At 42.1% G+C, this 107,249-nt stretch overlaps 4 protein-coding genes across 7 annotated transcripts; 1 reads left to right on the top strand and 3 right to left on the bottom strand.

Moving 5' to 3' along the window:
* The first annotated feature begins 4,218 nt into the window (after positions 1-4,218).
* On the top strand, positions 4,219-5,287 carry SF3B5 (splicing factor 3b subunit 5). Its single transcript, XM_083496306.1, has one exon. The coding sequence runs from the start codon at positions 4,588-4,590 to the stop codon at positions 4,846-4,848; it is 261 nt and encodes an 86-aa protein (XP_083352432.1). The 5' UTR covers positions 4,219-4,587; the 3' UTR covers positions 4,849-5,287.
* Positions 5,288-5,924: 637 nt separating this feature from the next.
* ZC2HC1B (zinc finger C2HC-type containing 1B) lies at positions 5,925-13,779 on the bottom strand. Its single transcript, XM_083496299.1, has 8 exons — positions 13,627-13,779; positions 13,077-13,141; positions 11,585-11,704; positions 10,391-10,529; positions 9,464-9,594; positions 7,782-7,887; positions 6,609-6,681; positions 5,925-6,101 (listed from the first exon to the last, which is right to left on the bottom strand). The coding sequence occupies exons 1-8, from the start codon at positions 13,661-13,663 to the stop codon at positions 6,077-6,079; spliced, it is 696 nt and encodes a 231-aa protein (XP_083352425.1). The 5' UTR covers positions 13,664-13,779; the 3' UTR covers positions 5,925-6,076.
* Positions 13,780-14,619: 840 nt separating this feature from the next.
* Positions 14,620-26,700, bottom strand: LTV1 (LTV1 ribosome biogenesis factor). The gene is made up of 11 exons (XM_083496281.1): positions 26,543-26,700; positions 25,102-25,233; positions 24,427-24,618; positions 22,354-22,441; positions 20,892-21,036; positions 19,596-19,830; positions 19,042-19,169; positions 17,355-17,491; positions 17,074-17,126; positions 16,069-16,269; positions 14,620-15,003 (listed from the first exon to the last, which is right to left on the bottom strand). Exons 1-11 carry the CDS (start codon positions 26,543-26,545, stop codon positions 14,890-14,892), a joined length of 1,428 nt encoding a protein of 475 aa, XP_083352407.1. The 5' UTR covers positions 26,546-26,700; the 3' UTR covers positions 14,620-14,889.
* A 2,766-nt stretch (positions 26,701-29,466) lies between these two features.
* Positions 29,467-106,614, bottom strand: PHACTR2 (phosphatase and actin regulator 2). 4 transcript variants are annotated; one of them, XM_083496274.1, is made up of 13 exons: positions 106,587-106,614; positions 69,305-69,472; positions 59,916-59,996; positions 58,533-58,694; positions 53,404-53,640; positions 50,546-51,095; positions 41,588-41,781; positions 39,338-39,494; positions 38,308-38,363; positions 36,948-37,009; positions 36,479-36,616; positions 33,786-33,862; positions 29,467-31,696 (listed from the first exon to the last, which is right to left on the bottom strand). In XM_083496274.1, exons 1-13 carry the CDS (start codon positions 106,597-106,599, stop codon positions 31,681-31,683), a joined length of 1,911 nt encoding a protein of 636 aa, XP_083352400.1. In that variant the 5' UTR covers positions 106,600-106,614; the 3' UTR covers positions 29,467-31,680. The 4 variants fall into 4 exon arrangements, with proteins under 4 accessions (XP_083352400.1, XP_083352401.1, XP_083352402.1 ...); XM_083496275.1 differs by lacking the exon at positions 106,587-106,614 and adding an exon at positions 90,478-90,731; XM_083496276.1 differs by lacking the exon at positions 53,404-53,640.
* Positions 106,615-107,249: the final 635 nt, after the last annotated feature.

The raw sequence follows: 107,249 nt of genomic DNA, 5'->3' as shown, positions 1-107,249 counted from the left end.
CTGGCAGTTTTGGACTTTTTAGTTTCCTCGTGGAAGGAAGATAAGGAGCTTGAAGAGGACTGGTGGGTTCTGGTGGCTAAAGCCTTGGACTTGAACCACCTCCATTTGCTAGAGCCCTGTAACTGGCACTTGAATTTCTGTGAGGTCAGAAGGGGAGGGTGTGACTTATGAGAGACACTGAGAAATGGAGGATAGGATTGAGTTGTATTCATTGTAGCATGAAGTACCTCCTTGTGAAAGTGGAGCAACTTCCATTTGCACAACAGGACTTTCCCCATTCTCCTCCCTTCTGTGCCCCCAAAATCTGTTTTGGCCTCCCCCCACAACCCTCTGGTGCAGAATTGGGGGTGGCATGGAAGTCCCACTGCACAAGCAAAAGTCATTCCACTCACACAAGTAATTTGCTGAATACCGCCCAATGAGTTTTCAAATAAAAACTTTCGCACAATGTGTACATTGATTTACAAAGGTCACCCAGCCCTCTTTTTTTACTTTACTATCCTTGCACCAGATCTTTATCTTGATGGATAGTATGTAGAAGCTTCCCTCCCACAGGGCTGTCACTTGCCACTTCAGCCAGAGTCTGGGACTCAGAGGCAAAGGATTGCAACAGCAGATTCTTGAACGTCTGCCATGCTTCTGTACCACAGCTCCAGACCTGCCTGCCCACGTCTGGCAGGGGCATTCTGTTCCCAAAAGCTGTGCTAGCTGGCTACTAGGAATTGTACCACAAGAAATATGGAGGGCAGCATGTTAACAGAGGCTGGGCTTTAATCTGTGGTTTATTTCCAAGAGACAGTAAAATTAATGCCTGTATGAGCCACAGGAAGTATATAACCTTCCATTTTGAATTTTCAACTTGGAATTTGCCAAATATTCAATGTGATAATGATTAATTATAGAAATGGTAAATCAAGATTGCCTACCATTATCAAATAGCAATCTGTGCTCCAGCTGTTCCAGATGAGCCATTCTGGTCAGTCATGTTAGTGATGAAATGACAGGTATCAGCTCAACTATTTGCAAGTGTACACAGACTGTACACTCACTGAATGTTACATGTGAACAACTGTGCAAGTATACAGCTGAATTATTTGTGTGCACAGAATGAACAGTTGTTGAATGTAACATGTGAGCATACATAATGAATTGCCATGAGATGCAGACATATGGAAGTGCTGTGTGAAGATGTCATACACAAGTAAACGTTCCAGTTACAGATAGGTAGCCGTGTTGGTCTGCCATAGTCAAAACAAAAAAATTCCTTCCAGTAGCACCTTAAAGACCAACTAAGTTAGTTCTTGGTATGAGCTTTTGTGTGCAAGCACACTTCTTCAGATACACTGAAACAGAAGTTGCCAGATCCTTCTATATAGTGAGAAGGTGGGGAGGGGTATTACTCAGAAGGGTGGTGGGAATGGGTGATTGGCAGATAGCTGAGATGAGCCTGTTGACGACTCTTAACGACTGCAATAGGTCTTACAGGCCACCCAATCTTAAACAACTCCTAACCCACAATAATACTACAACCAGACCTAACACGGACACTGGCACCAGAGCCTGCAATAAACCCAGATGCCAACTTTGCTGCCACATACACCCGGACAACACCATTACTGGCCCCAACAACATCACACATACCATCTCGGGACTGTTTAATTGCTCATCGTCTAACATTGTGTATGCCATCAAATGCCAACAGTGTCCTTCAGCTCTCTATATTGGACAAACAGGCCAAACCTTACGCCAAAGAATAAACGGACACAAATCTGACATCAAGAATCACAAGACAGAGAAACCAGTAGGAGAACACTTCAATCTCCCAGGACATTCTATACAAGATCTCAAAGTAGCTGTTTTACTACAAAGGAATTTCAGAAATAGACTGGAAAGAGAAGCTGCTGAATTACAACTCATTACCAAACTTAAAACCATGGAGAGACCTGGCCTGAACAAAGACGTTGGATTCTTATCTCATTATACATGACAAAGCCATTTCTCACCTTCTCACCCCTTGCTTTTTCCTGTAAGACCTATTGCAGTCGTTAAGAGTCGTCAACAGGCTCATCTCAGCTATCTGCCAATCACCCATTCCCACCACCCTTCTGAGTAATACCCCTCCCCACCTTCTCACTATATAGAAGGATCTGGCAACTTCTGTTTCAGTGTATCTGAAGAAGTGTGCTTGCACACAAAAGCTCATACCAAGAACTAACTTAGTTGGTCTTTAAGGTGCTACTGGAAGGAATTTTTTTGTTTTGACAAGTAAACGTTGCAGTGACTGGTGATATCTCTGTGGCTCCCAAAAGTAGTTTTGGGATCGCAGAAATATATGCAGAGATTCTCATTAGAGATTATGTGTTTTCTGAGACTGGTTTAAAGAAGGGAAAACACGTGTTATGTACTGAGTTGAATAGGATCCAAAATGCAGCAGTCTGATTGGTCCTAGAACCATTGGCTCCAGAATGCAGCAGTCTGATTGGTCCACAGAAGCCACCCAATCCAACTCCAAGTGGAAGTGAATCCACAACCTGATTGGCCTATAGGAGAATCCTGGAATTAGCCATTGTGTAAATAATGTATATAAAGCAGACATTCTGGGGGAACTTCCATTCCTCCTCACCACTATAAACTGAATAAAGAGCATGAAATCCACTCTCGACTCTGAGTATATTTCACACAGCTTGGTATTTAGTGGGTTAACCTGAAAGCCTGGAACTTTCTGAAACTGCAATCCAACCCATACACACTGTATCAAATCCCATTGAACTTAGTAGGACTTGTTTCTGAGTAGACAGGTGTAAGAGTTGCATTATCAGTTATCTTGGAAACTTTTATTAGCTTAAATAATTTGAAAACATCGCTATGTGAAATGTTCTAAAATACCAGTATAGCAAGGGTGTCTAAACTTGGAAGGCCAGTGGTCACATTTGCAATTTTAAAGAAGTGTCGTGGGCACCAGTCACTAAATGTCTGCCATTGGGTGTTTGGAATCACATAAAATGGCTACTGCATCTGTTTTAAAACTGTTGTCCCCGTATTTCCTTGACTTTGGGTTGATTGGTTTCTGAATCAGGAACATCCTAAAAACTAGAAAACTCATTAAAATATATATTAAAACCCTATAACCCCATTTCCCCTTATTTTATTCCACTTCACCTGGATGAAATAGTTTTTTCTTAAAACAAACCAAAGCTAAGGACTGCTGTGATGTTGTAAATGTTCAGTCATTATCTGAAGGTGAATTCCCAGTCAACAAAACAATGGAAGGCTTCCGCTGTGTTCATTCCACTGGTCTTTGCAGTCACGCATATTATGTGTGTCTTCACTAGCAAAGGACTCAGTAATGCAATAGACTTAATAATTTGGATAAAATATTCAAGCCATTGCCTTCACATTAACCCCTATTCCTAGAAACGCCCTGTTGCCGTCATGCTGGCTTTTGCAGCATCGATCAAGAATAAAAATGAGTTGACTTTCCAGAATAGGTTACTACGACATCCAGCGGCCATTCAGATTAACTGCACAGGCAAAACTTCCAATTATTTTTAAACCAATCTCTACACAGTAATTTCAGGAATTTATTTAAGAGTACCGACTGCAAGCAAAATAAACAAGCAAAAGTTATTTTCCTATGGGAGGGATTCGACATAGTCACCTCTCTTTCCTCGGAAGGTCGGTGATCACGGTGGATTTCGACTCTAGGTTCAGAATAGGGGAACCAGAAAAAGGTCGTAATTTAGATTATGAAAGGGCTCGGCGCTCAAGTCTGTCGGAAAGTTGCGGCACCTCGTTTGTCAGTCTCTGCTCTCTGATATTTTATTGCTTTATTATTTTTATTATTCTGTTGGGAGCCGCCCAGAATGGCTAGGGAAACCCAGCCAGATGGGCGGGATATAAATTATAATTACTACACTTACCTAGGGAGAGGAGGGATTCTGCGCGTGCTCAGAGGCACGCCTTCGCATTATTACTTCGCATGACCCGAGGCTGAACCCCGACTATGCAGTTTGTTAAGCCTGATAAACCTTGTACAAGAGAGATGAACTTGTGTTTATTTAATGAGCACACACTCTCATTCTTTCTACAGGGCTTGAGGAAGCGCTGCTTTGGAAAAAGCGATTCCCCACGGACCTTCACAGGGGATTTTAATTTCTGCTCTCCATACAGAGAACCACGGAAACAAAGAAAGGGGGGAACCACTGCGGCGAATGCGAAACGAAAGCATTTGCCTCATTCGTTTAAAAGGCAGGCAGGGAGGACTAACATTGGCTGCGCCGTGAGCAAGGCCCGCCCCACATTCGGCGCGCGAATTACGACCATAGAGAGCGAACGTTTACGATGCAAGAGCGACGTTACCTAGCTACCACAATAATGCCAAGGTTGATCCGGAAAAGGAAGTTTGTGTCTGGTCCCTCCTTTTCCTCCGGCCTCCATTTTGTGAGGTGCTTTTCGGCGGCCTGGCAGAGGCGGGCAATTCGGCCGAGCTGATACGGTTTCGTCCTCTTGCATCGCTTTTGCCGGCTTTGAGACACCGCCGCCGCCGCCTCGGTTGCCGCCTTCCTCCTGTACCTCCTCGTCGCCGCCATGACGGACCGCTACACGATCCATAGCCAGTTGGAGCACCTGCAGTCCAAGTACATCGGGACGGGCCACGCGGACACCACCAAGTGGGAGTGGCTGGTGAACCAGCACCGGGACTCGTACTGCTCCTACATGGGCCACTTCGACCTGCTCAACTACTTCGCCATCGCCGAGAACGAGAGCAAGGCCCGCGTCCGCTTCAACCTCATGGAGAAGATGCTGCAGCCGTGCGGGCCGCCCGTCGACAAGCCTGACGAAGCCTGAGCCGCCTGGCGCCCCGCACCGCCCGGGAGAGAAGGGGCGGGAAACGGCAGCCGGGGCGAGATAAATTTGGGAAGCGCCGCGACGAGGAGGGCCGACGGGACGAGGCTTCTTCCCTTGCCTGAGGCCGCCTTCTCTGGAACAAACCCTGCCCCTCCTCCCCCTTGTTGCGCTCCCGGGGCCAACTTCCTTTCGAGTCCCAGGCGCCTTCGGAGAGCGCGGCTTGTGAACTTCCCTCAATTCTGCCCGGAACTGTGAGAAGCCCGTCCAGCGCGAGAGACTGAGGCAGGTGGTTCCCCTTGCTCGGAGGCGGCGTGAATTTCTTGGAAGAGGCCTGAAAGCGACGCGTCCACTCCCCCTCCCCCGCCTCACTCTAGATTTTGTAACTTTTTTTGGAGGAATTTAGGCAACTCTCTAATAAATGCCACACTCCGCCTTCTAATCTGTTTTGTGGTGATTCGTTAATTTATACAGGAGACGTCAGTCAGGCTGTATTTTTGAGCAAGTCCCGTTGAACCCAGTGAGGCCCATTCAAGTCAATGGGGCTTGCTTGTGAGTAGACCTGCATGGGATTCATCTGTAATGGACTGCACAGAGGTAGCTACAGGGTAAACAAATACCTGCATTTCAAAATGTTATATGTTAAGTGCAAAATTGCTCTCAAATATTTGTGGACATGTACAGAAGGAGTGGCCCCCCATACTTTTAGTTGAGGGTTGCTGTTACTCTGCTTCATGCAGTCCTCTCTTTTAATTACCATTAAAATGACTGGAGGCTGCACAACATATGTATTGCATATTTTCCACATCCATCACATAAGGTCACCTAGGTTTGATTAGTTCTGTTGATTATTTTTCTTTCTTTAGTAGCAAAACCCAGTGATTACATGTAGCTAACCAATATAACGAGGGGGAAAATACTTAAATAAAATGGAGGGGGATGTAATGGTGAACAAATAGGAAACACTTGGCTTGAACTTAAAATTACAGCATGTGTGTGTGCATATGACTCCATCGTCCATAACCATTTGCTGCTATTGTATATATGCCAGCTGCAAATATTGAGTCAACTCCCAGGAATTTGATCATGTTTCTTTTATTATTGCATAGTTTGTAAAGTCATACAGGTTTCATGAGACAGGATACATGTTTATCGGTGAACTAGTTTGCTGGACTCCTGGGCTGTAAAAAGTAAGTGCTCTTATTCAGAGGCAAGGGGCAACATGCCACCCTTATTTTTTGCCCTGTACTGGAACCCTAAAAGCAGTAAAACATTAATTTAGGAGGGCTGTGAAAGAAAGCAGATCATATACAATGGTATAAGTTTCTCTTTTCTCTGAAGGTGGACTCTGTTAAGACTGTTTCAAGGTACAGATCAAGACCACTTTGAAATAGTTCAGCTAGAAAACCTTGAGAAACTGATCTATTTTTATACCCCTGATACAGATGCTGGTATAGCAATACATGGTTATTTTGTATGATTTTGTTTACTAAAATGGATATTGTAGGCCATATGCTGAAGAAATGAGTTACATAAATGGATACAAATAGCAAAATGTCATGTTTACATTAAGGTATCTGGCACCTGCAGTAAGTTTTGTATTTCCACATTTTACAAGCTTATTTATTCTATATAAAAAGTTCTTTGGAATTGTCATTTTTCCTTGACTGGTCTGTTTCTCAACTGTTTTTCATGGCTTTTAAGAGAATTAAGATTGGATCACTCATGTACAAACCCAGGGATGTAGTTACTTTGTTTCTTACCCAGGCTCCTTCCCAGAGGGAATTCCAGGTGCTTTTTTCTGCAGCGTTCCACCAGAGGTTTCTGCAGCACGCCCTTAAAAATAAATCAATTATACCTCTTTAAAATCTTTTGCAAAAATACATTCTGGGCATAGTCCAGAAAAAGTCAAGCACTGATTTCATTTGTAGAATTACAGTGCATCCCTATACATCAGGGGTGGCCAACTCCCGAGAGACTACGATCTACTTTCAGAATTAAAATCTGGCAGTGATCTACCCCCGTTTTTTTGGGAGGGAGGGTTAGGGACTTTTTTGCAGCTCTCCTGAGGGAGGAACAGAAGCAGCCACTAACCTTAGGATCGTTGGTTTCTAAACTCCGGCTTCCCTTCTGTAACAATAGAGGCCTGTGCAGGGAGAGGGGCCAGGGGGGGCAGTGATCTACCAAAACCTCACAGGGATCGACCAGTAGATCGTGATTGATGTGTTGGACATCCCTGCTATACATGTTTGCTCAGAAGTAAGTTCCACTGAGTTCAGTGGGGCTTGCTCCCAGGTGAGTATAGGATTGAAGCTTTAAGCATTAAACTTTCATTGCATTTTGAAAGTGCTTGACTGTTATCACTATGCTAAGGTTTGCTTGGTCAAAGTTTGTGGGCTTTTCCATAACTCAGTTTTAAAATACAAACGAAAGGCAAGAGTATATAGCAGAATAATTTTGAATATTTATTTCACTTCAAACCAAATGCTATATCCCTTCCACTGTTTCTAGAATTATTTCTATCCTACTTAGCCCTTTGAGCCCCAAAATAGGTTCTCTAGATAGTTTACATACAAAATCCAAAAAGCAAATTATATTGCATATCAATTAATAAATTATTAGTTCAAAAGTAGTCTATAAAGCCATTGTAAACTACAGAAAACTCACCTACTAAGCCCTATGATACTGTTAGAGTAGTTCTAACGGTTACAAAATTGGCTTAACCAGAACAGTAAAGGCATCCATGCAATATGCAACAGCAGCAAAAATGAATATCTTCTACAGGGTGGTTTTCACGATAGGGCATACTAGCTAATGAATGTGAAATGCAATGAAATGGTTTAACATTAAAGTTTGGGAGGTGCAGTGGAAAGGAATAATTTCTGTGACCCTCAAATATTTTTGAGCATTAATTCAACGTTATTTTTGCTACTTACCTATTACTACTTGGCTTGGATCAGTGCCTTCCTGTGTCTTGTTCTGAAGCAGTGTTCCCACAGCACTTGTTAGGGTTGGTTCTTTTTTGGGAGTTGCTTGTTTGCCCTGGAAAATACGCAGTAAATATATAAAGAACGTTTTAGCATACATTCATTATGCAGTACAGTTGATTTATCACATTTGTATCCAAAAAGCTTAAGGAGCTTTGGGACTATCATATGTTTATCCTCTCAACAATCCTATGATGTTTAGGTAAAGAGTGGCTGACTACCCAAATATTCTGCAGTGTGGGGCAGCAGAATTCAAACCAACATTTCTCTGATCCAACACTATCCACTACACCACATTAGCTCTTCACTAACTGAAGTTGTGTACAGTGGTACCTTGGGTTACATACACATGAGGTTACATACGTTTCAGGTTACAGACTCCGCTAACCCAGAAATAGTACTTCGGGTTAAGAACTTTGCTTCAAGGTGAGAACAGAAATAGTGCTCTGGTGGCGTGGCGGCAGCAGGAGGCCCCATTAGCTAAATTGGTGCTTCAGGTTAAGAACAGTTTCAGGTTAAGAACGGACCTCCAGAACGAATTAAGTACGTAACCCGAGGTACCACTGTATTAGCTAGAGTACTAAGATTCTCCCCCAAACCTCTCATAATTTTCAACAAGACAAACTGGAGGAGAAAAAACCTTAGAAAAATTGCTTTATGGCTGGTAAAGGACCCCTGGACAGTTAAGTCCAGTCAAAGGTGATGGGTGTGACACTCATCTCGCTTCAGGCGAAGGGAGCTGATGTTTGTCCAGACAGCTTTCCAGGTCATTTGGCCAGCATGACTAAACCACTTCTGGTGCAACGTAGCAGTGACGGAAGCCAGAGCGCACAGAAACACCGTTTACTTTCCTGCCGCAGCGGTACCTATTCATCTACTTGCACTGGTGTGTTTTCAAACTTGTAGGTTGGCAAAAGTTGGAACACAGCAACGGGAGCTCACTCCGTCGTGGGGATTTGAACCACTGACCTTCCATTTGGCAAGCCCGAGAGGCTCAGTGGTTTAGACCAAAGCACCACCCACATCCCCTATAGCAACCCTACAGGGACTAAATAATTTATGCATTTTTTAAAAAGGTGAGAACCCTCTAGTCTGTTGGTTAAAATATTTCTGCACATTTTCATATGGGGTTTTTGTTGTTTGCAAATTCTGGTTTGACTGGTTTATTCATCCATCAGTCTTTTCTATAGCTCAAAAAAATGTGACATTTGGAAACATTTGGCATTCAGCTTTTAATGGGAGAAGAGTACTCCAGAACTTTTAAAGTGAAGTGGCAAAGATTAGTAGAAAATAAATAATTTTGCAATGAACATGTATTCATTGACCATAATATAATATATGCTTAGGCATGGACCATGACTCATTACTGCCTACACTGACTAGGGTTTCAGGTAGGTGATATTCCCAGTCCTAGATGTACATGCCAGGGAATGAATCTGGGACCTTCTGCATGCAAAGCAGATACTCCACTACTGAACCACAAACCTTCTCCAGAATTCATGGGAAAGTGAAAGAATTAATGGAGATACATTTGGCAAAGCTCCTCCTTGTTTTTATTATTCTATATAGCCCCTGGAAGAAGGGTGGGATAAAAATGTGACTAATGGCTTGAATACAATAAAATTACTTACAGGGGGTGCTTTGGATCCTTTCTGACCTGGAGCAAATGCACGCCTGGCTGCTTGTTCTTTGCAGAAATTGATGTGCCTTTCTGCTGCAGCCTCATTAAACCTTCTCATGCAGTAAGGACACTGAATATAATCTGAATATAACAAAGGAACGGGGGCTATAAAAGCAATTTATATAGTACCTGGGAGACAACATCACTGTTATAAAATATATAAATAATGTGAATATGCCACAATGAGCCAGTTTCCCTTTGTCATCTGAATCCAGGTTCATGGCTTAACTCTCCTGGGCAAACCATGAGCTATAAACCACAGGACAGCTTGGTTACAGCTTGTGGTTAGGCTGGAGAAAGCTAAAATAAGCCCAGGCTGGGACAACATGCTGAGCCAAACTGTGGTTTAGCTCAGCATTGCACAGTAGCAAAACAACGGGGGGGGGGAGCAAAGCAGACACAATCTCCTCTCCAGTAGCCTGCACATTCATGCTAAGCCATGCTTTGAATTAGAATGATGTGTGAATCAGTCTTATGCTTGTTATCTTGCAGATGAAGAAATTAGGTTATAGAATCATAGAATCATAGAGTTGGAAGAGACCACAAGGGCCATCGAGTCCAACCCCCTGCCAAGCAGGAAATGACTTGAGAAAGACTTCCTACTGAAACAGTAGCTGAGTTGAAAATTAATCCCTTGAGTGGAAGTCCAGTACTATCCACTAGCTTTGTTTTAGTTAATTGTTCAAATGACTCTCTGAGTTAGACCCAGACTGCCCTTGGGCAGAATTGTATCTATGGGATGTTCCCACAGGTGAAGGCAGTGAATATCTCTTCCTCTCTGCAGGAGATTTCTCTGAATATTTTGGCCCCTCTGTGAGCCTGGACCCAACCCTCTATTTTCAAACAAGGATGAACAGCTTCAATGCAAGTAAATAACCTGGATTAATGGTTGGAGGCGGTGGCGGAGGCAGAGGGCGGCCTTCTTTCATAGCTATAGTGGCAAGTTTGGCTGATCGGATTGCATTAATGAAGTCCTCATGTTGTTGTCTCCAATTAGATTTTCTCTCTGGTTGGCTCTGAAAAGGAAATGCTTGAATCACATTTTTCAGTCAGAGGGTGCATTAATAGATACATAGTTCTAAACTGTTTTTGAAAAGAGAATTTCAAGAGATGTTAAATGCATTACAGTGGTGCCTCGCAAGACGAAATTAATCTATTCCGTGAGTCTCTTCGTCTTGTGGTTTTTTCGTCTTGTGAAGCATGGCTATTAGCGGCTTTAAGAAAAAGGAAACGAACTCGCAAGACATTTTGTCTTGCGAAGCAAGCCCATAGGGAAATTCGTCTTGCGGAACGACTCAAAAAACGGAAAACTCTTTCGTCTTGCACGTTTTTCGTCTTGCGAGGCATTCGTCTTGCGAGGTACCACTGTATAATGAAACAGTAACAAGCAATAATAAAGTTTAATTATCTATTAAACACAGGTAATACAGTTCCTTGGTTTTCTTGTGCCAGGTGCAGAAGAGGGGAGATAACTATGACAGTGTCACCTCTAACAAATGAGTGGGTAGGGAGGATGGGTTTTGGGGTAGGAGCGTGGTGAATTTAGGTGGGAGCCAAAGCCTGGGCTTGGTGGAAGATTTGAAGAGGGAGGGTATGGCAGCCTGTGTATAGATGGAAAGAGATTAGAGAGCCTGGTGGGTAAGGGCAAGTAGATGAATTTCTTAATCTTGAGTTGAAGAATCATGGAATCACAATGCTCACCTCTTATTTGAGGCAAGCATAATGTATCCTAAGGATCTTTATTTCTGAACCAGAAAATAGCAATTAAACTAGATGTTAATATGAGCCCCAAATGGATGGTTCCAAAAGCAGAGTTTCATAGTGAATGAAGAGGTCTTGGAGGGCTTGTAAAGAGGAAGAATAAATATGCACTTACTTCCTAGTAGGCAATGTAAGGGAAGCAGAATCAGAGGGATCTATGACTCAGTGCTACAGTAACTTTTACAGGACATTTCAACCCTATGTATTAGCACAGTCCTTATGTCTGGCAAATAAGTCACCCTCAACTCTGTTGGGAAACATCCCTGAACTGATATATTTGGGTCGAGTTGCATGCCTAATTCAAAAATACCTTCGGGGGTGGCTTCCTCTTTACTGTTGGAATGTCAGTTCCCTGCAGTCGCTGTTTCAAGGAATTAAATGGCTTGCGCTTTTTGTTGAAGACTTTTCTGCATATTGGTTCATGTCGTCCCTAAGATGAAGAGAGAGAGAGAAAGGTCTGCCAAATAAGGGTTGATCAAAATTATGTTATACTGAGCTCTAAATGGAGGGCTCCAGAAATGAAAAATAAAAGGTATTATTATGTCAAGCCTTCTTGATTTAGTGTGCCCAAGCTTTTGGGAGTCAGCAAAGGAGATGATGCCTAACTTGTATGTATATCTAATTACCTGTGTCTGAATTCTATCCTGGACATGGAGTAAATGTGGGTACCTAATTTGACTAATCTGGGATCCTTCTGGTTTTCTCAAGTTAAATATTAATAAGGTAGGTATGTGTGTTTTCCCTAGCAGAGGTGTAATTATTTGGCTGTAGTGCCAACCAAGTCGAGTGGCTTGTTCACCTTTGATTGGCTCAGGCTGTTGCACCTGTAAGGATATAATCTTGTAAACAAAGTGGGATTTTAAAAACTTTTTTAAAAAGAAGCAGCATCGGTTTTTCCTGTTTGGTTTTTATGCTGGGTCCAATGTAATGCCTTTGTAAAGGCTGCGTGGCTTGGCAAAAGTCTAGTTATGTATAAACCACCCTGGACACTTTAAAATGGCCTGAACAAGGGACTTTTAAAACTTGTAACTCTGAATTCCCCTTGCTAATTGCATGTTAGCTAAGCAGTGAAGAAAGTCATATGAACACCTAAGTACCCAGGAGGCCCAGGTTCAAATCCCTACTCAGTCATGAAGTTCACGGTGTCTCCTCAGTCTAACCTACTTCAGAAGGTAGTTGTGAGGACAGAATGGAGTGGGGAGACCCAGGAAAGATGATACATAAATGTAAATTAAAAAATAAGTAAATGGGGGGGGGGGAACCCAGCTCTTGTGTTTACTGATATTCATGTGGTGGCAGCTGCTAAGAGTGGCAATTAAAGGTAGTTTAAATGGGAAGTGAAAATGTAGCATGGTCATCCCATATTCAAAAGGATTCCTGAGTACACGAACTTGAATTGGTCCAAACTGCCCAGAGCTAAGGGACTGAGAAACACATTAACATATGTAAAAATGTTGTGAAGGAAACATTGGGAATTGTTTCTAAGATACGTGAGGTATGCGTAGAGCTTCCATTTATTACTGATTTTTCTTCTCTTTGCATTGAATAAAAGCCAGGGATGAGGGATATTTACTGTAAACACTAACAAGTACTTCCAAGTACTTGCCTGTTGCTATTTCTGCTTTGAATTCCTTAAAAGCTGCAGTCTATGAAAGCTTCTGCTGTAAGGTTAACTTCAGCTGTGAACCAGCCTACTGAATTCATTCATCAACAGAGTCATTTTCCATTCTTGCTTGGTCAATTATCTTAAGGTTGCTTTTATGTCACTAAATATATTCAGTGGTTAATTGTCTTGTTTTTACCAGTGCATCCTGTGTAAAATGTCTTCCACAGATTTCACAAGAAAGCAAATTCTGGCTGCTAGCATCTGTGTGAAATGGAAGAATACAAGTTATTACTTACTTATCCAGGGTTTTCTAACATCCAAGAAATCCACACAATCTCATTTTTTCTCTCTTCCAGTTGTGCTTCCCCTCTTCTCGTGATATTAATCCAACTAATATTGTTTTTAATGTATATGCTGCTACATGCCAATAAATAACCCTTTATTAAGTTAGAAAAAGAATTAGACAGAAAGTCTGCATATGAAAAAAGGTGCTTCCAGAAGGATGTTACAAGGTTAATACTTTGAGTGATGTATTACTTATCATACTCACTGCATGAATGAGGGTAGCTTCCATGACTGTGGTCTGTTAAACTTGTTTGACATATTTCTATGAATAGCTTCTGCAAATATCAGCCAGTACGGACAAACATTTACTTAAATGTAATGAAGAGCAGAGAGCCCGTGCAAAACCATTCACTGATAAAAGTTACTTACAGCTCAAAGTAAAGATTGAGAATATTACATACCTACAGCTCCTGCTTTATTCCCAGGAATCACACTCATCTCATAGTGCAGTGATATCAAATTCTGCCTTTAATACTTTTCAGGGAGACAGGAGCACCAGGTAGTTTACTCTTGCTTATCTAGCTCCTTTACTTGTAAAAGCCCAAGTTAAATGTCATTGGCTGACAGTTAAAACAATTATGACACATGCAACCCCTCCATCATGCAATGATGCACATGAAAAAAGAAGTTAAGCTACTCTGAATACATTTGTTTCCTCTACAAGACAGTTATCAGTGAGTGTTAGTAATGGGACACCTTGACTTAATAGATGTTCAATAAGGCAGTTGGTTCTTCAGCTACAGAAACTTCTAAAGTAGTTAAAACTAATAGAGGCAAGCTTGAAGTTAGCAGTTTGATTTGCCAAGATGAACTGTTTACCATTGACACCATCCCTCCTTATTAAGTGGACAGTGATCATGTGTTGTAGGAACCACAAGATGCTCAGGAAAGGTTCTTTGAGGGAAATTCTGGGAGGCTGGGCTAGCAATGTATAACCATGATCACTAGATGGAATTTCCATGTTCAGAGGCAGTAGAATACAGAGGCTGCAAGAAGATCATGCTCAACTTGTGAACATTTCATATTCATCTGACTAGCTGCCTGTAGTGCTGAAATATATGGGTCTGCTAGTGGAAGCCCATGCAAGGACTGCTCCCACAAATCTGTTCTGGAGGTTCAGGAGATCCCCAAAACAGCACCAGGGTGAAAAGAGGGAAAATCATTTTGCAAGCAGAAATGCCCATAGTTATCTCCTTAGTGCTATGTTGAATTCTACCATTTGACTCATGGCCTGATACTTTAACATGAGGTTCTTAAGATAACACCCTGCCTCTCCAACCGCAGGAGTTAATTTCTCTTGAACACCATTCCTGTAAGCAGCAACACAGAAGTATTAACTTAAACGTTAAACCAAGTTTTGAAAGTCTAATTGTTATAATGAAAGCAGACAAAAGTGACTAGTAAAGAGATTTTACTATAGAGGAGTTTGCCCATCTTAACAAATGCCTGCCAACACTTCCACAGGAGAAAATATTACAGCAATTTTATTTCGGTGGTACCCAAAACTGATTTTGCATGTAACCAGATGCCGGTAAGTGACTATCTGAATTCAAAAAGTCATTATCTTAAACTTTGCTGTTGTCAGGCTGAAGACAGAAGTTCCAAAAGGTATCAGCAGAGAGTATGGTAGCTGAGTGTCCTTAACACGAAGCAATTGTTTTTCATTATGACAGCTTGAGCCCTTGAAAATTCTGTTTCAGGTTGAGCAGCTCTTTCTCTTGCCTTGTCTTCTCTTGCTTGAAGGCCAATCTGTTTGCCTTCTTCTCCATTCTGCGTTCCTACACAGATAAACCATTTATTTACATTTCAACAAAGAAGTTCCCAAAGCAGTTTCCTTAATAAAAAAGTATGCAGCCTCTGCAGCCCCTCACATGCTCTCCATTCATCTGTGGAAGACCCTCCAACCCTCCCAATCAGTTTTTGAGGGATGTGCAGGGAGAAGGAGGAACGTGAAGCCCCTTCCAGAGCAGAAATCCATTCTGTTTGTGCACAGGCAGCATTGGATACAACCCAAATGCGCCCTCCGCAAGCTTTGGAGGGCACCACATTGGCTATTCCATGCTACAAATGCTGCAGAAATGCATCTCATAAGAAAAGCTAGTTTATTTCTATTGTTATCACTAGTAACATGTAGAGAGTTCGGAATGAAGCGACCAATTTACCAATCCTTTCAACTATATACATGCCAGTTTTTGGGTTCTTTCTGGACTGCAATTTTAAATTTATTGTACTGGTCACAAAGAATGCAAAGATTCTTGCAAGCAGCCAGCTGCTACAATCAAAGATCTGTAAAAAATTAGCATAAATCCATTACTGGTATTAGCAATCGAAATGGAACGAAGGAACTTCTGCCCCCTCCTAAACCCATACAGAGAAACACCATTAGAACAAAGCAGCATCTTTTCTCAATCAGATGAAGATTAACAATTGATAAGGATCTAATATAGAGCACAATAGTGTCACCTTCTGATTAAGTTACATTTACCTACTCCCTTCTGAGTAGGTGATCCCCTTCTGATCAGGACCAGTGTCACTGTGGTGCTCAGTGTACTTTGCCCTCTGCACCCTTTATTTCACAAGAACAATTTAGCATATTGTAAAAGGACAGAAGTCAAAAGACATATATGATGCAGAAATATGCCTGCATACGCCTAACATGGTCTCAGTCTGCTTGGTGCTTATCTATGGGAGACAACCTGGAAACAGTGAAGTTACCCGTGTTCATGTTCAAAAGTTAGGATGTAAATGGTTCTGGTTCAAGTTAAAACTAACTATTTTAGTCAAAGTGACAATCAGACAAATGCACATTTCAGTATTTACTGAAAAAAGTGAAAGAAGCCTACCTTTCTTTCTTCTTTAATAGCTTGTTTTCTAGCTTTCCGATCTTCTTTACTCTCATTTTTGCATCGTGGTTGTGTGGCTACTCTTGGCAGGTCACTGTCGTTAATCATTTCCATGCGTTCGGCCTGCTTAGCTGTAAGTCCTCTTCCGGGCAAAACACCCAGAGGGATTCCTGTCTTATTTGACACTTCAATTGGTTTGGGCTGAAAAGTAAATACATACAAACTAACAAATCTTTTTTCTTCCCCCACCACTTGCTATACTTTTTCATGTCATGTATAAACCAGCAATAACATTGTGGCTTTCTTCCCCAATCAGCCCAGTCCAAAGTTCATTGCAGCAGAACCTATAGGCCCTAAGTCTCAAATCAGTGTTCAGTCAAAGCAGAATTTATAACCTCACGGGGGGGGGTGTCTGTTTGGCTATGATTAAATAATTAAAAAAATGTATTCTTGTTGCAATATTTATTAAATGGCTTCATTATACTTGCTGAAAATCTTTGGCAGATTACATAGAAATTACTTGAAACTGTGCATGCATGTTTAGCATTTAAAGCAGAGAATAGTGATAATTTTTTAGCCTCCGATTTCCAGGTAAAACAAGTTACTAAGAACTTGTTTTCTGTGAGAGCAATAAGTGCAAAAATATTTAATACTGCTGAAAGGAAGGGAGAAAAGACACCAACCAGTCTGTGCTGGATCACTTTTGAGTAATGACAAACAGGTCTGAAGAACAGTTACAATTCTCCCAAAACACGTAAGCTTATGACCACACATGCTATTGGGATAGGGAACCAAAGAACTACACAACTAGTTATGTGTACCCAGAGACAATCATTTTCCATGCCACATGGCCTTTAATTTCAAAAGCCATTTTCAAGATGGTAAGGCTTGCTATTTTATTTTTCTTTAAAGCAAAAGAATCACACTAGGCATGCTGAAATTCTTGGATGTGCCTATTATTGGTCAAAATTCTTAAAATGATATAAAATAGAAACTTCCATTTACCTTTTGTGGAACCTCAATAAGTTTTGGATGATTGTATAAGTTTGAATAGGTACCTTAAGGAGAAAAAAAGTGACACAAGTTTGAGTAATCAATCAGTTACTGCCCCAGATCTGATTTTAAAACTTTTGTTATAGACCAAACAATTTATTAATAATTTCTTATTCATTGGCCTTTTTCGTTAATAGTTACTGTGTGTGCTAGTTTGACACACAAAAGCAGCAGTATAATCCTTGCATTTTTTAGCCGTTGGGAGAAAAAAACATGTAGCTCTAGACACTAACTCAGAATGGATTCGCAATCCCACTTTTCTTTGGGTTCTTCAATAACCAAAGCTGCAATTTCTTCTATCTCATCTTCATCCTCACTGGGGAGCAGCTTTGAATCTTCTTTGATTTCGAGACCTTCAAGTTTGACACAGCTTTTGGGGAAAAATAAAAGATTCATGAAGGCATATTTAAAACATTTTAAATTTAAATTTAAAACTGCCTTTAGCTGCTCATCCATTGATCAGCATCCCTTAGAGCAGCAGTGGCTAATTTATGCTCTCCAGACTTTGTTGGACACCAGAATTCATCAGCTAGCCTGGTCAATGGCCAAGGATAATGCAAGTTACAATCCGGCAACAACTGGTATGGCAGAAATTAGTACTGTACATTATGTATTTGAAAGGTGTAATTTGGCAAAGTACCGTATCTTTCGCCCTATAGGACGCACCGTCCCATAAGGCGTACCTAGTTTTTTTGGGGGGGGAAATAAAGGGAAAAAAATTATTTCCCCCCCAGGCGCGGGGCTGGGGCGGGGGAGGCCCGAGCTTCCCCCGACCCAGCCCCCAAACAGGCAGCTCTCTGCAAGCCGTGGGACCCCAGCGCTGGTTCCCGCTGCTTGCGGAGAGGTCCGCGAAGCCTGGACGCGCTGATCTCAGCGCGCGCAGGCTTCGGCATGCAGGCAACTCTCCGCAAGCAGTGGGAGCGCTCCCGCTGCTTGCGGAGAGGTGCCGTGAAGCCTGCACACCGACCCCTCTCGCTCTCAGGCTTCAGCGAAAGCCTGCATTCGCCCCATAGGATGCACACACATTTCCCCTTCATTTTTGGAGGGGGAAAAGTGCGTCCTATAGGGCGAAAAATATGGTAGTTCCCCTGAATTGTGCATCACAATAAAATACAGACTTGCACAGTATCAGCAGGCATTCCAACTGCATAAAAGCTAAATATTTTTCTCTCAGTACAGCCTACGTTGTTCGCTGCATACCCAGTTGTATATAATTAAAGGTATTTATTTAGTTTTCATAAAATGTATATACTGATTGTTAAACCCCGCTGAAGTATATTCCCTCCTCCTTTTCCTTCAATCAGATACTTGACAGGACATCACAATTGCCTCTTCCGTACCCGACACATACTTTATAATTGCTGCTAGAGGCAGAGAATGTTGATTATCCTGAGTCAATATGAAGTAAATATCAATACATGCGTCAAGCCAAACATTTTGCCATCAAAAGCTATATATTTAAAGGACTTTGGCTTTCTTCTTCTAACACAGCAATTGATCATCGGTAACAGCAGTCAAGCATGAATATAAACAAGAGATCCAACTGAGCTCTTCCCCCATGAACCAGATAAACCACAACCAAATTAAACAATTAGAGAAATATAGTGTTTTTCATGAAAATGCCTTTAAATAAAAATTACTCAGCTTTCAATGTAGTCTCTGGAAATTAATCAGTAAACAGAATACAGAAACACTAAACCAGCAAAGGCTTCTTTAGTGCTCATGCAACTGTCCTTTTCGTGCTACACAATGGCCTTTTTGATTAGTCTTTTAAAATAATTTCTTTTTAAAAAAATGGCCTTTTAATGTTTTGATTGTAGCTTGTGTCCAACATTTGTAAATCACCCTGATGTCGAAGGGTTCTATAGAAATTCTTTTAATTCACACCAAGAAATCAGACAGCTGGAACATTCTACGTACTTCTTTGCCTTCTCTCTGTAGTAGTCATTCAAGACTTCCTGTAACCGCGTACTGTCGCTGTGAATGAAACCTTCCAATTCGGCATTATCCAGTGCTCCAATTTCATCATCATCAAACTGCTCAAAGAACTAAACAAAAAACACACAACACTCAACCTGAATGTATCTGGAACTAATTATATAACTACAATAACAAATCTGAACCACACAGGGAGAGGAATTCGAGTTTTGAGAACAATTGTTTTCATTCTCCTAATTTCCTTCTCCTTTATGTAAACACTAATACAAATTTATTTGCTACCCTGCTGATTGAGAATAACATATCTACAGTTCAGAATAAATATTACTCAATAGTGAACAAAAATATGTAAGGTACATATTACAGAGTATGATTGTTTAGCAGTTAGCTGTCTTTTTATCATTGGAAAAATATGATAAAGTAGCCGTTTACACAGGGCTTTGATCTGCCTGTATCAAAATCAGAGTTTGAGTGGGGGAATATTTGCCGACAGCCCTTTAAGCTTCACCAGAATCATTACCATTAGGTTACCTCACCTTCTCAAATCTCTCATCCAAAAGGCTCAACTGTTCATTCCTTCTCATTACTGAAGAAGTCATGGAGTATTCTGTGAAACGGCTCTTGGTCTCTTCTTGCATGAAAAGAAATTCTTTCATTTCTCCATTAATCTCAGTGTCATCTGACAAAGGTCCCTCTGAATCCACATCACTCTGGGTGCCTTCTCCATCCTCTTCTTCCATGTCCTCCCATTCATCTTCATCTCCTGACTCCCTAGGAAGAGCAGCCAAAAAGAAAAAGAAACCCAGCTATCTCATTTTTTTAAAAGAGAAGTATTAAATAATTTCTATCTTGCTCGTTAGCCAAAATGGCTCCCAGGATGGCATTTGAAAAAGAGGTAGAAAGTGTGCCTTCAGGCTTACAATAAAAAGCCAAAGCATAGAAGGAAAGGAGATGGGGAAGGAGGTTGAAAAGCAAACTCTTATAGTTTTTTTAACAACCACATGTAAACATTGCTTGATGGAATGGCTGCTGTAAGGCAACAGCTGAGGGGAAGGGGGCTGAAGCTACTTGGTTTCTTTGCAGATGCAACTGGAGCTGATGATTATTATCCACAAGGCTGTCAGGGGCCGGCAGCAAACATACATGACTGCCTCGCCACTATGGAAAATAAACACAGATGGGTCAGAGATTATGATGAGCAGAACTCGTGGGTGCCTATGCTTCTGCCAGCATATAACAAGGCAGACAGGTGGGGAAAGAGAGGCAGCTGCAGCAGCACTGATTCTAGGAGGCACCCTATTTCCCTTTGCCTCAGTGTCACAGGCAATGATGGACTGGCACTGTGAGAAACAGTAAGGAGAGGACAGGATAGTTGGGCGAACTTTAGAGAGGAGAAGCTACAGAGATTTGAGAAACAATGTAAATGGTTGGGGGAGGATGAAGCTGAACTCTGAATGTATTGTTTGTTTTGCCAGAAGCCCTAAGAATGAGAAGAGTCTTAAGCCTTCCTTAGTAAAGAAATAAAGCGCTCAATAGGTCTACCCTAAATTGAAGGTGGTACACTTGAGCTTCTGATGGATCTCTATCAGGCTGCTGCTCTTCTTCCTCACCTCATTTCTTTTCGGACTTCTTGTCTAACCAGGTCATAGGTCATTATTTTTCTTATTTTACAGTTAAATAGCTGATGAGGTGCTGATTTTCAGACTCTGAAAAGTATCTATATGAAAAGGAGTATGAAGATAGTTCCTTAGCAACGTTTTGCCCAGTGGCAAAATGCAAAACAAAGAACAGAAAGGCAATGAAGGACAGTAATACTTTTTCCATTCCATTACCAACAAGCTTCCTTTTCCTGCTCTGTGCTTCCTTGATTATTCGCCCTTAAAATGAAGTCATCATCAAGAAGATTATCAGGATTGTCGAAATCAAAGTCATCGTCAAGTGCCGCAACAATGTCAGGATCAAAATCCAGCCTAGGCCCTAATGATAGATAAAATAACACCTTATAAATGAGTTATGACAAGGCATTTCTCAGAAAGTGTCAGAGCCAAACAGCCAGTTTGCTGTAAACACCAGTCTCTAGCCAAGCATAGAAAACCATTCATTGTGGCTGTTCCCTTTATAGAATTCCCTTCTATGGCAGACTCAAACCTGAGTACCTTTGAGAAGTGTTGCAAGATCCCCCCCCCCCCACTTGAATGGGAAGGCTTTTGGGGCCCAGAGCTAATTTAGAAAAGGGTGAGAAAAATTAGATTAATTAATTTTTACTGGGTTCTATGAGAGGAGTTGTGTTATAGCATCTGCTTTTGTTTTCAAATTACTATTATTTTTTTAATTCAATAAGTGATTTTGCTATATTTAAACAGGCTGCTGCCAAATTCTTTTAAAAATACAAAGAAAGCTGATGAAATGGTTATTAATACACAACTTTAAAAAACAAAGAAACCCAAAACTAACCTGCATTTCAGGGTAAGTAACTTATGGCACAACTCCATTCTCATACATTTTACAAGAGTTTTTCCCCTGCTGTCTGTGGACAAATGCCGGCTCCCTTGGCCTGAAGCAAGGTGAGTGCTGCACCCCATAGTCACCTTTGACTTTTTACCTTTTACCTATTCCCCACCACACATGAATAGAAGAATGAGTATGATAGCCAACTTGAGGTGGAAACAACACACATATAAAAAATGTTCTGACAGTGCTTTTTTTAAAGCTTTTTTTAAAAAAATACATTGAATTTTCCACAAGGCTCACCATCGCCATCTTGTGTCACATTGTATATTGCACTTAAAACACACTTAATATGTTTTATTTGCAGCTGTATAGCTGAGTCCTAAGTCAGACTTTGAGTTCATCCACTAAAATCAATGGACAAGTCCAATGATCTCAGTGGGTCTATTCTAAGTATTTACAAAACTGAAATAAAAGTTGTATCCTTTTCCCTGTTTCCAGAAGACTTACTTCCAGCATGGTAGAACCATGCATCATGCAAAAACATTTATCTGTTCTGTATACCGGTACTTGATGCCAATTTGATTCTGAATGAAAAATAAAGAAATCTATGCAGTCCCAAAGCACCTAGAAAATAGTTTCACCTCCTATTTTCGATTAGACGACGTAGTGATGCTGCTGCTAATATAGAAATTCTGCAACAAAAGTATTCTGTAATAATAGATGCTATGACAGAGAGACAGCTTAAGCCTATACTTTGATAGTCACTTTCTAGAGAGTAGCTTCCATTTAACATAGTATATCTTCTTAATAAATATGGACCAGACTGCAGTGTAAATTTAGTACCTGAAATGGGAGCAGCTTTGTTTAACAATCCCACATCCTCTTCAAATTCTGATGCAAACACTGATGAGGGCAAGTTAATGGTGGGGGCCTAAAAAGCAAAAAGAACAAAACAGCAGTCATTTCCTCCCCCCCAAAATTACTCAAGACACAAAAACCACCAAATATTACTACTGTTTTAAAAAAATATTGCCTCTTTCTTCTGAAATTGGAGACACAGCACATGTATGTTCATTCCCCCCCCCCCCCCCGCCACACACACACAGTGGACTAGTATCTGTAAGAATTTCTTCTACAGAGGCTTCTCTGGAGGGCAAGCTGACAAGCAAGGCTGCTGGAATCCAAAATCCTGCTTATAAGTAACTTCTGGGAATTGTCCCAGGTTTGTTTTTGTTGTTGTTGTTTTTGTGGATGCACAAACTATGATGTTATGGCAGTATGTTCCATCACCACTAGCCAACTTATTAATTGATACGTGTTTGATAAAAATCTTCCCTCCACACCACTAATCCTTCCAAATGGCTGCCAAAGAGACATACAGCACGCCCCCCCCCCATCTCATAGGTTGAAAAGGTTGAAAATCTGCTTGATAGAAACTGAATTTAAAAATTACAAAACTTTGTCATTTGTGTTATTAGCTACTATTACTACAGACTTATTCACACCGATAGTAGATAAAAAGCCATGTTAGTCCATTGTAACAAAATTCACAAAATCAATCAGTGAAAGAGGCAGTTGCATTTTTGTTCTCATTGCTACAGTACATTGCTTTTCAGCGTAGTTCTTTGTGGCAAGGCTGATTACAAAATAAACTGATGATAATTCTTAGTAACATTTCTATTCTGAGAGAAACGTGTGGCTGAGGTTATAATGTAATCCAAAAGACCAGAAGCCTAGCTCTGTGATGGTCACAAAACACTTATGGCTGCCTTAGTAACAGTTGCTAAGGAGGGAGGTTTCAAGATGACTGTCTGAAAATGACTAGTGGGAGAAGCTCCCTTTGTTTATTGATGGACCAGGTGCAGAATAAAATGCAATTTGCTTCCATCAAGGGGTCCACAAATTCAACTGCCCGTTAGAATTTGTTCATGTAGAATCACTGACTAGTCCCTGAAAGAAGACAGACAGGTCAGGCTTCCCTGACAGGGGCAAGGACACGAGTGGTCAGAAGGCTCTGGCTGGAGGGAGAACAAAAGGCCAATCTGTCAGCTGCCAACTAGAGGAGAGCAGAGCTCAGCTTGGAAAAAGTAATGCTGGCAGTCTGTGAGAAAACTGCTGGGAAATGAACTGGCAGCTGGGGAGAGCATGAAGGCATGATCTGATATAGTGGTGAAGCTTCAAGAAGGCACCAAAATCCAGAACCAGAGGGTTTCAAGATGAGCTCTTGACCAGAGGGTGGATTTCAGCAAACATCTGAACTATTCTAGAAGTCAATAGGAAGAAGTCTGCTGCTCAGCATCAGTTCCTCCTTATGGCTGCCTGGTGTGAAGGTCAAGCAAATCAGGTCCCAGGAAAAACTACTGGGGGCTTATCTGGCTGCAAAAAACCCTCTTAGATATTAGGAACTGTAGCAGCAGATACCCTGGTTAACTGCAAACTGTACACTTAATAAATTGCATCCTACCATCTGAAAAGCAACACTTTTTTCCTTTTTATGTAAATAATTCACTTAACAAAAAATCAAGTTTGTTCATCTGTTTCTAATTGTGTTGTCAATACCATGTCTATGTCATAGGAAGCAGGCTCCTGGGTTTCTTCAAGACATAGAGGATTTATTTTGGCGGCAGTGGTTAAAGGTTTTATAGTGAATGCAACATTTGTTAAGGCCTGCCTGAGAACTTTATTAGGTATTACGGTAGGAAGTTCCATAGACTGAAGCCTCAAAGATTTCAAAAACAACAACATAGGTGTGATATCCGCAATGTATCATCACAACATCTATTAAGTTAGATGTTTTCAGAATACTTTATTTAATAATTTCAATCCTGCCTTTTTAAAAAAATAACTTTTTAAAATCATGACTTCTTTGCTGAATCTCCTTTTGAGAGTACCATGACAAGTATATTGTGTACTTACTGGAATTTGCTGAATTTCCTCTTGTACATCTCCTTCTGTGGTCACAACAATCCTGCCTTGTTGACTGGGTATGCTTGATGGAACGAGCTCAGAAGGTCCAGAAGCTTCTTTGAGATGTTGCAGGTAGTCATAATCATCATCAAAGAATACTCCATATTTCCTCTGTTCCTCTCTTCTTTTTTCATCAACCCCCTAAAGGTATTTTTTTAAAGGAAGAGGTCCCAAATTTATTTATTTGTGTTGTGTAATAATTCCAGTTATGAATCACTTCCTATGAAACATTTCAAAGCAGTTTAACAATAAAAGCATCTGCCCAGTATTTTTGCTGAACATAGATTACGAGGAAGCAAATATTTCAGGGAGAAAGCAGGCACTTTGGATACAGTAACTTTCTAAACATTTTTTATGAAGTGTGTGAACACAGATTTTAGCATTCCCTCACCTCCAAATAGCCCAATTAGATTTTTCTTTGAACTATACTTCCTTGAAAACTACAGAGTGTTGTATGTATGCCACATGGTTTCAAAATGCAAAAATTGTAATGCAAATAAGTGCTAGGGAATTATTACACATTATTACAAACCCCAAAACTTCAAGGCTGAAATAATTTTTGGCTCAATTCTCTGAAAAGTAAAAGCTCAGCCACTTTCCTACAACACTGTATTTTATAACCACCTTCTGTGCAGGTAGCAGAACTCTTTGGGGTGCAGTGTCATCTGCTGCCAAGGGGTCCCTCTGACTTCTGTGTACTAGATGAAAGGTTACAGCTTTTTTCTTTTCTATGAAGGGTTTCTTCCGCCTGTGAGGCTGCAAAACAAAGTAAAGATACTTAAGAATGATCCATAATTGACAATTTTTCTGCCTAACGATATGGACTGCATTTGACTGAAACTTCCAATAACTTTTACAAGAAATTGAAAAGCAAAGCAAATTAGTCAAAAGTTGTTTGGTTTATAGGCTTACCAACTGATCTGGTGTCTGTAGACACACATGCACTCGGCACCCTCATGATATCATTTCCTTGCTGGCTTGAAATAAGCATTCTGCTGTTGTCAAGAGATTAGGCTGTGGCGTGTACTTGGCTGCATGGAGTATGTGTGTGGTACCCAGGAAAGTTTTGCTGGCTTTCAAAACAGGCAATCCCTAGGTTAACAAACACACACTTGCAGCAGCCAACATTTATGCACTTGTTTTATGTCTCTGACATGGGCTTACAGATCTCAGCTTCTTGTAGGAGAGATCCTGATTGTTCCAAATACCTTTTGCCTGGTGGGTAAGAAAGCCAGAGCAGGCCCAACCATGAGGCAGGGTGAGGTGGCTGCCTCAGGTGGCACCCCCCAAGGGGCAGCATGCCGGTTCTGCCAACCAGCTTTGTTGCTGGTCTCTCCGCTGGGTCAACAAAAGGGGAGGCGTTCTGCCACCCAGCACTGCCACCAGGGAGGGTTGGATCTCCCATCCTGGTGGTGTGGCAGGAGAAGCCGGTGCAAAGCCTCTTTGCTGGGTAGGAGCAGGGGATCTGGAATCTCGCCCTGCTGCTTGGCGGGTGAGCCTCCGCAAGGAGAAGCTCTTACAGAGCTCTTACACTCCATTGAAGGGTGGCAGTGACGCATTTCACCTCAGGTGCCTTAACGCCTTGGGACACCCATGAGGAAAGCAAAACAAATACGTTTCTTCGTTTGTTGTGCAAACAAATATCAAGATTATAAAAGTGATATTTGAGAGACCTTGACTGCGTACACGGCATACATTTAAAGCACATCTCCCCAGGAATTTTGTGAAGTGTAGTTTTGCTGGGAATTGTAGCGTGTTGAGGGTCAGCTACAGCTCCCAGAGATGAGGGGAAATGCACTTCACATGTATGGCGCGTATGTAGCCCGTGCCATCTGCCTCCATTTCTGCCCCACTGTTATGCCTACTCAATCCCCCCACAACTGCTAAGAAAAGGCCACTGTGGCCTTAGGTCTCCAGCCCCGTCCCGGCAGGGAAGAGGCCGGAGGAACAACAGGAGAACTTCTCCCGAGGCTGCCAGCGCGACCCCGCGAGGAGGCGCGTCATGCTCAGAGCGCGCACGCAGGCTCCTCCTCCTCAAGCCGCCTTCACCTGCCCAGCCACCTACCATGGCGCGAGGACACGGACGTCGCCGTCGTCACCCACCGAACGTTCCAAGACCCCTCAGCACGCGACTTTTTAAAAACCAGCACAGCAGCTGCCCGTGCCCACTCTGCTTCACGTGCTTCCGGCTCCGGCGTCGCTCTGGTTTCCCCTCTCTATGGCGTCCGTTCATCCGCCATCGTTAGAACGTACCAATTCATACTAGGCTGCTCAGAAAGAGGGGGGCAGTGGGAGAACCCACTCTACTTCTACTTCATTTGAATAGCACTGATGTAGAAATACTTATCGTTAAGAGAAAAAGTTGCCGTGTCTGCTATTGTACGAAGTTACACGGAGTAAAAAAAACAAAAAACCACCCCCGGCAAAAGAGTTCAATGGTGTTGACCCTATTTGCCAGGCGGAAGTGCTGGTGGGAAACGGAGCGGCACTGGAGCTCTGGTACAAATGAAATGCCCCGCTCTTGGCCGTGAGTCTCTATGGTATCAAAGTGATGTCACTCTATCCCACGGCATCTCAGTGGTGAAACCTCAGCTTATTGGGAGATCTGTGTGCCTGAAGTAATAGGGGCAAATGAATGTATACAGTGGTTGCATGTACAGTATACGGAAAGCACCAATGTGTACTGCAATGCCGTGTGACTTCATTTTTGCGGCATCATCTTTCGTGTGCTACAATCTATTTTATCTTAGGGGCGATATGAACCTTTCTTTTACCATAGAGAGAATTCAGGGACAGGGTGACACATTTTAGCCCCCCACCCCACCATTGCAGAAATTAGGATATATTTATTTCTGCCTTTCCTTCTTGTTTGCTTAAATTAAAGTGATAGCTCAGGAATTGTCTGTTTTGCTTTTATTGCTGTGTCAGGAGCTTTGTTTATTGATGTATGCATGTAAATTCTGTAAATAAATGCTTTATGCACAATCATGTCAAGGCAATGTATAATAAAAACAGGAACATGGGCACACATACACACAAATCCATCGATACATTTTTTTAAAAAAAACAACCCTAAAACAATGCAAAATAGACACTCCTGGCAAAGACCCATTTATCCAGCTGGGAAAGCCTGTGTGAACAAAAACCTTACCTGTTATTTTTTGACAGGAAAGCTATTCTACAGAACAGGGGCAGCCACACTGAAAGCAGTGCTCCAGATTACTGTGGGGCAGGCTTCTGAGATCTTTGGAACTTGCAGAAGAAACTCCTTCAGAATACAGTGATCTATTATTCTACTGGGCATTTAAGGAGTAGGGTCTGTCAAATAACCTGATCCTGAGCTGTATAGAGCTTTAATTGTTAGTACCAACACATCAAACTTGGTCTAGTAGCAAATTGGCAATAAGAGCCTATCCCCCAAGCAAGGTAATTTGTGGTAGTTTTCTCAAAGCAACCTTTCATGATATTAAAGTTGATGAGTGGAACAAAGTACTGTAATTAAGGTGCTCACATTGTTCCTCAAACATGAGCCTCCAGCTGATGTTGGACTAAAACTCCCATCATCCCTACCTCACTTCATAAGAAACAACTGGGGCAGAAGCTGCCAAGAGGAAGGTTCTAATTAAAGGTGCAGATGACCTCTGTTAAGTGGAACTTCTCAGTAAACATAAAAGATCTTGGGTAAGGGAACAGGCATTGCTAGGTTATATAGCTCAATATTAAGTCCTTAATTAAACCACTGTTTTAGTTCCACTTCTAGTCAATGACAGAAAAACATTTCCTCAGCCGTGCAGTAGCAAGGATTTTTTTTGGGGGGGGGGGCAGAATCAACATGATTGGTCAGTTAGTTATTTCTATTGTTTAACTTGATCGTGAGGGGGCAGCTGCCCCCCTGCCCACACCCATGGCCCTCTCCACCAATTACATATCTGGGGTCTGAGTTTGCCTATCAGCAATACAGCTGTGTTCCTAACCCCTTCACATGTTAACTAGCATCATTAGAGCTGACTGCATATCTCCTACATAAAGGAGATGCAGCTTCAAGCATTCCTGCCCTGCCTTCCTTGTCCCATTGCTCAGCTCTTGCTTGCTTGCTGTGGGAAAACAAATGAGAGCCCTGTGAGAAATGGGATCAGGGCAGGAAAAGAACAGTGGCACCATCTTTTGTGGCTGTGTGTGTGTGAGAGAGACAGACAGACAGACAGACAGACAGACAGACGGACGGACTCCAGGTTGTGACCTAAGCATTTTGGAGAGAGAAGTAGGGAGGTCAAAAACTGATTTCAGTATGAAGTTTCAGTGCCAATTTCTCTGGGCAATATCCAACTAAACCATACTCAAGAGAATACTAACTTGATTTCAGTGCGTCTACTCAGAGTATGACAACCATTAGGGTATCACCATTTTTCTCTCACATAGCTGAGGAGCAAGCTTTAGACCATGTTCTCCAACCAGTAACAGAGATAGGAGTGCTGAATTTACTTCTCCTATTCATTATAATATGTTATAATACAGCAGCATGACAGAACAGTTTCACTTTATTTCTGAACCCATTTAACTGATGGCAATGAGGGTACAGAACAATATTGATTATTTTTCTTTGCTATGTAAGGTATTCAGATGTTTCATTAGGTTATTAGTAGTTGTTAGCAATATCCCTGTGCACCTACCCAACATTTAGAAACTATGTGTATCTCAATATGATAAGACTTGGAAATACAATTATTTTTTATTTTGGAGATGTGGGGAATACAGCCCACTGCACTTAATGCAAATGTAAATGTATTAGTAATGAACATGATACAATATTACCAGCTTAACTGTGTGTCTACTTTTTAAAGATTTCTGGCTGCAATCCCACATAAACTTACTTGTAAGTGCCTTTGAGCTCAGTGGGGCTTAAGTCAGAGTACACACATACTGGACTGCTCTGTCGGACGTTCTTAACTTTTATAACTAAAGCTAACCCAGAAGAATACAATACAAGTGTTGAGGTAAAAAATAATAATTAAGTGACAGAGACCATTTATTGCCTGAAAAAAATACATATCTTTTATAATTAAGAACTAAACAGGGCACATAGACAAAAATAAATTGTAGTATGTACATACATTAAAAAGGATAAATAGCATATATATATATATATATATATATATATATATATATATATATTGTAATACTGCAATACATGCCGTTGTGTATTTCAGGCCCAGAAGTTTCACCGTGCACATTAAAAGGATAAATAAGTGCTAATATAAGACAATTTTTAGTGTAAACAATGTCATAGGCTTACAATAAGCCAACATACTCAGGGCCAACATAATAAAGCACATATTGCCTCTCTCACCACCGTATACTATTTAACCTTAACTAAACATGTATTCACAAATACAATTACAAGATAGTATAAAAGTAGACAATTTGCTTCGCATTATTAACACACAACAAATACAGGCTGTAGGTTCCAAGGCCTTTCTATAATTTTCACAAGGTCCTTTATGGGGATGCTGTAGGGACACCTACGGAACGACCCTTCCCCACACAGGCACAGAGTCCACTGGCTGAGAGATCCCTGAAGGGCATGACAGAGCTCTGGTTTCACCCGTTTGGTACATGGATATACCTTTTAGGGAATGGGAGATAAGAACATAAGACGAGCCGGCTGCATCACAACAATGGCCCCTCAAGTACAACATCCTGTTCCTACAGTGGCCAACCAGATGCTTATGGCAAGTCCACAAGCAGGACCTGAGATCTGTCTTCACTGTCCAGCCCTTTCCCCTCAACTCGATCAAGCAGGCTGGACAAAGATGTAAGAAATGTGCACAGGCAGCCTCATTCCTCAGACTGTCCTGACACAATGTTAAAAGAGGAGAAACAAGGCTCTGTTATGTGGAATAGGTTCTCCCCACCCCCCATTTGAGGACACAGTGGTCACATAGGGAAGGGCCATGCCCATACTAATATTCTCTGCCCATAGTCCCAAACACAAAGGCAATGTAATACCCATATATTCTGTGGCCAGCAAATGATGTTGTCTATCAAAAAATGTCTGCTCTTTCTGCCCTGGAATGGCCAACTACGAGAGTGCTGGCACACGGCAGTAGCATGAGGCTGTGCAGTTTAGAGGGAAAGTCTTGGCAAGTGATGAACAGCTTCTAGGTCTTATACTATGTACTCTGATCCAAGAATCTGTTAATGTAGCTGAAGCTATAAAGATAAAAAATAGACCCAAACTACTTGCTAAACTGCTTTATTGTTCACTTTCATTTCTGTTTGGCTTCAGAATTTGATTGTCAAGACTCGCAGCCTAAGCAAGGCTAGAAGTCAGCAATTCAGCCCCGACTTCAAAAACCAGATTTTTCAAAAGGCATTTCTATCTGCATCTTTTCATTACAATTTCACATATTGTCCTTCCTCTACATGTTTCTCAAATTAGTACATGATTATGGAGGACCATGATTTTCCTTAAAACAAAACAAAACTATGTTGCAATCCTGGACATAGTTGCACGCTCAAAAGTTCTGACCTCCTTCTACTGCCCAGCTCTGCTCAAGATTGTAGCCTCAATGCACTTTTAAAAAGCATGACAGTCATATTTTATTATTATTATTATTTAAAAGCCTATGAATCCAGCTAGGACTAATTACTGGCAAATTCACTGGCACTGCACTTTATTGTAAGCCCTGTTTATGAAGAGAGAACTTTATATTCTCCACTTGGTTATGAAAAGTTGAGGATTCTGGAACGGTACACACAGAATTGCTCACATTCTTGGATTTGCACTTTTAAGAAGTTATCCAATACCCCCATATAGCATTAGGTTAATTTCACCCTAACATTATTCTATTGGCTGACAGGTAGGGACTCTCTTCTGTCTGTTTCTAGCCTACATGAAAGTGGATTCTTACTACTTCCTGGCAACAATTAGCCTCAGTTCTTTTTTTTCCCTAGCCAAAAAAAGGTATAATTTACTCTGAATAAGATGACCTCAATACCATTTCCTCTCTTATTATGCAACTGCTTTCACATTCCTTCCAGGATCTCTCTTAGATTCATCACTTTTGTCAAATGTGGAGGCCACATTGTTCAATGACTTCAGGTTAAACGGCTGCAGACATTTCAGTTGCAGTGCACTCTTGAGATGCTGTGCTCTCCCCATGTTGGAAGTTTGTGTCTGGATTGCAGGATATTTTCAAACACTTATGGACGGTGAAACCTGCAGTAGATAAAAAGAAAAATAAGCCTTTTTTTCAAAATCTCTCTCCCTGTTCCTGGAGATTTAGCATGGGTCCAAATATCTGTAAAAGCCAAAACATTCAAATTCTGTTTTCTTTGTATATGACTTGAATCTGCATTTCAAGCTTGTTTAAGACTGAACTGAGCAACATGGATATAAAATGCCTGCTAAATGTTTAAATCTCCATGACTGACAATGTAAACGCTTGCTTCTTGGCTCTCTGGGAGCTGCTGGATCTGGAATAACGTTCTAATAATTACAGAGATTGAAAGGATGAAAGTTGAATGGACATTTGTGGAAGACAGAAGGCTTAAAACTTGTGATTAATTTTGACCTCTTAAAACTCAGGGGAAGAGATGTTGATGACAATCCTTTATTTAGATTACATTTAGAATGGTTTGGTAATCCTTTTTAATTTAACAGCAGGATGCCTTCCCACTTTGCCTATTACTTTAAATTAGGGGATTGGCAATTGCTTTGGAGATGGGGGAGAAAGTACTTTGCATTTCCTGTCTCTTACATACTAGAAATAGAGCTTTTTGCCTTGCTGCATGAGTTGGAAAGAAAAGCAATGTTTAGGGAACAGGAGGTGCAAAAACCTTGTGCTTTGATCATGTCAGAAGCCACTCTCAGAAACACAGACAACATGGGCTTCTGTAATGCCTACATTTAAAGCAGTCCATCAGAGGAACCACTTTGTAAGGTATTTAGAATCTTCTCCTGTCTTTAGTATATTTTATGCATTTATTTGAGACATTTAGCACATAGTGACTCGGCATGCCCCACTGGAAAAACAAACTGAACGGGTGGTATGCCAGTATCAGCCACCACTGAAAGTTACAGCAATGTGCAAAATTGTTCATGTGCCAAAGAAATATGCTGAAAAGCAGCAGAATGAAGCTAGCATTCCAAAATGCAACTTGCCTACTACTGGTACAGAGTTAATGCTGCAGCCCTATGTGCTAAGTACGGCCGTACCTTGGTTCTCGAACGCCTTGGTGCTCATACGTTTTGGCTCCCAAACGCCACAAACCCAGAAGTGTGTGTTCCAGTTTGTGAACGTTTTTTGGAAGCCAAACATCCAACGTGGCTTCCGATTGAGTGCAGGAAGCTCCTGCAGCCAACCGGAAGCTGCACCTTAGTTTTTGAGCGGTTTGGGGAGTCGAACGGACTCCCGGAATGAATTAAGTTTGAGAACCATGGTATGACTGTAATGGTGCACAGAGCACAGTTGGACAAGGCAGTATGGCAGGCCAGACATGATCAACTTCCCTCTTCATAATGGGCTCTGCTGTTGCTATATTCAAATAAGCTATTCATTCCGAAAAGATAACTACAGCCAGAAATTTCTGAAGGGTTCTCCCCAACCCAACACAAGCCCTCCCCTGCCCCAGCTTTAAGTGAAGTTTGTATGTGTTACATCAGTGAAAGCAGAGGCAGGGACAAAAAACTGTAGATAAAGGCAAAGCTATAAAGCTGGCTTTTATTTGTCAGGAAAAGAAGTGAAACAAAGCAGGTGAACTTTGCCAGGATGCTGATAGCTCATAAAATCATAAAAAAGTTATCCATGTTCCTGGTTGTGTGTAATAATTTCTGCCAAGACAAGGAGGACACTGTGCAGGTAGCCCTTACCTCAAGCCCCATTGCCACAATCTTTGTACCAAGAAATCAAGGACTAGGCTGAGGTGTGGGTTTTTGCTGCATCAGGGCCAGATCTAGAAATCCTTCCACACTTAAAAGATCATTATTTTCAAACAATGGCAAATGACATACTTGCATGATGACCTTTTAAAACAAATGTCACCTGGCAGCCATATGTGGCAGGGTGTGAGGGACTCAATAAGCTGCTTTTCATGCCTACCTGAGACTTCACAAGGGTGTGTGTGTTCAAGCACCAGGCAGGCTATAACATATTGCTAATAGCCTGTGTTCAACAAGGTGAACCACAGGTTGTAAACCTGGTATATAAGGAACCTTGTAAGGTATCAGAAAATATTGCTTCTGAAAATTGAAATACAATCTGGGGGTTTGTATTTCAATCTGGGGTTGAACCCCCAAGTTTCCTTACCTTGTAAACTGCCGACTCTCTTCATGTACTTCCATTTCGGTGCTTTTAAATTCATTTAATTCTTTCCTTATTGCTGCCTAGTTTAAAAAACAAAGTATGAGATAAGACTACACACACACACACACACACACACACACACACACACAATGTAATAATGTAATGAATATATATTTTATGTAATGTATTCACCATTCTGGAAAGAGCAAAATATTATTTTGTGTCTAGCCCATTTTTATGTCATAACATATACAGTTAAACTTCTGTTCTCTTCATATCTCAGTGCAACCCCATATTTAGTCAGTATGAATATTGTACCATGTAAAATTGTACACCATGATGTTTTAAGTGTAACTAAAAAGACAGACCCACCCCCAAACCGACAGGTGAAATCCAAGACCTAATCCAGAAAGAGACCCCCAAACCCCACTTTAGATTTTACATCTATGGACTTGTTGCTGAATAGCTGCAATTCAGGGCTACTTCACACGTTCCACTTACATGGTAGTGTTTGATGATCTTGCTCTTATGTCAGTTCTTTTACAATACACAAATACTGCTCTCACAACCTCAGCACACCTACATTCTTAGGTGTGTTTCACAAGACACAGGAAATGACATACAAGGCCCTGCTATGTTGTCTCAGCTCAAAGTCAATTTTTTTTCTTCCCATCTTCTTTATCTAAAACAGTATTTATGGTTCATAAGATAATTCCAATAGAAAATGGCTCTAGCTACAAAGAGTGCTGGGAATAGAGGTCTTGCAGCGGTAGAGACAGAAAGGGAACCAACCACCTGTTTAATGGGCATCCACAAAGTGATTATAGCAGAATACAGTTCTAGTCTAGTGGATGACTAGACTTCATGCATAGCAATTGCAAAGAACTGCAGGATTCCTGCCTTTCTTGACGGAGGACAAGATATGAGGCATGTAAGATGACTAATGCTTCCTGTCTAGAAATTAGCTTCTATTTCAGTTTTCTGTAACATCAGGTGAAATATTTGGACATTCTAGGCCTTTGTTTTCATGTGGCAGATTATTAAAAAGCAAAGTAGCCATTCAGTGTACTTTACATTGGTAATGAGAGTTGACATATAAAAAGAAAGACTAATCACTTTGCTATCTCTTCATTTATTCCATAGTAATTTTCTAAAAAGGCTAGCTATCTGCGTACAGCTATTACCACAAATACTTTTATGATAATCACTGCCTTTCACCCCCATCGCTCCATGAAGGTCATAGCTACTCTATGCTTGCATTTTGTTTTTTGAAAACACCATTAATATCTCTCAATAATCCTTTATAAAAGGCATCTCATTAGAAGTAGAAATCTTTCAATGCAGGACAGAATTGCAGCATGAAACAATTATTATGCTGTGTCACCACAATGATATATCTCTAACCGCAGTCTCCTGTTTCAGAAGAGGATTATCTTGCTTAATTCTCATAGTGATGTTGAAGCATAAGAGTTATGCAATAGCGAATGAAGTGTTAAGTACCAGAAGAGATATCTCCTACTTTAGAAATATTAGGCCAGAATTAGAGACCTCTTCTCATATTCCCCTCAATACAGTCATGTGTGATTGGGAACCTTGACCCGACCAGGGTTTCTAACCACATATACAGGCCTTACATGTATAGAGTTGCATATGTTAAAGGTAAAAGACCTTACTCACAACCCAATACCTAGTGGGGCCAAGTGGGTGCAACATGGTGATTAAAAGCTGTGGGGTTTAGGTATCAGCACCTAAATAGAATTTACATTCTCCCTTTTCTGACGGTGATGTTCAGTAATGCGAAACTGTCAGAGAATGAAGTGGAGCAAGGCACTGGAAACTTGCAACATGGCGACGTCACACCATGAGTTTTATGTTACTGAACATTAGGTGTGGGGAGAGGAAGTGGAGGTAGAGATGCCAGGCTGCCTAGTTCCAAACTTAGTAGCATGAATTTCCTCCCTGGAATGCTGGAAGATGCGGGAGAGGAATGAAGGCTGCAGGCACCTTGAGCTATGGTTTAAAGCAGGCATAGGCAAACTCGGCCCTCCAGATGTTTTGGGACTACAACTCCCATCATCCCTAGCTAACAGGACCAGTGGTCAGGGATGATGGGAATTGTAGTCCCAAAACATCTGGAGGGCCGAGTTTGCCTATGCCTGCTTTAAAGCAATAGTAGGGAATATTTTTCAGCTGCAGGGCTGCATTCCCTTCTAGGCAACATTCTGGGGGTACATTCCCCACCAGTGATGTGTAGGGCCAGAAGAAAAAGTGGACAGAGCAATGATAGCAACGTTTACCTTTGTACAGTAGACTAATTTCTGCACACATTGAATCATTCCTCTTTATTCTCCAACTAGAAAAAAAATAGTTGAGGGAGCTCAAAGATAACATTCCACTAAGAAGGGTGTGAAATAAGGCTGGGGCTGGGGACTAGGATGAGAGGATATGGCTTGAAGAGAACTCCCAGCGCCTGACAGGGAGAGTCCCTGGGCCAAAGGAGAAAACTGGACCACTACATCTGGTCGGCGTATTTTTCCTTCTAGATGGATGTGCGCTATCCATGGGTACATACATATATTTGGAAGCAACCTCTGCTGCAGGAATTAGCAGAAGTTTCTGCCGGAAAATATAAGGACAAAGAAAATTTCTGAGATACAGAAACAAAGTTGCATTTATAATCCATATTTGTCTCTTGCCTTGTCTGCAGGGGTTAACCTTGCCCAGGGCTTGTCAGCACGACGATCATAATCTGGAGAATCTGTTACTTCCACATACTCATTAAAACGCAGGATTCTTCTTGCTTGCAGCTCAGCCACTGTTGGTCTCAGACTGAGCTGTAAAAGAAGGCTAGGTGAACAAACCAAAGGAAAGCAGAGCAAGGACTAATGTTGGAAAAGACACACCCTGCAGATAAGCAGCACCCAATTTGCTATCAGGGTACCCAACTTTTCATGTTGGTGACACATTATTTAGACATGCATCATTCCACGACACAGTAATTCAGTTTTCCTAGAAAACCAGTGGACTACCAGCTCCCGTTCCAGCCCCGGGAGGAGCATGGGGAGCGTTCGCACAGCACACCTACACACAGCAGTCGACACACCAACGTGTCAAGCATGACACACGGTTTGGAAATCTCTGGGTTACAGAAGACATTTTGCGTACCTTTCTGCTGAGACTGCGCTTCAATTCTCTTTTAGCTTCTTGTTCCTCTTCTTCATTCTTTTCTGTTTTTAGATGAAAGAGAGAAAAGGTAGGAATATTTAAAAGGAATGTTAACTACTGTATAGCACTAGGCTGGTTTGAGTACCAATGCTTTCAACTTTATTCCTAACTCATTCTGGTTTCCTCCCCTTTTTACTTCTCAGCATGTTACAGTCACTGTCCCAGATGAGGAACAGTAGATGGGAAGCCTTCATTATTACCAATCAAAGTAGAGAGAGAGCAAGAAACCCAAAGAAGCAATGGTCAAACTGAATGTGCCATGAATAACCTTAGGCAAAGTGGTTGCTTTCGGACATCCTGAGTAACAAGCACCCATCCTGATTTGTTTGAGGGGAGCTGATGTTGTATCAGAGTCAGTGTTATTCCACATTTTCTAGTATATCTCCCCATCACTTTCCTTATTGAAAAAAGTCCAGTCTTCGGGGGAAGCAGGTTTTTGCACAAGACCTCCCAACCCACTATAATTGGGAGCCCTGAATTTGCTGGCATGTGAATGAATTCCACCTGAATTTACCAACAATCTGGAAGCACCAATCCTGTAAGGTATGCTCATAGACCTTCGTCTTGATCTGCCAGCACCCCTTTTTATATAGTACCATGCTACCTTCCTGTTTATTTAATTTCACAGGATTTTTGTCCACCTGACTGACTGTTGGTCGCACACAGTTCAGTTTTGTGCTCTAATGTAACCCAACAGCATAAAACTGAATTTTCCATCATGTCCTCTGGGGATTAGTTATGTTTATATAACTTTGTAGGCTTGCTAAGGAAATGAAAAAGAAAAGACAAACAGAGCTCTGGGATACTGGAATGCTACAGAAAGCAGATTCTGTCTGCTGGTTTTACATGTAGTGGTAATCATTAATATTCTTCAGCTGGCACATAGAGCTATGACATGTTTCTAGAAAGCTCGTTTTGGCAAGATGGCAAAGCCTACAGACATTAAGGCTCCAGATCTGCAATTTGCTAGATATACAATGGGTATTAATGAAACTCGGTGCTAAGAAGATATTTAACCTTCTTGCTGTCATGCAAACTGCAAACTAGTTGCATAGGCAATATGCCATGGTCACAAAACAAGATGTTTGATTCAAGCAGCTCTACAATGTTATAAGCTATCTTCATTCACCTGTCATGGCTCAAAATTCTGGGAATGTCTCTAAATTCATTTGACCCAGATTTCAGGTTGGCATCTGATATGATCATGCACTATCTTAGTCTCCAAGAAAAAGAAATTATTTATACATCACACACACACACACACACACACACACACACACACACACACTGCTTTGCTTACGTCTTAGGATGTTTCTCTGTTCTAGTTCTTCTGAAGTAGGCCTCTGGCTAAGCCTCCTGCAAAAAAGGGAAAAAAAGGAAAATAATGCAGATTTTCAGTCACTAAGACAGAGAACTGAAATGCAACAGCTACATTTATTTTCAAACCAAAAATTTCAAATGCCAGTTTATACTAATGGTGGCTGTATCAAATGTGTTGCTGAATGGGGTTAACATGGGTTTGGAAATAAATGCTTATCAAGTCACATTTAACCTTTCACAAGATCAGCTATGTATCTGAATTTTTTTATTTCATAAAATGTATATAACTGCTTGATTGTTCAAAAACAATCCTCAATATCATAAAGCAAATAATCCATTAAGTAATAGTGGGAGACACTCATTTTTTTCACCATCCTCTGGCAATGCATGAGGGAATCTGCTCAGATGATGCAAGAAGAAAATAAAAGGCTAGATTTCAGGCAAAAGGCTTAGAGAAACATGCTCAGTTAAAGCAAAATGCTTTTTATGTCAAGTAACTTCAGAAGTAGTACATAAAAGTTGTATCAATGTAAGATGTGAGTTGATCAGAAAAATTACCCAACAAGATGTCTGAAGTTCAGATTTTTCAAGCCAGCTAAGTACTTGTCATATAACAAAACGAAGCAGCAACCACCTGCAGTTAAAATGATTCATACCTGAAATGCTATTTGTTTGTTTTGCTTTATGTATTTGGCCTAGCTTCTATCCAAAACACATGAGTAAGCAGGATGGGAATGCGACCAAGATATCAGTGATTAACAGCTGTATTATTTTTGTTGCGGCTTTGTGTGGGGAAGTGTTGAACAATAGCAAATTCCTTCTACTGAAAACAAATAAAGTCAGATCAAGTGTCATAGCTGTAGTGGGTTCATAATTATGAAGTGTGATTTATTTTATAATGTTAGGACATGCCTCAGCTCACAGAACAGGAAAACATCTGGGTCAGACCCCAGACCTGCCTCTATTCTCTCTTCCCACCTCCCAAAATGTGCTCAGATGACAACTGATACCTCACAAGCTTTGTGCCAATCTGATGTCTGATTTCCTGCCTCTCCTCTTCAGATGTTCTTGGCAAGATGTTTTTGTCTTCCAGTTCTTTCTTCGATGGCCTGTTGCCAAGTTTGATTGCAAGAGTATCCCTACGGCGTATTTTGCTTGCTAAAGAGCCTGGGATGGAATGGAAGAAGAGGATAAAGGGAGGGAGAGGTTCATTGATTCATTCATATTTGGGCTTAAACATTCCAAATCCCAGCAAAAAGCTTTTTAATGCAACCCATGAACACCTTCTATCTTTGCATTCTTTCAATGGAGGAATTTTAATTAGCATCTGAAGCAAGTAAGACTTACTGACAAAAGTAAGACTTTTGACTTACTTCATGCCCACAAGAATTTGAATAACTTAGAAAATAACAACCTGCCTGCTAGGGCGCAGTCAGAAAGTTCACAAACTTTCCCCAGTGCCTATGAAATAACTTGATATAAAATCTCAGCTTTAGCAACTTGCTGCATAGTAAGAATACAGTTTCAGTTCTCTCATTAACACATTTGCATATTTTTTAAAAAGATTGTCCTCAACAATAATCAACAAGCAATTATTTCTAAACAAATATATAGCATGCATTTATTATTATGTATTTATCACACTGTTTTTTTAAAAAAAGTTATTTCAGTGGTCTCAGACAAATCCAGAACAACAAGTTTCTGGATGATGATAATATGTACTCAAAAAACAAATGGAACAAATCAAAACCCTTTGACCCCTACATACATTGATTTATTTAAGTGGCATGTATACTTAATTTATTATTTAAGATATATTTATGCCCATCATTTGCCAAAATAGTCTTCTAGGATAATACTAAAAGACAAGATACAATACACAAATAACACTGTAAAATAGACAGGACATCAGCAAGTAAAGCCCTCAATAAAGCATTAAAGGGACCCCTGACCATTAGGTCCAGTTCTGGCTGACTCTGGGGTTGTGGCGCTCATCTTGCTTTACTGGCTGAGGGAGCTGGCGTACAGCTTCCGGATCATGTGGCCAGCATGACTAAGCCTCTTCTGGCGAACCAGAGCAGCGCACAGAAATGCCGTTTACCTTCCCACTGGAGCGGTACCTATTTATCTACTTGCACTTTGACGTGCTTTCGAACTGCTAGGTTGGCAGGAGCAGGGACCGAGCAACAGGAGCTCATCCCGTCGTGGGGATTCGAACCACCGACCTTCTGATCGGCAAGACCTAGGCTCTGTGGTTTAACCCCCACCCCCACCTGCGTCCCCCAATAAAGCATTAGGAAAAGGCAATTAATAGGATTCTCAGATACCACTAAGAGCCAGTAAAGGCCCAGGCATATTAACCTGGTATCAAAATGACCTATATGTGGAAAAAACTATAATTTGAGTGCCTATTCTGGGCCAGCACCTGGTTCGAGTGTCCTCTGCTCCAACCTCCTGACCACCTTGTTGCTTCTGCCCATGAACTTGCAGGAGGGCAGCAAAAGCAAGGGCTGCCAAGCACCCTGGTACTGGAGAAGTGTTAGGCCAAGCAGTTGCAGCCACCACAATGTTAACTTTCCCCAAATGCCTCTGGCCCACATATTTGGGGGAATATGTATCCCCCAGATACATTTGGGGGAAATGAAGTTGGTGATGGCTGCAGCTGCCTCACACAGGCATGTCTTTCTTCATGCTCATTAAAAAAAATATTTTTAAAAAATGTGTAAAATTGCAATTAGATTAAATGAAAGTTCACAGAGCATGAGGCTTCTGTGTGAAATGGAGTACCTGATTTGACCTGGGAAGAGGTCCAAAGGAGCAATTTCAGCAGACACATCTTTGCTGAAACCTGAGAGAGATCTGGAGGACTTTTGTCTGGGAATATAAACCAGCTTCCCCACCCCACATCTCTGACCTTCAACATTAGCAGTATGCTACAATGCAAGACTGCTGCAAGTCACTCTCTATCAGCACAGTCCCTCAACCTGCGATAACGGTATAATAGCGTGCTACACTATAAGGTTTATGCGCCTGCACATACATCCTGCTGCAACTGGTACTGTGCCATCACCTCTGCAGTTCCAACAACTGAAGTAAGCAAGGTGGTATTCCTTAACTACGTAGACGTTTGCCTGGGTAACGGTCTGACTTGATGGAGGATCCCAAATAAAGTGGAACTTGACTCTTCTGACAAGGCGGTATAATTCTCTGCTCAACAAGTATGTTTCCCTCCCCCTTGTAAACATGGCTTAATGGCTTACTTTCACTACCATCATCATCATCTTCATCATCATCATCTGTGTAGAGTATTGGCCCATCTGAATCAGAGTCACTGGTGTGATTCTCTTTGTAGCTCTCACTTTCTGGAGTGTTTAGGGCTTCAGAAGGTTCATCTGTTGGGGCAGGACTTGGTTGGTCAGGGCTCTCTTTTTCCTGATCTTCTTTGGTAACAGAACTGTAGATCCACAGGGGAGGGGGAAAAAACCTGTAGTACTTGACATAAACACTACAGAAACATGACAGTGAGGCTGTTTACATGCGTGCAAACCTTAGGAAAAGGCTGTGTTCAGACATAACGCTAAGCCACAGCTTGTTTTAACTGTGGTATGTTGACCAGCAGAGTAACTGTGCCTTGTTTTGCATCATGTTAGTTTAATTTTCTAGCTGCTTTTGCTTTGCATTTCTGGAACTATGTAAGAATTAAACAGGACATTGGGTTTGGACATAACAAAAAACCATGGTTGATGCAAGCAGAGATTCATTAAACCAATTTCAAGCCATGGTTTCACATTCTGCTTTGCTGGCCACAAACCATTGGCTGATGTGGGTTCAAACATACAAATAAATCACAATTAATCTATACAGACCATGGCACAAGCCAGGACACTATGTCAAGCCAGCAGACTTTTAGAAAACAGTAACCAGAACTTAAACCTAAAAATGAGTTGTGTTTACAAAGCACACAGAAGGGGGAGATAATAAAACAACGCTATGTAGATTAGGCTAGAATCTATCATGAACCAAGACTTCTGCTTGGTGTTACAAATGGAGAAAGGAGGATACTAGAACAGTTGAGGATAAGTGTAACATAGCACATATCCAACATGTACCTACCTATGCAGACATTATGGGAAGTATAGGTAGCTTGATTAATATATTTAGAACTCCACTTGTACAGAGCTTTGGATTCCTTAAAAGGTCAGCTATTTATAAACGGATTGCAAATTTGTAGCTCAGACAAACTATGCAGACAAATTTTAAAATATGCAGATCGTGGGCAAAATAATGTAATGCCAAATAATGGTTTCTCCATCCTTTGGGCCATGCAAGCCACCCCTGGTTTGAATGTGGCTTCCAATTCTGGTTTAAAGGCAAACTGTAGTGTGTTCCCAGTTTGTCTGGTTTGGATACAATAGCAAACTATGGTTTGCTGCAAACCTGGCAGTCAGTGAGAAAACTGAAGGAAAAGAGAGAGCTTGTGAGCTCCATGTTTTGGTGGACTTTCTTTCATTGGAAGTTTTTAAGCAGACTTTGGGTGGCCATCTAGCATGGATGCTTTAGCTGAGATTCTTGCACTGCACGAGGCTGGACTAGATAACCCCCGGGTCTCCTTCCAATTCTGCAATTCTATGATTCTATCATCACTCCAGGGGAAAGTATTTGTCAGGGGTTTAGGAGCAGAAGCACGGGCAAGGGAGGAAACAGAGAGTGAAGGGGAGGAGGCAGAAGAAAAGATGAGTGATGACGACGACCCGAGATCTCCTAGTCTTTCCAGTGAATCAGAGGATTCACAGAAAGGAGCACCAGTGGCGAGGGCAAGGGGGGAGTCTAGGGGGGCACCCCAGGAAGACAGAGCCAGAGAGGACTCAGGGGGGAGCAGCTGGAAATCGGGACCAGCGTCACCGCCAGGAAGCAGGGAAGAGGAAGGGAGCCAGGGGGGAAGCGCTGGCAGCTCACCACAGGAGGGAGGACATGAGTCAGGAGTGGCCACACCTCCACAGGAGGGAGGACATGAGTCGGGAGTGGCCACACCTCCATCGGGGAGTGAAGAAACGGTTGAGAGGAAAGTGGAAGGTTGGGCGCGCGCGCCAAGTTCAAATGCAGAGGAAGGCGGCGCAGTAAGCAGCCCCGAAAGGGAACCAGGTCCTAAAGCCCGGCGCAAGGAGGCAGGAGGGTCTGGGTCAGCGTCAGAAGAATCCCGGAAGGAAGAAGCCCCGGGGGGTAGAGGGACCCAGAGGAGGACAGTCAGGAGGAAAAGGTGGAGCAAGGCTAGGATATTAAGTTGGTGCACACAGGGCGGAGACTCAGACGGAGCTTCGCCGACCTAGCCACTAGGCGTAGAGTTGCGCGCAGCAGCGTGAGAATGGAAACTGTAATTCAATAAAGACTTTTACTTAATGACCGCTGACTAGCGTGATCCTCTGTGAGCTAGGATCTTCAAGCAGCTCTGACAGTAAGCTCCGTCTCCACTTGTGGGCATCTACAGCCTCGAGGAGGGGAGAGACACAGGTGCCTACTAGCGAGCTCACGAACGGCAGACGACATGACGGCTGAGCAGCAGATAGAGGAACTCAGAAACGCGGTGGCACAACTGAACGCCGAGGCTCTCGCATCCAGGAAGAGAGAGGAGGAGGCAGCCGCAGCCTGCAGGGATCTCCAGGTCAGGTTAGACGTGCTGACAAAGCAGACACCCCGGCAGGAGGGAATTGGGTTGGCGAGACGGACAGGCGGGCTGGTCTCTCACTTCGATGGGAACCTGCAACAGTATCCCAACTTTAGAGCCGACGTACTGTGCGCACTGCAACTGCTGCATAAAGACTTTAGAGATGAACAAGAGAGAGTGGGGTTCATCATGTCCCATCTGCATGGGGATGCGAGAGCATGGCTACGCAATTTATGGAGAGATAAGGATCCGGTGCTACAGAATGCAGATGCCTTTATTAAAGCAATGGATGGGTGTTTTTTATCAAGTATTGACGTGGATCTTGCACGGAAGGAGGTGCATGGGCTGAGACAAGGGAGGGCCAGCGTCAGGCAGTATCATGCCCGCTTTTTCGCCTTGGTCAGTGCCCTGGAATGGGGCAGAGATTCGGCTCCTGTAAGAGACCTCTTTTGGGAGGGGCTGCACAACTCGATTAAAGATGAGATAGCGAGGGGGGAGAGACCCCGAACCACCCAGGAGGTCGTGCAGAGGGCACTGGCAGTGGGGGTGAGGCTGGAAGGACGTCCGTGGAACAGGGACGAAGGGCGTGGAGGGCGCGAACCAGCCGGGGGCCCCTCCTTCTTTCCCAGGGAAGCAGCGCGGGCGCAATCCACGCCTCCGCCAGGAGGAGGAACCGAACCTATGGAGGTGGGAGGTGCAAGGGCTCAGTCAGCAGCCAGAGCCCTAGCACCGGCAGCAGTGAAAGCGAAGCCTCCTAGAGGGAACAGGAAGTGTTACGTCTGTGAGGAGCCAGGGCATATGGCGAAAGAGTGTCCCCAGAGGCCCCACAAGCTCACTGCAGCCTCAGCAATGGTGACTGCAGCAACACAGCAAGGAGGACCACAGCAGGGAAACGAGGCTGTCTGGCTGGAGGAAGAGGCACTGGGGCCCAGCCAGACGTGTTAGTGACGCAGTCCCCAGAGATTTTACAGCCCGTGAACCCCCTCCCGCCCAAACCAGTAGTGAGGCTCACAGCGTCTCTCCAGCTGCCCAATGGAATCACCATGGACGTACCAATCACCATTGACTCAGGCAGCAATGCGGACTTTATAGGGCAGGACTTTGTCGACAGGCACGCTGTGCAGTTGCTGCCGGCCACACTGCCCCTGCAGGTTGTCACGGTGGATGGCAGGGAGCTGCTCGGGGGGCAAGTGGTGAAGCAGACGCCACCAATGGTGATGCGACTTGGGAATCACAGAGAAATCATCAGCTTCAACGTCACTCAACTATCTGACACGCCCATTGTATTGGGCATGAGTTGGCTGGACAAGCACAGCCCAGCGATGGCTTGGTACCAGAGGCAGCTGACCTTCGGCTCTTCCTTTTGTGCTGAACACTGCATCGTGCCCAGGCAGGAAGGAGAAGAAGAGGAGTCACAGCTGCTGCTAGGCACGCTGCAAGCGATTCCCCACAAGTACGCTGAATTTTTGGAAGTTTTCTGCGAGAAGGAGGCAGACAGGCTACCCCCTCACAGACCATATGACTGCAAAATTGACCTGCTGCCGGGGGCGGCGCTGCCTAAAGGGAAACTGTATTCCATGTCAGAGGACGAACTGCAAGAACTCAAGGCGTTCATTGATCATAATTTGCAACGCGGCTTCATCCGGGAGTCCAGGGCAGTGGGGGGCAGTCCCGTATTCTTTGTTAAGAAGCGGAACACGCCCCAAAAAAGACTGGTAGTGGATTACAGGATTTTGAACAGTCTGACTAGGCCATCGGACTTCCCCATGCCCCGTATTGACGACCTCCTCGCAAAGGTACGGAAGGGCAGAGTGTTCACCAAGCTGGACCTGCGGGGGGCGTACAACCTCATTCGCATGCGGGAAGGAGATGAGTGGAAGACAGCCATGTTCACGCCACTGGGGACCTACGAATATAGAGTTATGCCTTTTGGATTGCAAAATGGCTCCCACGTTTTTCAAGCGTTTATGCATCACGTGTTGGCAGGGCTTCTCTACAAGACGTGCGTCTGTTTCTTAGATGACATCCTGATCTTTTCGGAGTCGCGGCAGGAGCATGACGGACACGTCAAGGAAGTGCTGAGCAGGCTAAAGCAACATAGGCTCTACGCCAAGCTGGAGAAGTGCCAATTTGACGTGCCGGAGGTGGATTTTCTGGGCTACAAGCTGTCTGACAAGGGGCTCGCCATGGACAGCGCCAAGGTTCGAGCGGTGTTGGATTGGAAGAGTCCGCGCAACCGGAAGGAGGTCCAACGGTTTGTCGGCTTTGCGAACTTCTATCGCAAGTTTATCAAGGGCTTCGCTATGCAGACAGCGGCCATCACTGACACGCTTAGCTCCAAGAAAAAGAAGTTCGTTTGGACAGAGCAGGCGGAGCAGTCCTTTCAGGCACTCAAGCGTCTCTTCGCGTCGGAAGAGCAGCTGCTTCATGTCAACCCCAGCAAGCCGATGAGGGTGGAGACAGACGCCTCGGACAGAGCCGTGGGGGCGGTCCTGCTGCAGAAAGACCCGCAGGGGGTGTGGCGACCGGGAGCGTTTTACTCCAGGAAGCTCAGCAAGTCCGAACAGAACTACACCATCTGGGACAGGGAGTTGCTGGCCATTCACGCAGCGTTCAAGGCGTGGAGGCACTTTCTGATCGGCGCCAAGCACACGGTGCAGGTTTGCACGGACCACAAGAATCTAGAGCACTGGCGCACGGCACAGTTCCTGAACCAGAGGCAGATACGTTGGGCTGAGTTCTTTGCAAACTTCGACTTCCGAATAGAGTATGTCCCGGGGGACACCAACATCATGGCAGACGCTCTCTCCCGTAAGCCACAGTATCTGGAGGACGCAACACCAGCGGCCGCCATGCACATCTTCGCACCAACAGTGTGGGCGTGCGCCGCGGCGACCGTGGACCTAGAGGCGGTGCGACGAGCGTTGCAGGGGGACTCCTTCGCACAAGCAAAGATGGCAGAGGTGCAAAGGGGCAAGGCAGCGGCCGACGGTTTCCAGCTAAGAGATGGATTGCTCATCCGTAAAGGGGCCATCTACGTGCCGGGAGACGAACTTCGAGCCAAGGTGCTGCAGCAGCTGCACGACGCGCCCACGGCCGGGCACTTTGGCAAGGAGAAGACGGTGGAATTAGTAGCCAGGGATTTCTGGTGGCCTGGAATGAGAGGGGAGGTCGCAGACTACGTGGCGAGGTGTGACACCTGCCAGAGGGCCAAACCAGTGCACAAACCGCCGGCCGGACTGTTGGAACCGCTGCAAACTCCGGTCGAACCTTGGGAAAGGGTGGCCCTGGACTTTGTCACGGATCTGCCCAGCTCAAGGGGCAAGACGGCAGTGCTGGTGGTGGTGGACCTGTTTTCCAAGATGGCGCATTTCATTCCGTGTGCTAAGGTGGCCACGGCGGAGCAAACCGCCAAACTGTTCATAGACCACGTGTTCAAGGTTCACGGTCTGCCACGGTCTATTCTGTCCGACCGGGGGCGGCAGTTCATCTCGAATTTCTGGCAGAAGCTGATGGGCTTCCTGAACGTCAAGATCAACCTGGCGTCGGCGAGACACCCGCAGACCAACGGGCAGGCAGAGCGGGTCAATGCCATCATGCAGCAGTACCTGAGATGTTATGCAAATCAACAGCCTGCGACGTGGGTGGATTACCTGCCGCTTGCCGAGTTCGCCTACAACAACACGAAGCACGTGTCCACGGGGGTCACGCCGTTCTTCGCCAACAACGGGAGGCACCCCAGAACCTTCCCGGGACTGGAAAGAATGGGGGAGGGGGAGCCGCAGACAGCAGATGCGTTCGCGTCGGAGCTGCAGGAAGTCCACGATCAGCTGAGGCGCCACCTGGAGCTGGCCAAGCACGCATACAAGGTACAAGCAGACAAGCACAGGAGGGTTGGAGAAGAGCTCCACGTGGGAGACTGGGTTTGGTTAGCAGCCCACGCAGTGCCGGCCAGGTCGTTGGCCAAGAAGAAACTAGGGCATAAACAACTGGGGCCCTACCAAGTCGAAGAGCAGGTCAACCCGGTAGCTTTCAGACTGGCGCTTCCGGAGGGTTCCAGAATGCATCCGGTATTCCACAGATCGGTGCTCACTCCCTATAAGGCACCGCACAGGTTCCAGGAACCCGGAACGGTGCCGAGTCCGGCCAGAGACAGAACAGGGCACGCGGGAGTGGCACAGAAGGAGCGCATCAACGAAGTCACTGAGATTTTGGACTCCAGATGGGGGGAAGAGGGGGTAGAATACTTTCTCGCCAAGGAGGGCACCCCGGCCAGTGCGAACAGCTGGGTGCCGGGCTACGCCTTAGACGAACCTCTGCTCAAAGACGAGTTTCATGCCCTCTTCCCACATAGACCTATGCCAGCAGACTTTTTCGACGACTGGCTTTTCACGCCCACGCTTTCGGCCAGCACGTTCCGGGGGTTCGACTCGGACGAGGAACCGACACGAGACGTCCGTTCCCCGGAGGGGTCACCCTCGGGATCTGCATCAGAACCCTCGTATTGGTGGGACGATAGACCAGAGGAGCAGTGGCGCAGACGATGGCTGGAAGGCCCAGGACGAGCAACACCGACAGGAGGGAGTGAGGGAGAGACGGACATGGACGTTTTCGGGGACGACCCTGGTTTCGAGCACGGCGGCACAGAGATGGAAGCGGAGGTGACTGTCGTCGACGAGAGCAGGGAGGAAGACCCGGGAGACTTCAGATGGAGACCTGACACGGGAAGCGACCGATATCCGACGTTCGTCCCTTTGCAACAGCAGCCCCCAGCTCCAGCACCGGAAGGAGGGGAGGGGGGAATGGGGGGCTTCGAGGGGGGGATGGATGTCAGGGGTTTAGGAGCAGAAGCACGGGCAAGGGAGGAAACAGAGAGTGAAGGGGAGGAGGCAGAAGAAAAGATGAGTGATGACGACGACCCGAGATCTCCTAGTCTTTCCAGTGAATCAGAGGATTCACAGAAAGGAGCACCAGTGGCGAGGGCAAGGGGGGAGTCTAGGGGGGCACCCCAGGAAGACAGAGCCAGAGAGGACTCAGGGGGGAGCAGCTGGAAATCGGGACCAGCGTCACCGCCAGGAAGCAGGGAAGAGGAAGGGAGCCAGGGGGGAAGCGCTGGCAGCTCACCACAGGAGGGAGGACATGAGTCAGGAGTGGCCACACCTCCACAGGAGGGAGGACATGAGTCGGGAGTGGCCACACCTCCATCGGGGAGTGAAGAAACGGTTGAGAGGAAAGTGGAAGGTTGGGCGCGCGCGCCAAGTTCAAATGCAGAGGAAGGCGGCGCAGTAAGCAGCCCCGAAAGGGAACCAGGTCCTAAAGCCCGGCGCAAGGAGGCAGGAGGGTCTGGGTCAGCGTCAGAAGAATCCCGGAAGGAAGAAGCCCCGGGGGGTAGAGGGACCCAGAGGAGGACAGTCAGGAGGAAAAGGTGGAGCAAGGCTAGGATATTAAGTTGGTGCACACAGGGCGGAGACTCAGACGGAGCTTCGCCGACCTAGCCACTAGGCGTAGAGTTGCGCGCAGCAGCGTGAGAATGGAAACTGTAATTCAATAAAGACTTTTACTTAATGACCGCTGACTAGCGTGATCCTCTGTGAGCTAGGATCTTCAAGCAGCTCTGACAGTATTTTTCTGGGTGAAATACCTGATTAGTTTCTAGTTTCTAAATGGCATCCTGGCCTTATGCTGCGGAATTGATTTTAAGTACATAATGAGAGTTTTATTTATGCAAGATCTGGAATATATATATATATATATATATATATATATATATATGAGCACAGATAAATAGAAAGAGCTTTAGATTAGAAAGGAACATGGCACAGCTTAGCCCTTTTCTAAAGGAATATTCATTTCTTTCATTGTTGCACAGCAGAGCACCAGGCAAAATGCAAGATCCCAATACCAGGTTTCAGTAAACAAGGTGAAGCAAAGCTGTTTTCAAGAAGCACAGCTTGCTACTGGATAGAAGCATTACCAAGGACAGCTCCTTCTGAAATTGTCCTAAGAATGCAGTCAGCCTCAGAAATGGGGCCATGTCTACCATACTACACCATGTTGGAACATTGAAGTCATTCTAAAACAGAACTCTGAGCCTCATGATATATTCACTCAACCAGAACCATGGATTTTTTTTTTAACAACTCTTAGGAATGAACAAAGAATATGAATAGCATATCTCCAAATAAATGGTGAGCTGTAATTTTGGAGCCCTATTTGCAGACTTTCAAATATATATTTGAAACTCAAAGCAGTCTAACCAAGTTATTTTATATGCTTGGCAATTTTGCTAAAGCTTTTATTTTGAAAGTTTCTTGTGTATTTTTTTAAATAAATGAATTGCATAAAATCCTGGCTCCCTCTCTTTCACTTCTGCTTGAGGTTATGAAAATATAATTAAAGAAAGAGAGAGAAAATTAGCAAAACCTTTCCGAGTTTCAAAGCATAGTTCAAACTTTAGGTATAGGAAAGCCTATCTAAATCACTCCACCATCTCCCTAAATACTACTGCAATGTTGCTCCAAGTTATCATGAGCTACCTGAGAGCATGTGGTCTTACCATTCTGTGTCTTCTCCCTCAGTATCCAGGCTATTGTCTAGGACAGCACTGCTTGAAGAGCTTTCACTATCTGCTTCAGTTTTCATGTGAAGATCGTTAGAATCTGTGCCAGGGACAGACGGAGCTATTTCAGTGCTAACTGGCACATCTTGTGTGTCTGAGAAACCAGGGGGCTGAGAGCCTGGATACAGAGATGGGATGAAGGGAGGAGGGGGTGGTGGCGGAACAGCAGGAGGGGGAGGAACAGTAGCTGTGCTTGGCTGCGTTGTGTCTCTAGCTTCAGAAATAACAGAGAGAGGCTCTTCTGGTTTAGAGTTTTCCACCTTTGCTTCTGAGTTGCCCACTGCTGTGTTTGAGGTGGAAGAAATGTCCCCATCAGCAGATGTTCGCACCGCCACCTGCTTTCCATGCTTCTTCTTGTCTCTGGGTGTCCCTGTGCCTGTTTTGCTTGACGTCGGCTCTTTAGAGGTTTTAGGGCGAGATGATGTGGATGAAGGAGATGACGACGGTGCCTTGGAAGTGTGCACTTTTTTTACGTGCGAGGAACTAGCTGAAATGGGAGAGAACATACATGTCATCATTGCAGAAATGGTTTCCTAAACACTTTTTTTTTTGCGGTCAACATACGTTATGTTTCTGCAATGGGGTTCCACCCTATTACTGGAAAATCTGAAGCTAAACAAGCAGTATTGGCAACTCTAAAGTGTAATAAGTACATAATTATTTACAGAGCTAGGGGACACATTTGACAGTAGTTAAACAAGAGATCTGACTGCTGGTTCATGTCCTTTCTTCCTTCCCCTGCCCAGCTTGTACCAGCTTTAAACATTATATTAGCCCAGTTTGCACACCATAGTAAACTATAGTTGATTATTTACCATGATTACGCCTTGCATGAATGTTTTGCTTTTCCCCATGAGGGCATGGAGGTTAAAAAACACCAGATCCTTGGCTTAGTGTTACATCCAAACTAGGGATATAAACGTAGGAAGGTGCCTTTCACTGATTCATATTGTTGGTCCATCTAGTTCAGTATTGTCTATACTGACAGGCAGAAGCACTCCAGGGGTTCAGGCAAGACTCTTCCCTGGGACCTTCTACATGCAAAGCAGATGCTCTACTATCGAGCTATGAACCTTTCCCAAAAGGTGAGTAATGATTAGTAAGCCAAAAGGAAACCTTGGCTAGTCATCAATCATGGCTTGTCATCAATCATGCTCCATGGCTTGGAGCAAACCAAACCACAATCCTTGGTTCAGAAGCAACACTGATTTTGTTCTCCCCAGCACAAGCAGGGAGGGGCAAAGTGGATGTAACTGTCTCATGCACAGCAAGTCCTGTTTTAAGGCTTGCCAAGCACTTCCACGGGTACCAAAATTAGCTGTGGCCAAGGCTAATGAGAATTCTTGCTTAATATGAAACAATGGGTTGATGTCTGCTAACACTGATAATGTTGGAATACTTAGATGTAGTTATTATTTTTATTTATTAAATTTGTGTACTGCCCTTCATCCGAAGATCTCAGGGCAGTTCGCAGCATAAAAGGCCAGGGGTATGAATTTGTGAAAGGTTACACAGCTTACTCCCTGTTGCTTAGCCATAAAAAAAGGATTGGGATCAATCATCAGCCCACTGGAAGACGGAAGGAGGAGTCCAAAGAACAGTGGGAAAATTTCATCTCACACATTCTCTGGTAAGAAAAAGTTGGACTTCTTTTTGCTTGTTTTTAGAAGTCCCCTTTCTTTCTTTTTACAAAACCAATAAACTCCCTAAGCACACCACCCAACACTTTCAGATCTGATGTAAAGTGCTGCATTCCTGGGGTGCCACGAGCAGCTCAAATCCCTGCCACTGCTGAAACAAAATGCTAATCACATGCTGCCTGTTACTGTGCCTCTAAGATCAGGCGTGGGCAATTTGCCTCTGCATTTCACAGGCTTTTTCAATGTTATCTGCCATCCTTGGAAACTTAATGTTAGAAAAGGTTTCACAAACTCATTATTGCTAAGGTATTTTTGAAATATTGGGAGAGGGAGGAAATCAGAATAGAAGCAAGTAAAGAGAATCCAGCCTTCACTGTGTCTTAAGCTGCATGATTTCCAAGTCCTTGTATAAAGACTTTCAGATGCTAAACAATTACAAGTCGCTATTTACAAAAGCACACTTTGGAAAAACAACCGCTGGGCATTTTAAAGGCTACGTGTGTACACAGCTATATCCACCAACGGCATTTGGGTAGTGGTCATTATAAAGGCGATATGCAGTCATTAACCCCACAACCCTTAGCTTCATCATATATTCTTAGTTTAGCTGTCAATACTGACCAATCCTTTGGGGGGTTTTCTTTTGGTTTTTTGTTCTTTTGTTTTCAAATCAGCCTCGCTATCCAGGAGGGCTAGCAATGTACATTTATTCTAACCAACAATTTTCAAAATTTTAATAACAGAGCATGATAACCACGAAGTTTGCTCTACACTGGGCTGTGTGTTGCCCAGCCACACATTACAACACCCAAGTCTTATTATCGTCAGATGCAAAGCCAGCAACTGTCATCTGCCTGTTTCCATGATGCTGTAGCGCTTGTTCAGCTGAATGCACGCTAATGTCTGGAAGTTGCTGCTCCCTGTACTTTTAATGCCAGTGGCTGTGGCAAGGAAGCATAGCCAGTGGCATTTATTCAGCAGTAGAGTGCATTAGAAAACAAAGTCAGTGAAGAGTTAGCTACTGACAAGACACACACTGTATTAGTATTTCTGACATCGAAAGCAAGCAGTAAGCTCCACAAATCCAAAGCTGGGCACCCATATGTTAATACCCACAGCATGCATTACGGAACGACCAACCCGTGTGTTACTCACCAGCTTCTCGGTTTGCACCGCGGCTTGTTGGCTTGGTAGGCGGTGCAGAGGCCTGCTTGGCAGGGGCCTTGCCCTTTTTTTTAGCATGTGGCACTTCGTTAGTCTTATGGCTAGTGGCAGCAGCAGTAGCATTTTTTGGAGGTATGGTTGCTTTTTTAGCTTTAGGCTTAGATTTAGGAGGTGGCGGTGGTGGGGCACGGGGTGCCGATGTTTCTGAACCTTTAGGAAGAGGTTTCTCTATGGATGAGAAAGTGAACAGAAAGCAACTGACAAACAGACGACAACTGGCAGGATGACAAACAAACAAACAAACAAACACATCTCTCCAAACTGCTCCACCTCTTGAGAATCAGGAATATTTCTGATTTATTTATTTATTTAAAGAAAGGAATTGCAGCCAAATTATATCAAGTCTGTCTAGTACATCTCCGAGGTCCGTCGTGCGGCCCAGAGAGGCTCTCAAAATGCAGAAACAAGGGAACAGCTTTTAAAAAATAATTCAGTTCCCACTGAAGGAGGATAGTGTCATTACAATCATTTCAGAGATGCTTCTCAAGCAACCAAAGCTCAATTTATTCCAATTCACCAGACCATATTTGGATCTCTACCCCATTCTCAAGAGATAAACAGCGTTATTATTAGAAATAATTAGTATGTAAAAACCAACAGTATGTGAGACAAGTAAATACAGTTGTGCGTGTCACATGTGACCAGGGCTGCCAAGAGACAGGTACAGGGGTTACTGAAATAACAAGATCACAGCTAGCAGGAACCCCAGACTCTGAGTTTTCATTTTTTTTTTAAAGCAAGGGTCTCTAGCTCTCCTAGAAAGTAAGTTATGAAGTAAATATGCAGGTACCCTTCTAAGTGACTTCTTTGAGATGAGGCAGCCTTGCTGCTCCTGCCTTTCAATGTTCATAGCCAATCAGTGAAGTAACAGCTGTAACTGACACTGGGCAACAGGAATCTCTAGGATCCTAAGGAGCTGTTGTTCTCCCCTCCTCTTTAGTACACTTTTCCCAGCTTCTGTCTCATTTACTAGTCCTTGGAATCTCCATAGTTTGCCCTTCCTTTCCCCCTAGCAACCAGGATGCCTCATTCTTGTGATGAGTCTGTCTGAGATCAGGTAGCTCCTAGCAGCTCTTTTCTGCAAATACCAACACACAGTAAGTATAGGTGGATGTTGAGGCTTAGGTAGTTTCCCCTGCATGCGCTAAAGTCCTGGCACTCATTAATAATTCACTGTATAGTTCACTTATTAATATTAATTTGATTTCTATACTGCCCTTCTTCTGAGGATCACAGAATCATAAAATTGTAGAGTTGGAAGGGAGTAAGAGGATCATCTAGTCTAACCCCCTGGGATGCAGGAATCTTTTACTCAAAGTGGGGCTCAAACCCACAACCCTGGGATTAAGACTCTCATGCTCTACTGACTCAGCTAGCCAACCTCAGGCTCACAGAGCAGTTTGCAATGCAGAACTACAAAAATATATACCATATTAACAAACAAAAGCAACAGTCCCCCTAGTTTCAAGGCCATGGGTTGTTGATTAACCTGAGAGATGAGGAATGTCTACTCAGAAGTAAGTTTGTGTTTAATGGGGAGTACTCCCAGGTAAGTGGGTATAGGATTGCAGTCTAGGATTTGGTTTAGGGATAGCATTGAGGAAAGCAGGTGTCTTGTGCATTTAACAGCTGTGTGGAAGGCAGAAATTAAACAAGTTAATCCTCTTGTGGTATAGAAATACATTTACGGGGAAACCTTCACTTGTTCACATTCTGTCTGTCAGATATTTTTTTATATGTGTGGCCGCTGATTTATTTTTGGACTCTGCTTTACTTGTAAAATTTACATATTAGACAAAGCATATGAAAATTTGATGCAAATCTGTGTCCTTTCTGCATGTGGGTCAGAGGCCCCAGTCCACATACAGTGGACTGGACCCAGAAAACCCTGCTGGCTCACCTAGTTAGTAGTATGTAAGCATGGTATGGAATCATGTCAATTTTGTTACTTTTTGACTCAAGTTCCCCTCTCACATTATCACTGGTAACCCCCTAAATTAACTAGCTCTTCTGCTACCAGTTCTAAGCCAAATTACAATTCTAAAATGGTATGTGCTCAGCTATTACAACATCTGTGTAGGACAGAAATCATTTATACTCAGTGTTGCTTGATACATGCTGGGTAATTTTAGTGTTTATTTCTTCTTCTTTTGAGAACATGGTATTTCTTAAAGCAGATGACAGATTTATAAAAGATTTAGGGCAAGATCACTTATACAGCATGCACTCAATAATCATTTACCCAAAATACAAGCAGATGAAAACCTGTCAGCATGTTCTTATTAATTTGGTACAAGAGAAGTACCTCCTTCTAAACATGCCTCTTGTAGAGTTGACACCCCATCATTATTACTAATAGCAATACTCAAAATGTAGAAAGCATCTGCAAGGCGACAAACTTCGGAAGCATTTAACATTCCTAAAATTGTTTATCAGGAACAGCTTTGCTTCCAAAAACACTCTTAACTCTTTCTGTGCTCAGAGTACCAGTCTACCATGGCCTAATCATCAAGGCATTCAGCATTTCATTATTACAGTTCTGCTCATTTTCTGCTCTTGTTAAAAGTCCCATTCCTGAACATGAAAAGAAATAATATATACAATCCCACCACTAGTTATGTATACATAAGTCCTACTGAGATGAATATGAGCCGAGATCAATATAATCGTGAGCACAGAAGAACCATGGGCAGTATTGCAGACCCGGGTTTCGTAGGAGTAGTTTTAATACTTTGTATTTATAGAGAAAAGGTTAAAACAAACAAACTGAAAAACCTCAAGCAGGCAAAGGGCACATAAACCTATTTGCTACAACATAGACCAAGTGAAAAAAACCACCCATCTCCATGCATATATCATGTGAAAGGTCACTTGTCTTTTAATGTATTCTCAGGAGAATATGCTCTATTTGTAGCTAGCAACTTTTTTTGCAGGAAATGCACTTGTTTCTTATTTCACATGGCTAGAAAGAATCCTGGATTAGGCTGCTAGGTTTGTTTGACAAACACACAGCATTTGCCTTTTAAGATTTCAGGCACAGCCTTCATTCATTTCAGTGAGACTGCAAGGAGCTCCTTCATAACGATAAGATACAAATGAGCAACAAGACCTCATAAAGGCACATATGTACGCGATCACATACTTTATCAATTAACCTGGAATTGCCACCAAACTTCCCCCCTTTATTCATAAATCACCAATGTTTATTAGGATGCACCTATTAGCATGCATAGAAAAAAAATTAATCACCCCTTTTGTTACCCTGACTGCAGGTACAACAGGGAGGTGATACAGTGTTGTCTGTAGTTATCTTGAATATGCACCGTCAAAGAGAAATCTGTCATGTTTCTTCATCCATGGAAATGTATGGTTAAAAATGTTTAAAACTGCCTTGAGGGGTCAGACCTAAAGTTCAGTACAGTCCAGCACTGTTACCTATGGCAACAAGCAACTTTCTCTGGGAGGGCTACAAGCAGGGCATGGAAGCAATGACTTTCTCCCCTAGATTTTTTACCAGGATTTGGTATTCAGAAGTGAACCATCTTTATCACAGCAGTTTGAGTTAGCTTTTATGGAAAATGGGTACTGACTATTCATAACTATTATATTTGAGAAAGCAATGTTGTGATTACCAGAAATATTCTATTTCTGCTATGGAGTGCTTGAAGCTATGAAATACACCAGTCATGGTAAACTGTTAGATGCAGCAATGCATGTAAATAAGCAATCACTGCCTTCTTTCCCTCTGCAAGATTTAGGAATTCTTTGCATGAGTATTACTTGTCTGATGGATCTCTCAAGTATCTGGAGTTATCCCTCAAAAATGCAGAACATTTGCCCATGGAAAGCCATCATGGTTGGATCTCCTGGTTTCTCTGTATTGAGTTAAATGACTGGCAGAAGGGAGGCTCTAATTTTGATCAGAGTAACAGCATTCCAGAATCTTCAGTTTGCCTTGTTGTGAAAAATATACAGGTAACCCATTGCTCCAATCAAAATTGAAGCCTCCTGTCTTCTGTCAGACTACAATCAGAAATGTCAGGAGTTTTTGATGTTTCTTTGTCATTTGGCCCCAAGACTACATGAAGCGAAGTTCCACTAATTGTAATAAATCGTAAGCTAAATACAGCCTTCATGTCCAGCAGCAGTATTTCTCTGAATACCAGTTGATAGAGGCAAACATCACAAGATGGCTAGCATCTTCACTTTCTGCTTGTGGACTTCTGGTCCACCACTGAGGAAAATCAGAGTGCCAGTAAGGATGGACTTTTTTGCCTGATCCTGAACAGCTGTTCTTATGTTCTTACTGATTTTCTCACATAGAAAGCAAATAGCAACCTGGTGGCATGCACAGTACTTGTAGTGCCAGCTATAGAACAGCAGGGCACCCACTTAAAAAAAAGATGTTTCCATTAGTGTATTGTGTATTTTCCTTTGTAGAAAAAGTTCATAAATCAACTTTTGGTGGTGGTGGTGAGCTTCTGTTAAAATAGAACTAATATTTGTTCACCATCATCTTGTAGTCTGTAACTGTTCCATTCTACACACGCAGGAAGTTTAGTTATAAACAAGCAGAAAAAGTTATATAAATGCTTTTGTATGATGTACATCCTGCCCTTCTTTGAAGGAGCTCAGGGTGGTACACAAGCCCCCCACACCACACCTGCTCTAATGTTAGCCTCACAACTTTGGGATGGAGGTTAAGCTAAGATTCAGTGAATGGCCTTCTCGTGCAATTCTAATTGCCTCTCATTAAGCCACAGACAAGGTTCCATTCATGTCTGTTAAAACAAATAAAAATCTGCTCCTCTTCCAGACCTACCACCTTTTCCTCCACTTCCAACGAGACCAACTTTATGTTCCATTTTAAATTTGTATTTCTGATTGAAAAGATGCCACTTAAAAATATTAACTGCTGTCTTGTTTCTGCAAAGCCTATCTCTACATTGGCTTCCTTGTCACTAGAGGCAGAGTCATTTTCAGTATAACCGTTTACATAAATTATCTACTCATGTTTTTAAAATGAGAAATCAATCCAGATGAGTTGCATTTTAAATTACCCTTTTTGCCATCTTTTCTCTCTTCTGTAGCTGGTGGAGCTTTTGCTGATGTGGAGCTATTCTCTTCTGCGGTCTTCGTGACATTTTCTCCCTGTATGGCTTCTTCAGTGATTACTATCGTGTGGCCGTTTGAGGTTTCATAATTTACTGTTATCTCTCCATCTGAAATAAATGATAACAAAGTTATTGCCTTACGCTGACAATGTATGTAAGCGCTTCCCATTTACAGGGTTGCAGCATACAGCAAGGAGCCGCACGCTTGATGTACATAAAATGTGATGAAGCTATATTGGAAAGGGAGGAAGGGAGGAAGGAATCTACATTAACAAGCACTTGAATGCCTAGAATACAGTGATACCTCGGGTTAAGAACTTAATTCATTCCGGAGGTCCGTTCTTAATCTGAAACTGTTCTTAACCTGAGGTACCACTTTCGCTAATGGAGCCTCCCGCTGCCGCTGCGTGATTTCTGTTCTCATCCTGAGGTAAATTTCTTAACCTGAGGTACTATTTCTGGGTTAGGAGAGTCTGTAATCTGAAGTGTCTGTAACCCGAGGTACCACTGTACTTACATTACCAGAACACTAATTGTCACCTAATATTTAGCCCTTCCTAGTCAACCTGAGCAAGCCAATGTGCACACAACACCTTTCCCCAAAATAAAAGGCCCCAACACGTTGTAACATTGCCTCATAGAGGAGTTGCTTCATCCCTTTGATCATTTTGGTTGCTCTTTCCTGCACCTCTTCCAGCTCTATATCTTTTGAGAGGTGTGGCGACCAGAACTATACACAGCATTTCAAGTGTGGCCGCCCCATAGATTTCTGTAGCAGAATTATTATGGTATCAACAGTTTTGCTGGGAGTACTTGACACCCTCTTTAGGGCATTCCAAGCAGTCTTTGAAGCATGTCTTCCTTCCCTTGACATCTAGACTCAACAGCACAACACTTAGATGCATGGCAGGTTCCCCCCACCCCAGCCACCTGACACGAATACTTGGATTCAAGTATGCTCCCATGTTCTCTCCTGAATATACCTTGCTATTCAGTTCACTTTCCCAAACAATGAGACACAAATGACAGACTGAATTAGTGTGCATGCACACGAAAGCTCATACCAAGAACTAACTTAGTTGGTCTTTAAGGTGCTACTGGAAGGAATTTTTTTATTTAGACTGAATTATGGTTTGTGCTTATAACAGAAGACCCAGGGGTTTTATCACAAGCGGGTTATGAGTCTGGCTTGAAAGGATGTGTCCCTGCCTGCTTTATCAGTCATGTCACAGAGTTTCAAAACAATGATAGTAGCAACAGAAAAATAATGCTAATCATTTAAATGGCATACAAAAGTTATTAGCAGCTGCCTATATTACTTGCCATCACCTTGTTCAGTTATTTCCTTCAGGACACCCCTTCTTATCAACTCCTCTCTGCTTTGCCTTGTTGATATCTTTCTTTCCAGCACTTCAAAAAAGAAACAGACAAAATGTAGACATTAATTCACTGAAATTCAATTATAGCAATTATATATATATATTTTTAAAGCCAGAAAAAGATTAAAAAGAACAAAAGCAAAGACCTTAGCCTTTGTCTTCAGCAATAGCTTTTCAAAATATTGTTGTTAGACAGAAAAGGAGCACTGTACAAGTCGGCGACGCTGTTTGATCTTTTGTTAACAAGTGCAGCTACTTTTTTTTTTATTAGTAACAAGAATAGAATGAACCTCCAGAACAGAAATATATTATGCAAATTTGTAATAGCGGAGTCACACTCACATACTCTGTTAAGGCATTGTTTTGTATGACAGGCAATCATTCTTCCCATCCAAGTTTTGGATGAAATACAATGTAGCCCTAAGGCGAGTGTTCTGTTAGTGCAAGGATTTCTTCTTGTGTAATGGAATGTTTCCCTCCTCTCCTGCCCCTCAGGTTTCCCCAGGCCTCTATAAAAGAGCAGGGGCAGGAGAGATAGAGAAAGCCCTGCTGCCCAAGTGGAAATCCCAGTGCTGACAGGAATTCTTTGTAAAACACCACCCTGGAAGTGGGAAAATGTATCTCTTCTTATATAAAGCTATGCATGTCATAGTTCCTGGAAACATGAGTGCACAAAATGTTGCATAACTCACAGCCTGATATATCAGGAAATCCCCTTGTACAGAAAGCACTGGCTAGTCATCTGAGAGCACATGCTATGATGAATACAAAGAGTGACCTTCAAAGTGGGGTCTCCAGCCTGTACATAATGGCTGCCTTTCAGCTTCCCTTACGGGGTTCAGGTTGGGGAAGAGCCATAGCTCAGTGGAAAAGTTTCTAGGCCCCAGGTGCAATCCCAGGCATCTCCAGGTAGGGCTCAGAGAGAACCATGTCTGAAACCCCAGAGGGCCACTGGCTCTGTCAGAATACATAATACTGAGCAAGATGGACCAATAGTCCTACTTAGTGTCAGCTTCCTTCAGTCTGAAGACTTCCAGTTTCGGCCAGGTCTTACTGGCTTCTGTACAAGGGGACTTTCCATAACTTCTTGGATGCTGTGATGCATCAGGCTGTAAACTATGTAACTTTCTGTGCACGCATATTTTGCAGTTTCCAGGAAGTATACCATAAGCTGCTTTGTTTGCTTATAAAACTTATTTCTGCTGACAGAAAGATGCAGAAACACAAATAAATAATCCTTGAAGGTAAACTGGTACTTCTGAGCATCTGTGGCTCCAGTGGAGAGGGTGCAATACTTGGACAGGAAAAGGGCACATTATCCAAGAGATCCCTAAGATGCAGAATATCAGAGGTCCCTGATTGTCAACCAAGGCAGATCTGCATTCATGCTTCACAGACCACATCTATCTAAGACCACAATAATGGAATCCCAAAGAACCACAATTCATTCTTTGAGACTAGAATACCCAGTGGATTTAAGTGCAGCATATCATCCCTGGCTTGCCAATTGTTCATACTGACTTTCTGAAGCATTTGCTAATACCCTGTCCTTGAAAAACATACCATATTTTTCGCTCTATAAGACGCACTAGACCACAAGATGCACCTAGTTTTTGGAGGAGGAAAACAAGAAAAAATATATTCTGAATCCCAGAAGCCAGAACAGCAAGAGGGATCGCTGAGCAGTGAAAGCAGCAATCCCTCTTGCTGTTCTGGCTTTTGGGATAGCTGCGCAGCCTGCATTCGCTCCATAAGACACACACACATTTCCCCTTACTTTTTAGGAGGGAAAAAGTGAGTCTTATAGAGCAAAAAATACGGTAATTGTTAAGTCTATCTTCTGAATGTGACCCTTAAAATGTTTGCTTCTTCCACTCGTTTAATCCTTCCCCCCTTTCATCTCCCATTGCTGGGAGAGAATTAAGCATTTTACTTTCCTCAAGGGTTATCTATAAGCTAAGTCAGGTGGAGTCCCTTCCTCTTGCCATTTCTATCATCAGTCCTGCCATCCACACTTCCAATCTCTGTGTATTCATCATCTGCCTCACAATGCAGCATTTTTGGGATTTAACTATGGCTCAGATTTATCTGCTCCCTTAAGCCACTATCTCCTCCTTACTCAGAACAGGACACCAGTGAACCAGACAGACATTAAGCGATTAAACAAGCAGAATATTTCCGTATCAGGCCCCGAGCAGGCACACTTGGCTTGTGGAGCTACAGCTATCCTATCTGTCCTGCTTATTGCTACAAGTCATCATTTTTTCATGTCTCTTGCTTGGTCTGTTTCTCTTCATCTTCCCTTTTCTTTAGCTTCTTTGTATGCATGGAATGTTCCTCCTGCTAAAATCCTAGATGCCTCCTTTCTTATTTCAAAAAGCCTGTAAAAACCAATCCTGTTTGCTTTGCCTCCTTAATTTTTACCTTCTATATTTTGCTTCATTATTTTAAAGGCAAAGTAGTAATTACCAACTTTAGCAGCATGCAGATTTAAGAACGTTCCACACTGCCTTAAGCAAATTACAACTCCTTCTGCACAGTCACATATTGTTCACCACCAACATGTTCTCTTCCTTTGCCTCTGCTTGGTTTCAGTGTGAGCCAATTGGATAGAGACCTGCTGTTTTTAGTTTTTGCAAAGTATTAAATATTCTTTAAATCAGGAATGGAGAACCTGTGACTGTCCAGATGTTCAAACAAAATCTGGAGGGCCAAAGCTTCCCCATCCCACCTTTAAACACAATGGCCTTGATCCAAAGAACTTTGTGGAAAGCAGCAGGTCACTTGCATGATGCCGCCTGCCTCTTTGGAAAAAAGAAACCCCCTCAAAAATAAATGTATAAATATATTCAGTTGCAGATGTTTTCAGTTATAAATGTATTAAGTCACAGACAATACTTTAAAAGCACAAAATAGCCTTTTCTTTATTATTGCATTCACAAAATATGGCTTGTTTTGCAAAAATCAATAAAAAATATTACTTTAAAAAATCACGGAAAATATTGCAGTTCAACAGATACTATGTACTTCAGCTTTATAGGGGACATTCTCTTCTAATATATGGATGCACCCTAGGTTTTGTTTTCATATCCTCTTTTCCAATCACATACTTCTTTATAGAAATATACATATATAACAAAAGAAATAAATGCAGAATGTTTATGATCATGTTTGATCTCAGGAAGTCAGTGAGAGACAAGTCAGTTTTCCTACTTTGTAGAGAAACTTATTCATGAATATACGTAGTCAGATAACATATTGCAGCACCTCCATATGCAACTGTATTTTCTTAAGCTGCTAGATAAAAGGTGTTGAATTCCTTAATCATCAGTTTGGGGTGCTTTATTGTCCTATATTCATTGGGTTTCTAAGCAACCCTCCTCACCCGCTTTTTCTGAACACCAGGGCTTGAACCACCTTCATGCTGCTCTGATAATGCTGCTCTAATCTGGCAGGGCTAATCATGCACTTGGAAGGTTGTGTCTTAATAAGGACCACTGCCAGCCCGGGACACCCCATTGCTGACAACCCTCTCTATTTGGTGGGGGAGGGAAATGAGTTTGCCAGAAAATCCTGAGTTCAAAAATTTCCTGGAAATTAGGGTAATTCACATTGGGGATGGGGACGGGACTGAATTTGCATTGGAAAACTTTCTGATGCCCTAGATCTTTCTGTTATGTTTGCCAAAAGACTATGTAATTTGTGAAATGCATGTTACTGCATTTGAATTATGGAAGAATATATTGTCCAGATATCCGTGCAACTGTGTGTGCTTTTAAACAGCTGTAGGCATTCATGTGCTGAAGTTTCTAAAGTGTTGCATGTTTTTATGACTAAGTTAATAAATAATATTTTTGTGCACATTTTTGTAACTTGTATTTTGGTTATATATATTCGCCCACAAAAATGTTTGGGATATTTATAAATATATTTGTATGTATCGATAGGAACACTATAGTTTTGTAGTGTTTGTTACAAAGGTACTGTACATATGTCAGTCGTCTGCCTGTTACAGAAAGACCCTAAAGGAGATTTACTGAAATGTGTAGGGCAACTAATATGTATTTATCGGCATCTTAAGACATTATTCTGAGTCAGACCATTGGCTGCTCTGAGCTCTGAGTTTGTCTAGTTTGAAGAATGATAGCTCTCTAATGTTTCTCTCAGCAGAAATATTCCCAACTCTGCTGCTATTTTTATTTTAACACTTATAGAGTGCCTAACATTTTTCTAAACGCTGTACAGATATTACAAAAAAAAGATAAGACAGCTTGTAGCCGGCAAGCAGGGACTAACAGACATGATGCAAAAAAGAAAATGGAATGGAGAGTGAAGAGGGAAAGCAAGCGAATTCAGGAAGTTGGAACAGTGTGATCTTTCTAGCAAATGCGGGGGGGGGGGGAGAGCAAGCTCTTTGCAACTGCTTCTTCTCTAGCTAATGGATAGAGAAACTTTAGTCTTTGTATAGTTAGAAAGTTGATACTACAAAGGGTGATACTACAGAGGGTGCGGTCTCCCAGTGGCCCTTGTTCAGATGGTGATGGCAGAGATCAAAGTGTGCTTCCCTTCAGTTGTGTAGTCCCAATGGACTGAACCTGGGAATGTCTGCTTCAAACCACATGCTCTTCCACTGACCTATGGCCACTTGCCACAAGTTCCCGCAAAATACTCTCAGCACAAATTGTTCTCAAGCTCAAAAATGTTACTTTGGGGCATCTAATTTAGATGCTCAAAAACCTGAAATTCTACTTCCTCAGTTTCTGATGACTTAAAACATTTATACACCTCATGCTCCAGTCTAATTGTGGTTTCTTTAAAGCAAAATGTTACAGGGGATAGATGTGGTAATTTAAACATCTGAATTACACCTCACAGACAAGACAGTCTTGTCTTGTCTCACACATTATAATTCACCCCCATTAGCATGCATAGCACTCAAGATTATTCCATAAACAAAAAGACAGGTATTTGCTCTCAAGAAATGTATGGCCTACCACAGAAGGAAGAGAAAATGTAGGAAGGAAATGTGAGAATGTAGATTTACTTACACCTGAAACTTGATTACAGTAAGGATTATGGGATTAATCCACGTGTCTCAGGGAAAAGATGGGCTCTGAAAGATGAGAGAGAGTGCCCTACATAAGATGGGTGGTCTAGACAGCTGGCAGAAAGAGAGCCACAAAGTCCATCTGCCTTAGGTGACCTTTGTAGCAAAAAACTTTCGATGGATTCTGTGAGGGACGCAGAAGAGCTCACTTTATCCTGAAATGATGTGAAATGTCACTTTGAGGAGAAGATTCTAGGGGGAAGTAAGGAGCCTGGTTTTTCTGTTTGAAGGTTTTCCACATAAGATTAATGAAGATGAATAAAGATGATGCTGCTGTAATTATACTTGGGTTTTTTATATTATTAATAGAATATTTTGCTTCAGCTAATTAATGTCTCTTGCTGGCAGTGTTATAGTCAAAACACCAGAACTGAACTGTGTTCATTTCCTCCTTCCCACTGTATCACAGCAGCAGCCACCCATCAATTTAAATTCTCCATGAACAAGAGCAGAAGCATTAGATTTATTAATGGTATGGAACCAAATCTGAGCTATGCACAAGGAACAAAAAGTACAGCAAGGAAGCTGTCTAAATACCAGGCACTTTGCATTTATTAAGGCATAATTGTATTTTGATTATATAAAATAGATGGAATCTGAAGGAGAGTAAATGAGACAGCGTAGGCAAAGGTCACTAAATATTGGAGAGATTTAGTGCTTGATAATTTGCCAAAGTGTTCCATCTTATCTTTTTAAAAGTTATGCAGACACATACAGTGATTTACTGTTTTGCTATTAAAACTTAAATTAAGAAACATAAAATCAAACGCTTCAACAACACACACTGAGACCATCTGCTTTATTTCAGAATCAAGACAGCTACAGATTATCATTCTGTTGCATTTTAAATAAATGTCATTTTAGAAGTTCAGAGTTCTTCAAGATTTTTCATCTGAGTTAATCTGTTTAAAAAGCACTGGGGGGAAATGGAATTACTTCTGGGAAAGTGATGGAACTGAATACAGAAGGCAAGCCTTGTTATTTGTATGTGAAGTTACTATGACCAAAGTATTTGTACACAACTGGGATTGTATCTTTGTGAAATATACCTGTGTTCACAGGGTTGGGAAGCTGGAGTGTGGATGTGTCAAGGTGGTAGCTCAGCTCACATAGAAGATGTTGTTAAAGATGGGAAGCCTTTTAAAAAAACGGGATGGGGGGGACTTGGATGCACAACCGTATAAATATAACACACTACATGGGCCTTTCCTAAGGATAAGCATCCCTTTACAATGAACATATACACCATTTTAAAAAAGGTGGTCTCTTTCATCAGAACATTTCAGTTCTCCTACAATCCCACAGTTCAAGAAGGCCCCTTCTTTCTATCTGACAGCTCTGACTGGCATTTATATGTCTGCTCAAGTAAACATTTGCCCTATGTGCTCAACAGAGAGCCAGCGTGGTGTGGTGCTTAGAGTGCTGGACTGGGACCCATGGGACCTGGGTTCAAATCCCCACTTGGCCATGAAACTCACTCGGTGACGTTGGGCCAGTCCCTGCCTCTCGGACTAACCTGCTTCACAAGTTGTTGTTGGGATTAATTGGGAGGGGAGAGAGGAAGAACCACTGTGAGCTCCTTGGAGTAAAATGTGGATATAAATAAATATATAAATTTATTATTAATTCTTCACTTTTACTTTAAGAGTCCCCAACCGTGTTATTCAGCAGCTGTTAAATCCTCAGGCTCTTTTAATTATGCCGTTCTTATTTTTTAAAAAACACTAATCCAACATTCTGAAATGCATCCAGATATTTTTGCTTCGCAAAGGTAGACCTGCAGTATCTTCATTTAGCTTCGAGCTTCTCCTCTGGGATTATAGCATTTGATGCAATCAGAGCCAGACGTGGCTTCTGCTCCACCCCCTCCACTTTCCCTATGGATATTCAAAGGAGCATCTTTTTCACTCCAGCAGATAAACTACTGATAAACTACTGAAATCTCTTCCTCTTCCGAAAGCAGAAACTGATAAAGTTTGTTTTTTAGGATGACGAAACTGTGTTTGCTCAGCTTTGCAAAGCCAGCGGCTTGGCAGCACAGATTCCAAGATCTACATGGAAAACATGTTACCAAAGGGGGGGGGGGAATTCGTTCATCATTCCCACATCAGTACAAGTTATTTCCATAAGGAATCCTCCATAATCTTAACTGCTCGTATCATGTGCTGTTTACATAGATTTATTCAGCTGCTGGCACAGTATGATCACCTTCCATTATATTTTTGTAAGAAAACTGAGCCTTACATCCAAGACTGCACCTTTCAATACATGCTGTTTTTCACAGGCCTAATACAAAACAATCAGATTCCTGCCCCTGCCCAAGTTCTCTGGCCGAGGGCCAGACTACTACACGTAGCTGAATGTTGCATTCCCCTGAGCGCCCCCCCCCCTTATTGTTATTTTAAAAAAGCAAAACAAACTAATAAGCAAAATAAGCTTTGGCAGTCCCCTATCTGAAGTGAAAGAACAATGGGAAAGAGTGCTTAAAAGTTTTCCTCTCAAAACTGCTCCCAAAGGGGGACCCTATTAGAGCAATGTTACATGCATGGTAAAATAATATGGCACAAGCACACTACAAATATCATCTCCCTTGTCCAAGTACAAAGCATAACTAAATGCAAATGAATGCCAGTCTAGCCACAGAGGTAAGGTACTGCACAGTATCAGGATCCTACCCTTTGTCTCTAAGGGTGCTATGCTCAGTATGCTTTTATTTCAACTGGGCTTTCCATATCCAACTACATATATATAAGCTCGCTTTTAAGAAATCCTACAAAAGTAAACAACAGGTTCCAGGAAAATAAGTCTGCAAATGTTTTCTTGGGAATGTTCCTGCTTACATGTTTATGTTCCAAGACTTAAATATATCACACCAGGCACAGAAACCACCTATTGTAAGCAGAGCTTTCTGAATCTAGTTCTGCTCTAATGGACCAGAAAAATGAAAAGTACTTTTTGAAGGTGACATTTGGAAGAACAGATTGGATGTCCGCATTCCATATAACTGTAAAATGAGAGAATTAATGCCTGCGTACCTTACAGAGGTGTTTCCAGGTACTGCAAGATGCTTTTAATGTGATTTACAGTTTGGCAAGAACTACAAAACATTAGTTGTTTTACTATTAAAAATTCCCATGTTGTAAAAAAATACCACTGTGGTCAGGTACATTTTAATTATGCCTCCTTTGTCATATCACCACACTGTCTGATCTTTTCTCTCTTTTTTGTCCAAATCTATTAGACATCAGAACAATTCTTAACTGGTTCAGTGTGTCTGAGAAGGAATTTAGTCCATGAGGGAGAAAGATGGGTAAGGTGGAAGAGGCCAAGAAGAGGAATGGAAGGTTAACAGGTTATTAAGACAATGGTGACAGACAGAAATAGGCAAGGGACTAGAACAATTTGTCTTAAAGAGACCATAGGCTGGGACTGACAGCAAGCAGAAAAAAGTTACATAATATGCACAGAACAATCAGTCACACAATCTTATTTTGAATTGGTATGGAATAATGCATAGGCTGCAGAAGATATATCTGATCAATCTTTGGTGGGGCACAGGCCACTTAAAATACCAAAACAATAAAATTACATAGGATAAACTGGCCGAAGATAAAATGCCTGAAAATTAAATGCTTGTGGGGGGAAAGAGAGTTCTGCCTGGTGCCAAGAGGTCATTCTACAGAGACGGTGCCATATCTAAAAATGTCTGGTGCAGTCTCTCTTCTCTTTTTAATGTGCAGCATCTTTTTCAGATCTAGCTTCTGAAAGGAGTAAAGGTATGAAACCAGAAACAATTAGAGTCAAAAGACCTTGAAATGAGGAACAGGGTGGCAGAGTTGAAGCACTGTGGGGATGGAGAAGGGAGATTACTAGCTGTTCCATAAGGAACTGTGATCAGAGAAATATTTGAGACATGTGGCATATAGAGCTAATGAAGCAGTTCTTTCTTTTGGGGTCAGTACATCTAACAGAGACCAGCGTGCAAATCCCTACTTGGCCATGAAGCTCACTTGGTGACGTTGGACCAGTCACTGTCTCTTAGCTCTAACCTACATCATGGGGTTGCTGCGAGGACTCAAGTGAAAGGTGGGAAACCATGTATACCACCTTAGGCTCTTTGGAGGAAAGGCGGGATATAAATGCAGCAAATAAATAAATAAAATAAGCAACCAAACAACCATAACCTTTTCCAGTCACCACCAAGTAACCTCTGCCACTGCCCAAAGTGATACCTGCTGATGTTTCTTTAAATTTTTCACTGGTCTTCTTCTTCCGCCACTTCCATGGTTTGAAGATTTTGCCAATAGTAGAAAGTTTGCCTTTCCTCTTGAAAGAAGGACTTCGGGATCCTGGGTTTGGCCCATCTGAGTTTGCAATTGATGTCTTGTCTATCCCATCAACTATATATATAAAAACAAACAAACCAGCAAGCAGCATGTTAGGTCACCAAAACCTGTAGAAAAGTCATTTTTTAAAACATGCAAAATAATGAGGAGAAAAATAACAGCCACTTCACAGTATGTGGCAATATACCTTTAACACATTCTAAATAACTTCAGACATACCTAACAATGAAAATGTGATTAAGTATCACAAAATATGTGTAAGTACATTCTAGTTCAGAACCATAAAAGATAACAGCAAACGCTGAACCAGCACTCTGAATAAATCCAGAATTCAAGCAGCCTTCCGGATATGCTAACATCAAACTTTCAGCATTACGTTGTAAACAGCAAGGTCTAACATAATTAATATTCAAATCAAAGCTGCTATTCTTAGTACTCCAGGTACCACATGCTGCTCCAAAGTGCCACAAGTGCCACATTGTCCACTGTCCCACTTTTATGGTGTGCCCATTAAAAAGCAACAAACAAATATGACTTGTGAGGCACACAAAGAAATGTCAAACATGGAGGATGGACAATATAACTACAAAATGTAGATACAAGTTCAAAGTAACATGGATGTCATTAAAGGCACTTGTAGATCCTACGAAAAATATCTATTTCCAAGTTTAGCATAATTTAACATTTTCCAGATTTCAGTTGTTCCCTAAAAGCAATCCAGGAAAGTTAAAACACATCATTCTTAAGCACTTAAGAGTGCTTGATTTTCTCTGAGTTGTACCTACTGAATCTACAATTAACATTTATTACATGGACTACAAGTGACTAAGGAATGCTATCATTTTTATTGTCTGTGATCAGTACACTTAGGTAATGTAAAGAGCACAAGCCCTTTTGCTCTTTAGACCTCATCGTTTTAAAAAACCTCTCTCCTTCCTTCTCTAGAACCCTCATGACTCAGACATCCTCTTTACTGCTGTACTGTTACACAGGATATTTTTAGGCAATCCATCCTGTGCATATTGTCATTATTTTTCACCAGACAATGCTATTCAGCTTCTCACAAAAGCAGTCTAATAGCTATGTATGCAGATAACAGTTTTGATGAAGGAATGACAGGCATAGGTCAGTGACAAGCTGCAGAGGCCAGGAATATCTATAGTTATTATTTTATCATTTTTTTATATAGCACTTCTAATATACACCACACTTGACAAACAGGATAGAGCACAGAATGTCCAGCTGAGAACAGAGAAGGGAGAATAGCAGGGGCACAACACAGCAGCAGAGGCCAGAAGGAGCAGCAGCTAAGAGACAGTCACAAGAGCAATGCAGGAAGGACTACACATTGTTTAGCAACTTCCTACATAGGTACATTGGAACTGAACCTGTTATCAGCCACATTTGCTCTCCACCTATCTACACACATCTCTCCAACTAGTATCAGAGGGTCACAAGTTTGTTAAACCTTCAGATCATTTTGTTTTATTATGCTGTTATTTCACAGGCAGTCTCACCAGGCCCTAACAAATATTAATTCATGGTGCCCAAGGCCTGGTTCATATATTCATTTCACCTGATTTCTCTACACTTACCTTAACATATACCTATGTCTCAATGCAGTCTTCCCATCCCATATCCCTGTCCTCCTATTCCTTGTCATGGCCTGGTCCATGGAATGCCCATGCACCTCAGGAAAAGCAGCGAAACACAGGGTTCTGTTATGCCTATATGGATCATTCCACATGCAGGCAACTGCACTGGCAGTGGGCTGGATCAACCTCTGTGATAAAATATGAAAGTTCTCTCTGTGGTGGCTCGTTCACAAATGCAATTCATCACTTGATTTATAGTAATGAAGTCAGGAATGTGCAACCCTAATGCAGCTTAATCAACATATTCACAGAACTTCATACTGTTCCAGTTCAGCAACAAGAACAACTCATAGTCTTAGTTTGCATACACAATGGTACCTCAGGTTACAAACGCTTCGGGTTACAAACGCTTCGGGTTACAGACCCCCCCTAACTCAGAAGTAGTACCTTGGGTTGAGAACTTTACCTCAGGATGAGAACAGAAATTGCGCGGCAGTAGTGGGAGGCCCCATTAGCTAAAGTGGTACCTCAGGTTAAGAACAGTTTCAGGTTAAGAATGGACCTTCAGAACGAATTAAGTTCTTAACCAGAGGTACCACTGTAGCGCTAAACTATGGTTTAGTCACTAAGCCAGGGATGCAAGGATAAGCTGAAGTGAGCCTCAGGCTCATGTGCCTCCCAGCCTAACTCCACCTCTGGTGTGGCTACAAGGAGACTGGAAGCTTCTGCTTCCATTTTTGATTAATGGTCAATGGAGGTGATTTAGCTTTGGAAACAAAACAGCTTCATAAACTTAGGTTTTGAAGTTGACTCAGTTTCAATTAACTATTGCTGAGACATCCAGGTTGAGACCATAGCTGTCAAGTGTTCCTTATCTGAAGGGACAGTCCCTTATTCTAGTGACATGTCCCGCTGCTGTCCCTTATTGATGGATGTCCCTTAAATGTCCCTTAAATGATGTCACTTAAATTTCAAAGGAAGCAGGTCCTCTCCCTCCCTCCCTGCCGGCCAGGGAGGAGGGAGGCTCCAACTGTGTTGCTTGGCTGTGTTGCTCACCCAATAAGAAGTCTAAGACGACTGGGGGTGGAGTTTGCATGCCTTGTGTGTGGCTAGTTAATGCAAGCTGAGGGGTTTTTTGAATGCTGGACGCCATTTTGTTGCACGTGCTGCTGCAAACTTTGCAGTGCAAAGCCAGGCCGAGGAGCCATCTTAAGTTGAGGCTGCATAGGCCTTGTGGTGCATGTGATTCAGATTCTATTCAGTTGAACCTCTGGTTACAAAGTTGGTTGGACAGTGTTCTCGAAGCTACCAGCATGAGTTTGACCAGACTGCAGGAGGACAGGAAGACTGGAGTGCCTGGAACAGGTGAGGCTGCAGGTCCCTTATTTTGGCTGCTGGTCCCTTATTTCCAAGGCTGCTGGTCCCTTATTTTCAAATCTGTAAGTTGACAGCTATGGTTGAGACATTATGACAAACTGCAATATTGTAAACCACCCTGTGATCCTTGGATGAAGGGCCGTAAATGACTCAAAATAGTCTAACATAGAAGTGAAAGCTTCTAAACTCTTCCTTGGAGTTATGGAAGAGATAGTGGGGAGAGCAAAAGCTCAAGAGTCACTTACCATTATGTGCGAACACAGCCACATAGTTTCTCACAGAGCATCCCAGTTTAAATTATATTTTTGTTCCTATCTCCAGAACAAACCTCTACAGAGTTTTATTAGAGAAAGCATTGCTATATACAAGTTGCAGAGAACCCCCTTGCCCATTTTGTTTTCCGGGACTGAAGAGGAAAAAGAAATATAGCTAACTTGTAATGGGTAGAGTTATACAAAAGATAAGGCTGTACTGTACTTCAAGAGCAGATCAGCACTACTGGCTTCCATGCATTTTTCTTCACCTCGCTATACAACTGTTAACTTCAGGAAGTTCTTTGAGCTAAGTGTTCTGACAGCATTTTAATTAAAGGAAAGGGAAAAGGTTGAGTATTAATGTGGGTGGTTGAATAGTAGTTTCCAGATGGGGCTGCCAATGCTGCAAAATGTTAATTAGGCCTCCTGCTAGAGAAGAGATTAAAAATGTAGGTAGCAGTGCTTGCAAATGAACCCTGATTTCTGCTGTAATATTGAGAAGGCGGGTAGAGAAGATCCTCTCATATTTCTTGGGTTTATGATATAAAGATGGGGTCTCAACACACACACACACACACACACACACACACACACACACACTGTTAAATATTATGATTTTTAACCCTGAAATAGTTCACTGAAAAAACCAACACATTTTACCATAGCAGTGTTTGCTCTTCCAGAGTTCAGAAATGATTTCACAGGATTAATTTACTCAGCTTTATATCTTCAGTACACATGGATTAATTTTTTTCTTCTCTTAAATATATATATATTCCCTCCCTTGCTGATTTGCTCTCCTACTTGCCCACCCCTCCCCCACAATATTCCTCGTGAAACCTGGAAAAGTTGCTTAACTGCCAAGATAAACCCTTCTGTATGCAACATGCCCTCCTGACTGTTCCAGGAGACACATTCACATGAATAATGTAACATGTGATCCATGGACACAACTATGGCTTGATGCCCAGAGAGGCGGCCATGTCTGTTCTAACAATAATAACGAGTCTTGTGCCACCTTGGGCAACCCTTAAAGATTAAGGGTTTTCTCAATAGAACTTAAATCCCACTTAAGTCCAACCCTAATAAATATATTCTGGATTAAGCTAGGGTTGCAATATTTCAAGCAGTGAAAATCCGTACAGAAAAGTTGTTGAGCTTTTCTTAATTGAACTCTTTTTCTTTCTTTCTTTCTTTCTTTCTTTCTTTCTTTTTTCTTCTTCTTCTTCTTCTTCTTCTTCTTCTTCTTCTTCTTCTTCTTCTTTTTTTGCAAAATGCAGTATTCTGGATATGTCCAGGAAATCCCAGATGTACGGCAACCCTAATTAAGCTTTTGTAGGCTGGATGTAACTGGAATAGAATTGCAGTCAAAATGGAAACTGAAGCCAAAATATCTGCAAAGTCATGCATCACATTCTTCACGCATTTGTATCCCCAGGGTTTGTTGGGATATGGAGAAAGGTCCTGACCACGTGAACTAGCCTTCTGCCTAATTCCTTTAAGAGTTTCCCCCCTCCCACCACATCATTTTTAACCTGCCAACCTTTTAACCTGCTTAGGTCTAAAAAGAACCCTAAATAGTGCCGAATCAATAGGTATTTGTAATAAACCACAACAGCATCATGTTTTTTTATATACATCTTTCAGCAGTACAACACTAATAATGAAGACTAGATATAAAGAAATGAACCCAAAAACGATACAGAAAAATACTCTTGTTTGAAAAGCAGAATGTAAAAACCAGCATTTTCGGTCTTTTACCAATAAAAGGAGAAACTAAGAGAGCAAAGCACAGTGTTTATGTATCTTGATTTGGCAGGACATAGATGACATCTTCTCCTCCCGTCAGTTCAACTCACAGTGGTTCTGTGTTTAGCCAGGATCACTTGGTCTCTTCCTGAACTGGCTGACATCCCAGGAAAGTTAAAGCCAGCAACAGTTGTGCAGAAGGAAAGATTCTGGATGCTCCCCCTCAATTGAACTAAGGACAGACTCTGACCAGTAACTCGTAGGAAGCACTGTAATGGTTCAGGAGAGTTTAAAGTGTTTTGGGTTTTTTTGGACTTTCAGGAGAGGACCTAGAGGAACACCACACGTTTTCTTTGCATTACAGGAATGCAGTGTCTACCAGAAGCTGAGGCTTTTATCATTTGTTTCCTGCAGCTTAACATCAATTTGTCCCTCTCCTTATAAATTCTTAATTCTATAGTTCCGAGAATGTACAGGAAGCTAGAAATGGCTCTGTTCCAGTCACTAGCAACAGGTGAATTAGTCTGCTCACATCAATCCTGCATGTGTCTTGTATTTGCATCCCTGCAATTTCCAGCCAGTGGTTTAAGTCCTGCCATCTGGTGCACCAGAAGCAAGTCAGCTTCATCTTACACATGACAGCGCTTTAGGTATTTGAAGACCACTGTAATGTCTCTCCTTAATCTTCCTTGGAGGTTTTTAAGCAGAGGGGGGAGGCATCTGCCAGGGATTCTTTAGCTGTGATTCCTGCACTGCAGGGGGCTGGACTAGATGACCCTTGGGATTCTTTCCAACTTTACAATTCTGAAGTTCTATGATTCTCTTCTCCAGGATCAACATATTAAACTCTTTCAACTAAGACATAGCTTCCAGACCCCACATTATTCTGAGCATTCCCATAGGGACTTATTCTAGTTTGTCCAGGTACTTCTTAAAATTTAGTACCCAGAACTGAGTACTAGCACTCTAAAGATGTCCCAACCAGCCAAAGTGTTCATATCCAAGGAGGGAAAGCCGCAACAGTTCAAATCACAAGTCCAGTTATTAAAATAATTGTTTCATTCCTTAAAACCACTGTTCACAGTACGAAATTAATTGCCCAACAGAGTTCCCTCCCACAAATCAGCTTAACACATTATTCAGATTAAATGGGATAATCAATCTTGTTGCTAGCCTACTGCTGGTTACTCTTTAATAGCAATCACAGCTAAAGTAATTCTAAATCTGATTCACATTTATTAGGTAAAATGATGTTAAAGAGATGTGGACAGCAGATTTTTGTTAAAACAAATCAACTGATGATGGACAAAAGATCCAAAATATGGTTAGGTATCTTCAAAAATGTATCCAATGTTAAAAATCTGGTACCTTGGTTGGATCTTGACGTATTTGCCACGTGACATTCCAAATCAGGAGCACAGCATATAGAGGTGGAATATTAGATGTAACGTGGTGCTTTCAGCCATGAAGGCTTGTTCTGCTTTTTTCATTAAAAAAAGTCTAGGACAGGGCTGCAAGTGTTCTCTAAAAGAACTAAGCTTAAAAGTTCTCATGAGAACCCACTCAGCCACAATTTCCATGTAAACTCTCATGCCTATGGAAGCAAGATTGAAGCCCAAAAATGTATTACACCACTTCTGGTGGTTCCCCGCATCCCCAAGCATCAGTTGACCTTCACTAGGGGCCAAGCCTTTAGTACAGCAGGCGCTGCCTTGTGGAACTCCCTACCAGAAGCGCTTCAGCAGGAACCATCCCTTCCTTCTTTCAGATGCTTTCTGAGAACTATATTGTTTGAGGCCTTTGAAATATAAAATGTTCTCTTTTTAATCAATCAGTGGATTGGATGCTTTTTTGCCGATTTTATTCTTCTATGTTGTAAATGTGCCTTGATATATTTTTATGAAAATGTGGATTATAATAAACAAAATATTATAAACATCAATTTAATGGTTGACAATTGACTATGGGGCTTTCATAATTCATAATTTCCAAACCTACTGTACTTTAATCAATAAAGTAAAGATAAAGGACCCCTGACAGTTAAGTCCAGTCACAGATGACTCTGGGTTGCGGCACTCATCTCGCTTTACAGGCCGAGGGAGCCGGTGTTTGTCCGCAGACCATTTTTCCGGGTCATGTGGCCAGCATGACTAAGCCGCTTCTGGCGCAACGGAACACCAAAACCAGAGCAGCGCACGGAAACGCTGTTTACCTTCCCGCCGGAGCGGTACCTATTTATCTACTGGCACTGTCTGGCGTGCTTTCGAACTGCTAGGTTGGCAGGAGCAGGGACCGAGCAACAGGAGCTTACCCTGTTGCGGGGATTCAAACTGCTGACCTTCTGATCGGCTAGCCCAAGAGGCTCTGTGGTTTAGACCACAGTGCCACCCACATCCCTAACTTTAATCTATAATACGTAGTCTAATCCTGTTTTGTCATAAAAGATGGCTGCTGCAGCAGCTGTGTCTGCACTAGCACCAGCGAGTCAATTTCATACTCTCTGCCAACTCATCAACAACAAGGGGTAGTGTTATATGGTCAGTTTGGACTAGTGAAAGATGCTTCTGCTCAAGGAAGGCATGGCCACCCAAATTCCCCCCTCCACCTAGCACACACATAGCACTCCCCCAAAAAATGCTCCCTAGGCTTGGGATCACCACCCAGAACTGTGGAGAGCAAGAAGGAGCACTTTCTGCTAGTACAAAATCACCAACGGATACAACTCAAAGGTTGACATAAAAGTATCAGAGGAATTATGACAGCAACCTGTCCAAACAATTCAGTTTGCTAACTTTAAATTTTATATCACATTTGGTCATGTGCAAAGGTATATAGTTTCTGTTTTGAATGAATCTTTTTTTCTCTTTGAAGAAGAACAGGGATCCTGTCAAAGCCAATGATGGTTCCTTTCCAAGAGAACAGAGGAAGCTGAGCCAGTCAGAGACCCATTTTATCAGGCATCACATTTCACTCATGGCAAACAGCTGTTTCATTTAATGTTTCAAGTTCTCTACTAAGGAAAGGGGGATGGCGAGGGGCGGGGAAGACAAAAACACACTCGGAGTAGTCTCTCCCATCCAACTTCTTTACCAAATTAATGCAGAGGTATCACATTGAAAAGCCATCCCTGGAAATTAAAGGGCTTAACAATGAAGGACTATAGCTATATGCAATCATTTCTGCATTTAACATCATAAACTGTAATCGCAAATATCAAGATTATAAAAAGGTTTAATTTACAGAGATTTAAAAAACATAATTTTATGTGATTTAGCTTTTTAATTTTTTATGGATTGTAGGCAAGCAAAAACAACGCAAGTCCCCTTCTCTCCCTCCCCTCCCCCTACGCCAGCTGTCGGCACATCTCAGTCCCATTCTTTCTCACTACAGAAACAGCCAAAGTGGTATGATGGCTCTCTGATGGCCTCCTATGTACCATCATTTCTGTTACAACACTGAAAATGTATCATTAGCATTGTTACTCCTGTCTGGAATGCACTGCTGACATCACCTCTTAGCCATAACTATAAAAACAGAGCAGTTCATTGAAGAAATGTTTATATGGCAAACAATGGCCACACACCACTTGTGACAGATGGAAACCACAAACACACACAGAGAGAGTGAGCTCTTCTGTCCACAGTTGTTTTCAGGCAGGCATATAACCATCCCACTTCTTCTCAGCTGCGTATAACAGCAAGGCAATGGATTTTTGTCATAGTACTCAGTGTGTACTGTCACCTCTTTTTCTGTTGCCCATGGCAGCCATTTTGTGCTGGCACCTATAGCGTTTTTATCCATATATGAGTACCAGCACACCATTGTTTTACCTCAAAAAAGCACTGCAGCAAGGAACGTGCCCACAGTCGCTATCTATGCTTTTTACTGGAATACCAGTAACAGGACTCTACTTACTGTGTAGTAGAGTCATAACACACCTAATTTATTCCTCTGGATGTTTATGCATGACTAAATTAGGAAAAACCACTGTATTCCCTCATTACTAGTAGCATTTGTTTTTATATTTGGTGCCTGGAGCAGGAAGAGTATTAACACCGTGAAGCTGGAAAAACTCCATAGGAAAAACCACCACATTCACCAGGAGAATTCTGAAACAGATTATTGATATGGCCTCTTCTTGTCTTTGACTCTATTAAATATAGGCTTCTGGTTCATATACCTAGTTCTTCATTCTTGGTACATTCAACAGCATCAAGAATTTTCATTCTAATTAATGGTTAGATAGTGGCATATAATTCTAATGATGGTTAAATTTCAGCACATTTAAAATTCTCAGAGTTCAAGGCACCGAAATTTTGGGTATACCTTACCCAAGGATAAAGAATGGTATCTAACCAATGCATACTCTACTCTGAGTATGGGTTGTTTGTTTTTAAGGTAGAATCTTTAATGCACATGTAAACAGCCAATACTCTCAACATAAGACAAGGGCCTCTGCTGTCACACATCTCTTCCTCCATTTCTAGGTCATATACTAATGTTTCCTGATTTCAGGGCAAGTCTTCAAAAATGTATTTTACTCCCACTGCTACCCCAAGAAAGACACTAAAGTTTTATGCGTTAATATTTACGGCTGGTATTGTAGGCGTGGTAGCTTCAATGCAAAATGGGAAACCCTTTAATGGTCTGTGTAAAGTTATTCAATTAAAGCTTTGATTAACTAATCACTGGAAACCAGTTTTATCAGGGAGGGCTCAGTTAACAGCTTCTTCATTAATTTATTTTTGCCTGTTTTAGTCTCACAATCAGCCTTTTTTTCTCAAAGAAATGTTTAGGGGTACTCTCATATTCCTACTCATATTGAAATACTGCCCCTCAATGAGGCCAAACATAGATTCACAAAATGTTTGGGGTATGTGTACCCCTGCATCCCTCCATAAAAAAGCACTGCTCACAACAAATGTGAAAACTAGTTTCATATGAATGCTAGGAATGGGGATGGAAAGCCAAATTTTATTTTGGTAAGAATAAACTTCTTATCTTGTGGAAAATCCATTTAGACCTGTTTTATGTGGAAAAGCAAAAGAACTACAGGTGAACCTAATTTACTGTCAAGTAATCCAAAGGTAAAGTGCAGATCTTACATTTTCATACCTCAAAGAGAAAGTGTGTGTATTACCAGTTGCTAAAACAGAAGTCAAGCTGGGGGATGACAAGAAGGAACAATCTGGGCTGGATCACTACATTGTGATTCATGCTTGCAGTTTGAATGTGTGAACTCATCTTATCAACGCTTGAATTCTTCCTAATATAAATGTTCCATCTGGCATTTGTTTTCTCTAGGCACCAAACTAGGCATAGCCTATGCATATGTTAGTCATGTGTAGGGCAACATGCTGAATCAGGAGCAAGGCTAGGCTTTTTTACCCTGTCTCCAACATCTCATCTGATTTCTCTGACAATGCAGCTGGCTGTAAAGAAACTTAAGCGTGTGAGCGAGCTCTTGATCACATGTGCGCCCTCTGCGCAATTGAGACACTAGGACAGACAACCATGTGCAATGTGTGGTCGACAAGAGAAAAGCAGATGGGATGTCAACAGCGAGGCTAAAAACACAACCCCACTCCTGATTCGACATGGCTTTGCCCTACATGCAAGTAAGTCATGCATGGGCTATGACAATGGTAGATCATAAACAGATGCCCTCATACTTAAATGATCATAAGAGAAATCTCATACTGAGGAATATTTAAAGCATTAAGGAATTACTGCAGTGCATTTATATGTAGGGCTGTGGAATGCTCTCCCCTGGGTGGTTCGGCTGGTGCCTTCATTATACACCTTTAGCCGCCAGGTGAAAACGGTCCTCCTTAAACAGGCCTTGGGCTGATTAACTTCTTATGCCCTATTAAATGTGTTTTTGGGAGGAGAGAGGGGAGGGAGTTTTTGTTTTTATTATGTATTTTTATGCTGTAACCCATCCTAAGATCCACGGATGAAGGGCAGTATACAATTGTAATTAATTGATTAATTGATTAATTTGGGGGAAGTACACTGGCAGAAGGTGGTGGCCACAATAAACCAAAACCCAGATGCTAGGTCATATAATATATTTAAATTTATTTTATTTTATTTTATTTTGACCAGAACAATGGAGGCCAGGTATGCATCAGTTAGGTTGAGGAAATGTTTGGTTTGCTGATGTGAACCAAACTGGTCCATACTGAATTGGAACCTTGCACATTCCCCTCACCATCCAATAGACATTTGATCCAAGAAAGTAAGTTAAGCAGACAACAGAGATGTGATTTTAATTTCATTGCAAATACCTTCTCTGTGTCTTGCCAGTAACGAAGAAGCTGGTATGGAAGGAAAGATCAAGCTGTTGAATCTATGAGGTTTTTGTTTTTTTTAATCTTTTCTCCCGCAATGTTTCAGCATATTCTCATTTTTAAGTAGCTTATAGCATATAAGTAAAATAAAATAAAATAACTCCCAAGTTAATACAATGTATTCTGCTTCACAGAAACACGTGTTTAAAAAATCAGGAGCCAGAAGTACGGTAGTTATTTTTATACTATACAGTTTTAAATTGCTTCCGAACAAGTAAGTTTATCTTTCTCATGCATTTAAAAAGGAGTGGTTGGTGACATTTTTAAACCCATCAAGGCCTAACAAAAGGTTAGTCACCAGTATTTTGCAAAACATTCTTTATCTGATTCTATTCCTGTTTCTGCACACTGTCAACTATATCTTTCCTTTTAAGTTTACAGGGTTTTTTGGGCGGCGGGGGTTAGTACTTTAAGTAAGTAGCCTGGAAACTCTGGCAATTTATACTCTAAGACTACAACAGCAGCCTACCAAATAAATATCCCCTTTGCCAAATCCATAACCCTACATTACACATACAAATGTATTCTGCTAGCAGCACTTTGCAGAGTGGAGCAGCAAGGGAATATTGCACTCATTTTCTATGACATCACAGTCAAAACAGAATCCAAAGGCAGATTACCATTCATTAACACTCCTCTGAATTTATGTACCAGAAATGTCTCCAATTTGAGAAGGGATGTGTGCATGCATGCCACTGTTCCATACTAACACTTCAGTAGTCCTGCCTTCAACCATATAAATATGGGGTGCAACAGTGTGAGCTTAATTTGGTGAAATCTTGAAAGGAAAAACACCAGAACAAAGGAAGGGGGAAAGGTGGGGGTCATGGCCTAGGGAGAGTCCTGCGGGCCAGACAGAGAAGCCTAGAGGGCTGTGCCTGGCCCCTAGGCCTGATGTTCTCCACCCTGGAATACAGACTTCTATTTATATCTCGCTACCTGAGCTGTAAGACCACATTTCAAGCTGTAATAATAACACTGCTTTACCCTGCCTGGGGACGCGGGTGGTGCTGTGAGTTAAACCACAGAGCCTAGGACTTGCCGATCAGAAGGTCGGCGGTTCGAATCCCCGCAACAGGGTGAGCTCCCGTTGCTCGGTCCCTGCTCCTGCCAACCTAACAGTTCGAAAGCACGTCAAAGTGCAAGTAGATAAATTGGTACCGCTCCGGCAGGAAGGTAAACAGCGTTTCCGTGTGCTGTTCTGGTTCGCCAGAAGTGGCTTAGCCATGCTGGCCACATGACCTGGAAGCTGTACGCCAGCTCCCTCAGCCAATAAAGCGAGATGAGCGCCGCAACCCCAGAGTCGGCCACAACTGGACCAATGCTCAGGGGTCCCTTTACCTTTACCTTTACACTGCCTGAGTGAAGTCCTCTGAAATCCCATAGATTTCAAAGGTAGAGTAAAACTCATCAACGAAAAGTTTCAAAAATGCTGGCAGAGCAATCCTATGTAGCAGTGATATATGAGGGAGGAAAGCTGTTGCTTCTGTGCCAGTGGGGCATCACCGTATCCTACACTCACTCAGCCGAGGAGGCGGCTGGCAAGCAGGAACAAAGACAATCAGAAAGTGGCATTAAAATAGCAGACACCACCCACCAGCATCACCAAAGCCTACCAATCGGAGTCTGTGCCAACCATGATGCCCACACACACAAAGGGAGACAATGAACTCAAGATGGCAACTTATCCCAGGATCACTACACACACAGTACTTAAAATGATGACACAGCACTCCCAGTGTCACAGCAAACAATGACTGCCTTACTTCCGAGTTCTACAAACACAGGTTTGAATCTCCTTGCACTGCTCACAACCACCATTTTGGAGCACAGCACACATAGGCAAGAAATGAGAGTGTACACACACAGAGAGAGAGCACACACACACAAGGCATTAAGGCCCAATATAAGGGTGGAGAGAACACACAGGAAGGGGCCACAACACACAATAAACACACCGCCAGGAGCAGGCTCCAGTGACTTAATGCATATAGTAGGGAGGCAGCAAGCAAAGACATGAGATTGAGCCTCATCAGGGGAAAGTTGGGAACATCCCTTATTCGTCTTTTTGCATTCTTAGCCAAAAAACAATCATGTCGGGGGCAAACATGAGGGAGTAAATGTGCTCCTGACCTTTGCTGTCCCTGTCCTGCCCATACTGATATCTTAGATTGCATCAATAAACAAGCTCAAAGTAGCTTCATTCTCTTTCCCAACATTACTCTTGTGATAGTATACCTATTGGCTTTATGACTGTGACAAATGAAAAGTTGTTTACTGTACTTTTGAATTATTACGAGCTTTATTTATGACCAAGGGAAAGACAGTGTTGTAGAAGTGCTGATTTTCCTTAAAGAACAGGTCAAATAACATCAGAAATCACAAGCTGACGCAGAAAGGAGCTCATCAAAAATCCCAAATACAGAGAAACAGGAGTTTTTGTGTGTGTGCTACAGGGATCTTTTTCTTGTAATAGTTTTTTTACTGTATAATGTGCTGCTTCAGCCAAACACTTATGAGGTGTGTGCTCATACTCTTGTGTCAAAGTGCCAGTACAAGGCAACTGAACTCTGGCAACAATTATTCTCAGTTGGTATATTCTATACTAGCAGTGGCTGACCAGTGGGGTTCTCCAGATGTAGCTGACTACAACTCCCAGCAGCCTTCATCAGCATGGCAAATGGTAGTTTGTAATCCACAAAAATCTGGAGAGCTACAGTATCCCCACCCCTATTCCATACACAGAAAAATACCTGAAACCCATTGATAAATCCAATAGAGTACAAAAAGTAGATGGTGCAATACCATAGTCAATTCTTCCTTGCTCTCCATCAATCCCAATTTAGTCAGGACATCAATGATTTTCATGATGGGTGCTTATGTTATCTTACAATGCTAGGAAATCTTGATCCACTGCATAGTGATGCCAAAGATCAAAACAGATCACAAAAGCATCTCAAGGAGCTCAAGCAAAGGCACTGGCAAGAGCCATTTGTTTTCCTCTAAACTTTCTTCTCTAAGGCCTCATCAGAAAACACAACATAGATGCTTTCACCATTTGGTAGTTCTTTCTGATTCTTAACATGCACTGAGGGTCAGGGTAACTGAACACCTATTTTTCTCAATGGCTATTTCTCAACAACTCCACTAAGAAAAATATGTGAAATCTTGAGCAGAGCACCAGTGAGGGAAAGGGACCTATTTATCCAGGGCTAGAATACCTCTTATGAGCTGAGACTGAGAGCCATATTTTCCCCATGGAAAACTTTTGGGAGGCAAATTCAAAAAGTGGGTGGGGATAGGCCCACATAATCACACACAAGCAGGTGCACAGATACACACTTTTCCTTTTTTTTTTACCAGCTACTTGTCAGTTCAAAATTCACATCCAGTGTCTCTGAAAGGATAGCAAGCTCTGACAGAAAGATTGCATGCTCTATCAAAAATTACTGGAAAGTCCAAAAGAATCAACAGGATCACACACTCTGTGTTTTTCTTCCTACAGGAAGACCAAGGCAGATTCTGAGCCGAAATTAGACCTGAAACATATGCACTTATTTGCAAGTTTTCACAGATCTTCTGTTATAGGTATAGCTCTCAAAAATATATCCACAATCTGTGGTACAACATATGGAGGAACAGATATGTGAAGCCGTTATCTAAGGGCCAAATCTGAATTATTCTGTCAGTAATCTATTATAGTACAGTGGTACCTCGGGTTACATACGCTTCAGGTTACAGCCTCCGCTAACCCAGAAATAGTGCTTCAGGTTAAGAACTTTGCTTCAGGATGAGAACAGAAATTGTGCTCCGGCGGCACGGCAGCAGCAGGAGGCCCCATTAGCTAAAGTGGTGCTTCAGGTTAAGAACAGTTTCAGGTTAAGTACGGACCTCCGGAACGAATTATGTACTTAACCCGAGGTACCACTGTAGAGGCATAGGATGTATCCAATTTATCTATTCACTAGCATTTGTGTTATTTTTATGCAACTTCAACCAATACAGTATTTGTTGGGGTAATTATTGTTACTGTTTCTCTAAAACAAGGAGTACCTTTGCTACAATATTTGTAAGTAGCTGTCAGTGACATGATTACTCGGTCAGCATAAGACCAACTTCCTCTGTGTGCACATAGGAAAAATGCTTTTGTTATGTTCATAAACAGGAAGTCCCCAACCCCAGGAGATCTAAGAGTGAACTAGCTGAAAACCAAGCTAGCTTTTGACCTAAGATACTGCCTTCATTGACTGCCAAACACAACAACAGCAGGATTCTATGGGCTAATAACTATTTGATTACAGGAGAGAGGAAACATATTTTGGTCCCATCTTCCTAGTAAGAAAACACCCTGACAAATAAAAAGGCTTGGTTATCAAAATGACCAGTTCCAAGGGATTCAAGCATTACTTTGTGAAGAATTATTATGGAGCATTACTCCTTTGAAGCCCACAAGCATGCTTTATACAGTGTATACAGTAAGCAAGAGAAAAGCACAGTATCTAACCCATCCAACTTCTTTTAACTTTAGGGGGGGGGGAATTAAACATAATTTCTTGAATGGACACAAGAAGAAGAGTAAGTTATGCAAAACTCTTAGATATTTTTGACTGAATATCTAAACATTTATATCTCACGTTATACCTGAAGCTCTCAAAAGCAACTTACAGGTAAGCATTGTAACTAAACAACCAAAAATACAATTAACACAGAATCATATGCTTTATGTTAAAGACCATTATCTTTTTTTTAAAAAAGACAGTATACTAACTAGAAAACCCTGCCTCTGGAGTCACATCCCCAGCTATTTCTGGAATGGAGTGGAAAATTAGCTTGTTGGGCTTCTCTTGGAAATAAATTCTACAATGAGGCAAGAACCAGCACCCTGTCCCTGGATATGGCTGCCATCCTCATTTCAGAATACAGGTGCATTCCAAGCACACCTACTCTGATGATCTCAAAACATCTGGGGGTAAATATAAGAAAAGCACTTTGAGGGAATTTATCATAGCTGATGACCAATACAAAGGCAAGCAATGGTGGTGGGAGGTCGGGAGGCAATTAGAAGATACCAGAAATGGGAGATTGAATTTGTATAAAGACAATCCTCATTTTGCATGGAGGTTACATATTAGACCTCCACACGCATCAGCGGGGCCTGCATAAAATATTCCACCCTGCCCTTTTTGTGACGTTTTAGGATCACTTCCAGGTTCTGCAGTGTACGCATGTGTGCGACTGCACATCAATCAAAACATACAGAAAAAATACAGAAGTTGCCTGTATTTGGTCCTGCCCTCAGAGATCTGTAAATTATCTAATATATATTGTAGAAGTCTTTAAAAACTTGGTTTTCTTTTAAGCTTCAAAGCTGCCCATGGACGTCCTACTCCATAATTTCTTTTTCCTGGATTTCACTGTATCCTACTCTGAAAATTGTCATTGTGTTTTATTACTTGAAATACTGAACACATTCTTCCTTCACAGACAGGTTTTTGTTCCTTAGCATGCAGTTTCTTAGCAGCACAGCCCTATACCCATGTGGCTGTCCTTATGGCCCAACACACAGATATCCTCACCAGTGTTGGAAACAGAGATATGAAAACTAGGAGCTAAATGGCACCTTAAACCTAGATAATGGGTGCAACAACAGAATGTCTAGGCATCCTTTTTATAACCAGAATAAAAGCTGAAAATGAATGAACTGCAGCTAAAATATTATGTTCATTTTACACAGGGTCCAGTCTGTCCCCTGCCTACCCCCTCTAATATACTTAAGAGGGTCTCTTCTCCAGTCTTCAGAGAATAGCTGGAAGTGGGGCGGCAGAAAAAGGTCCTCCCCTCCTTCCACTCTGCAGTTTAAATCTGAAATCTTAGGCGCAGTACTGTGGCCAGAGCTCAGAAACTGCTTGCACTAATGAAATTCCGTGTTACAAAATGCACCTAGAACAATGGGTGTTTTGAACACCGATCCTCCCAAGATGATCACACTGCACAATCTACCTACCGCCTTCTGTGCAAAAGGATCAGGACATGCAGCAAATTATGTGTCCACTTAAAGGTAAAGGTACCCCTGACCATTAGGTCCAGTCACGGACGACTCTGGGGTTTCATGCTCATCTCACTCTATAGGCTGAGGGAGCCGGCGTTTGTCCGCAGACAGCTTCTGGGTCATGTGGCCAGCATGACTAAGCCGCTTCTGGTGAACCAGAGCAGCACACGGAAACGCTGTTTACCTTCCCGCTGGAGTGGTACGTATTTATCTACTTGCACTTTGACATGCTTTCGAACTGCTAGGTGGGCAGAAGCTGGGACTGAGCAACGGGAGCTCATCCTGCCACAGGGATTCGAACCACCAACCTTCTGATTGGCAAGCCCTAGGCTCTGTGGTTTAGACCACAGCGCCACCCACGTCCCCTTTGTGCCCACTTACACAGCTCCTTTTGCTTTGCTATCTCCAGATATCTAAACACACTATGGATATTTCATTCTAAAAACAGACATCACCCTTGTAGTGGTTTCCCTTTAGCCATCTCAAATCCAGCAGTTCTCAAAAGCTTAAAATTTTGATTAGCTGAAATACCACACTCAAACGGTCTATCCGAGGACCGCTCATTGCACTGACATCTATAAAATGTTACAGATTTTATGATTTAGACAAAGCATCTGAAACACACCTGTTAGACAAACAGATGTATGTCACAAAAAACCTTATTAGGTAAGCAAGTAGGACACACTGTAGGATTTGTCTTCTTTGATGTTGAAAATCTAGGCCTATCTTACTTAGAAGAGGGCCAATGACCTCAGCTGTCAAGTAGGTTACATCTAAACAAGATTAAAGGCAAAGATGGTAGATCAGATTGGCAACTGGGAGCTCACAGGTTGACTATGGTTTCTTGAGAGAGTTGCCTGGTCCGCAGCTGCCAACAGCTTGCCCATAAGAACAGCCTGCCGGATCAAGCCAGTGGCTCATCTAGACCAGCATCCTGTTCTCACATTGGCCAGCCAGATGCCTATGGGAAGCCTGCAAGACCTGAGCATAACAGCATCCTTCTCTCCTACAGTTCCCAGCCACTAGTATTCAGAGGCACACTGGCCTCTGACAGTGAAGGTAGAGGCACCATTGAGAGCCTTTTCCTCCACGAATTCGTCTAATCCTCTTTCAAAGCCACCCAAGTTGTTGGGCAGCACTGCCTCTGTTGTTAGCAAATCCTGCAGTTCAACAATGTGCTGTGTGAACAAGCGCTTTCTTTTGTCTGTTCTGAATCTTCCAACATTCAGCTTTGTTGGACGTCCGTGCGTTGTAGTGTTACGAGAGAGGGAGAAAAACTCCTTCCATCTGTCCTTCCTTTTCCTAAGTGTATGTTGAACTAGAGTAGGAGACTGGCTGTGCAAGGAAGAAGAATTGCCCCCTCACAGACATTCTGGTTTCCCCCTTCCTCTCAGCTTCCCTGGAAGAATTCCAAGTAAGGAAGTGTATCTGGACTCCTCCTTCCCCTGACGCACCCTGCCTTATCCTAGTTCTTCCAGGAAATGTGGATTTGCAAATCAAGGTGAGGGGAAGGTTTAAAATTATATTAATGGTTTGTTGGTATAAACTGTTTGATTGAAAAGCTTTCTGTAATTTTTTAAACAGATAAATCTTCTTGACACAATGCTCCTTACTGCTCCCCTATTCAGGAAGTACAGAGGGAGGGGCATCTGCATTTAAACTGGCCACTATAGGAACACATATTAGATAATATTGTTTATAAAGCATCTAAAACAGTTGGGTGCTGTACAATGATGAGCAATACCCAGTAACCACAAAGCTGCCATCAGAGAAGGAAAATATTTAGAGATTCTAGGTCTCTGTGGCCCCAACAGAACTCTCCTTTGATGCCTACCCAACAGTGCTTTTGGCATTCCTTTTCAATAGCAGCCTCCCTTCCTCTAATCCAGCGGTTCTCAGCCTGTGGGTCCCCAGATGTTGTTGGACTACAACTCCCATCATCCCTGAGCTCTGGCCTTGCTAACTAGGAGTGATGGGAGTTGTAGTTCAACAACATCTGGGGACCCACAGGTTGAGAAAGGCTGTTCCATGCCAAGTGGCAAAGTGTTCTTAACTGCCATATGAATCAGGAGTCTACTGTTTTAAGGACTCACACCAGGCATGACGAGTTGGGCTGATTTACATACATCATTCAAGATTTCATCACTCACACCTGAGAGGGTGATGTCAAGGGAGAAACAGGAAACACAAGCAACCTACACTTCCTGTTCTTCCACATCTCTGCCACACACATGAATGAATTAGGGCCAATGCAGGGACAGTATGCAAGAGAGATGGGAAATCCCATATGTAGTACACACACAAAATGCAGACATGCCATCCAAACTTTGTGTGCACATTGTTCAAAAATCAGTGTACCTACATTAATGGTAATATGCGAAGTGTTTAGCAGCTCTGAATCATGCAGTTATCTGGATTGTGGCTGCATTTGTATTCTATGGAAAGCAGTAAGATGAGCGCACACAGATTCAAACTTAAACAACTGGAGTAGTTCTTATATGGCACTGCAATTTTAAAAGACATTTTAAACATTTGTGGTAACAATTTAGGTTGTATGTGCAATCTTCTTTTATCTTAGCAGGCACTAACTGATACATTGTTAAATTAATGGAACTCTTTTGTATGCTGACATTTCAAAATTTCAGATACGGAACAGTATTTCAGGTTACTGAACAGCAATTTAAATCAAGCACAGCCTTTTAAAAAACTTGCCTTGAATAACTTGAATATTCTCAACATATATTAAATAAAAAGTTAATGATCCCTGTTTCCCCATTTTCTTATTAGAATATCAGCTCCAACGTCTGAATTTTTTTGGGGGGGTGTTAAAACAAAATATTACATAGATTACCATTGTTAAGGCATTTTAAAAAATCAACACACTGTTGACATTTTAACACATACACATACCCTTTCCCTGAAACTGTGTTAGCTTTATTTCTAAGTTTTAATAACTAGAAATACAACCGTGCAAAAGGGAAGGGAACAGGAATGTGCAAAAAAGCAGATGTGTAGCCACCGAGCCTACACTAACAGTGCAAACGCATGATAGGAAACCACGCTTGTGGTAACAAAATAAAGCTTGTAAAAGGAGAAGCTGGGCGTAGACTGTTATGACCTACGTGCTGCGAATCTCAGCAACAAAAAGCAGTTGTTTTCTTACTTCTTCTTGTTGTTTTTAAAATCAGGAATCGAAAGAATCAGAACTATGCGTTTCACGGAAAGCTTTAACCCTCCCCAAAAGTTGTTGTTTTTTAAATTTTTTATTACTTTTATTATTATTATTAAAAGAGGCGATACAAAATGACATGAAGCCAAGCCAAGCCGTTCCTTTCAAGGGGAGGGGCAGGGAAAGAAAGAAAGAAAGAAAGAAAGAAAGAAAGAAAGAAAGAAAGAAAGAAAGAAAGAAAGAAAGAAAGAAAGCTGCTCCTTTAAGAGAAACTCTTGCTAGACCCCCGCTCCCCAAAGAGGCTGTATTCTACTTTTCCTTGGATAAAGAAACCTGTATAGTGCAGTTGGGAAGGTCTGCTTCTCCCGCAGCAGCATCTGAAAGCAACACTTGGTTGACATTAATGCTGGTGTAGACTCTCTCCCGGCTGCGAAGGAAACACGATCAATCTTGCGGGGTGGGGAGGGAGAGTCGTCCTGCCTGCGTGCGCGCCGCTTCCCCCGCTGCACTCACCGCTTGCGTGCTCGGAGAGAGTGGAGACTGACGTCTGGCCCATGTCTTGGTCCTGGCAGAGGGCCGGGGGTCCTACAATCAGGCCGCCCTCTCGGTCCTTCGGTAAGGTCTCCTCTCCCACGGAAGCTCCCGAGGGCTCATGGCACCTTCTCCCGGCGCTCGCCTGCTGGCTCGCTGCAATTAGCAGCCTCCTCCTTGCAACTTCTGCTGCCTCCCTCCCCTTGCGCGCGAGTTGCTAAGCCCTCCTCCGGCTCCTCCCTCCGCCTGTTGCTGCTGCCGCCCAGCTCAGCCTGCTCCTGCTCAGCCGAATGCCTGTCATTCCTCTATGCAGATTAACTCGGGCCAAAGGGAGAGAGCCCCAAGCTGGTACAGCCACGCCAGGCTCCCTCGCCGAGATCATCCGGCGCCACAACAGTTGTAGTGTGTGGCTGTAAGCTGCTCGCACAAAGAACTCGGTGTTAAACGACCATGTAGGGCTCGGCTGACAAAAAAGGAAAGTACTTAGTCGTGGCGTTTAAGTTTGCAAAAAGGTCTTGTTTTCCCCAAAGGGGCTTATCCCTGCTCAGTTTTCCGACCTTAGAGGGCCGGTTTCATGCGCTTCTGCTAACTAGCTGCTGCTACAGGTTAGATAATTTCCTCTAGAGAGGTAGATATCCTAGCCTCTTGCAGCAAAAGGAAAGAGTCCTTTGGGCCTTAAATACTAAAGGATTTGCAGTGCCACAAAAATGTGTTTTTAGACCTTTACAGTTCCGTCAATAAAGCATTGCGCTTTCGAATAATGGATTAAAATCTGAGCAAGTGTCTGGGACCTGAACTGCACCATGCATAAGCTCCTATAGGGAACTGATATGGGACTGAAACACAAAGGGATTCCAGCATTAGGATTAAAAAAGAGAGAGAACGGGTACTCATGTCTTCACTTGGTGAGTCACAACACTTCCTTGCATACAAAAGTTCAAACTGCATTGCTCAGAAAAATGCATCTTACACATTTCCGAACCTGCCTTGCTAATCTGGTGCTGGATAGCAGGCAAAATCTAAAATTAATTCCATAAACTGTTTCATACCCTCTCTAGAAAAATCCGATTGTAACTTTGAATTGGATTTTGTACCTTAATCTAGTGGCAAAAATTACTTCTGTACCTTGCATAACTTTGTTCTGTGCTTCATTTCCTATTGTCTGGTGGTCAGGTGTCTTGGGAACAAAGGAAGCATCTTTTCGTAGTTCCCAGTGCAAATTGTTTCCAGTACAGGTTGTAACAGGATATATACTGCACAATTATATACAAATGACTTCAACGGCTCTTATTCCCAGCTAAGTGGATAAAGAGTGTAGCCATAGATTTTCTCCGCTTAATAAAAAGGAAGTTTATATTAAGAACAAGTTCCTCTGTCCTTTAAAATTATGCTCATTTTCTTCTTGGTTAAAATATGGAGAGTAAACAAAACAAGTTTCACCAGCCATTTAAAAGGGGTTATTTAATATAAATGTTATTTCACATGACGTAAAACCACTTCTGGAGATCTACCAGAATAAAGCACAAGTTAAGCACTCATTTCCATGTTCTTTTCTCCCAGGGGGCAAAAAACTTTCACATTGAGCTGCCAAGCAGAGTAGCAGGCCATCACCTGGCCAGAGCCTTCCACATGCATTCTGCTCAGCCATTCACAAAAATATGGTTGCATGCACCCCAGTCTCCAGGTGGCAAGAGACTCCAGGAGTTTCAGTTTCCTTGGGAAAAAGAAACACCATGATGCAGCTGTAGCATCACAGCCTCATGCCTTCATCTGCCCCAGCTGCAACAAACATGTCTCTCCTGTCTCTGTCTCTACAGCAACAGCAGACGCTGTAACCCATGGGTAGGCAAACTAAGGCCTGGGGGGCGGATCCGGCCCAATCGCCTTCTAAATCCGGCCCGCGGACGGTCCGGGAATCAGCGTGTTTTTACATGAGTAGAATGTGTCCTTTTATTTAAAATGCATCTCTGGATTATTTGTGGGGCATAGGAATTCATTTTTATTTTTTCACTTTCCAAAATATAGTCCAGCCCCCCACATGGTCTGAGGGATAGTGGACCAGCCCCCTGCTGAAAAAGTTTGCTGACCCCTGCTGTAACCTTCCAACAGTTTAACTTCACTCCCCCAAAGGCACAATCTTGCATTGTTTCCAGAGACAAATGTATCCCAACAAATCCTCACTGGGAGCTGGGAAAAGACCCCACCCATATGTCTCTATGACATATTTATCAACTGTCTTGATAAATATGTAAACTACCCTCACAGTTTTCAGTTGGTATGAAAGTGTTTAAAATCTTTAAAATAAATAAAAATAAATTTAATTATTTTTAAAGCAAAAGAAAAATGTATGAACATCAGCTGAAGGGCAAGCCAGATAGCTGATCCAGCACTCACTATGAGGTATGCACATCTGTCAGTTTCAGTTGTGAAACAAGAGGAAGCCAGGCTCACATTTTATCAGGTTAGGAATTCTTTACGAGCTCTGTTTTCACATTACTGTATATTCATCTTCAACCTTAGATGTCCAAGGAGCAGGTCCTCTATGTCTTGAAGGCCTCCTTCCCTCTTAATTGGTCTAGAGAAGCATTTTGTCATGAAAACAGATTAGGTTGCAAACAGCAAACAGTTTGGCATGGGAAAAAGTATTCTTATAAGACATTATGGGCAAGTTGGTATAAGTCTATGAAAGCCACTTTTTTTTTTTAAAGGCTACTAATCTCTTGTACAGTGGCACCTACATCCATATAATTTATGTTAAACTATATGCTTTTGGGTTTTTCTATAACATAATTACATTATGTTGGCTATTAATAATATAATAATGTCTACAGCAGAAAAAATATGTTTAAAAAATTGAAAAGTGTAAGGAACAGGGAGTATACACTCCAAAAAAAGTGTAAATAAAAAATTACTTGTGCTTCTGAATATGACTAAAATTATTTGCAGGTCAAAACAGCATATATCATATTAGTCAATGACTTAACCTGAGAATTTTAGAAAAGATTTCTGATAAATATGCCAAGACTGTTCAGCGGCTGCTTCTATTAAATACCTTGATGTACAGTCATACCTCGGGTTACAGACGCTTCAGGTTGTGTTTTTTCAGGTTACGGACCGCCGAAACCTGGAAGTACCGGAACGGGCTACTTCCGGTTTTCGGCGGTCATGCATGCGCAGAAGCACTAAATCACACTTTGTGCATGTGCAAAAGCGCCAAATCGCAACCCGCGTGTGTGCAGATGCGCCGCTGCGGGTTGCGAACGTGAATCCCGCATGGATCACGTTCGCAACCCAAGCGTCCACTGTATTAAGTTCTTATTGTGTACCACCAGCAGGGTTCATTTTTTGTCTGTATTGTGATAAGAAATAGAAAAAGTTACATAAGAAGAATAGCAATGCCAAAATATAACACTGGGGGCAAGTAAACAAGTTCATAATGTCACTCTCAGGACACTGGAATACACTGGAGAACACACACACCAAAATTACATAAGGACTATGTCACACCACATAGAAAAATAAATATCGAATATTACCAGTAGGGTTTGTTGAACTTCCCTTCTTGTATACTTATTAAAGTAAGGAAAACAAAATATACAACAATACAATTATTTAAAGGTGAGTTTTGGTAAGCAATCCAGAGTGACAACATTTATACCAACTAGCTTATGTAAAAGAAATGTAAATGGAACACAGGAAGCTGCCTATACTGAGTCAGACCATTGGTCCATCTAGTTCAGTACTGTCTACACTGATGGGCAGCAGCTCTCCAGAATTTGAGGACATCCAGCAGTAACTTGCATTACCGTAATTCCTTTTGAAACAGAACTTTCCATGCACTAGGTATCAGTGTTGTGATTTTCATCTCTTTTCCCCTTACATTTTTAATAGCTATATTGCTTGCTTTCCATTATATGGTGTCTACAATAAATGATCATATCTAGTTATTTTTTATTTTATTAAGGAAAAAACTGTATGTTACTTAATAGTACGTAAAACCTCTAAGTGGTTTGTTCGTCTATTCTGCTTTGTTAAACCATCAGTATCCAGCCATTTTAACTCTGCTGACAAAAGCCAGGTTATATGTTTCATTTTTTTAAAAAAAATCCTTCCTGACCTTAAATCAAGACTTTGGAGTATAATTGGTGCTTGGTATCGTACGCTAAAGAACAAAATGCCAGATGTAATTTTTAAAGTTCCTGTTTTATATCATTTTATGTCACAGTTGAGTGCAGTATAAACACAATGGTGGCCTGCATTCCATAAATATTTGTTCTTGCTACCAGACAGATTTTGTATTGTTTCTCCAATGATATTTATTTAGAACTGCTTGTGTGAGAGAGACATATAGATCTATGGAACCACGTAAAGCCATTATTTCTGAATAAAAATAGTTTTGTGGTCACAATGCAGGTCTAGCAAACAGGTCTGTGATTGGCATTCATTCCAGAATATTGGCCATCAGCAAAATGCCAACATTTTAATGCTTTACTAATTGGTCACAATTCTGTAGCAAATTCCCAAAGTCAAACATGATATTCTTATTAACCATGACATTCACTCCATGGCAATTATGAAATGCTCGCAGCAACAAGGAAGGGTGGCTCTGATTTATAAAGCAAAACAAAACTTTAAACTATATTTATATGTTCAGCCAGTGATTGGGGTGTATGGGGTGTTAGGAGAGGGGTAGTAGCTCTGGTGGGGTACACGTCATGCTCCTTCTGGGATATTTTGCCCACCTTTGCTCCCCACCCTGCACTCATGTCATGGACAGGCTGGGTGCAGAGGAATGGTGGGGCACCAACTGGATAACCCCCATGGGACCCCCCAGGGGAAGAAGGCTCAGAACCAGGGGGCTGGTGTTGGGACAACAATGAGTGGTCAGAGGGAGGAAAAGGAGAAGAATGGTAGGAGTGTCAGAAGCTGAAAGGGCAAGAGAGTTTAGTAAGGAGAAAGCGGCTAGGGCAGAAAGTAGTCCAGGCTCAGAGGCAGAAGAGGAGGCTGGAGAGGGAGGGGCCTAGCACTGAAGGTTTGCTCTGGAGGGTTAGGAGACACTGGGAGCAATACGAGGAGCTGCAAAAATGGCCTCCCACTGTATCATAAGCTTTCTGTGGATGGAAAGAGTTTGTAGAAGGGTCAGTCATGATCCAAACCAATACCACTTAAACCAGTGATGCCAAAATACATCCACCAAGAGGCCACTAATTTGTTTATTTTTAAATGGGACTGGCACCTGGGTTGCTGAAGAGGATAGCAGGAAGGGCCTTCTTCCATTGCTGCATTTTGAACCTCTAAGTTCAGGGGTGGGGGTGGGGAGGGAACTTTTCACAAACTAAAGCCACAATAAGCCATCTACTCCCTCCTATTCCCGCTTCCTTTTTGTTTTATGTTTTAAATTAGATTGGGAACCTGCAGGGAGAGAAACAAAGTAATCTAGGAGCACCCGGCAATTTTATGTGCTTTTATTAATATCACATGATGAGGTGCCGTAGCCTTGTCTGTGTTATGGAACCAGCCAAACAGGAACCAAGACAGCAATGAAAAACATAATACTACAGAGGCCAAATAAGGACTAGTCATGTTAGAGCTGGAATGGGGGAGCTGTGGCCTACCAAATGCTGCATTCCAATTCCCATCAACCCCAGCCAACATGGTCAATAGTCTGGGATGATGAGGATTGAAGCCCAAAGGTATCTGGAGACCCATAGCCCCTGTAGGCAACTCCTGGAAGCAGAGGGTTGAAAGGGGGGAAATCTGATATGTTTGGGAAGAGATTCCCTAGCTAGTGTTGCATACCCTATTTTCTGTAGTAGTGCACGCCACTCCTTGTGCTAATATCACTACCGTAGCTTAGCAGCATTGGACTTCTAGAAAAATAACATGGGATCAAAGCAGGACCTGATTATTTTCAGTTACTTTGAACCTCTGTTATAGAGGCAGGTACTGATACTTAAAAATTAAAAAAAGTCTTGCAAATATGTCCACATGGACATCACCAGAACTTATTAAGCAAAATAATAGCGCATCCGAAAATGATAAAGAATTGCTGCTTGGAACATGGCAATAGCTCTTTAAAAACCATTCCATCCAGGAAGGCTGATGTTTGAATTTCTAATGCACAACATGGTGTCTTTAGTTCATTTCTTTCAGCATCTACAGGTCCTATTGAACTCGATGCATCGATGCATTTACACAAGTAGCACCATCACTTTACTGCCTATAAAATGCAAAAATGAGGCAAAACCCAAAGGCTGAAAAGGAGATAATGATAATCTAGTCCACCCAGCTGCTCTAAAGTGGAACCCTCCACAAAGCAACAAACATCTGCTCTAGACATTAACACCCATCATCTAGGTTATCACATGCTGTGAACAGATGATAGTCACAAGGTGCTCTACCCTACAGATACCCGTAAAATACAGTGAGTGGTCTAGAAAACATTATATCCACACTAACCTCAACTTGCTTCTTTCCAAGAAGCTGAGCAGCTGGGTTTTAAAGAAGAGTATTGGAAAACACATTTAGGTTAGGAACATTAAGTGCATAGTGAAGCACAGACAGTGCATAATGCTTACTGAAAGCCAGCTTAGTTTTTGACCTGTGATATTTAATGTTCAATAAAATGAGGTGGGCAGCAATGTATTGTGTTTCTCCTCTGAAAACATGCCTCACTTTTGTGAAATGCCGCCTCTGCACTCAATATTTTAGGTTCCTTTCTATTTTATTGTGCCTCCAACCAGATTAAGGACTACTGCTGTTATGCCTGTGTATGTGGATAAAGCACTACAGGATGAAAGGCTAATGATGATGTTAAAGAACTTTTATTTTATGAAAAAGCAATAGGATTTGTAAAACTGAACTGCATAATTGCTAATACAGCCATAAGGTACAACAGCTTAGAAATGTGGTATTTTGTAAAAGGCAAAAGATGTATACAATCTGAAGAGAAACCAGAGTATGATGAAATTATACAATTGAATATAAATATAGATGGGAAACGGCTATGTATTGTGAGTACTTATCTACTTTTAAGGGTTTTCATTTATGATCTTTTTATTTTGCTTCTTTATTCTTTCTTTGTTCTTTTTTTCTTTTTTCTGATGTCTTATCTTTCATTTCACTGCTTTATTGTGAATGGCATTTTATGGAGGTATGGATGGCTGTGAATATGAGAAGAGACAAAATATTCTCTCTTTTTTTTCTTGGTTGGATGTATTTTCTTTTTCTTTTGTATTTTCCTTTGTTGTGAATATGTATGTTTTCTAATTTGTACTTAATAAAAATATTAATAAAAAAAAAGAAATGCGGTATTTTGGGTATTCAGGAGGTAGGAAGAAGCATAGTTAACCCTCTCCCACAAGATATAGTAATGGCCACCAAAATGGATGGCTTTAAAAGAGCTTAGACAAACTCATTGAGAATATGGTTATTAATGGCTACTATTGATGACGACTAGGTTCCACTGTTGTAGACAGCATGCCACTGAATACCAGTCACTGGGGACCGTAACTGGACCAGTGCTATTGTACTCATGTCCTGCTTGCAGGCTTCCCATGGGCATCTGGTTGGCCACTGTGAGAACAGGATCCTAGGCTAGATGGGCCTTTGGCCTGATCCAGCAAGCCTGTTCTTATGTTCATTCAGTGGCCGCCAACCGTTGTGCTGCCCTCTTCAGATCAGTAGAACAGTACCACTTCAGTATCACTGGTAAAGAAAAAGCATTTTGTATGTGTTGTATATGTGATATAACACTGTGGCACCAGATGGTGCTGTGGTGTCCCATCTTTCCCTACCAGATTTCCCTGTATGAGTTTACAACGGGTTTAACTGACTCGCTTCTTTGACATGTATCGATCCAGCCCATGTCTCCTACAATCTTAAGTACTTTAAATCCTTTCAGCAGAAACTGACATATTCATAGAATCACAAAATTGTACAAACAGGACCCCGAGGGTCATTTAGTCCAACCCCCTGCAATGCAGGAATCTCAACTAAAGCATCCTCTGCTTAAAAACCTCTGCTTAAAAACCTCCAAGGAAGGAGAGCCCACCACCTTCTGAGGGAGTACCTTCCAGTGTCAAACAGCTCTTGGCACCAGAAAGTTCTTCCTGATGTTTAGTCAGAATCACCTTTCTTGTAACTTGAAGCAATTGGTTCAGGTCCCACCCTCCAGAGGAGGAGAAAACAAGCTTGCCACTCCAAAGATGGGCCCACTATTCAAGGGTCTCTAAATACTAGCCAAAAGAATTGTGAAATGTCAACTGGTCTCCACAAAAGAAACTAAACTGTCCTGACATATTTTTGTGCATTAAAATTGGCAGCACACTTCATTCTTACACTCAAAAGTACTTGGCTGCTGTCAGTTTTAATCTAGAGAAAGTGTACCTCAGGCAACGAAACACTGTATTAAAGGCAATAAAGGTCTGGCTCAGTCCTAGCCAGTGTGGGCAAATCCTGGAACATTTTAAAGAGTATCAGAGAATCAGAAGGCAATATTAGGGGGGGGGGGACCAAAACTCCTGCAGGTCAGCAGACACGCTCTACAGCTTTACAAGACCATGCCGCTATCTTTTTAAAAACAACAAAAACAACCCTCTAGGTTTATCTGCACATTGCTCTTGAAAAGACAGTGAACACTTCTATAAACCTTTCAGTACAGTATTTAATGAATATTTCATTATTATTCCAGTAAAGCCTTTTAGAAGAACATACAACACAATTACATACAATTGCTCCCTAACCACAAGAGAAAGAGCATTTTCTGGCTAGGACATAGACATGAAGCAAACCATTTGCAGCTCAACTTACAGATGGAGTGAATCAAAATAGTAAAAATGTGCACATAATATTTCATTCGGGACTTCTGGGCAACCTGAACAGTGAATTCTGCATAGTGGGTTGAGACTCACCTGTGGCTCTTTGGGGGCAGGAGCTGCATAGGTAGCTCACTAGGTACCAGTAAGCGGGGGTAAGACAGTGTCAGAAAAAGCTAATGGAGGGAAAGAGGATTCCAGATCAGAAGCTGGATTGGCTGGGAGATCCCATGCAGAAGCAGAGTTCCATCTCTGGGTTTTCATGGCAAAGCAGTTTGGGAACCATTATGTCCAGTAAATTACAAAAGATACATTTTAGGTTAAAACTGGAGGTTGAATTCTGCTTACCAATTATCCTTCAGCTGATTCATGATCTGATTCGAGGACAATTTTGATAACAAAAGCCTGACTCACCAATGCTGATATACCTAAATTGCTATTTCTAGCACTAAATAGCCAGAGCCAGCTGCTGTGTGCAGGACTGTCTAGTTCTATGCCAAAAATAGTAGCTATTCAGAAAGATATGTCAGGTATGTAGCCAGACTGATTTTTTCTCTTTCTCTATGGTTTACAGTTTAGTTGGAAAAACAACTAAAGTGTGTGTTAACCTGACAACTCAGAACAGAGTTTCCAAAACATTACTATGCAGACATTGGGAAGGTGATTTGTTACAGAAGGCCTATATTTTATCTTATTTATTGAGGACTTCCGGGTTAGCGCCTCTGGTAATGGCTGAATTCCTCTGATCGGGAGGAATTCGCTTCGTGGAAATTAGGGTCTGGCAGCCACGGTGAAGGCGGGGACCCACAAAAAATCACAGGCGGGAGAAGCCTGTGAACGTGGGATTCGGCTGGCACCTTTTGCGCCTCCCCTACTCGCGGGGAAACCCGGTTTCGGGGATCCGGAGCGACGTGGGATGAGTGGCACGGTTCTTCGAATTGACTGCTTCTTTCACGGAGTGAAGCCGCATTGCTGTTGCCGGAGAGCGCTGACTTTTTCCTGTGGACAATTTGATTTTAAAACAACTACCCGTGAGTAGAACGGAAAATTGGATTTTTAAACGTCTTAATTTGGTACCAAAACGGGGAGGTTTCAAACAGGAAGTCCGCCTTCCCCTTTTGTAAACAGACTGAAGCAAAAAGGCTGCAAGCTAAAGTCTTGGAAAGCTTTTCATAAAGGATTAAACTTCCATCGGCTAAAATCATCAAACCCCCCTTGGAAGCAAGAGGAGAGGGGGGAATTTTTAGACCGCGTAAGCCTGCAGGAGAGAGTGAAGAAAGTCAAATTACCACCGCTCTGAACCTGGAAACGGGCTGCTAGTAAGACTGAAGTTTTGGATATGCTCATTGACTGTGAATAGATCGTTTGTTGACAGTAAGTTAAAGAAGAGAAATACATGGTTTCCATTGTCTCCTTCTGCATTTAAAAAGGAGTAAATGTAATTGAAAATTGAAACTAGCTTTGTTGCTGGATCTGTGTTTAAAAGGACGGATACAAATAGAAATTGTTTCCCCTAGAGGGAGGTTTTGAAACTGTTGCAGGAGTGGAGCTGGGGAATTTTCCAGCTGTAGAGATTAAAGACCGTGAGAAACAGAGATTGACCTTGGACAAGAATGTTGACAGAAGAAGCCTTAGTGATTGCATTTTGCAAGACAAGTGCTTTATTGGAACAGCTTCATAAGAAGATGGATGTGAGGATTATTAAAATTGACAATATGGGACAAAAAATGACTGATTTGGGACAAAAAGTGAATACCTATACAGAAACAACTCAGGAATCGATACAGGGATCTACTTTGACATGGCAAATTGAGGAGAAGGCGGGGGAGAAAGTTGTTAGAGCCCCAGCCTTGCGGATGCAATTTGATGACTATAAGTTGATGCCTTTTATGACTGAATTTAGAGAAAGCCAGACTTTGAGGATTGGAGCCCCGCTTGGACTGGAGAAGGAAAGTTGGATAGATCCCTTCATGCAGGGATTTATTGACCTTTGGGACCTGGACTTGGGTCAGGAGGAGACTGGAGTTGTGGGGACCGCCAGACTTAGAGGAACTTTGAAATGCGACTGGAAATATCTTGTGAATTTTACTTTTAACTATGGAGATTTGGCTGATTTGTCGAGAAGGAATAAAAACATTGTTAGGTGAGAATTTCCCCGAGATCTACTTTTCAGCATCAAAGGAAGGAAAATAACAACAAGATCAGGAGAAGACAAAGTAAATTGCATGTATAAACATGAAGAAGACTCGCAGAAGGGACTTGGAAAAGAGTTAAGAGCCTCATAGAATCATAGAGTTGGAAGAGACCACAAGGGCCATTGAGTCCAACCCCCTGCCAAGCAGGAAACACCATCAGAGCACTCCTGACATATGGTTGTCAAGCCTCTGCTTAAAGACCTCCAAAGAAGGAGACTCCACCACACTCCTTGGCAGCAAATTCCACTGTCGAACAGCTCTTATTGTCAGGAAGTTCTTCCTAATGTTTAGGTGGAATCTTCTTTCTTGTAGTTTGGATCCATTGCTCCGTGTCCACTTCTCTGGAGCAGCAGAAAACAACCTTTCTCCCTCCTCTATGTGACATCCTTTTATATATTTGAACATGGCTATCATATCACCCCTTAACCTCCTCTTCTCCAGGCTAAACATGCCCAGCTCCCTTAGCCATTCCTCATAAGGCATCGTTTCCAGGCCTTTGACCATTTTGGTTGCCCTCCTCTGGACACGTTCCAGTTTGTCAGTGTCCTTCTTGAATTGTGGTGCCCAGAACTGGACACAGTACTCCAGGTGAGGTCTGACCAGAGCAGAATACAGTGGCACTATTACTTCCCTTGATCTAGATGCTATACTCCTATTGATGCAGCCCAGAATTGCATTGGCTTTTTTAGCTGCCATTGGCTTTTTTAGCTTGGACAGAAGATCACCAGGTTGATGGACTATATGGAATTGACTGAATGGACTGGCAGAATCCGAGACCAGGGAGAAGAGACGGTGGAAGAATATTGGAAAAAGTTTAAAATCTATATATGGAAATAATGTAAAATTAATGAGTGTTAGAAAAATGTTGGAAGGAAATTATATGGCTTTAGTAGAAATGTTTTAAGGAATTAAGCATAAATATTATAGTTTTAATGGAAAATAAGGTTAAAATATGTTAAGATAATCATATGACAGAAAATAGAGAAAGATGGAAAGGATTTGCTGAAATAATTAATAGAAATGGAATACAAAAAGGGAGGTGAGAGGAGGTCGATGAAACAAGGGAATGAAAGAGAGGATATTGAGATGGTATGATGTGTGTTTTTTGAACTGTTTTTGCTTTTGTTTTGTTTAATGTGTTAATGTTGTGTTGTGTATTGTTTATATATTGTACTGTATGTTTTTTCTTCTTTTTTCTTCTTTTTTCTTATTTCTTTGCTTTTCTTCTTTTTGTAAGGTTTAAAAGTAATAAATATTATTTAAAAAATATTTTATCTTATTTATTGAATTGATATCCCACCTTCCTCCCAAATGGTGCTTTCTCTTGCTTACATGCATATGTTAGTTCATTTGATCACCACACACACAAACAAACACACACACACACACACACAGTATATATATTTGGAGGAATAGAAGGACTGAGACAGATGTGAAGGCTCACAGTGCAAGGGAAAAATGACAAGGTAAACTGAACCTGGTTGTTATGTTGTGTGGCAGATTAGGTGCCTAGCCAGCCTGGAAAGAATGAGGAGATTGACAGAATGATTCCTCAGGGCAGGGAAGCTGCGGGAAATGCCACATTGTCACCCTTCTTCCTGTAATGTGCAGATTCACTTACCTCTTGTGATATTGTCACATTGTGTGCTCTCTCGTTCCCTCTGCCAGCAGCTGCAAATGGCATGGAGCAGGGGCAGTGATATGCCTGCAAGCGAAACTACACGTTACAGGGAGAGATGGAAGCATGTGAAACAGGGATGCCATTTTCAGCAGCCACCCCACATCTGCCATGATGCGCTGAGTAAGGAGTCATTTTCATACTGTTAGACCACACTGTCTGTATTTCAATCTCAATTAGCCCCAACTTCATTTCACACCTGTTAATGCTTATCTCTTGCTTTATCCTGTGATGAAACCTGTACATGTGGATGTGCTGCAATGTTTTCCATGAGAATATTTATAATTCTTTTCTTTTTAATTGTTTGGCTACAAGAATAAATTTGTCACCCAGTTTGATTGCTAATTGTTGTTAGCTATGCAGGCTGTAGAACAGATATATTTGGTCCTCCAAAAGCAGTGAGGTTATATTACTGCAAATGAAAAATAAAGCTCTGCAACGTCACCATAGGGTGTGTGGGTGGCAGGCTCCGAAAGCTGCAGTACAATATTTTCACCATTACTTTAGCTTTCCCTAATTTTTATATGGCAATTCATCCCTGTGCCACTGATGCTATAAAAGCACTGCTATAGAATTTCTATCTCACAGGAGTGACCCAGTTCACACATAACACTAAGCCATGGTTTGGTTTAGTGTTACATGGCTTAGTGTTACATGCAAACAAGGCCAGTGTGTGGCTAACTGATGAGTCCAGCCCAAATAACGTTTAAATGCCAAAGTATTTTATTCTGGGTACTAAATATCATGATTCTTAAGGAAATCAGCCCTGAGTGCTCACTGGAAGGACAGATTGTGAAGCTGAGGCTCCAGTACTTTGGCCACCTCATGAGAAGAGAAGACTCTCTGAAAAAAACTCTGATGTTGGGAAAGAATGAGGGCACAAGGAGAAGGGAACAACAGAGGATGAGATGGTTGGACAGTGTTCTCAAAGCTACAAACATGAGTCTGACCATACTGTGGGAGGCAGTGGAAGACAGGAGGGGCTGGTGTGCTCTGGTCCATGGGGTCCCAAAGAGTTGGACGCAACTAAATGACTAAACAACAACAACAACAAAAATATCACTCTTCAATTTAAAAGCACAGATGAACTTTGATGGGTGTCACAGTGTGTGGTGGTCCCTCCACAGGACCAGGCAATGATCCAACAATGGGCCTGGTCACAGATGCCGATTTTCTGATTAACTGGCTTCTTGTTTTAGTCTAAATTGGATATAGTCACAATGGTGTGGATTAAGGAGTACTAAACTGAAACATGTATTACATGCCAGCCAGGGCAGGAAGTACTAGAAGTTGCTGCAAGAGTCTGTCAACTGAGGCAGGCTGATATCACTGAAGAGCATCTGAATCCTAATCCTCAGCTGACCACTGTTTAATAGAACAAAAGCAGCCAGCTGGGGCAATGGGTGATTCACACAAATATAACATCCTGGAAGAATTAACTGGATCAAAAGACTGGGCACATTTCACCAACAAACCTCATTTGGTACCAAGATCTCTACCAGACATACTGAAGAAGAGTTCTCCAACAAAAGGAAGCTGGTTTGGTTTGTCCTTTGTAGGCAATAACTCATATTGTAATTTCAAAGATAAATGTATTATAGGCTTTCTTAGCTTCTTTCTTTTCCTTGGTAAACAAATTCCTAGTTCACCATCCTGATACGCTGTTTCAAAACACAAGGGACAACTTAAGAAAGCAACAATTGATGTTGCTATCAGATGCTTGGAGCATTTCAATACTAGTTAATTAAAGCAAGCCAGACAGCAATATCCTTGTGAAATAGAAAAAGAAGTGATGCCCCTAAACAAAACAAGGATAATTTAGGACCTAAAGCTATCCTCAGAGAAAGAATAAGAACAACAAAGAAGAATTGGTTTCTATGGTTTTCAAACATCAGCTTCTGTCCTCCCTCTGCCCCCTCCTCCCCCCCCAAAAAAAGTTTGAGTCATATTTATTTTTAGTCTCATAAATGCTCATATAGCTACACTGTATGGAGTGGACAGTGCCATATAGTTTAGGATTAAAGTGACATCTTTTGACAGGGTTTCAAGAATCTGTAGTAGTGAGATAATTTTTTTAACTAGGAGAAATGGGCAATTCTGCCTGTTTCATTTGCTTGTCTATGCTGAGGTATGTCTGACATGAAACCGGAATTTTGCCTAGTCATGGAATATTAGTCATGTCATTGTATTAAATTCCTGCATCTTAATGGACCTTAGTTATGTCAGCTGGCTTGTTCCACAGACCTAACAAGTTTGTTTTAAAGTTTGTGCTAGTATGAGAGGTTCCCTCGCTCTGTTGATAAAATGTAAATGAAACCATAATTATGGTCTTAACTGCAGCTCTGTTGAAAGTGTGTGTGCAGTGCAATAGGAACAGAATTTAAATCCAAAGTCCTGAACACACTTACTAGAGAGTAAGGGCCATTGAATAAAGAGGAACTTACTTTAGATTGAACATGTGTAGGATTGAGCTGTAAGCTTGCAAGCCTAAGCATGTCTACTTCATTTAATTGGGCTTACTCTCAGGTAAGTGGGGTTGGGATTGTAGCCTCAGAAAGGAAAATAAATATAACATGGGTGCACCAGATCTCCATAGCTCAAATGGGCAATCATAGCTTTGTACTCAACAAATTGCCTGGTACGTGTACGTCACCAGGAATTCTGCACAGGTGAATAAATAGGCTGGTTCCCACTCTGGCTAGCATGCAAACCAGGAAGGATGACCTAGAAGGGACATATCTCTCTTGCTTAGTGGATTAAAAAAAAAAAAGTTTGCCAAGAGGCTAGCAAACATATTGAAAACAATATAAGAACCATCCTTGGCTAAGCACTACTTAGAAATTTAAATGGAAGTAGGCTGCTTCCCAGCCTTTTCAATTCTCATTTTGAACTTCCCCTTCAACTCCTTAGATGTGCTATTTTAACACGAAAACACATGTTCTAAAGTCAAGCCATCAGAAAGAGATTAAAGTGCACATTATTCCTAAATTAGAACAACAGCTATATATTTAAAATTGAATAACCATGTGTTTATATTGAATAACAGACACAGTGTTTCTCTTTTTAGAGTGAATGTATATTCAAGTTATTCCTGCCGCTAAAAGGTGTTTGATAATTACATGAATTCTATTCTGCCTCCCCTCCCTACCCCTGCCACCGTAAGTACACTTACTATTCAACTCAGTGGGATTTACTTCTGAGTAAACATGGGGCTGCATATTGCATATCACCAGGTCTGTGACCCTCAGCCTCATAAAGAGGGGGGAAAGGGTTTAAAAGGTGAATTTAAAGAATACCAGCATTGCAGGCAGAAAAAGCAAGCACCTGACAGCAGCACACAGAGAAGACACAAATTAATACTGTAGTTCAGCCAAGCATTAATGTCTGATTAGTTTCACTTACCAGTAGTATCCATTTCTTCTTTCTTCGCAAAGCCAGAAAAACAGCCTAGGCTCATCTCCTTCCCCCGCCCCTCTCTCTAACAAAGCGCCCTGCCCAGCTCTGATTATTAGCCCTTGCTGGCAGCCAGTGCTTGCACTGACTACTGCAGACATCACCACGGAAATTTATATCTCTAAGGATGACAAAACAGCCATTAGCTCCATTACAAGCAGATTATGCAAGCCTATCAAAGATACAGCGAACTTCGCCAAGGTATTCACTTTGGGGAAAGGAGTGGGGAGGACTCAAATCCAGCACAACTGCACAAGATTCCCCCGCCCCAAAAAAACCAACTTGATAGTATTGCCTATACAATTCTGAGAGAGTTTTAACTCACTTTCCTAAAACAGCAGTGATGAAAAAAGACAAATTCTATGCTAGGGAGAATTAGGAAAAGAATTTGAAAAGACAGTATCATTAAGCTTTTTATATGCATTTATGACCTTGCCACCTTTTAGTTGACATGCATAGCTACAATGCTCATGTTAATTTTCAGTGCGTATGTTTGCTTGTGTGCATGTACAAGTTTATTGCTCAGGCTTAAGAGTCATATTCCATACCATTCAGAAGCCTACAGGAAGTGACAGAAAATCATCAGAACTGGGAATTTAATGGCATAGATGC

Source organism: Podarcis liolepis (assembly GCF_965112155.1).
Source record: "Podarcis liolepis genome assembly, chromosome: 3".
Taxonomy (NCBI): domain Eukaryota; kingdom Metazoa; phylum Chordata; class Lepidosauria; order Squamata; family Lacertidae; genus Podarcis; species Podarcis liolepis.
This window is presented reverse-complemented; position numbering and strand designations above follow the sequence as displayed.

Bases quoted from the DNA above. Each gene is read 5' to 3' on its own strand.
- SF3B5 (XM_083496306.1), top strand. From the start codon at position 4,588: ATGACGGACCGCTACACGATCCATAGCCAGTTGGAGCACCTGCAGTCC.
- PHACTR2 (XM_083496275.1), bottom strand. From the start codon at position 90,520: ATGGGCCAGACGTCAGTCTCCACTCTCTCCGAGCACGCAAGCG. The intron at 39,495-41,587 runs GTAAGCCATTAA...ATTCCATCCCAG, and splicing joins TGATGATGATGGTAGTGAAA to GCTCTTTAGCAAGCAAAATA. The intron at 36,617-36,947 runs GTACGCAAAATG...CTTCTTTTACAG, and splicing joins AGCGCAGTCTCAGCAGAAAG to CTCAGTCTGAGACCAACAGT.
- LTV1 (XM_083496281.1), bottom strand. The intron at 24,619-25,101 runs GTGGTTATAAAA...AAATACCTTTAG, and splicing joins TTCTGCTACCTGCACAGAAG to GGGGTTGATGAAAAAAGAAG. The intron at 19,831-20,891 runs GTAATGGAATGG...TGCTCTTCCTAG, and splicing joins CAGGAAAAGGAAGCTTGTTG to GGAGTCAGGAGATGAAGATG.
- ZC2HC1B (XM_083496299.1), bottom strand. From the start codon at position 13,663: ATGAGTGTGATTCCTGGGAATAAAGCAGGAGCTGTAG. The intron at 9,595-10,390 runs GTTATTTACTTG...TGTTATATTCAG, and splicing joins GCCTCCAACCATTAATCCAG to ATTATATTCAGTGTCCTTAC. The intron at 6,102-6,608 runs GTAAGAAACAAA...TACTGCTTTTAG, and splicing joins CCCTCTGGGAAGGAGCCTGG to GGTTCCAGTACAGGGCAAAA.